General features: G+C 42.7%; 3 protein-coding genes across 7 annotated transcripts in view; all 3 read left to right on the forward strand.

The window, feature by feature from the left end:
* The window catches only part of hook3 (hook microtubule-tethering protein 3), a 21,436-nt gene extending 11,469 nt beyond the window's left edge, over positions 1-9,967 (forward strand). For 2 of the 4 annotated variants that reach the window (XM_053410948.1, XM_053410951.1), the window contains 9 exons: positions 662-802; positions 1,090-1,177; positions 3,296-3,330; positions 3,433-3,515; positions 3,726-3,826; positions 3,941-4,045; positions 4,221-4,292; positions 4,803-4,939; positions 6,649-9,967. In XM_053410948.1, the coding sequence (XP_053266923.1) occupies positions 662-802; positions 1,090-1,177; positions 3,296-3,330; positions 3,433-3,515; positions 3,726-3,826; positions 3,941-4,045; positions 4,221-4,292; positions 4,803-4,939; positions 6,649-6,664 (778 nt within the window). In that variant the 3' untranslated portion in view covers positions 6,665-9,967. Of the gene's footprint in view, positions 1-661; positions 803-1,089; positions 1,178-3,295; positions 3,331-3,432; positions 3,516-3,725; positions 3,827-3,940; positions 4,046-4,220; positions 4,293-4,802 lie in introns of all 4 variants that reach the window. The other 2 variants (XM_053410949.1, XM_053410952.1) reach the window with 2 other exon arrangements.
* A 13,201-nt stretch (positions 9,968-23,168) lies between these two features.
* Positions 23,169-75,780, forward strand: trabd2a (TraB domain containing 2A). Of its 2 annotated transcripts, XM_053411939.1 has the most exons (8): positions 23,169-23,490; positions 23,580-23,885; positions 24,828-25,388; positions 46,420-46,566; positions 46,996-47,170; positions 66,628-66,718; positions 69,526-69,789; positions 74,365-75,780. In XM_053411939.1, exons 2-8 carry the CDS (start codon positions 23,778-23,780, stop codon positions 74,597-74,599), a joined length of 1,581 nt encoding a protein of 526 aa, XP_053267914.1. In that variant the 5' UTR covers positions 23,169-23,490; positions 23,580-23,777; the 3' UTR covers positions 74,600-75,780. The 2 variants fall into 2 exon arrangements, with proteins under 2 accessions (XP_053267914.1, XP_053267913.1); XM_053411938.1 differs by having other exon boundaries at positions 23,169-23,885.
* Positions 75,781-110,157: 34,377 nt separating this feature from the next.
* On the forward strand, positions 110,158-111,221 carry LOC128425089 (eukaryotic translation initiation factor 4 gamma 1-like). The gene is made up of 2 exons (XM_053411584.1): positions 110,158-110,469; positions 110,635-111,221. The coding sequence occupies exons 1-2, from the start codon at positions 110,254-110,256 to the stop codon at positions 111,139-111,141; spliced, it is 723 nt and encodes a 240-aa protein (XP_053267559.1). The 5' UTR covers positions 110,158-110,253; the 3' UTR covers positions 111,142-111,221.
* The last annotated feature ends 32,958 nt before the right edge of the window (positions 111,222-144,179 follow it).

The following is a 144,179-nucleotide window of genomic DNA, read 5'->3' on the forward strand; positions in this document are numbered from 1 at the left end:
CCCAGCCAGATGAACAGCTGGAAACACACAGTTATTCTCTGTCTGCTGCAGTGCAGGAATCAGAACTCCACCGGAGAAATCCAGTCAGCTTTATTTAATATAGTTTTCATCGAATAAGCTTCGCTGGAACCTTTACTCAACTCTGCCTCCCTTCGCCCTCAGCCTAACACTGACTAGCCACCGCCTGCCAGTGCATACACATTAAGCCGGTTCTTCAGTTGGGAAAGGAGTCAGCAGCCACACCCTAAGGAAAGACTCGAGTAACAGACTGTTCTGACTCAGTGCTATCAGAATTCTTATTCTTATTTTTAAAGAGCAGATGAATCAATGGGCAACTAAAGTGGCTGCTCATTCAAATAATGAAGTTAGACAAGTACAGACATGATTTGCCTTCTTACCAAATATTAACCGATGCCCACTCAAATATGTTTATATCATAATATGTCTAGGTTTCCCAAGATTTAGCTTTTAGAGTATGAAAAAAACTTTTTTTTAAATCATTTGTCTTGATTCATTTTGATATGATACCAGAATAATTTTTCTAAGAGATATTTCTGATTAAAGGGGTTTGGTAACCATTATTATTTGAGTCAATTGTGATCAGGATTCCACTTCTTTGTAACATGGAATTAATTATTCTGTGTTTTTTTTTTTCTTACAGAGAACATTTGATTCGTCTTCAGCATGAGAACAAGATGCTGAAGTTGGCCCAGGAGGGATCAGACAACGAGAAGATCACTCTGCTGCAGAGTCTACTGGAGGACGCCAACAGAAGAAAGAACGAGCTGGAGACGGAGAACAGGTCGGCAAAGACGAGCAGAGGAACATGCAGATTAACAGCCAAAGAAAAGACACTTAATTATTCACAGTCAAGGAAAAAACATCTATTGCTTTTACATGTAGTTTTGACTGTGGTGAGATTATTTCCTTGTTTTTGAAAGTGGATCGTTCTCCTTTCTTTATACTGGAAGACCAATTTGACCTTTGAGTCCGAAGCCTGCCTCTATGGTTTTTATCTACCACTGCATAGCTTCACTGCTTCCTTTCTTTAAGCTATGTAGTCTGACTGGTCTTTTGTGCTTCATCCAGATTAATCAATCAGCGCTTGATGGAGGAACAGGGTCAGGTGGAGGAGCTGCAAAAGTCTCTTGAGGAACAGGGCTCACAAGCAGATGATGTAAGTTATAAAAAATGTGTTATTTATTGTGTGTGTGTGCACATTACTGATACTGTAAAGAAAAATTAAATTCCTTTCATACCACAACTGTTAAATATAGATAGTCAGCAAGACTGCAGTACACTGCTCCTCCTGAAGGGTCAAGGTTCTTTAGGTACTTTATCTTAGGTCACAGGTTCTTTATTTATCTGGCCAGTGCATAGAAAAAACACCTTTTGATTTCCCTTTGTTATTACTAACTTATTAACATTAACCATTTATAACACCTATTGTATACATGTTTTTTTTGTGTGTGTCTGCTTTTACCGAAATTCTATGTTGTAGCGTTACATAATCATTATTTCTCTTGGGATAAACGGAAGCCTTAGGTCATCTGACTGGCTTGGAGTTTACAAACTAAAATCCTCACATATAAATTAGCCAGCTGCTGTTCATATTAACCTTATGTCTAATCTGTGATCCTAAACACAAAAGAGAAAACGGCCTTCTTCTCTGCTCCTTGTCTCCCCTGAACCAGTTTCTAGTGGGAAACAACTGGTATTTAGGACGAGGAGGTTTGGACCCAACAAGGCTTTTGTGTGAGAGAGAGCTTGCATGTGTGTCAATTACGATCACTACGCGCCTTTACTACATAATCAACCTTAATCAAAAACATTTTGTGGTCTTTGTCGGGGTTTCCGGTTCCTTTTCTGTCAGTTTGTGTAGATTAGGCCTCCGATCAGTTTTTCTTAACTTCCTTCCTCTTCGCTGAAGATGAGAAGAGCAGTAATACTTTCAGTATTTAACAGATGGAGTAAAGTAAGAGCACAGTAAGCATAGTGTTGATGTGTTACTGCAATCCAAAAGGAAGACCTGGTGCTGTGGCCTGTTTTAAACGATCAAAAATATTTTTGGGACATTGCGTAACTGCTCTCGCTTTAGATCAATACAATCAAGCGTTTCTTTAGAATGGTCTAAAGTGCATTGAGCTGGAAAACAGGAGAAACAAAACTAGGCAAAAGAACCTAAAGAAAATATACTATGGAATAAAGCCGTCCACAATCGGCCGGGCTGGGTCTCTTGCCATTCAGTTAAATACTTATGTTTCTTTTTTCCGAATAATGCTCCCTCTGTCAGACAATAGTAAGTATATGTGTTTGATATCAGACAAGTCCCTTCTGTTGAACTTTGCTCTTTCATGACCTTAGTTTGTATTGAACCAAATGTGTCACAACTCAGAATGTAATAAATCTGCACTATTTCTCAGAGGATATTCTCTACAGATAATATTTCAAATTTGATGGCTGAAAGTCCACCAAGAATTATTCGAGTTTTAATCTTATATTGAGCCTGTCACTGACTTTCTGTGCGTTTATTACACTGAGTTGCTGTGCACAGGGAAAGGTCATTTTCTCATAGCTAGCTATCAGTAGTCTGCAGGTACAGTATCTTCTCCTGATAGAAATAGAAACGTCTTTGATTAGTCCTGAGTAACATGACACTTGTAGATTCTTCCTCCTCCTCTCTGACCCTTGATGCTGTTGTCTTCTAGTTTAGAGACTGAGTGTGGAAACTTCTCTCCAGTACTCCTTACATTTCAACTTTCACTTGATTCTATTGTACATTTTACAACATGAACACAGGATCAAAAAGCAAAAAAAATAATTATAAAACTAATCCTGAATATTCTTTGTGATTATGTGGAAAATCATGTGATCACCCACAAATTACAGATTTTCTCTCTGCTTTGCTGCTCTATTGATTCCCCTTGAAAAATGTCAGTTATTTGTACATATAAGATATCCGGAATCCATTATGATGATGATTCCAAATATATTTGACTCTACATTGCCCTCTGTTGGACATCATGGGAAATTACAGACACTGTGCTTAACTTAACAGAACTATATTTTCGCTGTCTAATATATATATATACACATGTCTCTATGATGCCGTGCACATTGTCCCAAGGGCCCAGTTCCATTAATTGTGGGACTTGTGTTCCGTCATGAAGTGGAACTGAACAATCTCAAGGACTAGTATCACCCTCATTGATCCAACAGAGCAGCTCTTGAAAGGATTCTGGTTTGTTGAAGGTCTAATATATAATTAATGTTATATTCATTTTGTCTCTTTCAGTCTTCCATTCTGAAAAAGAAATATGAGCAGCACATGTAAGTGATTTAACCCACCAGGAGCTGTCTTGTACTTCAAATATAAATGAGATATTGCACGAAAGAATCATTTAAACATATGTGCTTTATTCTTTCCCTCAGGGAGAAAGTACGAGACCTGAACAATGAGTTACTGAAGAAAAACACCTTCATCGATGAAATGGAGCCTAAATACAACGCCAGCAGTGAGTTATATTCAGACTGTTTGAAGTCTGTTTGCTTTCATCCTCTCCTGCTGTCTATTCCTGTTTTTAAATCAGAAATTACATAATACCTGATGCAACACAGATATGACTCAGTCTGAAGCCATTAAATGTATTTTTCAATTCAAACGGAAATGCATATAAAAGAGCACAGGATGGGTTGAGTCTCACACGTGTGTTGTTCCCTCTCAGGCCAGCGGGTGGATGATCTGGAAGAGGCCTTGAAAAAGAAAGATGAAGACATGAAGCAGATGGAGGAGAGATATAAGAAATACCTGGAAAAAGCCAAGAGTGTGAGTATATTTGTATTGCCATAGGATCAACAGTAATATCTTTTGTACTATGCACTGTAACTAGTGATATTTGCTGTGGGTGATTGTGATTGTGATTGAATGTTTCCCCTCCAGGTGATCCGGACCCTGGACCCCAAACAAAACCAGGGTTCGGGTCCTGAGGTCCAGGCCCTGAAGAACCAGCTGCAGGAGAAGGAGAGGATGTTACACTCACTGGAGGTAATTCATTAGCTAAGGCTGAGATGATCGCGTCCTGAGGGCTCAGCAGCTTGTAGATCAATGTTAACAGGTCAACTCATAGATGATCACTCACAGGAGAAAAGTAAACATGTAACAAAACAGAATATCTGGCTTTTCTTAAGTGTTTTTGTGTCTTTTATTTTTCCTCAAACAGAAGGAGATGGACAAGACAAAGACCCAGAGAGATTACGAGGAGAAACTGATTGTGTCAGCCTGGTACAATATGGTAAGAAGGACGTTATGCAGCCAGAAGCCGTGACACCAGTCCTGTGTCCTTTTATATGTGACACATGTTCATGTAGAGCTGGGATTTAAGGACAAGGAGAGTATGAATACAGTCATAAAAATCATTTAAATGTCAATTTAAAGCAGGGAAGACATTATCATAGACATTATTTTATGGTAACTTTCTGGAAAATGATTGCAATGTCAGCTCTAACATTGAAATAAAGAACATTTTACATTACTCTTATGTTACATGATGAATTGCATGTTCTTTAGTTAACATTTTTAGACTCTAAATGTCTTTGATACACAGTAAAACCTCTAGCATATACTCAAAATATGAACTAATTTGGCATGTTCACCACTAGAGGGCGGCATAGACTGTTGTATAAATTCAGTCCCTATTTGCTGCATCTCGTACTGTGCTATTGAGTCTATATTATATATACTTCAAACTGATGGTGACCCATTAGTGAAACTTCCTCTGACCTTCCCCTGCATCTTTCCACAGGGCATGACTATTCAGAAGAAGGCGGCTGAGGACCGACTTGCTAACACCGGCTCCGGTCAGTCCTTCCTGGCCCGGCAGAGACAAGCCACCAGCTCCCGCCGCTCCTATCCCGGCCACGTCCAGCCAGCTACCTCAAGGTAGAAAGGCAACGGGGGCAGAAACAGTACCGCGACAAACTACCTTTCAGATCCGCTGAACTTCGCTGAGGCTCACTATCTCCGTTCAGTTCTTGTTTTTCCTCCTTTCTGTCAATTGATTGTTTTCTTTCCCTTCTTGATCAGATCCACGAGGTAGAGATCCCGGGAGCTCCCCAAAACTTGCACCTCTTTTCCCTCCTGACTAAGCATATTTTACTCCACTGATCCCAGGCTTCTACCATTTTTGAACCCCCATCATATTCAATAGGGTCTGACCACACCTCAACCCCCCCTCTTTCTCCCTTTCAACCACTGACCTTCTTCAACCTGTACTCTGTGGCAAACCTTTGGGTTGAGAGGAGTTGCACCTCCTCCGTCATTTCTGTTGGGAGGAACCGCTCTACCTGTTCATGCAGTATTTATGCACATCTCTACCTGTGACAACATTTGAGGCTCATCTTGTCTTTTGAAACCGAGTTGGCAGATTTTCTGTTCCATGTTATCTGTTTTTTAACTCTTGTGATGTAGCTTTAAGAAGCTAACAGCAAATATCAGTCCCACGTGTCCATGTTTCGTTTGCTTTGTTTCAGAAGGTTGCTCCTTTGTTTTATCATTGTGTTATAGAGCAACACATGCACAGATGCATAGGAAGATGTGTGGTTATCTCATGCAAATGTTTAATTTGATTTTAACATTTTCTGATTGATTTCTAATGAGACTACGTGGTTTGAAAAACAAAACGCAGGTTGTCTTGTTACAGACGTAATTGTGAAAGGATTATTTTTCTCCCGAGGGGAAAAGAAGGAAAGTTGTTTGAGAAGGTTCAATCCAGGGCTCAGTAGAGATCAGTGTGTTAACTGTGTTTACGGCTTCTCGTTGTGTGAGGAGCCGACGTCCAGCAAAGTGAGAAATGCTTCTGTTCACATGTATTTATCATTACCAGCATTTACCAGGTTGTCTCAGACAACACCTTGTGTGCCATAGTGTATTGTCCTCGACACACGGCCGGCTTCCCCTCATACATAGGAAGACGTGTGTTCAAAGGAAAATCTCGTCGTGAGGTTAAACAGATTGTGAATTTCAGATCCTCGTACTGTCCGGTTGAAACAGGATTTATATTATAAATCTCCCTTGATGCCAATAAGTCACCAAAGAGAAGGTGTTTAAACCATATTGCACAGGAGAGCTACTTTCCATATCATCTTAGAATCATTGTTATAGTAGAAAAGGTTTTTTCATGGTGGGGTGCTGTGGAAGTCATAAGTTTTTGACCTTATGGTCTAAAGCTCTTTTCTACGTGTATTGCACAGATTCGTCATCCCAAATTATTTGTATGCGTTTTTTTTGGTTTCCATATCGTGTTCAAAAAGACGTCAACACACTCATTCGCTAGCTGTGAATGTTCAGGACATTCTCCTGCTGCGTTGTCACCTGGGTTCACTCAGACACTCTCCTGACATTTTATCAGGGGGCTGGTAAGTTCCTCTGAAAGTCCGGAGCAACCGACTCTGACGTTCTCACGAACAGCCCCTCTGGAGAATTCCAGGAAAGTGTCCAGTGCCTGTCTGAAAACATGTAAAGTGTGTTGTAGCCCTCCCCGCCCTGTAACCTGTTGTCGTCTGTTGTTATTAACTTTACGGACCTGCTGAGGTGTTGACTCTAGCTGCTGTCTTCTGACTGTCATGTCTCTCTCTCTCCTCCTTTAACAGCAATGTCACTGCATGACCGCTGCACCACTGACCTGGCCGAGCGAGCGCCGTGTGGCCGAGCTGTAGGCAGAGGCTCTCGATGCATGAACCCCCCGCCCGCCTGCCGTTTGCATGACTTTGCATTGACTCCAGCCTGCAAATAACCAGCACCGCAGCATGAGCACTAACAAACCCCCCCCACTCTGCAGTGTCATGCGTTGTAACCTTCAACACGAGCCGGAGGAGGGATGTGGTCGGAACAACGAAAAAACCATCACCCTCCTTCCCCAGTTCAACGTTTTCCACCCTTCCGGCAAATGCTCCCTCGCTCCTCTTGTTTCCCTGCTCTCTGTTATCCTCTCCATCACCCCCCCCCCCCCCCCCCTCTCTCTACTTACTCCTCATGAAACATGTCTGCTTGTGCTTCAACACCACATCAAGTCTGTTACTATCCAACCAACAGTATGTTACAACCGCGGAGGAAAGTCTGAGAATGACCCATTTGCTTCGATAGACCTTCTCTGTGGTGCTTGTGTGAGACTCGAGCTGCTTCAGGAAACCTCAGTGACATTTCTCCACACATGTCTGTTTTTGATTTACGTGGTCGGGGGACTGTTGGCTCCTGTGAGAAGCAGTCGGGAGGTGTAGCCTGCAGATGAGTCTGCAAAAACAAAAACAAAACAAAAAAGAGAAACCAGCTTTCCCCCCTTTTCGAGTGTGGATCTCCTGCAGTGGTTCTGCCTGGTTCTCCTCATCACGCTGCCAGATCTTAGAAAGTGCTTTTACCACAAGTATTACGGGAGTAGAACAAGTTGTGGACTAAAGGAGAGCTCACGGGGCATTAGTGGTTTGCCCTCGAGGCCTTTGGACAGTTTGCAGTAGGAGCATAGGATGGAAAAATGAGTTTTTAAATGAATAACATTGTTACAGATCTGCTTGTGTACATGGAAAAGCCCCCATTAAGCCCACTTTGAATCTTTTTTAGCTGTTATTTAATGTCAGTGTAACATCTGTCACTCCATCAAACGCAGGTTTTTAATACACATCGATGCATCACTTCTACCTGCTTGGTTGTTACTCATCTTGTAGGACGGTGGTGCATTCTGTCTCACTTTTAATGCACTTTTCATTGAAAACTAAATTCTAATATGGTAGAAAAAATAAAGGACACACAACTGTACGTTAGCTCATGCAGGCTAATGTGGAGGACGTTCATTGAGTTGGATTGAAAGGGCTTAGCAGGTAAAAGGCGTCACAGAGGGAAAACAAGTTTTGGCATTAATTCTCAACGGAGGATAATCACAGTTTGAACATGCAGCGGTGACCACAAAGCAAAAATACTCACATTTTCCCTCAATATTAACATCACTAACACTGACACTTAATTTGGTGTAGCTGTAAATCATACTGTACATTTTGTGTAGCTTTTAACAAAAAAAAAAAACAGTCTTATTTAAATTTTATATTCCGAGCGTGTGTTGATAAAAGGGTTGAAAAGACTCAAACCCCTGGACCTGAGGATATGTGCATATTACAGGTATAAGTGCAGATATATATCGAACGCTCCGATTTAGTGCCTTTTTTGTAAAATAAGAAATGAAAAAAGACTTTGTGGTCTTCTTAGGACAACGGGCGTGTTGCCTTTTTTAAAGACCAGTGTTATTGTGTTGTTTTGAAAAGAGTAAAAAAAAAAAAATCTTGATCGGCTTAAATCTCACCTGCATGATAAACATCTTGTATTGTTTAGATTAAGTGGGTTTAATGAGGGCTTTCTCTGTTTTTAACCTATTTTACTGCTAATTGTCTTATTCTGTAACCGGATTAATTCATTCTGTGCATTTTTATCTCAATTGCCTATTTATTCTTTTTGCTGCGTGTACAGCAAAGGTGGTTTAGTTTTTTTCTGTTAGTATTATTAATATCTCACCGCTCACACTGTTACAATGGATTTCCATACGACATCAAAACACTATTAAATACTTGTCTTATGCAACACAGGGAGGAGAAGACTTGTACTAGTTCAGTGTTTTGTCTCCTTCTAATATTTAAAATGACACAAACTGCTTATTTTCACCTCCGGTCGTTTCTGGGAGAGAAGTTTCCTAGAAAATACGGTGCTCTCGAAGAAACTTGTTTGAAAACGAATGTTTCCTCATCAACAAAACAAGCACATTCAACATGTTTCATCCACTGAAGTGTTAGTGAACTTACTGTGACCCTGTAAACAATTACCAGTGTTTTCAGTGGCTGCAACAACAACAACAACAAAGACCCGGGTCTTGTTTGTGAGGAGAAGTGTTTCTTAAAATGTTACGGATGCATGTGTTACTGCGTGAAATCAAAGAATCGTGATTTAAACAGATCAGATTTCATATCAAATAAATGACTATCCCAGAAGTGTTTTCAGTATAAGTTGATATGCAAAAAATGAAAGTGTTTTTCTTGCGATGTTCCCTCGTCTCTGATTGTGTCTTGTGTTTTGTAAACCATGCTGCAGTTTGAGCTGTAATATTATGTCCTATTACATCCTGACCGTCCATCCCCATTGGTTTGTTATGAAATCTGTATATAATGGAACACATGTACTGTTTGGTCGTATCAGGGATGGTGGGGAAACATTTTGTTTTGTTATTTAATATCTCACACAATGTGTTATCCCGTTATTTCCCTTTAAATCAGCCACTGTCTGTGTTGCTTTTGTGTCTTGTGTGTATTTTTATTAAGATTACCCCGATGCAAATAATGAGTTAGTGGTTAGACAAGAAAGTTACTGTCCTATAACCAGAGAAATGTTTTAAAAAAACATTTTGGAGACCTTATTAATGCCACATTTCTCCTCACAGAATGTGATTTTAAGCTATAACTTAAAAATCCATCTTCATTAGTCACATGTCGGAACAGAACGAGGATTGCAGTTTTCCAAAACCTGTAATGTTTAAACTCATAAAAAAAATAAGTAACCAGTATTTTCCAGTGTTATTTGACTGCTAACTGAATTGTGGGCCAGTCAAAAAGTCTGAAACGGAGACAACACAAGACTGTTCCCAGGTCAGTCTCATCCAGACGTTTGCAGTGTTTGCTTCTTTTTTATTTTTTTCTCATGTTTTCTTTACCGACGTAGCAGATAACCTTCCATTTGCCAAGTTTTTATATTGCTCTTATACAAACACACGTGTACATACTTTATGTGACGGTGGTAGAGGAAGTGTCGGGCTGAAAATAACTGGTGTCTTGGTTGATGGATTTCATTCAGCATCTGTCCCACGAGGACCAATCGATGTGCTTCCCTACGCTGCCAAAACTTGGAAATGACATTGTAAATAAAGCTTGTATAAAACAGGCCGCGCGTCTGCTTCTCATTCAACACGATGACTGATATATATATATATATATATATATAAAAGACTTTTTCTCATGATATCAGTTTCCAGCCTGGAGTTGGTCCTTGTGTCTGGTTTTCAAAGATACACACACAAACTGGGATTGAATCAACCCATGACCTCAACCCACTGCCTCGGGGGGGTAAATCCATTACTGGTTCACCAAAACAAATTGAGTTACAGCAGCTCCGACTGAGATTGTGATGACAATAATAGCAAATAACCGAGCGGGACACTCATTGAGCTGCTTTACGGAACTTTAGAGAAAAGATTCAGCCCATGTTGTATTTCTACAATAGTGCCCGTGTTTTCAAATGTTTGCATTGATCCACGTTGCTTCAATTTCTCTAAAAGATAATAAGCTGGTAATGTCAGGACAAATTTTAACTATTTGGACACAATAAAACATGTCAATCAGATTTAGGTGTTCAGTGGGAATATTTGACATTAAACATATGCTGTTTCCAAAGAGGTAATGGTGGCAAAACGCGAAGCAAACACGTCAGGAGAATTTATTTTAAAATCTAAGTACTCAACTGAAAAGCTAACATGTAAAGAAAAAGCCATCTTTTAAATCTATGATGGCGGTTCAAGCTGGTGACGCAATAGGACGACCAGACCGTGTCATTTTTGTTCGACCAACGCGGTGTAGAGCTAGGTCTAGGCTCCAATAGGGGGGGTGGGGGGGATCCTTCTAGGCGAACCTATCCCAGAATTCCCTGTGCTTTGGTGGTGAACTACTTCTCAACCAGATCATGGCGATGGCAGGTGATCAGGTTTAAACTCAACCAGACAGCTGACACATCTTTAAAAACAACCAAGGGGCGTTGAAACTTTCTCGTCTTGTCCAACTGCAGCTCAGTTAGTCGGCAGCAGCGTTAGAGGGCGGGGCAAGCCGGTCATGCAGTTCACGGAAATCCATTCGCTGGTTAGTGAAAATATTTTCAAAATGTATTTGTTCATAGAGACTGTGGAGAAATACCTCACTGTACTGCCAGGGTTTGGAACTGGGTTTGGCCGGAGATAGAGATAGAGAGCAAACAAAGTTATTCCTCTGAGCTAATCATCCTTAATGGGTCTCAACCACTCTCACAAAAACATTTCAGTGATGATGATACATTCTGTCACCATTGTGCATCACCAGTGCGTCACGGTGAGTTCTGATTTTCCATATCTGTTTCTCTGCTGAGTCCGTGAGCACACAAACACAGAGACGAGCCCGGCCTGGGAAACGAAGCCCGCTCGGCCCTCGAGGCTGCGGACGCAGGAACTTCCCTGTATCAGTGTCCCGTCCTCCATTCCTGAGAGCGTCTCCTCTCTCTCTCCCGAGCCCCAGCCTCTGGGTGCTTCCTCCTGACGTGTCACGGCAGAGAGCCACAGTCAATAAAAGCACACGTCTCTGGTTACTCACTCACATCCAGCGGGATGGGGTCTGAGGGAAAGGAGATGAGGAAGAGGAGAGGAAGAGGAGGGTTACAGTCCAGCTTGCTGGTGTCATCTTACTCCACGTTAGCTGCTGAAAGTTTAAACAATGAAAGTAAGTCCCCATTATTTTTGATCTGCTTTGATTATCTGTGATGTTGCTGACAACTTTGGACACAATGAATATAAAGGATGTAAGATTTACCAGATTCTACTTTGATAGGGATGGGGTCTGAGGGAAAGGAGATCTATCTTAGGGACAGATGTATAGAAGATGGAAAGTATTGTATAAGTTCAAAAAGTAGCCACAACCATTAAAACACACACTGTATAGTCTATACCTCCACCAAGGAAACCACGTTTGAATTCACTAGATCTGCTTTTTAATTGGATCTGCACCAAATTGCACACGCCCAAAAATATCAGTCCCTTAAAGTTGCCAGATTCTTTTCCATCAAGATCCATGAATAATTATTTGAGAAATCAATAAAAACGTTTCATGGGTTTTTCTCTGACCCCTACTTCTTACAAACAGACCAATAAACCGACAATCTGATGTTGTATCTGATCGTTATATGTTTTATGTTGGACAAACTTTAAAACATAATCACAATTAAAGTAAAGTAAAGTAAAGAAAGTAAGTAAGTAAAAAAAAAAGAACAAGGCAAACATCACTTATATGTGTCGAGTCAGTTCACAAAATTCTTTCTTTTAAAACCAACATCTACAGAAAACCGTGTCTCTGTTTGACCCCAGAACTACAAATTACTCCTTTGCTCCTGTTCCAGCTCCACTTTGTTCCACTTTGTCATCCAGCTTCCAAGAATGAAAGAATCTGACGAGAAGGAGGGGAGAAAAAAAATCATGTTTGAGGAAAAGTCAGTGAGATAATGAAATAACACCACAGGGCCAGACGGTGAGTCATGACCTCTGCGAACACGGTGGACAAGCGGCAGCAGCACGGACACGATTCAACTCCTGTGGTCCAGAAACAAGCTCCTGCTTCTTGTGCTGTTGTTTCTAACTCCACCACATGGTGTCTGATTCACTGTTACTCAGACGTTCGGTCGAATATCACGGACACGGATTAATAACGTGGATTCAAACAACCAACCCGCCGGTGGGTGAAGTTATAAAAATCCATACTAGGTGCATTGTGAGACTTCAGAGTATTTCATGTTGTGTGGTTTGGATGAAGAGTGAATGGTCCTTCTGTTCACAATCCACCTTTTAAGAAAATAAGAGAAGTTCGACACGTGAAGTGCAACATCAGCCACTCGGTAAAAAATGGGGGAAATCGCACAGAGCAGCAGTTTTTACAGGATATTATATCTCTGACCAGTGAATGTCAGCGTAAGAACATTGTTTTCAATATCCAAAGAAAACGTTGTCATTGATCCCAGATGTTTGACGTTTGTCTGTTTCTCAGTATTGAAGTAATTACAGAGACATTCCACCGGGGGGGGGGAAATCAGAGCAAACGCACGCTGTCATTTCCCTAATGAAAGAGCCGGTTATTATTTCTTCATAACTTAGCGTTTGGCTGACAAATTGGGCTTTATGACACTTTCAATTTACATTTCAATCACACTGCTGGGCAGGTGGTGGGGGGGTGGGGGGCGGCGGAGGCCTGATAACACAAGGCCCTCATTGATGCACACACTCCGGCACACGCACACACACAATCAGACAACACGGATCAGGTGGTGTTTCGGTGCCTTTGGATTGAGGCCTGGCGGATACCTGACCCGCGAGTTTAACACGCACCCGTGGACACACAACCTCCATCACACACACACACAGACACACACACACACAAACACACACAGGACACTTTGAGGAAACCTCTCCACTTTGGCATTTTCCTTCAGAGTAGGAGGAAGCAGAGTGGATCTGTAGATTGTGTCGACCCACGTGAACAGTAGAGCAGAGATCGAGGGATTGAACAGTGTGACTGACGGTCCAGGGTAGAAGAGGACGTGGGTTTTATGAAATGCTAAAGGCTGCTGCAACACTAGAGGATTTTCAACTCTTTACCGATTTCAAAACAACGTGAGAGACCTCAGAAATAACGACAGATTTTATAACCGATTTCTAATTGTTGAATCGTCCGACCACACACTTGCCGAATTTACAAAACGATTTCAGCTTTCGGGTCACACTCATTGTCTGTTCCAGGTTTCTGTCATGTTTGATATTTAGGATTTTAGGATCGCGGATGCTCCGACTCAATCTGTAGCATTCAAATAATCATACTTCTCCATTATTTGGGCAGATAATCAACACCGACTGACCTCCAATCAGGAAAGTCCCCCTCTATTGTCAAAGGGACAAATCAGGTCTAAAATCGGCCCGATTATCCTGTAGTGTGCATCAGCCTCCATACGCAGGTCAAACAAGGATATTACAAGAATCAAAAACCCAACTTTCTGGCCAAAGTGAAAACAGGGAGATATTTGATATTTCTTTGTCCAATTTTGGCCACTGTGAAACTTTATACGTGTCTTGAAACAGTGGTGCAAGATTATTCCAAATATTCACATTGTGCTGATTAAAGTTGTGTTGGAACATTCAGATCTTTGAAACAATAGAAACATGTTCTGTTTTAGATAAAGTGATGAAAATATGCACTTCTGATATTTATCAAACAACAATGGAGCCTTCAGGAAACTATCCTTTGTCAAACTGCCCCAAGTAGAACAATGTGCAGCTCTGAGACCACGATGGAAAACAGCAACACAACAATCATCGGTAAAACTCAATGATGATACAGTACATAGCAATAAGATATATGTATACATGATGTAGAAGTATTTGCTGTAGTGGCCGAAGTGGAGAAACAAAGTGGATTTGAGACGCTTATGCTATTGTTGCTAAAAACGTAGTTAGCACACGTTAGCAAGAGGGAGAACTTCTTTTCTTTAACATATCAAGGGAATGTAACTGGGAGCCAGAACATCCCATTAAACCCTGTTCAAAAACCTACCAGTTCAATAAAGGAATTAATCATCATATATTCGTATTGAGCATTAAAATCATTTGAATTCCAAAATGCTTTGTCGGGTACAAATTCCAAAACCACTAAAGGAAACTGAGTAAAGACGAATGTTAACAAAAAACTTTGATTATATTTCTGGTGGTGAATCGTGCTCGAGCTTTGAGGTTTAGATTGCACATGTTTCATCATTGCCCCGGAAAAACAATCTGTCTAATATGACTTGGTGTTCACCACTGAAGCCGATCACATTTTTTACATCGGACAACACATTCCAGTTGGTTTGTCTTTGGTCCCAATGTTGTGGATTAATCCTGCATGTGAAGGACGTCAACAACTGAGGGACACAGTGAAAACAGAGAAATAAGAAAACAGAGAAAGTTTTCATCCCTCCATCTCCTTGGGCTTTCAGGTCTATCAGCATTGGCCCGATATGAAATGAACACTTAGAGAGAAACCGAATCGTGCATGTGGGCCTTTATCTTTTAACCGCACTACATGTACAAGTCATCGGATTCAGGTGCAGCCGATACTGTACAGAGTCCCAGAGTCTTTTTCGGAAAAACACACACACACACACACACACACACACACACAAACACACACATGCCAGCACACAAAGGCCCGAAGCAGGAAAGCAGCCGACCAGAGGGATGAACGACTGAGTGATCTCCACGGTATTTGAGCCGGAGTGAGTCACACTGGGTGACCACTAAATCAAAGAGCTGTTTGAACAGCTGCATTCCTTCACACTCCTTCATCCTCTCTCTCCCTCGTGCTGTGCACTAACACCGGCTTGGGTTGTGCCGAGGCCTCCCCCCCCCCCCCCCCCCCCCCCCCCCCCCGCCCCCCCTCCACACCCTTCCCCATCCTTAGCCCCGGCCTCGCAGCTCCCCTCCTGGTGCGATGGCGATCGGGCTCAATGGAAAAATAGTGTCTAAGTGAGTTAAGTCGTCCATTTGACCCGAGGAGGAAAGGTGTCTGTTAGAAGTCGAGTGCAAAGGTGAGACTGAGAAACTCAGTGACGGCCCGAGTGAGTCGGTGTGTAGCTTCAATCTCTTTTCACACGTACGGCCCCGGAGTTATTTATTGACTGGTAATTCGATTTAAGTGACAGGCACGATAATCTCAATTGAATGGATGAAGCTTTTCAGAAGGTTCCTTGGTTCTCTGGATTTGAATTTGAATACTGGGAATGAGGAGGTGTGCACGGTGGTGGAAGGTTGGGCAACTTTTAAAGATGGGTTAGTTGTTTGGGGAAATATCTTACAAGTGGATTTACATCAGAGAATATGAAGTTCATCTCTCTGCCTACAGCACAGAGTTCTCTCCAGGTAGTGGCCTGACAGTGGAAACAGTGGAAACAGGAGAAAAGCTTTAGTTTAGCTGCGTGTTTCCTGCCTCTCTCACAGCGATGCACATGGAATATTATCATTTATCCATTTCTTTGGGAAAAACTGACGTCCCGCACCTATTTGTCTTTCCTTGACAGTCGTCATGAGACGACCCATGACAGCTACATGTCCTGACCGGGACCTGACCGGGACCTGGCAGCCAAGCAGCCCGGGGGGAACCACCCTGAAGGAAATCACAGTCTACTGTGCCGTGTTATTTTCTTATTATCACAGACAAACATGAATTGCTGTCTTGAGATTTGAGCGTCTCTCTGTGGAGGTTTTTGTCTGAGCTTCTGAATCGTCTCACAGGCCGGATCAAATTGTCTTGCGGGCTGCATGTGCCCTGGAGATCCCCCCCCCCACCCTGCTCTGAGTTAATTATGACAATACAGCCAGAACTTCAGACTGCGCAGTAAATCCCCCCCCAAAAAAACTGTTTCTGTTTCTCTTGGCCCACTCGTACGGTTAGATCCCGGAATGAAATGAAGCATGAGAGTGTCTCCATTAAAAAGTCATCTTTTGACTCATATTTTATTGTGACACCAATTACTCCCGTGACTGTGACCTTCACCAGACTGACAGAGGGAAACCGACGAGCACTGTTTCCCTTCCAGAGAAGCTTTTTAATGAATGAAGATGTTTCCTTGGGTTTTAATGACGGCTGGAATCGCAACAAAGGGGAAAAGGAGCCAAGAATACATCTTAGTATTCTGAGTGGATCCTCAGGGAACATGCTCTACATATGAATCCATAATCCTCGGATAAATTGTTGGAAAATTTGCTCTGGATCTGATCATTTGAAAGAATCTACTGTTGTATCGCTGCAGCAATAACACACAACAGATGTCCCTCAAACTACCAACTTTGATCAGGTTGAAATAAAATAGAATACAGGGACATTTGTGAATTGGAGATATTTTTGCTTTGAGGTTTTATGAATAAGAAATAAACAAGATAAGCCTGGAAAAATTCTGCGGTGCAGGTCAGCGTCAAGATCAACATCAGGAACGCTCAGCTCCGACTCTGAAGCCTCTGGCAGTGACAGCCGACTGAGACCTGAGCTGAAGCATGTCATCATGAAAACTAATGGTCTGAATGCACGTCAGAGGCAGAGAGAGAGAGAGAGGGAGAGAGAGAGAGAGAGAGAGAGAGAGAGAGAGAGAGAGAGGGAGACGGGCTGGAAGTCCAGGGCGGAGCTGGAATGATAATAGTAGGAAGGATAACTGTTATTTTCTTTACCTCCTTCTGACTCGGAGCAATAAACAACTCGTAATCAACTTTTGACCTCGGCCGGGGACGAGCGAAAAAACGGGAATGTGTCATGTTTGTTTCAATAAACCGAGAAATCGAACCCAGAGTGGAACAAATTGTCAGTGTCGACGGAATCAAAATGTATTCCTGGTTGTAAAAAGAGTAATTGAGAACTTCAGACATTTGGATGGCGTGTGTCTGCCCACAGCCGTCAGGACACCCCGGATTCCAGTAAGAGCTTCATACCATGAGCCCCACTGCTGCTTTGATGCTGTGACTAACGGCCCAGTCACACGACCACTTCCATCGCCGCTCACCGTGCAGTCACGCCTTCTCCTGGACGGCGTGTCGTTTGCCATTAGCCTCCCGAGACGTGAGGCCGCAGATGTTCACGAGAAGCAGAAGACCGAACGTGTCGTGAATATCAAAAACCCCAATCATGTGGTTTGCATCCCTGCAGGAAACGCACCGGAGCCAAGTCATCTGCCAGGTTTGTTTTGCTTTGTCGGGAAGTCGCAGATTAGAATAGATGGGATTACTGTAAGAAGCACAAAAACACCAGTTCATCATTTCACACAGAGAAGATATGTGGTTACATCTCTGTTAAAGGATGAGGTCATCACAGACGTCAAGGCTCCTGCGATTGTTTTACTGCGTCTGATTTAAAAAAACACTCCAGATACAATTTCTCTCAAGTGAATGCTTCTAATAAACACTGTTGGAATAACTTTGAAAATCCAGATCAGGGTTTTTATAGCCATTGTTTTGTTTTTTTGAATCCACTCAGAGACAGGAGATTTAAGGAAGTCTCTGTTTACTCAGATTACAAAGATCAACGTTTGTCTTGTAGAACACATTCCACACAGGGGAACCCGGTGCGGTTTACACCAGCAATAAAACATCTGAGTGTTTTGGTTGTGGGAGATTAACCAAAACTTCCTCAAGCAGGAAGCTGATCCCCGAATTAAGGATTTCACGATGAGGAATCACGCACTGGGGTTTGGATCCTTTGTGGGATGAAGGCGATCGCTCCTCATGTTATCATTCACCTGGTGGTTTACAGGAAGTCTCTCCTCCTCTGGGTCTCCTGTGCAGCCTGGTCTCTCTGAAGCTGCAAATGTAAGATGCAAATGTCCAAGTCACTTGCTGTGGATGTTCTCTGGAGTGCCTCCTGCCAGCCCTCTTGACAAAACTCTGAATAATGTCCTGAAGAGCCCATGTGAGACTACAGCAGGAGATCATCCACAGGATTTAGTGAGCTGATGTTTCTAACACGTGATGGACGCAAAAACTGAAAATACCTGGAGAATCTCCTTCTGCTTTCTTCAGGTCTAAAAGACAAAGTCCAGAGAGAGTCCGTCAATCTCCGCTTTCATGTATTAACAGAACCATTTCGTCGTCTGCCTCTGAAAATCAAAGAACGCTGACAAGTTACACATTAGTTTTGACCGAGACCCTCGCTGGACCAGTGATGTTAAACTGGTCTGAGTCTCTGGATAATTCTCCAGGTGACTATACGATACTTTTCTTTTCTTTTCTTTTTGAGAGTTTGTGTTCTCTCTGTTAACCATGCGATTTCTAAAAGGATCTTTGAACATGAACAGTGTTGGGGACCTGACACATTCTTTTCCTCTCGTCTAGTGGATTGGAGTGAAAGCTGTTTCATTTTACAGCACTGACGTCTGATGGATCCACAGAGAGAAGTGTATTCCAGGTGGATGTGTATTCTGCTGTGTAACCGGCTTCATAGCAATTTTCTACAAAGACGAAATAGGCAGAAAAATAACACTAACAATCAAAATCATGGGGATAATTATATGTTTGCTAAATCTCAACCACTTTTCTTGGCGTAGCTTCGTGTAGAGGAACTGTTTAAACACTTATTATCTTCAAAAAATGAATAGAAGAAGTGACACAGAATAATCTGCTCATCTTTCTGAACACTATATTTAGATGTGAGGAAAATGCTCATATTTCCGGAGCAGAACTCTGTTTCCACGATGTAAGATGCTCTGAGAAGTGAAACTGCACTGAAAGCACAGACGTGTTTAACACAACCATGATGTACAAACTACATACAAATGTACAATATTGACCTCTCAGCCGAACATGTGTGTGATATGGTGCAGAGCGTCTACATGGTTCACCGGTGCAGGACACAGGCAGGGCCCGGCCAGAGGCTCAGACTCACTCTGAGGAGACGTTAACCTGCCAGACGCAGACTGTGAACATGCTCCATCACATTAACCAGGCCTCACTTCACACCTGAGAGTCCAACACTGACTGTGGAACCATGGAGATGCTGAAGCTGATATCATTAAAGCACCTGCAGGTTCCCCAGGTACAGCCGGATGTCCTGGTTTGCTCACGAGAACTGTGTTTCCTCTCCTCCTCTCTGTCATCCCCTCTTCTCCTCTCCCTCCGTGCCGACTCTTTGATGAATGGACAGAGGACATGCGTGGGTCTGCTCTGCAGTCGCTCACTCTGTGGCGGTTTGTCAGCGAGCATCCCACAGGGGAGCAACTCCGGTCACAGGCCCACCATCCACCTCCGCGTGTCAGACATGATTACTGTGGTCGGGCTTTCAGTTTCCCCAGCTCTCTCTTCTCAGGGTCAGCTGGAGTCAGAGCAGCTGCTGGAGTTCTCCCTCTCTCACCGCTCCACGTGGATGGAGGGTGACGCTGTCTGAGGTATGGAAGATGGAGTTCACGTTCTGCTCGAGAAGCTTCAAGCACATCTGTATTTCTGCAGCACATGTGGGAGCTGGTGTGCTGTAACATGTCAGTAACATGTGAGTTCCGTGTTTCATGCAAACTGCGACGACGGCATTTGTCAAATTGTGAGAAATCAATAAGATTTATGATATTTGTATAGCTGACAATTGTAGAATCGCATCTAATGATGATGATGATGATGATGATGAAGATGATGAAGATGATGATGATGGGTAGTGTATATCATTACTGAGAGCATCAGAGAGGGTTGTAGGGGTCAGGATCAAATACATCCACCTCCCGGTCTTCATATAATGAAACGTATGTGGTCAGTTCACAGTGTGAAATCCTTTTGAAGGTTTTACTAAAGAGACCGAATGAGGCACCTGAGAGGAGCCTGGTTCTGTTTGATCCTCACAAACAGACACTTTAAAGTGGAAATGTACAGATGTGCGCCCGTCACACCGCGAGGTCACTTGAACGGGCTTCAAACACAATATTCTGAAGGAGAACAGGCACTGACACACTGTGATGGTCAGTTTGTATAAGACAGACTTACAGATTGAAAAGGAAAGAGACAATAAAACATGGAAATCAAGGCGTGAACTGTTTCTATACTGTAATTGGATTATTTGTACAATGATGGACGACATGACAGATCCCCAAAAAAACTGAAGCCACATCAACCCGCCCCCCTGGTGGCTGCCTGCAGTACAGGTCATAAACCCCGCCTCCTCCATGTTAGTGGATGGGTCATCAGCCAAACTAAAAAGTAAATAGATCCTTTTTTCAAAGATGGTTTATGTCATTTTAGATTACCACACTGATGAAATGATTAGTTTAGTTTATATTTCATTATTTCAAGATGCAAAACCTGGGTGGAAACTCATGATTGACGCACTGATATAGTCATCCATCATTATATACAATCTATGGTTTCAGGAAATTCAAACCTTAAGTTAACCTTTATTTAAAAAAGGGGTATAATACATTTCTTTTTCTCATCAGCACCATATGTGTGTGAGTCTTATGGGTTTAAACTGTTGAGACATATCTGATCTGATATGTGACAGGGTGACGTTGCCGGTTAGTGAATTCCTGACCCTGAAACTTGACCCCAAGACTTCATCCTGACCCCGGAGTCTATAGTACGAGTGAAATATGTGGTTTCAATTTGCTGTAGAGAGCCAATGAAGACTTTTTAAAGTTAACAGGTTTTTTACCTCAGACATATGTGACATGTACACACAGAGCCGGAGAGGATGATGTATGTTGGATAAGTATTTATGTGAAACAGCCTCTGTGGGCTGAATGGTGGGATAATGGAAATAAAAAACAGGTGTCTGGCTCGTTCCCTGTGTGTGTGTGTGTGTGTGTGTGTGTGTGTGTGTGTGTGTGTGTGTGTGTGTGTGCGTGTGTGTGTGTGTGTTGTAATGCTCATCTGTGTTTGTGCCCTTGTATGAAGGTAAAACGAACACCTGCAGCTGCTTCCTCTTTAATCTTTGAATAGGTTGAGAAACGGAAATTGGACTCACACACTCACGGACACCAACACACACACGCTCGCTCACTCTCACACAACCAGTTCACAACCATCACAATGTTTTTATCCTTTTATTGCACGTGTCAGATACATGGACCTGTCGGCTGCTTCTCATCATCTTTGCCTTTTCTCCTTCATCCTCACCCTCTGCCTCCTCTTCCTCATTATTAGTCTTACAGAAATCACAATGAATGGCTGAGCCTGTTATAAACTCAGAGCAGCTTCAGCTTATCAATGGGACCAAATTGAAGAAGCGTAAACAGAGCTGGAGAATATACATTTTTCCACCAGGGGGAGCTGTATGGGATCTTGGTAAAGTAGGATTGCCTGATAATGAAGTGTCCACATTTCACACTTATAATAAGATTTTTAAAACTGCTCTTTAGAAGATGCCCATGTATTTGAACACGCCTGTTTAACCTTGTCAGTGTACACGTTTATAATTTAGTGTCAATTCTAAAATCTAAATGTATTTGTTCTTCCCGGTGAGCAGATGAATGAATCTCAGTCTCTGCTCCTCCCGTCACCAGCTCCTGTTGTCGTGTGTCTGCAAACAGCAAACAGCGGACATTAAGCCCCCGAGTCCTTCTTTCTCTGCGTAAACAAACAGGTTTGTATTTACTCAGACGTTTGACGACACGGACATGTGCTCGCTGCCGCCCCCCCCCCCACGTCCCTCATCGCGCCGGGACGTGGGACGGTGCTCCGCGTAGAACCAGAGCGCATAGACCGGCCTCCTGGAGCAGAAACACCACATGTGTGTGATCTTTGAAATAAGTAGTTTAACTCTTTTGTGATGGCACATATTTATTTCGTATATGTCCTAATAAATAGTGATGCACCTTTAACACATCCATAATCAAATGATATCACAAATATAGGCTCACAAAGATCCTGGATCATCTACATTTTCCATCCATGCAAAAACACAACCCAGTGGGAAATAATTTAATTTGGAGTAATATAAATAATTAAGATGAAAATAATACTAGATACATTGAGACATCAGCATTTATAAACAACAAACAAAAGCAGACAATGCAGTCCTCGTTTAATTGTGTGCCACATGTGATTAATAACAATAATAACTATTTGTATGGCACTTATCTAAACAAGGTTACAAGGGGCTTCACAGAATCAATGGCAAAACATGAATGTACTAAAATAAAAGGTAATAAATTAAGGGGATATATAAATATATAAGGAAGGAATTTAAAAAGCCATCCCAGCATCATCTGCTGAAGGAATAAAGTACATTTGGTCAACACATGGTGAACGACCTGCCCGGTCCCAGCTGCTGCTGCTCCTCGTTAAACAAGGTGGAGCTGTTCTGTGGTTCCCATGTCTGTGCTCGGGTGTGTGGCGGAGGAGAAGGCACTGTTATTGCTGGTTTTCTCATGTTAATGCCTCCAGTTTGTAAGGCATTAACTACCAGGGGTATGATAATCTATCCACGGGATCTCCACTGGCACCCGGGGTTGTCTGAGGGCCGCCCATAGGGTGACAACAAGGGGACACCTCACCCGTCCGAAACCAGAAATTCATAAAAAGGGGTGAGATAGTTCGAGTTGGAATCAGGACTTCGAACCTATCAGTTAGGGGGATGTTGGTAAAATGTTGGCATTAATCGGAGGTGTGATTCTCCCTTAATCCTGATGGTGTAACACCTTCAGTTATAATGATGCAAATGGAGACTTTACGCATCGGTTTGGGGTGTTGTTTAATCACGTTACTAATGCGTGTGTATGTGTGTGGGAGCGTGTGTGAGAGAGAGAGGGAGAGGTAGAGAGGTAGAGAGAGGTAGAGAGAGAGAGAGAGCGAGAGAGAGAGAGAGAGAGAGAGAGTGGCAGAGCCGCAGATACACACAGTGGGGACTTGGCCGGCGGACTGAGCAGAGTGAACAGAAGTTTGGTTTGTAGGTTTTTCCTTTGAGAAGCGCAGCTCGTCCGTGAAGTTTGTGCAAACCCATCCTCAGTGACAGAACAACAACCGGTGCCACAAACAAACAAACAAACACAAACAAGAAGGAGGAGACAAACTTTCTCTAAACTTCGCTTCAGGTGCGTTGACGCGTCGCGGACCTGTTGATCCATTTCGGCTCGAAAACCTCAAACTTCTTGGATAAACTCCCGAGGAGGGCAATGCACACTCACAGGGGGAGGTGAGTGTGTGTGTGTGTTTGTGTGGAGAGAGAGAGAAGCAGTGTGACCGTGCGTAAACCCCCCAGATGACCAGCTCTCCCTCTCCCAGACACACGTGAAGCTGCAGCGCCGGTGCGTCCGTGGCTGAAGGCAGCAGCATGACTCTGTCCGGCGGTTTGTCGGATACTTGTCAGCTCGTTTTACGCGACCGCATGGAGCCGTGGCTGTGGGAGAAGAAGTAGCAGCAGCAGCAGAACGTTGAGAAGCGAAAGTTTGGAGAAGGAGGAGAAGGAGAAGGAGAGCTACGATGCGGGGAACTCTAGGTGCATTCATCCAGTCCTGTCTGCTGCTGCTGCTGGTCCGAGCAGACCAGTGGAGGCTGAAGGACTCCGCCAACTGCGAGCTGAACAAGAAGGTAAGTCATCGTGAAATCATGTTCTGCTTAAAAAAACTGTAGGTCACTGTGAGTTTCACCCCAGAGAAGCCACATCACCTTTTATTTTGCTGTAGTTCAATGAGGTTTTGTCAGTACAGGAGCCCTGAGCTGCCATTCACCCTCTTCCCCCCATGCATCTCCTTCTGTGTTATTAGTTTGATCATTTAACCCACAATGTGATCAGTAGGTATCCAGTGCAAGTTAATGGTGAAACAGGTTTAATCTGTCAGGCCTGTACCTGTTTGGTTATTTGTTTGTTTGTTTACTCATTGATTCATCTGTTTGCATGTGGGACAGATAGTTCAAAAATGTCAATCCAAAGATACCACAGCCACAGGTGTCCTCTTCACATTCAGTCCCATAAACCCAACAAAGTTCATAAAATAAATCAAATGCTGTTTTTAAACGTAATACTGAACTCTCAAGATGTGAATGAGTGTCAGTTTGTTGTGAATGAGTGTCAGTTTGTTTGATAACTGACACTCAATGAATCAGCCACTTTTTGGTCTGCACTAGTTTTGTGTATTGGTTTTTGTGCAACATACTGTCCATTCAGCTGTGTTTACCACGGGGACATCAAATCAACTCTATAGATTCATTTGTTTTATTGCACAGCTCGGTCTTTCTCTGAGTTAAATAATTGGAAAACCCTTCTGGGTAACAGCCCAGAGTCTGATAGGCTCTGACATGTGTATTGTTTGTTTGGCACTCAGGTCCTAAGTGGCCTGTTAATAAGTAATTATGTGTCTGTTAGTAATGTGTCCACTAAACTCTCACTCAGACACTGAGTGTTTTACTGGCTGGTGTCAGACGGGCCCAGTGACACCTCAAGTTAAAAGCAAATGACGCGAAGAAACTAATAAATGATTGAAGCTTTTAAACCGATAATCCTTAATGGTTGTGTTTCCTCTTCTCCTCCAGCAAACGGACCTGAACTCCTTCCTGTGGACGATCAAACGGGATCCCCCCTCATATTTCTATGGTACGATCCACGTTCCCTACACGCGTGTCTGGGACTACATCCCCGAGAACTCCAAGCAGGCCTTCCAGGAGAGCAGCATCGTCTACTTCGAGCTGGACCTGACGGACCCGTACACCATCTCAGCCCTGACCAGCTGCCAGCTGCTTCCCCAGGGCGAGAACCTGCAGGACGTCCTGCCCAGGGACATCTACCGGAGACTCAAGAGACACCTGGAGTACGTGAAGCTCATGATGCCGTCCTGGATGACGCCGGATCAGAGGGGGAAGGGACTGTACGCAGACTACCTGTTCAACGCCATCGCTGGGAACTGGGAGAGGAAGCGGCCGGTTTGGGTGATGCTGATGGTGAACTCATTAACCGAGGCCGACATTAAGACGCGGGGGGTGCCGGTGCTGGACCTTTACCTGGCCCAGGAGGCGGAGAGGATGAGGAAGAGGACAGGCGCTGTGGAGAAGGTGGAGGAACAGTGTCATCCACTCAACGGGCTCAACTTCTCCCAGGTGAGTTTGAAACTGTCGATCAGACCTGTGGTTGACCTGGTTCTCGGCTGCTTACTTTAAGCAAAGTTTGCACCCACATGCATATTTCTGTGTGACCTCACGTTGACACATCGCTGTTGGAATGTAAAAAGCAGAAACGCTTCGTCGGGAATTCCTGATTCTGTCGAATGCTCCGAAGTTTATGGCAGTTTTTCTTGAAATCAGCGGTGGATGTTCACGGGGGCCCCATTACTGTTATAGGATTGCTACTCTGCTATTGGCTGAGTTTGCCAAACAGAGTCGTAACAGTTGGACTGGTGAATCCCTAATTGATTCCACAGATCAACACGTCCTGCTTCTGTCCCGTGTCGACATTCTGTGTGAGTGATGCATCCCAGTGTGCGCCAATGGGTTTGAGATGATGTGTTACCACGTGGCACAACTGGCAGGTTCGGTCTGTTTCAGTAGAACCAGTGTCTCTGCTCGGCTGAAGAGGCCTCACCACGTCTCCTGAACTACTCCGGCCCAGGAGACTCAGATTTGTAATTCTGATTTGTGATTTTTCTCTGGACGACGGCGGCGTGTCGTTTTCTCTCTCTCTCTCTCTCTCTCTCTCTCTCTCTCTCTCTCTCTCTCTCTCTCTCTCTCTCTCTCTCTCTCTCTCCCAGAGCTCAGAGGTTCGGTGTTAATCAGCTGTACAAACACTCGGCCGTGCTCCACCACGTCCTTTGTTATTAAGGAAAAATGGATCCTAATGACTCGAGTCTGAAATCCCCAGAAAAATGAAAAAAAAAAAAGGGGGAACCTTGTTCCTCAAACCGAAACACTTAAGTCCCCTCGTCTGCCGCCGTGTCTGTCCGCCCGTGGCCTGCGTGACCTCCTCAGCATTACAAACATCTCTCACAGCCAGCCGTCACTGGCAAATCATGTCGCGTATTATTGAGGAATTTCTGCTAATGTTGGTTGGGGGGGGGGGAGCTTAGGGGATTACATACGACCATTTACTCTAACACCCAGAAGCTTAAAATATTGTTATTTTAAAGAAGGCCTTGTTGGCCGGCCAGACTGAGAGTCTGTGCCTAAACCACCCAGCAGCACGTGTATTAGCTTTATCTTGACTTGTAGGGGAATAATGGGGGATATATGCGATTATTCAGGATCCTATATCCAATGTCCAATTCAAAATGACATACTTTTTCATATTTTTTGAAGAGGGAATTAAATGGAAATCAATTTTCCAGCGGCAATGTTTGTTCCTTGATAAACTCGGCAGTGTGATGGCTTCTTTATCTCACTCTAAGAATTAACCTGAATATCTCATCTCATTTTTCAGATTCCTTCTGTTATTTTAAATCAGTTTCGACTTTGGTTGTGACCGTCATCATCACAAGAAAAATATCACTGGCCTTTTTTTTAAGACAAGCGTCCTCTAACAGTACAAAAATGCACAATGTGTTTTCCATTGGAGACCAGGGTTTGCATCACTTTTCTTCTGCTGATTTCACAAATGCTCACCACCTAGTTACCTATAATTGCAGCCTAATTGCAAACACTCGTAAATTATCGGTTTCAAAAATATGTGTAATTTTTATTCATCTAGATCCATGAAATATTTCTTGGGGAAATTGATGAAAATATCGAATCATGCCCTTTTTTTTTTGCTCTGCTAATGAAAGTGGAAACCACAAATCCTGGATCTGTCCCCTGATTCAGATTCTGTCTTGGCCCATGTTCCGTCCCTCATCCAAGTTAAGTGGAAATCCGCTTTGTAGTTTTTTGCGTCATCCTAATTAATATACAACTTGTTGTGATGGATGTCAAAGAAAGAGCGTGAGCGGCTGATTTTCAACAGGGAAAAAAACTCTGGTCATCTCAGCTTTCATTGAACTGGGTCCTCGAAGGCTCAACAATGAATCCTAGTGTCCCAGGACCCACCTCTACCCTGACACTGCCCCAACAAGCAGGCGGCTTGGCACTTCATAACTTCCACACTCCGTTTCAATCTAATCCACAGCAGCTTGATGGACGCCCTGACCCTGCTGCCTGGAAGCCGCCAGTTTAATACCTCCGTAAACACTCTTTTTCTATTTCACAGTTTTGCCCTGTAGTTGAAAAAGGCAGCTCCATTTATAACCTTTTTAGCTGAACTCATGTGTGAGATGTGCAGATAGAGTGTGATGAGTGAGATACCCGCTCTGTGAAACGACGCTGCCGCCTCCGCCGCCATTCTTGACTGAAAGTGCTGTTAAATCAGGCGGCAGCCAGAGAACAGTATCTGTGGTCTGTAATAGTCTCTGTAATGTTTTCACTGGCAATTTGTATTTGGCATCAAACAGAGCGTAAAGGAGAGCGGGAGGAAAAAGGAAAATAAAAAATTCAGCGATTGAAGCAGTGAAAAACTCTCCTCATTGCTTTGTCCAGGGGAAACACATATTTCGGACTGAAACCAGTGATAACTTTTTATCAATTAATTTAGTTTAGATTAGTTGATTAACCCTAAATTAGTTTTATTTGATTCATTCTTTGATTAATGAACCAATAAATGACAACCATAACTGCTGCCGTTAATCTTTCATCTCTTTTATTCAAGAGTCGGGTCATAAAATAACTCATTTTACAAATAATATTTTCCCGACATAAAATTAAAAGGGCCAAGAGTTAAAAGGCAACTATCCATAGAATGATTGACCATGAGTCCACCATAAATTAAACCCAACACAAATAGTGGAAAAAGAAATATAACAACATATACAGATGCAGACATCCGGCGACCAACCAACGAACAGACAAAACTCAGTTAGAATCCAAATGCTTGCTGTGCTGCTTCGTTGTTTTGAGGTCAGAGGGTTATTTTCTCTTTCCTTCTTCCTTTGCTGCGCTGGAAAAACATATTTGCTGTTTAGTTTTTTTCTGTTCAGGTCCTAATATCTTACTTCATAGAGCTCACCGTTGTTTTCGGTGAAGTTTGGGGGATTCCCTCCCTCTAACCTCTGCTCTCCTGGACAGGATATTAGTTATTATTGTCTAAACCACTCCACATATTCAATTGAAGGGTTAGAGCATCTTCCAGCTGCCAGGCTCAATTGATTTATATTGGATTGTTTCTCGACTCAGATGTTATTATAGTGAAAACTGGGCTCCTGACTGGGATCTGAAGGCCAATTGTGGAAAAGTGGAAACAAAGTGTTTGTACACTATAAGGATTGAGCTAACGTGCTAACAGATAAAGGGCTGAAACCGTCTGAAAGAGTCCGTCTTTGTCATAGTGTCATGACAAGTGTGTAAAAAAACGGAAAATGCTCAAAACTTGTTTTACTTTGTTTTGTAAAATTGCATTTTAAAGATGCTTTTTTTAATAAAAGCGATGTGTTAATTTTTCAGTTTGCCTCCCTCGATAACCTGAGCCCTTTGAGCTCGTCATTTTCAAACCACGATGAATTATACTTTCTTTCCTGCGATCTCTAATCTGGCTAAGCATGACTGCTCTTATTCTAGCGCGGTGCCCCTCGTCTTTTGAAGAGCAGGCTCAGCCTTGCCCATTACACTAAGTGAGCTTGTTGAGGACAACAATGGCCGCATGAAGGCCGTCTTTCTCCGTCACTGTTGTTGGAAACCCATGGGACATTCCACACCTCAGTGGAGCAGACCTGCTAATGAAAGTGTTGTTTCTTTCCTCTCATCACTGGGGCTAATGGTGCATGGAGAGGTGATGAATGCTGGTCTCAGTGCATGTCTATGAGAACAGGGGAGGAATTTTTGAAGCCCATTCTGGTTCATTCATGACCAGGACGCACTGGAACGAGGAGAGTTGAGATGCAGACCGAGATCAGTGGAAGAGCCATTAAGCAAAGAAGGCCTCTGTTAAATGGAGCCATGACGTTACCTGTGTTTGACAACCTTGTAACTTCAGTTGTGGTGTTTTCTTTTCACTTGAGCCGACAGGGCGCTGGATTCTGGATCTGCGAGGGTTTCACAAGGCAAGGTCCAGTGAAATCCAAACCAAAAAACACATCTTTTATAACCTTAAAGGAATGCAAAGTGTTCCAGCTGAAAACATAGTTTGATGTGGGCACTTCAGTTCTTCTTACATTTTCAATTCTCGTCTCTCTTCTCTCTTTTCATCTCCACAGGAGAAGCATAAAATATATGAGGAAGTTCTTTTTCGTTAATCAAAACCAAACAAAACTTCTGCCCGACGTGAAACTGAGCATGAATCAGGCTCAGGAGCGCTGGTGATTTTAACCTCATTATCATATCTTCCTGTCTGTCTGCAATTTGGACATTTCCATAACTAATTTCAGAAAAATGCTCTTCCGTAGCTACAACAAACACATCAGGCTCACGTCCAAACTCCTGTGTCCTGCTGACGTGTCCTTACGTAACATCTGTAGGATTTGGAATCGGAGGGTTTGGTTACAGATCATCTTGACCCCTGGGTCAAGAAATATTCTTTGCACACACGGAGTGAGATCTGTTCTCAATTACAGGGGAAAAAAGTTTGTTTTTGATTCAGCAGATCTGTGGGAAACTGTCTGCTTCCACGAGTCAGATCCGAGAGGTCACATGCGAAGTAACGGCTCGCCCCGCGCTACATCTCATTGGACGGGACAGTCGCTGTCACAACGTGTGAGGATCTCCAAACTCCCACACCCAGTGTTGTCATGATGGTAATGACTGCTAAGTGTGTTGGTTGTGTAAACGCTATAAAAAAAACAAAAAAAGTGAAGCTTCACGTTTCAGACAGTACAATGGTTGTCCTTATTTTCCAGCCCGGCATGGGCAGCGCTTTGGGTGAAGTGATTTCAGAGCTTACCCACAGAGGAAAATCTGTCTCAACCCCGTCAGTAATGAGATTAGATGGCAAAATGAGAATGATGATGACGACATGTGTGTCTGATGAGAAAAAATCAGCCTTTGTTGTAGGTCAGCTCTTCAAGGAGCAGTTGAGCCTTTTGGAAACGAGAGTGGAACCAGACATCTTCACAAAGTCCATTTATGTCTGATTAGACAACGTGGTGATGTCACCCAGTGGTTTGGGAGCTGACGTGTTGAAGCCTTGAGTTTCACATTTTGACCGGCGCCATCTTGTGCTTTTTTCCACGCTCAGTGCCGCCTGCACTCATTGGAAGGTACAAGCTGTCTGTCACCCAGTAACACACCATGTTTGATTATGTATTTCTGTTTAAATGTGTAAAAAAAAAGGCTTTATTCAATTGAAATCTGTATGACGAGAAGTTGGGTCATTTTCCCCAAGTATCGCTACTTCGAGTCGCCCTCTGCTGGTCATTTGAGAGACTTCAGGTGTTGGTTTTACCCTTCGGACCCGAAGTCTACGTCCATTTTGATCCACAGTCTATGGAACTAACTGATGTGCAATAAAAGATAATGAAACCAAAACCACTTAAAGAAACCAGCTGAAAACGACTTGATGCTATGCTAGCAGCTATTTGGCCTAGCACAAACACTAGAAAAAGGTAGAAAGTGCTAGCTGGACAGCATCCTGGAAGCCCACAAAGTTTCTATTACGTATTTGTTTACTCATCTAAAATAAATGCATTTGACAATCTGTTAAGTGAAAAAGTAATAAAACTTTCAAACTGGCTAAATGTAGAGTTACAGGAGTTTATTGGGGTTGATGTTAAAAAAACGTTCAGGACATAACCCGACTGAAAACCACATATTGACATTCTTGTGTCCCTCGTTTCGTTTTACCTCGTTTACTTTTAATATGTTGCTTCCCCGATCCTGTGGACTTCATGGGAACATACTACTTTTATATGGATGAAGAGTGGTATCGAACTATTCCTCTATGACACGAGTAAGTGTGTGTGTGTGTGTGTGTGTGTGTGTGTGTGTGTGTGTGTGTGTGTGTGTGTGTGTGTGTGTGTGTGTGTGTGTGTGTGTGTGTGTGTGTGTGTGTGTGTGTGTGTGTGTGTGTGTGTGTGTGTGGGAACATATGCTGGCATGATGGCCGTAATACACAGAAAAACACAGTCAGCCAATCTGATTAAATCTCATTTGTCCCAGTGGAGAGAAACTATCCGCTCCATTGATTCAGTGGTCATCAGAGCAGAATGGCCTGCAGTGATGAAACGTGTACATGTGCTCACATGGGCAGACGCAGGCCAAGAGAAGGGGGGGGGGGGGGGGGGGGGCGAGGGAGATTCACAGCAATAAATCATAACCTGTACCGAGATTTATTAAACTCATTATGGCTTTAATGCTCTGCCAGATGATTGTCTCTGTTACAGGACTATTCATTAGTTATGGAGACAAATGACGAATGATGGTGCTATTTTAAATAATTGATGAAGCACTTAGTCCAAGTAAATGTCGACATGTGAGATATTAACAGGAAACAGGAAAATGTGCAGAAAGATGGATGGAAGTGAAATATCTTGACACAAGCTTCCTTCAGTTTAATAAGATATAAATGCACCTGTTCAGCAGCTGAAGTTTCATAGTGCGGCTCCATATTTATCTTCAGTGACATTGCAGGAAGTTATTTACATCGTTTAATTCACAAGTGGTTGATTTAAGTAGTTTTTGAAGTTGTAATTTCACTTCATTCTTTGATTAAAGGGACTCGACGTGTTTGTCCAGAGAGTATTTCTCGCATCTGTTTATTTTTGTCTGTGTGTTGCACGGAAGTCTCAGCTTACACGTGTCATCCCTGTGATTGTTTGCAAGAGTTCACATCTGTATGAATGTGTGTGTATACACTTCTGTGAGTTGAATTTCCAACCCGTCCTCGTAGCCTTGCAGTGTCCCCCCCCCCCCCCCTCCCCCCGGTGTCATGTCCCTCCGAGGTGCTTGATTTCCTCCCCGCTGTTGACCAAACAGTCCCATATTAGATGTCTGGCATTTCCTCAGACACTATCTGTCCATCTGTCTGGTTCCCGTGACACCAGAGACGAGGATGCGGAGCTCCTCTCGTTTTCAAATCCCCCCCCCCCCCCCACCCCCCCGAGAGCTTCACAGACAGAAAATGAAGCGTGAACTCTGTCAACAGGTTAATGCAAAGAAGAAGCTACCGAACAAAGGAAGCTCTGGATGTCATTCACCTGATATCTAATGAGGTGAATGGGCCTTGCTTTGGTTTTTAGTGACAAAAATGTGGTGTGAATCTGATGGTTTGACGTTGGCTCAGGGGGTTGAGAGGGTCGTCCACTGACCAGAAGGTTGGCGGTTCGATCCCGGGCAAATCCAGTCGGCTTTGTGAAATGTCCTTGGCCAAGAGACCAAATTTCCCCTGACGCAGAGTGTATCAATTTGTGTGATAAGACACCTAATAAAAATAAAGTCTGGTCCATTAATCCTACAAGTGACGTTCTTCACATTACTCCTCAGCTCAAAGATTCACTCCCATGACCTTCAGGGTTTGATATATGACACTTTTCACCTCTTCATTACTTCAGAATTCACACATCAATAATCAGTTTTTTGTTTTTGTTGATTCAAAGGTTTTTGCCTCATTGCACATTTGCATTTTTCACATTTTTAAAACACTGCTTCGTTTCTGTGGACATCTTTAATCACTTCTCCTCTGATCATGAGCAAACCCTCGGCCTCTTTGCAGAACCTTTTTTTCCATTTGTGTCTTCATTCCCCCCCCCGTTTGAATCCTTTTGTTTGTCGGGCATGTTTGATTGAAAGCGGATGAGATGTATCTGGTGCCAGCTGCATGCCAAGAAAAAGAGCTCAGATCCTTGAGAGCATATACAGTAACACACTCCAGCGCAGGAGGGTCGGACCTGCAGAGACGGCCGCAGGCTTTTCCTGATTGTGTAACTCGGGCTTCTGCAGCTCAAACAGGGATTTAATAGCGTGTCTCCCCGACTTAACACCAGGTCATGAAAACTTGTGCAGGCCACGGAGCTTTGCACCGAGATCCTCGCTCTGCACCCAGACGCATGTTTGATACTTAAAAATAATCTGCACGGCTTGTTACTAAATAAAATACGTTGCTGGCTTTGGCATCTTCACAGTTCAGTGAGATGCCCTCAAGGGGTCTCTATGATTTATACATAATCCTGTTTAACTGCATAGTTTATTGTTATTTTTGATTAGACCAGAGAAAATACTCTGAATCCCTCAGGGCAAAGGGCTCTTTGTACAACTTTGTTATAAAGTCTGTAGTCAATAGCCAATAGCAATGACATTGTTATCAATATTTTGTACTTTTTTTTATCTATATCTATCCAGTATTATATACTTTAGTGTTTTTACATATCACAACGATAGGGGGTGATGCAATAGGCCTACCAAAATGATTTGTGTATATATAATATATATTTGCTGAGATACACAGTTGATTATAAAAAGACAATATCTCTATTCTTTAATCTACAGAATGTATGAGAAATATTATAGAAAATAAAATAAAAATTATTATATCATAAAATATTACATGTTTTATATAGAAATAATACTTATTGTCAATTCTCTAAATTTTAATTTTCAAATATAAACACTGATACCAGTATTCCACAGAACACAATTCACAGTAATGCTTCATTTGGCCAAATGGGTCCAAGGTAAAACAGGTTAAACGCAGTTCATTTCAATGACTTAATCCAAGTCCCCATTTTCTTATGATTAATGTAAAACAACTCAAGTGAAAAGAGCCGTATTTACAGATTAAATGACACGTATCGTCAACACTGCTTATTCTAGTGAGTACTTTTCCACTCACTGCTCCAACATGTGATTGTGTAACCTGGCTCTGGGCAGACGGCTCGGAGAGGAACACGTTTGTGTTGCTGCCGTCCTGCCGTTGGCCTCCACCTTCATTTAGGTAAGAAAAGCTCAGCTTCTTAACACTCACTTCGACACTTAGACATAAAAGCAGTTAGAGTAATTATAATAACCATTTCAATTTGTTTAGCACCCATCATTCTCACTGTTGTTGTGTAAGTTAGCGAGGTCGTTGCTGTTACTAAGCTACGACCAATCAGCACGGAATTAGCATGTGAGTGTTAAAGGTGAAGCAGTGCCACACACACGGCTCTGGAGGGAGATAGTAATTACATTTATTCTTGTGTATTGACGGAAATTAAGCTTGAGTTTGGATGATTAATATCTTATTCTAAATGTACAGTAGATGTTAAAAACAACAGTTAGTTTAGCAGGTTGTCTTCTGCTTAATACCCATAAACCACCTTGTGTGGGGGTTTCAGTAAATCAAGTATCAAGTAAACACAGGGGGGCAAATAATGTGAAATTCAAACTGCAAAAATGATTCCTTTCATTCCAGTATTCATTTCCTATAAATGTATGATTCAAATGAGGCTTTAACATCATCAAACTACCTCCTTGGGGTTCTCGTCGTCACTTGTTAATTAAAGTGAATTGTCCCTTAGAACCTGATGCAGTAAATGGGGAAAACTTGGAATTAACTGTAAACTGAATCCATGGACTCCCAGCACTTATATTTTCCTTAAACAGTGATTTTAGCTGTTGTTTTTGTGACTCTTATATTTGTGTTACACTGAATTAACAATGTTACAGCGTCCTCTACATGTGAAAAGAAACTCGCTCTCAGAGAATAGTCGGTTAATGGACGTGACAGCTATCAGATAGGAAGGGGAATAATGGTCGTCTTTACATGTGGAAACCTGTCGGTGCCGAAAAGCCTAATGTCTGAGTTCACAGTCGACTGTCACTGCAGCTGAAACCAGTAGATCATTTGTTCTCAGGCAGTCGAGGGTGAAACCTATGAATCTATTTGACCTATGAGTTACTTTAAAATCCCCAAAATAGAAAATAACAACCTTGAAGTTGACACAGTTGTCGTATCAAACTTCAAAATAATGTATTTTCATTTTTAAATAGCAGGTTCTTCATCAAAATGAGCACCAACCGCTCACATTTTTGACACTAAGTCTTGTAACTGGCTCCTGGTAGCTCAGGCTCTGTCTGTACTGGCCAGGCTTGTGGATGGTCTGGATTGAATCCAGGATCATCACCGCCCGGAGGCCCGAGCCAAACCTGACTGGACCTCAGCCGAGCAGCCCGAGGCCAGAAGCTGTCCGCAAACTCAAACACACAGGACGATTAGTGTCACCTGGAACTCGTGCAGCGGTTTGGAGCAGAAGCCACTCTGCAATTATTTGAGGCTGCACAAAAAACGAGAGAGAAATGAATTTGTCTCTTTGCTTTGAGGAAACGCTGCTATGCACAGAGAATTCACTTTGACTTTCTGAAAAGGACGATGAGGAGACTCCTTTAAAAACCCACAAAGACACTTGAGTGATGTGGATGATTTGACATGATTCAGTTCAGTGGATGAGATAAAACCTCTTCCTGGCTCCGGTCCACATTTTGGGTGTCAGCAGTAGAATTTCACAGGTGAGCGCCACACAGGAAAGGTTTTGTGAGACGTGGCTGTTTTCCTCAGATGTTTGACCCGACGAGGACTCAGACGTCTGTGTGTCTTTACAGAGACGAGCACCAGGAGTGAAACCAAACGTCCCCTCAGACGTCAGCAGGAATTTCTTCCATCTGGGTGACGATTTTCAGCCGACACTGCAAAGTTGCTCTCTGACATTCCAGTCGCTGCTCGTCTGTAACTTGTCAAGTTTGTGATCACTGTCTTGATAACTGCTGGTTGGTTGAGTCCCAGATTTAAAGTGGGATTTAAGAAATTTGAAAAATGTATTAATTTAATTGGAATCAAGGCAAATTGAGGCACAATAAATCTGCAGTTATGTTCTGCATAGAGTTCACATTTTAAATTCATGTTATCGTCAGTGTGGATTATTAAGGAGATGGGGTAACAACTGAATAAAGTAGAGTGAACATATAGCCCATAGCTTATGGGAAAGCCGATGGTACCAATAGGCCTTTGAGCAAACTGAAGAGCCATAGACTTTATGTAAAGATGAGAACCAGGAGTTATTGTAACTGATTATCCATCGAGCAAGTCAAAGGTTAGCTTCAGCTTCAGCAGTCCACAAACTAATCCTGAGAGTTTCACCTCATCACTCTATGCTTCGACGTCCAGGATTTGAGTGACTAGCTTTTTTAGTTTTTTAACCAAATTGATTTAATCGCTTTCAAATAATCGAACATCTGTTCTGAGTGCACGAGCTGTTTCCTTATTTAGTTTCTCAAGTGTTGTGTAAAGTTGTCTGAAGTTGTTTCCTCCTCAGAGCTCATTGGTATTTGCCACTTCACCAAACAGCAGTTGTTTCGGCCTGACGTTGGACTTTGTGTCTCGTGGTCCACACGTTTTCCTGCAGCTCAGAGAAAACACAGGAAACTCACTGGGTGAGGACATTGAGCCCGGCTCCAACAGCCTGCCTGTGTTCTAGATACGATCTTTTCAGGGGAACACGTTTTTCATTTTGATTAATAGTTGTTGCTTCTTGGATGACTGACAGATATTGGTCTGAACACAACTGGAAATGTGATGGTCCGCTGCTCCGACTTGTTTTGAATCCATAAAGGAGGGAGAGATGTTGTATAAACCTGTGGTGAGTGGCTGTGTTCCTGTGTGTGTGGCTGTGTTCCCGTGTGTGTGTGTGTGTGTGTGTGTGTGGCCCACACTGTGTCTATTGAGGGAAATAATCAGGACTTTTTACATTTTCCTTTCCCCCCATCCTCTCCCATAGTCAGCGTGGTGGTCAAAAACAAACCAGGACCACTTTTGGTGTCAAGTAACGTTTAACACCTGATGGTTCCCTGTCAATATGAGAACGTGCACAATATAAGAAGCCATAACCTGGGATGATAGGTTTTTATAGCTAAGTATTTATAGAAAATATGTTGCATTAGCATCATCCACTTGCGTGAAAGTGGTAATAGTGCCTCTTGGCTGCAGCACATCCTCCATGTTGGTGGATGGGACATGGACCAAGCTACCAAGTTCTCAAAGATGGTATACAAGAAGTACTCATGTTTGGTTTGGTATTTTTATACAACGGGAGAAAGGGGAGATGGATCTTTATGCCTTCTATGTGCAGGACACAGTGAAGAGCGTATGTGTATGTAAGCTGCTATATACACACATGATGGACCAACACATGCGTCTCAGGTTCCTCTCGCACCACCCGGTCCCACACACTTCAAGGCCCCTGCCCTATAGACTGTTTGTGTTTTGGGGGGGGGTTTGTCCACCGGGCAGGAGCTGCACATCATAAAACCTGTGAGCGCTTAACAGCATCACCAGTGTTTGGAGTCATTCAGCTCCTCTCACCGCCCTGCTTCACTCCATCGCTGTGTTTGCCCTGAGCTTTGTTCTCAAGGTTTTCACACCCTTGTGTTACTTTCATATGTTTGGACACCGTTATGGGTCTGATAATAAGTTACCAGGGCAAATTGTTAAAATTGGACAGAGTTACGTTTTTTTAATCTTGTTTAAGTTGTGCAGCTTGGACAGTTGTTATTTCGGCCGTGACCTCACACAACAGGAGTTTGTGTGTGTGTGTGTGTGTGTCCCATCCTCTGAACGCATGGAGACACTTCTCTGAAAACTGGACTCCCAGCACATTTAGGATGTTTGAATGCTTTACATAGTTTACTGGCTGTTTAGATGTCTGTGGTTGTGAGGCTGTGGGTCGAGGCAGACGTCCACACAACAACAACCATCGCTCCCTTCCCTCTGTCTCGCTCTCTTTATTTCTCTCTCTGTCTTTCCACATGTCTGTTTATCGCTTTATCTGTTTTCCTCTTTTCCTGCAGGGATGATTCTCTCCTTCCTCCCACTGTCCGTCTCTATATCCTCCCTATTTGTTGATGCCGGCCTCCTTTTATTGATCAATCTTTCACAGATACATCTCACAGATGTTGTGGGAGGCTGTGTGTCTTTGAGTTTCTGTGTTGGTCTGTGTGTGTGTGGCCTCTTCAGTTTGCCAGAGGTGCTCTGGTTGTGAGTCTGTGCTGTTGGTTTGAGGGAATGGATGATACTCATAAATAGTGCTGTGAGGGTTCTGGACTCCTGCTGTCTCTTTCTATCCGACTTCTGCACAGTCAAAGTTTTGAGACGTATTTCTGACTCTGCTCTCGGCTGTTTTTCTTTTTTTATGTTGTCCAGCGGCGAGAACATATTGTCTTTGTACAAAATTGTACCCATCATCCCTTGCAGGAAAGTAACTCAATGTTTTTAAATAAAAATCTAAATTGTCTTTGCTCTGTTAAAACAACTTGTTTTTCTCAGTCCATGTTGAAGCACTGTTTTTTATCCTTCAGGTTCAAAACCACTAATGTTGAAGATCAATGATTTAACTTTTTATACAAGTTTCATCTGTTCCAAAATGTTAACAATCATTTTATTTGGTCATTCGTTATGCAAAAAAAAATCTGTATCTGTTTCATGGGCCAGTTATTAAGTTACAAAGAAGGAATGCTGATGGTATCAGTTTAACATTGACAGAACATTAACTGTATCCAGGGCTCTTAGTTTGAAGGAGAAACCTTTTTAAAGCTGTATTGTTTTCACTCTGGACTGTGTTAGCAAATGTTTTTTTCTACTAAAAATAATGAAAAAGCAATATAATCATAACAAAACTGGATTTGAAAAATAGGCAAAATAGGAATTATATTAATAGGAGTGTGAGAAGTAAAATCCAATAAATTATTATGAGAATAAAGTTGAAAATGTTGTTTAGAAAAAGCAAAAAAAAAAACTTAATCAGATTGCAAGAGTATTTAAACACTTATTTCAATTTATTGATTATTTTAGAAACTAGAAAGGTTTTGATATTGCCCATGTTTTTAAATAAAGTAGGATCCAGTCCACCTTTACTGGCTCATTCACCTTAATTGATGGAACAGTTACAACCTCTCCAAAAAGAACCACCTCTTTTTCCTCAATAAAACAACTTAATCCTTGAAACACTACATTTTCCCTTTTATATCGTCACTTTATTCTTGATATTTTTTTTTCTCAAGCTCTCGAGCTTTTTGTAACTTTATAGTGCAAACTGGTTTTAACAATGGCATTTATGTGATCTCAGTTTCTTACAGGAAGTCCATTAGTGACCTTAGGTCTCAGAGAGGTGGAAAGGTCAAACTGTCCGACCTCAGAGCAGAACATGTGTACATGTGTGTGTCTGGCCTGAAATATGAAACGTACTTTAAGAGTAAGTGATGTAAGTGAACAGATGAGGGATTTGAAATTAGAGAAATAAACATCCCTGTGCGACTTTGGACATGCGTGTGATGTACAGAGTTGACGTTGAACTGTCCGGTCCATCACTAGTTTCAAAGTGGACACTAATTTGCTCTTCTTTCCTTGGACACACACCGAGAACGTGACTACACCGTGATGGTCAGTGTGTGTCCACGCTAAGTGCTCACAGCTGCATCCCTCGGACCCTCGGCACGAAACCGAGCCGCAGTGTTGTTCTTGACTCACGCTGTCCTGGAGATTAACAGCGTTCCCTCGGTCCACAGACAGTTGTGGAGATTGATGGCTGTTTTCATTGTGGCTCGCTGTGTTTTCAAGACCCACGTGTCGCGTCGTAGTGGGACCGACGCACCGAGTGGCTGGACGGGGGGGGGGGGGGGGGGGAGAGTGTATGTGCATGTGTGTGTAAAAGGGAGAGAGAGAGAGTTACAGATGGATCTGTGAACAGTGGATGTCTGTGTTTGCCAACTTTCACAAACTGTGATAGACACCATATCATTGTTTAGGGCTGCAACCAATGCTTACTTGTATTACTAATTAATCTCTTCATTACTTTTCTGTAATTAATGATTTAGTCTACAAATGTTAGAAAATATCTCCGCAGAGCCATTTAGTCCAAGATAATTTAATTTAAGATATAATACAATATAAAATAGTACAATCATTACAGTAGGCAGGTACTAGGCCCCACAGTGACTGACCATGATTAAATAGCATTTATTATTTTATTTAATGATTTTACAGTGAGAGGGGAATGAGAAGGTTTCTCTGAAGCAGGACGGTGGTTTTGAGGAGTTGATATTTCAATCACCGCAATCCCTGATACACACACCCACACACACACACACACACACTTGCACACACCTTCAGACATTTGGTTTGAGGCTGATTCTTTGTGACAGCCTAAATATTTGGCTGTGTCCTGGCACCAAGGTAAATGCACCCCGCAAGAATGTTTTTAAAGGGCAAGAGAGAGTTTGAGGGAGAGAGAGACAGTGAGAAAGTGAGAAAGTGAGAGAGAGAGGTTTGAACAGAGATAGAGAGAGACACAGTGATCACACAGAGAGAAATAAAAGGAGCAGTGTATTCTCATATTCATATATATATGTAGCTTATGTATCAACCTTAAGGGCTCACAGATCTCTGTTGTCAGAGAGAGAGAGAGAGCGAGAGAGAGAGAGAGGTTCAGGTTCAGAACAACATTCATTGATTGAAATGTTGAAAGATAAGAAAGGAACAGAATCTTTTTCACTCATCATTATTTTCAAAGATACAAACCCGAGGATATTTCACTGTGTGGCTGGGCGAGGAAATCATCTTCTCTTTTTCCTCTCCTCCTCTCCTTCCTCTCCTCTCCTTCCTCTCTCCTGTGCAGGAAATCTCGGCCTTACGTTTCCTTTCTTTTGACCCGTATTGGAAAATTAATAAAACTGTCTTCAAAGATCAGCTTTGCACTCCGCAGCGGCTGCAGTAATCTATGATGATGAGGCATTTAAACACACACACACACACACACACACATATGTACAAGGACAGATACATACATTGTACATACAAACACACAGAGAAACCACCCTAATCTCGTACAGGTGTATACACACTTACACGCACGAAATCACACACACACGCTGCGAGGAGGTAATTAGTGACCTGTGGAATGCAGGGGTCAAATCTTAAAAGACCTGGCTGATAGAGGGGATATGTAAGATCAAAGCAGGGACGGAGAAAAGGGAGAGATGGATGGAAGGAGGGATAGGAGGAGAGGGAGGGAGGGAGGGAGGGAATGTACAGGATCAAAGGGGAGAGGGAGGGAGGGAGGAATGAAATGATGGGAGGATGAATAGAGGAGTGCAGGTTGGAGGAAAGAGAAAATGTGCTCGGGGGAGCTGGAAGGAGGGAACAGAGGTCCGGGGGGGGGGAGAGGCAGACGAGAAAAAGGTAGAAACAATACAGATAACTCAAAGTGACAGGTGTGTGTGTGTGTGTGTGTTTCTGTGTTTAAATGGTGGTGTTTCAGTCAGAAAGTGAAAGCTCACTTGTGCGGTGGTGAAAGATTTATGTACGTGCAGAGGTGTGTGGTGTGGTGAGGGTGGGGGGGGGGGGGGGGTTGCGTGTCAATGAATACCCACTGAATCAAACTTTAACCATTTTCTTCAGCCGCAATATCCATTAGCTACTGGTCACACAGCCACCTTTCTTTACCAGTGTGAAAAGATTTCTTGTATTTTATTGTTTTTATTCCCAGTTTTGGTCGTCGGCTTCACATCAAACTGACATTTCCACAGATTATTTTCTTTGGGAAAAAGCTTCTAAAAGCGCTTGTGTTTTATACTTGACCACTTTTTATTAAAACACCACCTCTGTGTTGCACTGTCACCACCTCATGGCTCCAGAACCTCTTTGCTGATAACACATTTAGGGATTTTATTGGCAATGCGACCAACCAGGAAACAGCAAACCAGGAATTAGCCTTAACCTTGGGTTGCAGATTTGTCATTTATGGTTCTTTCTCAATGGAAATGCTGTTTTTTACCTACTGTTCCAATGAGTCAGTCGAAGCTGTCAATCATGATGTTTCACCGTGATGACGTCTTTATGGAATCAGAAACTAATTAAAAACAAACTTACTGGAGGTCTTTCTTTGAAGATAAAAAAGTTTGACGCGTATATGGACTTTTTAATTTGGCTCATGTCCGTTCTGCTAACATGGAGGACGTGGGGGTTATGGCCTATACTGCAGCCAGTCACCAGGGGGCGATCAAGGCACTGTAAGATGGATTTCCGTGTGTGCTTCTGCTAACAGAACATAACTGAAGCTTAAACTTGTGCTGCCTCCGGACTTCACAGTTTCCGAGTCACTGTTCCGCTGTGTGATCCTGATGGCTCTGGTTTTCAGCCTGACTGCCCGACTAACATTTCCCCGATAACATCACTCATAAGTTACTGGGAGCTCGTATCTCTGACTATTTCTGTCGGCCTTCATCTCCCCTCCTCTGATAGCATCAGCACAGAGAGTCACTGTCTCTCACACTCTTCCTCTCCATCCCTCTCTCTCACTCTCTTTGACTCTCCAGTTTCGTGTGTGTGTGTGTGTGTGTATGTGTGTCGGAGAGAGAGAAAGCGAGTGAGGAGGAGAAAGAGAGGGAGTTCTATTACTCTGATAACATCAGGAAACAGAGGAGCTGCGTTGGAAGTCTTCATTTGTACTTGGGAGATGGCCAGGTCTCATTGAATTGGCTGCAAGTCCAGTTTGTGCGTGTGTGTGTGGTTGTGTGCGCAGGTGTGTGTGTGCCTGTAAGTGCGCGTGTGTCTGAACACATGGTTTGTCAACAGTGTGGACACGCTACTTCTCAAACACCTGTTTAAACCCGGAGACATAATTTTCTGCTCACACGTGCACACAATGAGTCAGAAAAACAAGAATAAACACACACGCACAAACACACACACACACACACACACACAGGAAAACACACATTGCATGCCGGCACACACATGCTCCTCTTTAGCGTTTTACTAAAACTGAATTGGAAATTAGGTTACTGTAACATTCTCCGGATCCAGAACCAGCTGCTGCCGTCAGAACCACTTCAATTAGCCACAGACTTTAACCGTACAAGGAGTTTATCCCCGTGTTTACAAGCTGTTCACTTTACACCACATTCGCACTGTGACAGGACCTCACCTACAGTTTACACACACGGCACAGACAACATGTGTCGCTGACGCTTTGTTGCTCGGATGAAATGCCTCACGTCCTGTTATCGTGACTTTGTTATGTTCTTGACGTGTGATAAAAGTTGAAACACGCTGCGGGTGAGTGAGTCCAACTTCTCTTTGGATTCTTCTCGGTGTTGCTGCTGTTTAAAAGACGTCAAACAGCAAATTAGTCCTGAACGAATTGTGGTGACTCCACAAGAAGAAGAAGGAGACGACATAATCAACATTATAAAGCTCTGGTAAAACAGTGGGAAAGAACCTGTCTAACGTGAAGGAAATGGAATATTTCTGTTTATATCCAAGTTCTAGAAAACATGTCAATTGGACCTGGATCAGTTTCAACTCCCCCACTCACTCATGGTGAATCCTGCAGAAGATCTCCCGCTATTTTCTCACATCGGCTTCTCCGGACTTTGTACTTGGAGGGAAGTTTGAGAAAGTCGCAGAATCTCTGGAGCCTCTCACTGTAACCTATGTTGTTGCACATTTTCTAATGATGCCACTTCTACTCAGCAAACTTCAGAGTTTATTTCCTTGCAGAACCCAAAACATGATTTGCTGCCATCTGTCTTTTGCGATGACATTTCCCAACGCACTCCAGATTTCTTATGACTATTGGAAAGTGATCCACAATTGGATGAAGGTGAAACCTCTCCTCGCAGATCCTCGCCTGGTCGGGACTCACTGAGCTGTGAGCCAACACACACTCCACATTTCTTCTTTTTCTTCTTCTAGCCGAGCCGCCGGACACTCCAGATCTCCACATGTGGGAATCTGTCTGTGATGATGTTTGCTCTGGATGCACACAGCCACCCCACTCCATCTCAACAAGAAGGGGCATTTCCATGACAAAGGCCAATTATTGACTTTCATTGGCTGCGCTGGCTTTGATATCAGCGAGGGGTGTGTCCGTGCGGCTGTGTGTGCGTGCTCGAGGGGCGGGACAGGGGGCAGCAGTGGAGGAGAAGAAGAAGAAACAGGGGGGGGGGGGGGGGGGGACCTGATGAAAGGGGCCGAGTTGGGAAAGTGCACCCACTGACCCACAGCGCACAAACACAAGTGGAGGGATCAGAGCCCGAGAGAAAGAAATCCTGCGTTTAGGTTTTCCTCTCCGCTCCGAGTTGCCGTGTCCTTCCTCCCTTTCTTGTTTGTTTTTTTCTTGTCTGTCTCTTTCCTCCCCCCCCCAAAAAAACCTTTAACTCTCTTTCTTATTATCAGGGCCAAGACTGATTCCCCCCCCCCCCTCTCTCTCTCTTTCTCTCTCTCCCCTCCTCCCTTCACAGCCGTAATTTAAGGGGCTGAAAGGCACAGGGCGAGCGGAGAAAGAGAAGAGGGTGCTGAGAGAAAAAAGGGGAGACCCGGCAGATGAGGGCCTTCCTTCACGGCCGTGGCACAGATGTGAGGGTGCTTTCTGTGAAACGAGTCGGGGAGGGGCGGCGATAGGCTAATTTGCGTGGCATAAAGACGGGGGCCCTTTTCATATGCAGAGCGCCACTTTGATGCGCGGCCGATGAAAGCTGGAGGGAGCGGCGAGGAGAGGAGAAGAGAGGGTGATGGAGGGGTCCTTTGTCCCCTGACAAGAAGGCATCTGCTCCACGCTGCCCTCCTCTCCTCCTCCTCCTCTCCTCCGCGGCACCGAGGGCTCCCACAAAAGTGTCATCAGGGCACCTTAGAAAACAGAACATGAAGAAGAAGAAGAAAAAAAAGCAGCCGCTTGGGTTGGCTTGGCTGGCGTACGGGTATGCATATCAATACAGAATTCATTTGACACAACACACACACACGCACACACACTACTGAATACACACACACACGGATGCCTGTTGGATTGTACAAAACGTGCAGACACATTCACATGTTACCACAGCTGACAAAACACATCTTCACTTTGACAAATTGTTCCCATTGAGAAACAAACCCAACCATAAAATCTCTCCTCTCCTGTGGTAATCAAACTCTGGGTGAAAGGTGTGAGTGTGTGTGTGTGTGTGGAGGGGAGATCACAGGAGGAAACCATCGGCTGAGGAGCACCAGCAGTTTCCTTGCGTCCAGCCCGGCCTCGCTGTGTGGAGCGTGTTTACGTGCACACACACATTCATGCACGTGTGTCCGTGCGGCGCTGATCAGAGGCGGCAGGCCTCACCGGGGCCCTCTCACCAGACACAGGCCGATTTCACGCTCACACTCACTGAAGCTGAGACTCTGCAGCCGAGCAGAGAGCGACTTCCACAGCTTGGACTCCAAACTGAGTCCTTTGCTCTAATAATTAGTTTAGATGGAAATGATTTACTCTGATCTGTTGTGACACCGAGGAAGTTTGAAGTGTTTTCTTTTCTTATCCTGTTTCCATGGTACATGTCATCCATGTGAGATTTTAAACTTGCTAGCAGCTATGGCTTCAGGGAATTGTGCTGTCACTCCATTGGATTGGTGGCCTCTTGAAAAAAGTGGTACAGATGACATCTCAACAACTTTTCAACAAAATGTCAGTAAATGTTTTACAGACATTCATGGTCCCGAGAGGACTCTACCTGTTTGGCCAATAGCATACATCATCGTTTGTGTTTTAGTAAAAAAGTCTCAAAGATCTGGTCAAAATGTTCAACAGCAGGAAACCAAAATACAAATCAACACGTCCTCATTGAAATGGTGATTAGATAGCATGTTAGCATTTAGCTCAAAGCACTGCTGTAAGTAAGTTCGACCTCACAGAGATGCTAGCGTGACCACTTTCCTCTTCCGCTGAGAGTTGTGCACTTGTTCCATTCTTAACAAAATGAGAGTCAGCATGGGTCTGGTGTTCATCGCAATCGTACCTGATCCCACATTCCATCCCAGAAGGGGGATGTATTTACCTTGACCATAAGCAGTCGACTCATAAAGTCACAATGTTTGTGCTGCACGTCCAAAACTTTCCACGTTTACGGGTCCATGTGTACCCCTGCGAACATGAGTGGATGAAGAAACGCCTCAACTCTTGTTTGACCTCCTCGACCTCTTGAATCACCTACATGCAACTGCCCGACTTCCTGTTTGTTGTCACTTAATGCCACAGATGTTAAGATTTAGTGGGTACACATGAGCAGTAGATCCGAATGTGTGATGCATAATACGATTGTTTTAGTGATTCCGATGTTTCGGCGTCTTCTATCGGGTTAAATGTGAACTGATCAATAACTGATCTTCACTCTGTCCTTCCAGGTGATCTTCGCCCTGAACCAGACGCTGTTGCAGCAGGAGTCCCTGAGGGCAGGAAGCCTCGAGGTTCCCTACACCACCGAGGATCTCATCAGGCACTACAACTGTGGAGATCTCAACTCCATCATCTTTAACCACGACACCTCACAGGTCAGTCCTCCTATCTCATCTTATCTTATCTTATCCTATCTTATCTTATCTTATCTTATTTCATCTTATCTTATCTTTTTCTTCCTACTTTCGCTCTAGTTAATAAGCTACGTATCATTTTGACCCCTTGACCTGTTGGAGTGTCTCGGCGACACCACCCTTGACCTTTTACCTTCACCCCTCACCCTGTGACTGACCCTCCATCCCCCACACCACCTCCTCCACCCCTGCAGCTTCTCCACACAGTTCCATATTTACTCTTCCTGCTTTTCCTTCTGCTCCTCTTCCTCTCTCCATCTTCCTCGCTCCATCTTTATTGTCCCTCCTCCTGTGTTGTCCTTTGTCCCGTAACTTTCCTTCCACATTCCTTCTTTTGACTTCTTTTAAATGTAGACAAAACAATTTTTCATTTTTCTTCCCACCCTGTAGGTCCCTAACTTCAATAACGTGACGCTGCCACCCAGCGAGCAGGTGACCGCCCAGGAAATAGACAGCTACTTCCGACAGGAGCTCATCTACAAGAGGAATGAGAGGATGGGCAAGAGGGTCAAGGCCCTGCTGGAGGACCAGCCCGATAAGAGCTTCTTCTTCGCCTTCGGCGCAGGTTGGTGTTCAACAATTAACTTTGAAGGAATAAAACGAGGCAAATAAAGATATCTCTGTGACTAAAGTGTCAACATTTACATCTTTATTAGTCTTTACTCATGCGTCCGGTCATCACAGCACCTAATAAGCTTACTTCTATCCCCACTACCGAAAGCGTCTTTGTCCGAGCAGCTTAACAAACTCATGTAGAGAAAGAGAAAAGAAAAAGACGACCAAAGGAACCGGGGCCTGAAATCAAAGCTGATTGGAGAAGTGGTGCTCACAGATAAGACGTCTTTTTCTGATCTGGAAGAATGTACAGCCCCTTTCAGATAGAGAAGAGATGAGACTAGAAAATATATATCCATGTAATACTGAAAATATACTGCATATCGTCCGCAATCCCTCTTTTTTCTTCTCGGATAAAAATCCAACTAAATCCTGGGGGACTGGTTGTTGATCACCAGCCCTTCAGTGGCTCAGCAGATAAATCTATTGATCCACACAGCTGATGGTTTTAATCAGCTTTGGGTCCAAATAAACCAGAGTTGTGTCGGAGGCTCAATAAAACCTCCACGTTATCAGTTCAGGACAGAGCAGAAACAGACGTGCGGCCTGTTGGAGCTTTAAAAAGGTCATTTTTAAACCTTCGAATTCCTCTGTAACCGACCTCATAAGTAGCAGCGATCAGATAAGAGACTTGAAACAGGAAGGATAAAGCTGATAAGAGCAGAGGAAGCTTAAAGTTGTCTCATTCGAGTGCAGAAGAGTCTGTGTGAGTCTGTGTAAGTGTGCATGTGTGTTCCTGCTGCTTGGTCGGGGGTTGTGTGGTGAAGGCTGACACACACACGTCTTTGTCCTGCAGGAGACTTGTTGGTTGGTTTGGCCTCTGGTTGTTCAGTTTAAACACTTTACACTTAATAAAGATGACAGAAGTAGTTTTAAAATGTGTGTAATATTGAGAGAAAAAAACACAGGTTTATATTCATAATCATTCTTTATTCAACAAGCTATCCTAGACCGAAAGATTATTTATTTTACAAACCAACAAAACCTCACATTTAAGAAACCCGAAACAACATATTTTTGTTTTAACTTAAAAAATAACTGAAATTATAAAAATGGACACTGTTTAATTTACTGTTAATTCAAACAAATGTTTATAAATCAGTTTGAATCGCAGTCTAAATGTTTTTAGAGCAAATCTCATCATTTTGTTCAAAAAATGTCTTATCTGACCAAAACTACGAATTGTGTCAATATTATCAGTTATTGGAAATATTTCACAGCTTAAATCAAAATGTATTTTTCATACATAACAAATCTATAGTTCTTATTTTGGGACATTTTTGACTCTTAAGTCGTCTAAGCCAATTTACTATCAGTGAAACCACAAAAGTTCCACGACATGTTCATAGTGAAGAGCAGACAACACTTTGGAAAGAATCTGTATCCACCAACATTTGATTTTCTTCATCACGGGATGTGCAGGCGGGAGAGAGAATCAAATCATAGCGACATCAGTTTCACAGTCAGAGTTTCCTCATGACGCCGTCGTCAGAAACCTTCTCGATTTCTTTGGTCAGTTTCGAAGCTGTAAAGCAACGAAACTCTGAGCGGAGCGAGAGGCCGTCACAGTCTGCTGCTCCCCGAGCTGGCAGGAAACAGCTGAGGAAAAGCAGACACACACACACACACACACACACACACACACACACACACACACACACACACACACACACACACACACACACACACACACACACACACACACACACACACACTGACACACGCACACGCACACTCACACACATGCCCTAACAAGGAGTTCATTTCACTGTGTGTCCCTGAGGAGGTACCTTTACAAGGGCTAGGTCTAAAAAGGTGTGTTCCTCAGTGTGTGTGTGAGTGTGTGTGAGCTGGTGAGTGAAAGTGATACGGCCAATCAGCCCAGGAGCACTAGTCTTAGACACACGGAGGGCAGGCTGGGTCGGCGTGTACAAGGAACGGGACGGGGCACATCGGGGGGGAAAGGGTGCAGACACACACATACACACACCTACACACACACACCTACACACACACACACACACACACACACACACACACACACACACACACACACACATTGCAGCCCCCAGGCCATACCGTAGACAGACCTGGGTAAAATGTGTCCTTAATTATCCCTGGAGGGGTCAAAGGACACAAACACACACACACATACACGCACACACACGCACACACAGATACTACAATGCTGTCCATTATGTCGGGTACACAACTTCCCTTTTACAATTAGCCATCAGACCAGTCCCATCATATTTCTTTTATAAAGTCGTCTCGATAGATGAAACACACAGTTATCGTCTATTCTGCATTTTGTGTTGTGTTTTTTCTAGTTGATTATTTATTGTACTGTCAATAACGCCAGGGACGTTTATTTTCACCGCACATTTTAACACTGCAGGAAACATTTTGGTTTCTTGAAATCCATCCAGACAGGACTACAAATATAAATCAGATTTAGAGGAATGATTGTTGTGTGTGTTTAAAAAAAAAAAATGCAACCACATATTTAACATATTTCCCTTCCTGAGTAATGATCCCATTAGCCTGCAGGGGTTGGCCTGCAGATTCCACACGGACCCAAGTGGAAAATTGTTGAGGTTACTCATTTTGCCTTCTCTAAGCTTTATTGCCACAACATGTTAACACAACAGTTTGTACATCATAATTCATTCCCTGTCAAAGTGCCTGGTTGGATGCTGATCGCACTTTGCCAAAGGAAACTCGACATGGTCCAGAGTTTTAATCATGGTTTGTGTTTGGATGTGTTGGTGGTTTATTGTTATTGGAAGCCATGTTTTAGTTTTTTTGGGGCGGAGTTTTGAAAGTACTAGCATAAGTAGTAGTAGAATATGGCAACAACTTTTAATTTGATTAAATTAATGCGGTAAACATATTTGTCAAATAAATCAGTGATATTAATGAGCATTATTTATCTTTAAATTTGAATTGCTTAAACTGTTCTTGAAAGGGGATCATTATATTAATGCTGTTCTTCATTGGTAATTTCTTGAGGTTTTGGAGAAGGTTGTTTATTCCTCCTCAGAGACTCTTAGTGATCCTCTAAGAACGCTGATGTCATGTTTCAAAGGAATTGATTGGTCAGTGGGCGGAGCTTTCATAGAGCTTGACCTTGTATCTCCAGCTGAACCTGCTCCTTAGCACATTAGCTGCTTAGCACGTAAAGGTTAGCATGATGATTTACCTCTGTACAAAGTGAACCAGCAACTCCTGCTTCGTAGTTCAGGCCCCTGAACAATCTCCTGCTGCGTTCTTCATATGTGAAAGAGAAACATCCAGTCAGAGACACACAGCCGTGCACTAGTTCCCTATGTGTCTCGTCTTGTTTATGAATCGGGGGCCGTCATAACGTCAAGAGATGTATTTCTAAAATATATATTAGCTTGATATCCTGTTATCGGACTGACTTAGAATCTCAAGACATCTACCCGGGTCAGGTTCCCAAGATATTTGTGACCGAGAGAGTTTGAGCCGATGCCAGAGCAGTAAACACATTATTCTGAAAAAAACTTATTATGACTTTAATGTCATAATAACCTCCTACAGAAAAGTACTTTCTTACCAAGTCCTGATGTATTGATTCTTTGGTTGTGTCTAAACTCATTAGAACCTGGGGCCCGTGACCAGTTCTGCATTCCAGCTCCTTTTCGCTGCTGTTTTTAAATGTTTTTTTTTTTTCAAATGCAGTCTGGTGAGAGCGGTGGCCAGGAAGGCAACAGTCAAACAAAGTGTAGTGGTCACTGGCTCGCAACTTCAAACTCCACATTCAGCCCAGATGAACCCACAGAGAACAGAGTCAGACATGAAGAGGAGATGGGGAGCGTGAGATAAGAGCTGCTTACGCACACACTCGTGATGACCACCCAGTCCATTGTTGATATTATGGATTTATTGTGAGATGATTTACAAATTCCCACAAAAAAAAACATTTCTTATTATAACCGAATGCTGGATGACCTCCAGCCTCCCTGCGCTAAGTTAAACAGAAAAGAAAAGAGGTCAGTAGGGTAACAGAGTCGTTAATCTCACATCTAAAGGGTTTTAGACTAAAAAGCCTCTGAGAGCAGTTGAGTTTCATTGATCTTTTATTTACCTGCTTATTTTGGTTAAGCAATATCACTCCAAGCTTCACATGTCGGGCCGGAGAAATGATGAGGGTCTGGACCGAGTCCAAGCAACAACACATCTGAGTGCAAGTGTAGAGTTTGAGCACAAGCAGAGCAAAACTGAGCACAATCGGGCAATTTGAGTGCAAACGCAGGGTTTAAGCGAAAGCACAACAGAATCTGAATGTAGAATCAATAAGTGCTCTTGAACTGAAAGAAGAGCCTCTTGAGCAAAGATAGGAAAAAACCCACATAGACATGGAGCATACATTCTTTCAGTGTTTGTTTACAGCACATCAACGCCGGCCCAGATTGTCCAAAGCTCTCGATTATCATTGTTTCTTCAAGTCTATTGCAACACAAATACCTCATCGATACATGTATTCTTTCACTCGGGCCTGGCAAGAAAAGTTCAGTCATTTGCGTTCTCACATACAGCCCCTAGAGAAAAATGTCCAAAGTTCGGTTCATGTTCGATTTCAGCCTCGGGCCCTCCCCTGCCTCCCCCTGCTCCGCGTATTACCGTATTGTCATGCCTCGCTATACTTTACTGCACTGTAAGTAAATACCTCCTCGAAATTTGTCTCCCCCCCCGCCACCCCATCTGTTTGTCTGAAATACCACGGCCATCACTCAGACTAAATGATGATGTTGAAAAGGAGCCCTGCGCTCAGACGGGCATATGGAAGCCGTTACTGCTCTGCTCCATAGGTACAGTAACCGAACCCAAGTACACCGTCCCAGCCCGTGTTCCCTTTGTAATCTCTGTCATACCCCTGGCCCTTTTGACTTTAATAAAATGATGTGTTTACATATCGCTGAAGGCTGAGGGCTCCGTTTCTGCCGGCTCTTACAAATTCTTCTCTTTTACCCCACACTCTCCCAGGCTCAGCTTGAACGTGTCCATGTTTCAGTCCCAGCGCCCCCCCCTCCGAGCTGCTTAGCACATCACGACTCCCCTCAACCTCTGCTCCAAAGCCACACATTTAAATATCTGTGGCGGTGTAATTGCCAGTGTGGCTGACGGGCTCTGACGGTTACTGTACGTCGACATGTTCGACTCTTTTCACAGACAATTAAGGTTTTGCCGTTGGATCCGTTGCTGTTTGGCTCGGTCGGGCCCCTGCGCCGAGGAGAATACCCCCGGGTTAGTGATCTGTGATGTGCGGCGGGTCGGCTGTAGTAAATGGACGGCTCGGCCTCGTGAGCTACGGCTCATCACTGGGGGGGGGGGGCGGGGGGGGATAGTCACTTAATATGCAGTACTTACCGAGTCCACTGCAGTTTAGTAGTCAGCGCCTTGTGGTGACTGAGCCGGTAAATACTGATTTAGACTTAATGTGTGTCAGAGGTGGTTTAATGTGAAACCACAGAAATGATCTCTGTCCACACGAGCTGAAAACGCAGTTCACGTAAACAGGAAGGAGGTGATCTACTCGGCAGTTGGTTTCCTAGTCAAAGAAAATACAAATGAGAGGAAAAGTAAAACGAAGGATTTCATGGAGGAAGAGAATATTGGCGACTGTGTTTTGGCCGATCCATAATACAACACAACCCTGGAGTTTTCTAACTAAATTGGGGCCAGCAATGTTTACTCACTTCTTAGTTTTAGGCTCTCAAAAACTCTGAGGTAGTGTAGACAGTAGTAAACATAGTAACTCAAACCAAAACGTAGTAGTACGGATGTAACCTCAGTGTTTGATTATATGTTATATGCAAATGCAAAGATCATTCTGTGTGTTGCTGGCTATTTACAATGAAAGTAGCATTCAATTAAAAACAAACTATACAAAGATTCCATGAATCTATTCCCTGGGGCATCGGAAAATATAAAAAAAGTGTTTTAAAGTGTTTAAGAAAGTGATTCAAATTCCTGGATTGGCTCCGTTGATCAGAATCCAAAATGAATGTGTTCTTTCTTGGCCCATGTCCCATCCTTCCACCAAGCTCCAAGAAAATTGGTTCAGTAGTTCTTTTGCGTAATCCTGCTAACAGACAAACGGCAGTGAAAACTTGGCGCCGGTAAGAACTGCAGAGCTGATTACGTTTATCGTCACAAAATATTGTATATGAAGGAACTCGAGCCGTGCAGCCAAACCCACAGAACTTTATTTTGAATTCCACTGCCGATCTGAGAGTCTCAACAGATTCCAAAGGAGCCGGTGCAGGAAAAAAAAAAACGCTGCACACGTCATGTGCAATATTTCTACTGAATTAAATCGTGCAGCCACAGAAAACGCTGGAGTCTCTGCCCCAGTGTAAACATCACCGCTCCAATAAAGAGTTGGAAGGAGCTCACCCAGAATATACACCCTCTGTGATGCTGTCAGACACTGTGGAATTAGAGGATTGAACCTTATTTCTCAGGAAACACAACATAGACGTCTTTTCTAAACCCTCGTGAAAGCAGTATAAATTAGGTTTTAACTACCCCTATGTGCCTAATATTTCAGTCTCAGAGCTATAGTGGGTTTACTGGTTATTCCCACTCAAACTCTGTCCAGAATCCAGAGGCCAGTCTTTACACATACCTGGCCCACGTCCCTCCGCGGTGGGTTTTCACACCGAGCAGCACTACATCCCCGCGGCCGCAGCTCGGCTTCCTCAAATCTTTTTTTTTTCCTTCTTCCCCCAGATGGTGTGAAAGTCCGAAACGTGGGCCTTTTTTTTTAACAGCACCTCACCTTCATAAACAGCCAGTTTACAACTGTTTGGGGAAGTCGCTGACATGAGTACACACATGTCACGCAGCACCATTAAAGTCCAGACCAGACCTACCACACACTTGGTCAGGATTAGAGAGGGAGGGCGGGCGGGCGAACCGTCGGCCAAACCCGGATTAAGTCCTGGTATTTGAGTTTAAATTACACTTTTAAGATATAACCTTTTTATTAAGTTGTTCTATATTTGTTAAATTACATCATGGAGGTTTAATTTGTACCACAAATCAGACTTCAACATGTCAAAAATGTTGTAGTTCAGGATTTATTAAGTCAACAGACATCAGAGACGACTCTACCGAAAGAAGATGTTAGTTTTAACACAAAGGCGGAGATAGCAGGGAGTTGTAGCACTTCAGTGAGATGGATGGGAGTTTGACTTGGTTGAGGATTTAGCAACAGCCAGCATTTATTTGTTTTAACCACGATAAAGTTATTTTGGGCCTAAAACTTCCAAATTCAATGCAGAAGTGGCCGATCAAGACATAATGGAAATAATCATGTGTGACAGTAAAGGAGCATACTGGCAAACACTGTTCTGTGATTGAAAAAATACTTTTGATTGGCCATTGCAAAAGGCGGACAATAAGTAATTAATAAGTTTGAACCTTCAAACTACATGAAATCTGAAAAATCCTTATTGCTGTTTTTCGGGCAATAAAGGAAAAGGATCAATCACATACCTGCTCAGTAAATTATCTGTATTTGTGTCTTATCAGTGACCTAAAAACTGGTTTATGCTGCTTAAACATCCATCTTTCAGCAGACGTCCGGTGCTGGTGACTGGAAGAGTGTATCTGTCAGTGTCTCCTCATTGCTTCCTCTTCATCTTCCTCCTCCTCAGAACTGCCTGTGATCTTTGTTCCATATTTATATTCCTAAAAGCCCCAAAGAAAGAAAAACTGGCCAAACATGAAAACACATTAAACCCAGTTGCATGTTAAGCTGTCGGGAGCATCTGCAACGTGTCATCGCCACAGCTCTGTCTCTTCTTAAATGAGAGGATAAACCTGTCAGCCACTCGGAGGGACTAACTGGCTGCTGAGTGAAACGCACCTAAACGTATACATTTAGGAGCACTCATCAGGTCAGAGGCCTCGGCCCCGGCCCCCCCCCCAGACGCAGCCCACGCGGCCCCGCACTTCTCTCGCGGTCACGGCAGCGAACGCCTGTCACAACAGCTTGTTGTGATTTATTGAAAGCGTTGAACTCCTCACCCCTGATCCCATTCGAACCCCGACGTATTTCCTCGTGCACCTGGAACGGGCTCTTTCTTTTTTTTTTTCGTGCCTGCCCAGGGGCTCAACTTTCATTTTGGACCAGAAATACCTCACCCCTGTATGAAAGGGAAGAGGGAAATTATATCTTTACCGAGCGGAGCAGCCCGTGCAACTATTGATGGTTCCTCAGTGGGAATTGTTATGAGGGAGCCGTCCCTTTTCATTTTCGGGGGGTTGAAACATGAAGGCGAAGCAAACCGCGCTGCCTGCAGGCGATGAAGATGTGAAGGGACAGAGGAAAACATGACTGGTGTGATTTGTGGCTTTCACTCACTCCTCCTCCTCCTCCTCCTCCTCCTCCTCCTCCTCTCTCACTGTAGGGTTGTTTAATTCGGTTTTGTTTAACCGGAGCAGACGTTCTTCTGCTGCGCTGCATGAAAGAGCCTGTGTTGTTGAGCAGGGCGTGATTCTGTGATGCCACATAGTTTAGAGTTTTATACTCAAATGAGCTTTATTTTATTTATCCGTGCATCAAACCGTGTGATGTTTATGGCCTCAGAGTTATACAGCGTAAGATTTATTTCTTTAGACTCGGGGGTTGTCTGGGTCGATGTCTGAACATATGTGGACTTACACTGCAACTTCCTTTTGTCAGTTCAAATAAATCTGTTGGCACCCAGAAATATTTTCTTGAAGTATTTTGAACGTTAAAGCATTTCCCCCCCCCCCCAAAAAAAGTCTTTGCCGTAATGAAAAGATTCAACCCAGCAGAAAATCTAAATTCAATTATTTTTAATGGTCTTTTTGATGATATCCGTATGCTTATGGCGTGTTCTTTTTAAAAAGAATTTTGAAATAAATAACTTTATTCGCCACCAAAATAAAAAGAAAGTGTGAATTCCTTTCTCTTATGCTGTAAACTCAATTTAACTCGCACTGCAATCACTGTACTGGGTTTTTGTAATCTCTGTTTTGCGTCACCGAAGCTCTGGAGCGAATTTGAGATTCCGATCGGAAAAACAAGATTTTCTCCGTTTAGGATTCGGTCGGTGCAGATTTAAAAAGTGCTCCACGTTCTGTTGTGATGCTGAAGGATTTACAGAGAAGCCGGAGACTCTCTGGAAAACTAGGCTCCCTGGTTTTATCCATAACACACCACGGTTAACTTGGGAGGAAAGAATGATTCAGGCTGAAAAGGGATTAACACATGTGTGATTGACAGAGAGAGAGAGAAAATATTGTGAATCGAGCAACAAAAAGTGGTAACAAGGTGTTTGAGGGCGACGTAGGGAGAGAGAGCACCAGCCGAGCCTGTGATTACTAACAGGCTTCTATCCTATGGATCTGCTCTTCGTTACGATCTCGACCTGAGATGATACGCAGGCCTTGGCTGGACATCGACAAGATCTCCTGCAGATTACTCAAAGTAAATGGGCACAAAATTGCACTCGGAGCCACATGTTGTTGATGGAGGAGGAAAACATCAGAGGTAAAAATGTGGAATGCTTTTTTAAAAGGGGATCAGACATCCCTTCAGCCGGTTGGAGGGCGGGTGGTGCAGGGTGCATGTGCTTTCAGAGGAAGTGGAATATGCACAGTCCAGCAGGTTGGTTGACTCCTGATAGCTGAACAAGCTGAATGATTGTAATCAGATCTTAAGTGTAAAATGGCCGCTGATGCTGTCTGCTGGAAGCCAATCTCAATTTCCTGCCTCGGTTCAGGTTTTATCTTGAAATAATTCAAGATAATGTTTCTTTAGAACTTTTTCTTTAGAGCAGCGAGTTAACTGCAACAGATCTAGTCCCACTGAACCAACTATACAACCAACATTCATTAATTTCTTGTTTTTGCTTGTGGCCCCTTTTTATGAAAGCTTTTTTCTACTGTCAATCTATGAGTTGGGAACATTTCTACCAAATATGTTTCATTTTGGCCTAGAGGTTCAAATTCATCGAGTACTTCTAAGGCATATAAACAATATAGCATAAATAATAAATTATTCAGCTTCATCTATAAAATAAAAATACATCTAATATCAAACACAAAGATTAAGATGGTGGATCAGTGATAGAAGAAACACTGGTTTTCCACAGTCGACACATTTGAACTGGGCGTGTTGATGTTACTGGTCATGTCAGCACTTGTGTGGTTTATATGGATAAACCAGCAGCCAAGCTAAGGTCAGCAGGTATCTCTCCAGTGGAACTACTTTATAAAGTCTCATTTCACTTAGTTTTATATTAAGAATTTCCTCTGAGGCCGGGGGTTCTTAAGTAAAAGGAGACGTCGCTCCGAGCTGGCAGCGCCGCCGGCTTTAGAACCGCTCGCTTTTACAGAATTCTCCAACTTTGATCACTTTTTCATACGACCACAGCGAATGAGCCGGTGTGTGTGTTCAAGCACCATAACTCCTTGGCAGAGCGAGGGAGCACCGGGAGTGTGGAGAGAGACTGTTGAAGCCTGACAGATGTAATCCTGAACACGGCTCCAAAGTGCTCGGTGCCACCGCAAAGTTTCAGTGAGGGTTTGTTTAAAAAACAAGCTCACACCACAGGCCTCTTACGAGCACGGCTTCTCCTTCATTCTCAGCATAAATTCAGAGCTCAAGTCTCCAGGAACCTCAGGCAGACACTTTCAGCAGCTTTCACACTAATGATAAACACGTGATACATGATTTATACTTTTTTTTTAAAGAGCCGGAGCGAGAATCAGTTATTTAAAATGTAGGTATATCCGTCTTTTTAATTTTCACAACGGCGAATTAAACAGAATCTTACTCCTCATATCTTCTTTGTCAAATACAACCTGTGATCAATTTGAATTAGGTGCTTTTTAAGAGGTCATTAGTTCCAAACATTTATCTGGGGCCGTGACTCTGGTCCCTAGAAACCTCGAGATGCTCCGACTCAGTAAATGAACCAAGATAAACAACCAGGTGTTGCCGTACGTGAGAAGGTAACTGATGAGGTGAGAGTGAAGACTGGCAGCTCCTCTGAGACACAGAGAACCACTGATCTTCAGATACAGCGTTTAAACAAGTTCACATCTTGTTCTCACTGAACCCTGACTATGGATTTTTTGGGAGCTGATATTCAGGAGTCAAAATGTATGTATACTAAAAGAAAAAAATTGGCAGTGATTCCTCTATTCTTTTTATCAAAACCTTGTGCAAATAAATGTAATATATGTATACAAATGCAATTTAGGCTTGGGTTTTTACAGATTAACCAGAATAACTAAATAAAAAGGAAGAATCCACATCATTTTCGTTTGGACGTGGATCATGGGGCAGATCCAGGGATTTTTTTCCCCACTTTCTTTAACTTTGCTTAAATAGGGCGTGTTTTGACATTTTTGTAATTTCTCTTAGAATGATTCATGGATCATGGTTTGATTTTCAGATCCAAATAAAAATCAGGATCAAGTGAGTTTAAGATCGAGGGACTGTTGGGCCTCGGCGGAGGAATGTGCTCTCCTCAGTGCCCTCCTAGTCCAATCTGTAAAATAAAAGCTACACTGAAACCTCTATGAATGGTTCATATCGACCGATACCATCCGCAAGCAGATAACTCAGTTGGCCTCTAGCTCAGACGTTTGCGTTCTGGTTCCTTTGCTTCTTTGGTTTAACTCTGTAGACCAGACATTCAGAAAATAAAATGGTTGGAAAACCTCCATGCCAAACTGAGATACCACCTCAGGCAGCCTCGGCTCGGCTCCCGCTCCCGTGGAACAGACTTTACATGGGCACTGTGTCAAGATGGAGTCTCAATACAGAAGTGTTTTACACCGAAGGACCTGACAGGAGGCTCTTATCCTCGGCTATCATCGTCTGGCATCTGATGACTTAACATTCCTGTGTTGTTTTGATGCCCTATCCCTCCGTCTCTATTCCTGTTTTTCTTTCCACGTGAAATTTGCATCTGCTTGTCTCTGCTTCTCGCTCGTCCCCCCCCCCATGTCTCGTCCTCAGCCGCCTGTGTCTCTTTTTACCGTAAAGCAAGGACCCTTGTGTTTGAACGTTGCCTCTCCCTGTGCCTGAGAGATGTTTTGGTGCCGGTTTGGGGTGTTAGCATTCTTTGGCCTGTTTGGTGGATAGGACGTGTATCCCTGCCCTGAGGCCTGTTGTGTTTCTGAGTCTTTTCAGATCCACGCAGCCTCATCACAGATGTCTCGTATCACAGCTTTCCATCACTCGTATCGTTCAATCAAAAAAAAATCACATCCTGAGGGGAGTTTTGATTTTAAAATCGTGCAGGGACATTTGTTTGGAGCAAGAAAACAGAATCGGATGATAAAAGAAAGACATTTTTTAACTTCTGAACTTGCTGAATTCTCAAATGGGCTCAACCTGATATTTTGCAGACATGTAACTGGGGGGCCCAGGGGGGGAAGCTCTGGAAAATGTCAGGAGTGGCTGACCCTCCAGAGAATGTTGAGACTTCAGTGCAGAAAGCAGCTTTCAGATCTTAGCTTCCGTCTTTTCAAGAGGTTGCCACTAACAGTGATTTGTCATGTGAAGTGTATCCTATCTTACTGTTCATCACATGGATTCAAAAACTACTTTTCATATCTCTTTGTTTACTTTGGCGATTGCCTGTATCTCAAAAAAAGAAGTAGGAATAAAGCTACTTCTGAACAAACTAAAAAAGAACCTGTAATTTACAACACACTTAATATTTGGGCAACCATGTGCTCCCTGTCATCCGGGCTTTACTGTGAAAGATGTGCATAAAAACGCAGCTTTGAAAACTTCCACGGCGTTTTGAAGGAAACTGTGAGCTCACCTCCAGAGAGCGGGCGCCGCGTCCAGTCGGCCATTAACGGCCGAGCGGTGGAAGCACTAAAACAACCTGTGGAGGTTTGGTTTGGCTCGGCCCGATGGTTTAATCCTCAAACTGGACCTGTCTGCTTCTGCGTCATTCTCTCTGTGTGTGTGTGCGTGTGTGTTTTTACATCCTCCCAGTATCCACCCTAAGTGGGATAAATCACATGTAATTTTTAACGTCTTCCATTTCTCTCTATGGCAAATAGTACAGAAGACGGGGGGGGATTTAGAAAGTGGCGGATTGGAGGTAAAATTCAATCTGCTGTTGGTTTTAGACGAGTTTCAGCCAATGACGGGGCTGGATTTGTTTGTGTATATATGTGCAGACTAATTCAACAAAAGTACTCCTCAGTTCTGGCTGCTCGAGTCCCACTTGTCCTCTGACTGTGTATGAAGAGTTTCCTCATCCTGCCGGGACCGGGGATCCAACATGACAACACGCAGTTGAAAGTAACTTCATACTAAATTGATTCCAGGCAAAAACATTTCATTTTTTGAAAGTGTTTTCTTTTTCCCCTTCCAGTGGTAAAGAACCTCGGTGCCTTCCTGGATGGATATTATATTAACATTAAGAGACTCTTAGCTCTCAACACCACAACTTGGCCACATTACACCAAGTAGGAGAGTTTTTGCTTGAGAAAACACTGCTGCTTTCTAGTAATTGAATTGTGGTGGAGATTTCTTTATATAAACACAGAGTGCTTCTGTGACTCGTTCCCATCTTGTCGCCTTCGTACATTTTTCCGGCGCATTAGAAGGATTGGGATGTCGGCCTCTTTTGGTTCATCTGCCACAGGGTTCGGTTCACGTGTCCGCGGCGCCCCGAGTTTGAATCCTAACGAAATTTGCGTGATCCCCTGACTTTTCCACCGGGGCTATTGGGTTCATGGTTTTGAGTGAAGTTTCTTGAAAGCTTATTGGATGGATTTTAATAAAATGTGGTGCAGACAAGAGTGTGGGTACACGACTCAAGCCCGGCCCAGCCTGTTTGGTCCTGACGGGTCCCGACGGGCCGGGTTCGGACACAAGTATTGTAATTATATTTCTGTCCCATTGGCTGGACTGTCTACTTGTTATTGACACTGCATGTGTCTGTGATCAGGGAAAACAAGGAATAATGTGTGTCAGAGACAAGGAAACACAAAGTCAGGGCAGCTAACGTTAACCCCGTCGGGCTCGGTTAGTTTTATCTCTGGTTCAGACAGAAAAATGCAGCCTTAGCAGCACTCGAGTTCAGAAACTCATGGTCCCTGTTGGATGAACCTTTATAACTTTGCTGCTCCTGTTATCTAGCATCATTATTCAACTGGGCAGATTTATTTATCAAGACACATTTCATACAGAGAGGCAGATTGAAGGTACGTTTAAAGAGATTGATTTAATGTCAAAAAGCACACGTCCAAATTGGTTAAAAAAGTGAAATGGAATAGATTGAAAAGAGCAGAATAAAAGAGGTGAACTGATGTAAAAGAAGTAAAAACGATAGATCTGAAAAACTTTAATCATACTAATTAACTTGACAGAAATATGTAGAGTGGAATGAAATAGAGTAAAATAAGCTAATATGTTATGAAACCTAGATATGACCTCATGTCTCCATACAAGCAAAACCACTGGGACAATCCTGTGTTTCCTAAAACGAATCTAACAACCCACAAATAACTGTGTGTCAATTTAAATGTATCCTTCCTAAAATGACGAGAGAATAATGACTTGAAAATACAGTCTACTCATTGTCATCTATCTTGACAGCATCTAATCATATTGTCTCTGCTGAGACCGTTTCCAACAGCGTCCGCTTCTCGTCAGACAAATTGTGTCCGACTGAGGTTTCTGGTCCAATACGCTGAGGAGCTGACGATCTGTCATGAAAACACTGTGATCCAACCGGGGATCAGAAGAAGTGCCGTGTCAGCAGAGTGTGTCTCCAGACGCGTTGTGTGTGTGTGTGTGTGCTGGCATTGTTTGAGAAACACCAGGAGGATCTCTTCTGTCAGTGGAGAACCAATAATTTTCCTGTTAGTTGTCTCATGACTGTCACTTTCATGGACAGCCGCGTCTCCGTCCCAGTTAGAGACGATGAGGTTTTTCCGAGTTTAGAGTTTGACTGGTTAGCGCGTCTGACGGGCTGGGAAACGTCAAGAAGATGGAAATCTAGGTCATTATTTAGTTTTGACAATAGTTCAAATGGCTTGACTCTGTCCTTGTATTGAATCTCCCCCGCCCGGCCGTGTGTGGCTGCAAAGATTGATGCCTCGAAAACCACGGCAGTGTCAAGTGGCCGCACGCGAATAAAGAGCAATACAACTTGGCCAGAAAGGTTTCGTGTTTTTTTTCTCGTCATCGGTGACGTCACCAAACCAAAACCCAGCGTAGTAAAAGATCCCAGAATGCACCGGACACCTGATCTCCATCTCCTTCAGTACCGGGCTTACGAGCTGCCGGGCCCACGCTCCCTACAGCGGGGGAGCGTGTGTACATAAACAGCTAGAAAGGTCTATATCGGGGCAGAATGGCCTCAGCGCTGCCCGTAGCGTTTGTTTATCCAACGTGCTGTAATGTTATGAGAACTGCTGCTCGGGCCCTGGTTACAAGTTGTAATGTAAATATTGATGTGCATGGAAAAGGAATGCTATTTAAGGCTTACCATATGGTCTAATAACTCGAGCCGCTGATTGACGAGAGCGGACGTCGTTTTCGGTTTCTTGTTTTGTTTTCTTCCGTCCGAGCGAAGGTGTGTGTCGAAGGTTTCGTGAAAAATCAAGACGGGTCGAGCTCCAGGGTCGGGTCGAGGAAACGTTCATGTTTCATTCATTTTGGTTAGAATTTGTAACTTCAAAGAAAATAATATGTTCCTTATATGCTGACTGCAGGCGAGGCAGCCACAGGAGTCGATTTACAACACAACGTTTTATATGTTCTATTATCAGCGTAAGGAAACATTTGAATAGAATATACATTTTCTTCTACCTCCGCCATTTAGAGGATGTTTTCCCCACTTTTTGTTTTTTTGTTTCATTGTTAACAATATTATGCAAAAACAACTGGTGTTATTAAGGATTCGATACTGGTGATGGAGGAACTTACAATTTTTTATACAGATTTGAATTTTCACTTTCTTGAAAATGCAAAGATAGGGCGTTTTTCAAAATTTTCACTGAACTTTAACAAAGGAATCATTCAAGGACTCCCATGTTTAGGCGACTAATATATTTCTGATTGTGTGTCTGTAGATCCAGATGAAAGATATATGAATTTAACTGTGGTTCATAAGGGGAGTGTACAAGCTTTTTGTAGGAAACACTATTTTTCTGTAGACTAGAAAAGGCTTAAATCAGTGTTTTGTTGTATTTCTATATTTTATTCATCATTAGTGATTGTTATAGACTCAAACTGTCACATCACAGAAGTACAGAAACTTTGTACACTTTTATAACCATGACATGATTCAATCTGTGACCTGCGTCTCTGAGCGCTGCTGCATGGAGCAGTGGGCTGTGAATGAGAGCTTTCACTTCTGTCCCCCGGCTCTTTATCTGCACCATCTCTCCTCTCCCAGTGCTGCTGGGAGCACGCACACTGCACATATTGTGCATCGGTTTACAGGTTGTGGCCCATTTAATAGATTTAAAATGTATGAAATTGGCCTGAATAAATAATCTGAGGAAATATATGTCAGATGTCACAGGTGCCTCTGCAGACGTGTGGTTCTGAAACTGGGCTGCGTGAATGAATACTGCTGCTTTTTATATGCCACGATGAAAGTGTCACATGTTGGACCCGACTGGTGGAAAACCATGAAACCTAGCGATCCAAACAATTACTTACTGAAGCGAAGAAGCAGAGACGCGTGAAAGTCTTCCCAGGATTTTTAAATAATGAGGTAGAAATGTTTTTTTTAGAATAAATATCTGCAGCTGTTAACAGGGAAACCTTTTTATCTTTATTTTCCCTGAGACAACCAATAACCACAAAAAACTGATTGGGATTGTGTGAGTCAACAGTGGAAACATCTGTGCAGGAGAACGGTATAACGTATCAGCACTTTTTTTTTATAGTTCTCACATGTGCTTTGTTTTGAAGGGGGAAACGTGGAAGTGTTTAAGTTGTACAGTAATTCTGGAAGTAGTTTGTGAGTCACTGTGATTCCCCCAGCTCTGGAAATGACCTCAGAGTCGCGACTGTGATGCAACCAGAGGAGCTTCGAGACACAATTAGAACACCGATTATTTTAAATTAGCAAACACTTCCGTCATCCATCCATTGATATTTAAGACTCGATGCATCGCACACGAGACCCAATCATCAATCATTTTCTATCAGAGATGTCTGATTTCAGTTTTTTGGCTTTGGCAGGTTTGAGGTTTCTGAAAACACGCTCCTGATAAAGTAGAATTCTGCCCATGAAATGTTTTTTATTGTGGAGGTATTTTTCTTGAAGTATTCCCTCTGATTTTTTAAACATAAAAACGACATTTAAAAAACGTTGCAGGAAGTTAAAAGGCTGTATTTGGAAAACAGTGGAGCATGATTCGTCTTTTTAAGGAAGAATATGTGACATAAAGCTCCCGAAAAGTCACCTTGATTGCCCCCTGGTGGCTGCCCCCGCCTATTCCATGTCACTGACTGGTGATTGGGTCAGCGCGATTGGGTCCCCCCCCCCCCCCCCCCCCATCCCTCCATTTGCTTCTTCTCAGACTCTGGCTCCAAACGTCCAAGATGGCAGCGTTCCAATGAGCAATATTTTTGTTTCATTTCTCCACAGTGAGAGGAAATGGAGATGTGCTGTCCATTTTTATAAACAGATATGTCACTTTTAAGTGTTTATATTCATATATCTCATAAGTTAATGTTTGCATCTTAAGTTTTTTTGTGCTTTGCCATAAGATTTGAATATCTTTATCGATCACAAACATATCTACACAACTTTTGTCTAACTTTTTAGACACAAACTCAAAAGAAGCGTTTGGAGACAGAATTGATGGTTTACCTCCTATTTGAATTTAGCATATATATACTTATGTGTGTGTGTGTGTGTGTCCGTCCATGTGCGCACATCCCTTTGAAGTCCCGGTGCCCCCCCCCCCCCCCCCTCTGTGGCCCTGCATTGTGCCGAACAGCTCCATTTGTCCCACCTTAATCCCCCTGACGTAAACTCACATAAATCACGCTGAGTTGTTTCTAAACGCGAGCCGGCTGGAGAACTCCGTCTCGCTCTCGTTTACGACCCCCACAGAGAGTTCGAGGGCTGCCGGCTATTCATGCAGCTGACGGCCCGTATTGATCATGATCACCGCTTCCAATGAAAATAAATGCACGGAGCCTTTCAGTGCACAGTCGGGTCCTTCTCTCACGGGAACTCGTAGATGATTTAGGGAAGTAGAATTTGGTAAAGGCCCCCTCAATTGGGAATAACCAAAAACAAGGTTTAAAGCACATATACAGGTGGTCAGATTTTTTGTATATGTGTGACGCTGACTGTTGAAATTCACTTTCACACTTACAAAGAAGTTTCATCTAACAGTGTCTGTACTTGTCTGTGGTCGTCCCGTGGTTTTAGTTTCGGGAGACGGGCGAAGCGTCGCACTCATCTCGGCCAGCCCGTCTCTATCGGTGGCTCTGGGCCAGATTAAAGTGCCGGGGCTCATTGTTTACACTCCTCTTGCGGTGCCACGGCTGAGCAGGTCCCAACAATGGGGCCCTGCTCCCCTTTGTCGGGCCGAGGGGAAGAATGGAGACCTCTTGACATGGCAACCTGAAGCCTCAATGCCCCCACTTCACCTAGATGACAGGGTCAGAGCAGGGGAGAGAGGAAGAGGGAGCCGAGGGGAAGTCGCAGATAAGGAGCACGGGGAGAAAAGGGAAGGGGAAGAAAGGAGGGATGATATGAAGGGGGGGGGGTGAATGGAGACTTATCGGGAGGAGAGATGAAGAGAGATGACGACGGGATTTTGGAAAAACACAAATGATGAAACTGATGTCTGTGTGGATTAGCTGGACCATTACAGACATTCTCTTATTCTCTTTGTTGCCAAAACCTGGATAAAGAGATGGAAAATACCCTGATGCCTCTTTATTAATGAGTTAACGCCATAAAGTGAGGAGCTTAGCTTAGCAACACAAATACATGCTGGAACTTCTGGACAGTTAGCGTGGCTTATGCTAAGCTACCATGAGAAAGTTAAAACCAGAAAAAAACAGGGTTTCAAACTAGAGCCGGACCAACACACCGATATTAGAGAGTCCAACATTTCTTGTTTATATTTATTTGATAATAATAATAATAATAGAAACTTTATTTTTATAGCACCTGTGGACTTTTATTTCAAAATCCAGTTTCGATTTAAGAACTTCTTCGTCTTAAAGAACTCCACCATATACATATATATATATTTCTTTCTTTATAGTTTCTTATGACCCGCTGAGGTTAATGTCTTGTTTCCATCGTCTCGCTGTAAAACTAATCATTAGCATTCAAAAGTGGAGGTCACCACTTCTCTCTTTTTTTTTGCTTGCAGGTCACTTTCTCGGCAACAATACAGTCATTGATGTGCTGCGTCGCCAGGGATACGAGGTGGAGCACACCCCCGCTGGGCAGCCCATAAACAGGTAGGTTTACTGCTCACACACACACACACACACACACACACACACACACACACACACACACACACACACACACACACACACACACACACGTCCTCTTGACGCAGTGGATTCTCTGATTGATTTTGGACGTACATGGTGCAAATTGAACTAATCCCTTAATATATTTGATCGTCCAATTTGACAAAATTGCCCCAATTTATTCTTCTGAAATCAAAAGTATGTTTTGTAATAATTTCACTGAACTCCTGCCAAACAGAGTTAAACTGCCAAATATCCCCTAAATGCTTCGTATTATATGTTCGCTCCAATCTGCCAAGGTAAAGGACGCACTAATGACAGGAAATGATAAATAGCGATTTAATTACAAACCCAGATGTGACAGCGACTGACCAGTCAAAGTCTGAGAGTCGCAGCTCGGTAAAATTCAAAGATTCAAAGAGGCGCAGGGAAAAGTGAGCGTTTTGTTCAGGATGTTTTCTCTTCCAGAAAGTTTACCAAGAAGCGGTTTGAGATTATTTGATTTTGATGGAAACATTAGAGACATGAGCAGAGGAGAAACTGAGAAATAAAAGAGATGACTGATAGAGAACATGGCAAAACAAATATTATGTTGCACGGAAAGAGCCGGTGCACGTTCCGATTTCCTCTGAAATTCTCGAAAGCCCATATTTTATCACTTAAACGGGTGTAAGGTTCCACGTCCTGGCCACATTTCTGCAGAGCGACCGCCTGCCTCTCGGCCCTGACAGCAATATGTATTTCTCTGTACTTTTTTTCACGGACTGGATTTCAAATGGGAAATCGTTCTCCCAGTAAGAGCGACTCCTTTTCGCCGGCCCGTGTTTGTTCTCAGACCCGAAACAGATGTTAACGTCCCGCGTCAGCCCCTTGTGAGAAATGTGCTGCCTCCAATAAATCAAAAGATCTGCACCGGGTCGTTATCCGCTGAGTGATTCTCCCTTTTTTTTCGTGGGCGCTCACTCTCCCTAAACGCCCCCCCCCCCTAAACATTTGTCTCTTTTTGAAGTTTGACAGAGTTTTAGTAATTTACCCGCTTGGTTGACACTAAGGGGACTGGGTTTATTATCGTGTGTCTTTACTGGGTGAGCCACTGATCTGCTGGGGAGGCTGGTGATCACGCAAGGAAGAAAATAACGGGCAAGACACAAGCAACAAATCAAAAAGAACAAGGGCCAATAAGTTGTTTTTTCTTATTTCATTTTATTCATGACATTATTTTTTTTTTTGATTTGGCGTAGACTTTGATTTATTGTTGTGTTGTTCCCATTTGTCGTTGTGATTTGCACTTCAGGGCCACCGTAGTGAACAACCAGGCCACTGTTTTTATTCTTGTGTACACAGAGTATTTCAGCTGAGATCAGGCCTCTCACACATACCTGACATATATATATATATAAGTATTATTTTGTACTATTTTCAACACTACAGTACCAGGTTCAGCTTTTCTCGCGAATCTCTTGTTTTGGATCTTTTTCTGCTCCAACAAACAAAACGCCTCCATCGACCTCTCACATTCACGTCTTCAGCTGTTTCCACTGAATAGATGGCACCAGAGATAAGTCACTGATGAGGAGCTGTTGAAAAGACCAAGCCGAGCAGGACTCATACCTCCTGCTGTGAAGCATGTAGTGCAGCCTAGCATGGCACACAGCGTGGGTGGCTATCTCGCTGCAGATCTGTGTTCTCGTTGTGTGTGTGAGTCAATGAACGACTGAGTGAATCTGCTCTCACACACAAACCCAGTGATTGATGCGGGATGATGAGTCCAACACAAAAGTCTATACAAGCATATCTGAGTTCAGTGTTTTCTGTGGAGGTGAAGAATCAAGTAAACCTCCTCTGACAATGGGGGAAGCCAATTTGGAAAATAAATTAATACATTTTAATTCTAGGAACTGAAAGACCTTAATTGGCCTTGAAACTAAACTATAAAAATTATTTTTTGCTTATATAAGCAGACAAAACATCACTTTAAGTATTTTTAATGAAGAGATTTTTACAAAAAGTTCAGAATAAGACAATTTATTCATTTGGTTCGGCTGACGTCAAGGATTTATAAAAAAAGGTTTTGAGACATTCCATTGGCATGACAAATTTAGGTGTGTCAGGGTTAGAGGTAAGGAGGAGCCTTAGTTTTTATTTGAAATTATTTTTTTGTATTGTTAAAGGGTGTGTGTGTGTTCATGGTGTTTGTTAAAAATCATCTGAGAGATTGGTTTTTCTCTTATTCTGGACCTTTCATTTATCTTCCAGAAAATCACAATCATCAATTAAACTGAATATTGGTTCTCGTATCATCCACAGAATCCGGTTCTCACAGCAAGAATTCTTCCTCTTCCTCTCCTCTCCTCTCCTCTGGCCTCCTTCCTTTTCCTTTCCTTTCCTTTTCCTCTCCTCTCATTTAGAATTACTTGCATCTGTGCCTCCTTTGTCAGCAGCACCTCCACCCTCCACAGGTCAAATTTCCGAAACACCCAAAAGGAAATGAATAGTTTCAGAATGAAATACTGTCCGACTGTAGACTTTCACAGATTGTAGATTGCTCCTTTGTGTTGGACCGTTCAAGGCTCCGAGAGTCACCGACATAAAACCCTGTCGCTCTCTAGTCAACAGGAGACAGGGCGTCATTTTGCTTGTGCAGCTAAGGTTAAGGCACTATATGGAAAAAATGCTATTAAATTTTAAATCCATGGTCTGTGCCTAACTTACTTCTTGCGACAAAAATCATCTCCCACATCTTTATTTAAAAAAATGTGTCTCAACTTCCTGTGGTTTGTGTTTTCCAGGCGATCCTCCTCTGGACCAGAGTCTGAGGACCAGTACGACGAGTCCCCTCTCCTGGAGCCTTTCCTCCACGAGCTCCCCAACAAAGAGGAGGACCAGGGGCGCACCCTGGAGGACGACCTGTTACCCCACATGCTCCTGCCGGCCGACAGCCTGGAGCTGCTGGAGAAAGCCGAGAGGAAAATGCTGAAGAAGAAGAGGAGGAACAAGCAGAAGAAGCAGCGGCACCGGCACTTCAACGACCTCTGGGTTCGCATCGAGGAGAGGTAAGAGAGCACCCATCGAGGGCCGGGGGTCACGTTTCCCCCCCCGTCCATCTGTCACCACTTCTCTGTGGCTTTAGCCCCGATAAAGGCATCAGGAGGAATGTAGAAAAGGTGAGACAAAAGAGCAGAGGTGGAGAGGTGGAGACAAAAGGGAAAGAAAAGAGTTTAAAGGTAAACGCTCAGACGAGAAGGACGGAGAGGATGTGAGAGGAGGGGGAGGAAATTGGAATATGTTACGCAGGCCTGTCCTTAGAATATGGTGCCGCAGGCTTTAACAGCCAACGTATCACATCACCACACTCTTCATGGAGTCTGCACACACTCCAGCGCACACACACACACACACACACACACACACACACACACACACACACACACACACACACACACACACACACACCCTGTCGTGTGGAGTCCAAACTAGTTTCTAGCTGGTATAAGTGTCCTGATGTGAAAGTAGCAGCCTGGGAATTCCTACTAAGTATCCGGTTTGGGTCTCCCAGTAGCTCCAGGCAGGGACTAACCAGACAACAAAACAAGCTCACCTTTCAGACAAAGAGGAGACCCCCGAGCAAGGTGTGGTCGGCCATGTTGAAACTTCTCCCGGCCTCGTTTTAGGGATGACATTTTGTGTTTCCATTGATATGATTTTGCACTAAGACAGGAAGCAAAAAGGTTAGATTTATCAATTTCCTACCCCCACTGAGGAGAGGGTTAATTTACCGAAGGGCCTTTAACACATCCTGAGTTTGCAATTCACCCAACTCGCGTCTTTTAGCCGTGGGACAGAATCAGAGAGCCTAAAGGAAACCCATGCAAAAACAGAGGCACTTGCCAAAAGGTCCAAACAAGGAGACAAAACAATGACCCGTCCTCCTTCACTGACTAATCACAGTGAATGTATAAGCTAAAGAAACTTCAGTTCACTTAAAGTCAAACCGTCTGGGTCGAGCCCGGAGGAGACGCACCAGGACATTTCACCTGCAGTGGACATCACTTGTCTTTAGCTCTTATCGCCGAATGCTCTCAAATATTGTCCAAGTTGACGTCTCTCAGCATCCTCCTGAGATATTTTTATTCTTTTTGTTTTCCATCCGTCTTTTCTCATGGCCTCCCTTGGACACTACCCTCGGCGGCTGGCAGGGAATGTTTTGGAAAATGTCCAGAGCGACTGACTGTGACTTTTTTGCATTTCCACATGCAGCCCCTCTGGAAAACCTGAGGTCTGGACTCCAGTGCATGTCTGAAAGCAGCTTTATTGACTTTCGAGGGAAACTGGATTAAGAGCACATTCATCAGCCTGAAAGTCAAAGTGGCTGCCTTAACTCAAAAGATCTATCTGGACAGAATCAGAAACTTGTACGACATATTTCCCAATATGTATTTTCCCCAAACTGCAAAGTAATCCCCGACGGAAAATTAGATTCTGCTTCGTAATTAAGGATGAATTAAAGTTAAATCTGCAAGTCTGACTTTTTTTATTTTCCTTCTGAAAGAGCTTGAGTCAGCTGATCCTCTCCTTGTATTTAATTAGTGTTGAGCACAGCTTGCTTACTATGGTTGATAATAACACTACACAGATGGAGTGGTTTAATTCAAGCTCAGTGTTTGAAATTCGAGGTTTGTCTGAAAATGCTGTAACATCCCACGAAGCTTTGTTTTATTTCCTTTTCTTCTGTCGTTTCTCTCTCTGTCTTTCTTTCCACACATATTTAAAACAGCCTGAGATGTCTTTTTACACCTGATTGACTTTGGCATTATGAACGCTCAGCGGTCAGCTCTGTCATCTTGTACTACCTAGCTCCAGGGTTTGATGCTCTGCACTTCATTCTTGGAGGAGTCGTCATGTGTTTGAGGGATTCCTCTGGTTCCTCTGGTTCCTCTGGTTCCTGTGGTTCCTCTGGTTCCTCTGGTTCCTCTGGTTCCTCTGGTTCCTCTGGTTCCAAAGACCTGCAGGTCAGGTGATATGGAGACAGAATAACAGAGTATGTCCGGGGACTTACATTTCCTTTTCCTTTTTTAGACGATTTATTGAGTAGTGTTGAACGTATGAGCTAGAGTTTGTGTAGTAGTGATCGTGGCGTGGAGCCATGGTATCAAGAGCCCGCAAATATATGTGCTCGGCCTATCGTGTGTCAGTCTCGCCTGTCAATCAGGATGTTTCCTCCCATTTTTATTCTATCAGCTATCTTATTAAAACCAAACTCATAAGAACGTATTTGATAATCAGCCTAACAAGAAGGAGCAAGAATGACAGAACCCATCTTTGACATATACTTGTTGTCCCATCTGTTAACATGGAGGAGGCGGGGCTTACGGCCTGTACTGCAGCGAGCCACCAGGGAGTGATTCCTAGATTTGGCTTCACTTGTGGCGCTGTCATGTCATCCATCTTTATATGCAGTCTACGACACAGGTGTCTGGTGTTGCAGACCATTTTTAAATCATCGTTCAGTCGACATTTAATGTGGTAATTAATATTTCCAGTGTGATAGAGTAACAGGTTGGGTTCTGATCATTATAAATATTATTAATTGTAGCTAATCAGCAGGTACGGTTGTGTATAATTGCCCCAGTGAAGGACTTTGCCCTGGAGCACAGAGTGATTTCTTACCGCTGTGTGAACGTGAATATTCCTACGTACAGTACGGACGGCTCCACACTGGAAGGAAAACCCAGCCGTGTCGCGTCTGTTCTCCGTGGGAACAGAGGAGGTTTGTGAGCACTTGTGTACATTATGTCTGCAGAAATGATTCCCCCCCCCCGCCCCCCCCTGCGCGGAGAGAGGCTGCGTCTGAGCGGCGGAGGAAACAGACTGTTTGTGTACACTCGGCAAAGTGTACGCGCTGCACGTCTTTGTATATTTGAATGTCTGAAAAGGTGGCCGAGTGAGAAACGCGGGCGAGGGAGTCCGGAGAACAGAAGCGGCCACAGTGCCACGGCTCTCTGTTGTGTTTGATGCCCGTCCACGGAGTGATGGGCCGCACCTGGTTCCCCTCAGCCTCTCCAGACCCGGGAAGCTAAATAAACTTCAAAAAATCAACCTCAGGCTTGCTCTGAATATTTAAACTTTTTTCTCCCCTGCTTCATTTTTTCTTTGCACATGATTTCACATACCTCTGTAAACTTTTCCAACTTCTCGGGTGTTGGAAATATTCAAATTCGAGCTCATTTGTCCACAGTGATCCCTCTAAAGCCAGAGTTTGCATAGTAGGAGATTCTCTGCAATTCACCAACAACACCGACATCTCCGGAATGTTCAACATTTTCATTTTTCACCAAAATCTCTCTTGATATTTGCGATGATGTAGATATTTCTAATCTTTTAGCGTTTTATTTTTCATTTTTGCGTCTGTCGCTTGCTAGAAACGTCGTGAACACGCCCACTTTCTCACAGTGAGTGTGTTCTCAGATCTGCTCCTTTGGACATTCTGCGGACTTTGTACAAGGCTCTTAATCAGACTTTTGCTTTCTCACATTCAGGCCCTCCGGAGAATGTCCATTGTTCAGTGCATGCCTGAAAGCAGCTTAAGCCTGCTCTCATTTGTCTTCAGTCAGGATGTTAAGACTGAGACATGATTTAGGGTTTGGGGGAGAATCTCATTTTTCTAAATAATGCCTCTTGTCAAAATATGTTCACTGATAAAAGTTAACTCAGCAGAAGAAGGAAACCCTGTGTAAAGTTACTTTATATATCGAATGTGGTGATGCTGCAGCCCTCTGGTATCTGGAGATCCTGACTTCAGGAGCTGTTTGTTTGTTCTGGCCTCGTCCACGTCTCAGCAACACAAACACTGCCGGCTCGGCATCAAACAGGAGAGCAGAAAAGATTTAATTGCCGGACTTGAAAGGAAAGATAAAGAAAGAAACTGAGACGGAATTTGAAAAAAAATCAAATCAGAACAGGAAGACAGAATGTGTAATATGAAGAGAAAAGGAAAAATAAAGAAAGTGGAAACAGGCTGTTGGTTTGTAGCCACGAGCTGATCAATGAGTTGAACGCCCGGGGGTTTTTGCTCAAATCTCCCCTGGTTGGTCGGGGCTGCATCGGTGGATTCCTCTGTCGGGAAATTTTCCTTTTTTAGCTTTCATCATCATCATCATCATCATCATCATCATCATCAATATTTCCATTGTTTACCTCCTGCAGTCGGCATGTTTTCTCAGGCGGTTGTGGAAAAGCAGAGAGGCGTTTTCTTTCCCTTTCAAACTCCAGGAGGAGAACGGCAGTGCAGAGATGCTGCTGCAGGTTTAGAAAAGGGATGGAAATTAGTTTGGATGTTTAAATATCTTACTTAAACAAATTTTGGTGGACTGTTGGCTTTTAAATTACAAATTAGAAGTACTAATAGTATAGTGGATACCTCTACCAAGGCCCAACAGGCCCCTTAAATCAAATCAAACACCAATTGATCTGCTCTCATTAGCTGCTTTCAGACGTTCACTGAACTTCGCAGATCCTCAGATTTTCTCCAGATTCGTGGATATATCCTGGCAAAGTCTGAAAGCGGTTTATAAGACGATAAATGTGAATCGACAACATTTTTAATCGGATCTCTCTTCTTCTCTTCACAGCTCGATGGTCCAGTCGTCGCCTCCACCGCTGGTTCGCATCATCAATGGCTACATCACCGTGCAGCCGCCGGACCGAGTCCACAGCCCCCCCCACCACCACCACCACCACCACACACCTTCAGCCTCCCCCACCTCCTCGTCCTCGTCGTATCCGCTCGTTTTCCTCTGCACGCTGCTCCCGCTCCTCACACGGATCGGGAGTGCGTTCCTCCAGCAGACATTTCATCTGGAATAAACTCTCAGTTATTGGGTTTCGTGTATCGGCTAATGGAAAGTGAGGCCTGATCATGTAAGATGGCGAGGAGGGGACCTGGCCAGAGAAAAACCATGGAACAAGCATGTGAAATCGACTCTAGCTGTCAGGTAACAGAACACTTCATGGACGTTAGGCTGGATAATGTCCGCGTTGTCGGGTCCAAATGGTAAATCACACCAGTTCAGCTTGTCTCTTACAAATTGAGGCTTCGATGAGCGTATCAATTCATACGGCCGAGCGGTTTCTCTTGGAACACGAAGCGTTCATAAGGTTTTGGTTATTTTCTCTGGGACAGACACAAGGGAGGACCTCACAAACAGGAAGTATTATGGGATGTCTGGCGGACGTGACACAACCTGTCGTCTCCCTCGTGGTCTTCAGTGTTACAGCGGACGCTCATCAGTCAACATCCAGTGTCTCGGAGATCTCACACGAGTGACGGCTCAGCCAATGGACACAGGGTCACGTGTGGCTGAATATCAAATATCCTCAATAAGTGTGCATGTGCATATATTTGTGTCTGTGTGTGTGTGTATGTGTGTGAGAGAGAGAGAGAAAGTCTATTAGCTCTTAAACCCCCGGACTCTTCAGTAATGTTACATAAAACGTGGGGTGAATTGTAAATATTGTTTCTAAATATCATAGATGTATTTTTTAGAGTTATACAAAAAAAGTGGAAAATTATCAAAAGTGTTTTTTGTTGTTGTTGTTTATATAAATGTATAAATAGATATGCAGTATATTTTTTTGAAAAAGAAATCAGGAACTAACCACCATAGCCGGCGTCCTGTGTCTCAGTGAAATGGATTTTTTTTTTTAAAGGGACAGGCGATTGTATTGTACTGTGTGTATCAGTGTTATCACTCGCTTTGCTGTGTGCGTCTGCTGAGAGGATTCATGTCAATGTGTTTTACACAGAGACCATTTGTTTAATTTATTTAATAGTTACTACTATAGTTATCATGTAGGTCAATGAAATATTCCCTATGTTTTTTTTTGTTTTTTATGTTTTTGTCCGAATGTGTTATTTCAGAGGCAATAATACTTCAGTTTTAAACACAGAACACAACAGCTTGGTGCTTTAGGACTTCCACATTTCACGTATGACATAACTGTAATAGTATTATCATGTTAACAATAAAATATTTATCTAGATTAAAGTTGGAGTTTAACGCTCGTGATTGGCTGTAAAGTAAATCAGATCAACTACTTCCTGTGAATATTCTACTGAATTGTTCAGTATCAATGCATTTCTGACTTTTGCATGATTACATCAATAGAAAATAAAATAATTTCCTGCATATCCTTCATCCTAACATATTTCCTTTTAAATTTAGTTAAGTTTATCACCACATTGAACAATTTGTATTTACCAGATCTTTAATGACGCTGCAGAGGTCTGGTTCAGCCATTCATGATGTTATACCACAGCATATTTCATATTATAAGTCCATATAGCAGATTGCAACAAGGCCTCACTACGTCTTTTAATTTTAAAGTAACGATGGTATAATGTTTTACAATGTAATTTTTAATTGTGCCCACTAGAAGTCGCTAAAGTGAGACTTTCAAATCCTATAAATAAACATATTTACTTAAACTAGAAGTGTTTGCACATTAATACAACAATACATTTGAAAGCAAAACGTATAAAAACCCATTAAAGCATTCAATATACAACATCACATGTAGAGTGTTAGAAGTTTGTGAAGGTCCCTGGAGCTCATGTGTTCTCAGGCAAATCTCGAGTCGCCCCAGTGTTTGTTTATATCATAGAAGATTAATGCTCACATCACACGACACTTGAAGATTAGTAGTTGTTGACACAAGTCAGTAGTTTGGTATCACCAAAGCATTTCACTGATTGTGTGTTCTGGCTGTAGATGAAGTGTGGGTGGCTACACACACACACACACACACACACACACACACACACACACACACACAGACAGGTACGTTGCCCTCCTGCCCTGACCTAGGGCTCATGGCGTGTTTACGTGAGGTTAATGTGCTGTGATAAGGCCGCTATTAGTCTCTGTTTGATGTGTGCATGTGGTCCCGCTACAAAACAAGGCAGCCGCCCCCCCCCCCCCCGCCGGTGCACGTCGTCCCTGCAGGAAACAAACAGGAAACCAGCGCCAACGGATTCTTTAGATGCACAGGAAATGAGGGTTAATTGATTTGCTATGTCAACAGGAAAAGAGAGCTAATTGACTTGTTAGTTTGTGCTTTGATTCGGGAGCGAGTGGCCGTGGGGTCACGGCGGGCTGCCCACGTCTGACGGGCACGCAACAGGAAACGTAAGATGTAGAGGTATAAGTGAGGTGTGAGGCCCGGGAGGTGAGAGATTCAACACACAGAGAAACATGAAGTCCTGGTTACATTTACTGATGCTTTAATTTTCTCCATTTACAGAAGGTTACAAAGTGAAGACGATGGTTAAAGTCCAGGTAATGTCCTCAGTGAAAGGACGTCATGGAACTGTAGTAAAATCAAAGTGAGTTTTAATCAATTTCGGAATGGAACGACCATCACAGACTGATCCTGTTCAATTCTGGCATCTAGATTCCCCCTGTGATTTATTTAGACTCTTATAACACTTAGATTCATCAGGAACTGTTGTAATCTGAAGTTATGGGTTCTTTCAAGGTCAATGTTCCATCCTTCCACCAAGTTCCACGGAATTCTGTGCAATAAAAATTAACACAAGATCCAGCAAATGGACAGGAGTGAAAACAAAACCTCCCAGCTGGTGGTTCACGAGTAAAATCATTTAACAAATATGAGTCTTAAGAAGGGATTTAAATGAGATTAGAAACTAACCAGTCGAAGCTCAGTCGCCCTCTCTCGTGAGCTGTTAATAACCAGTTCCATCATTTTTATTATGTGATTTTATACTATAAAGAAAAACAAAAATAGACTTCATCACCTAATTCCTGACTGTAGCCGTGCCGAATACACAAAAACATCAAACTCGTGCCACGTAGAAAACAATAACGCGACTCAAACCCCCCCGATCTGTCTCCAGCTCCGTGTAACTCGGCACTTTGCAAACAATGGACCATGTAAGTCACTCAGTCATTCCATCAGAGAATAAACAAACAGAGGCACAGGTCACACCTCCAGCCAACCCCCCCCCCCCCCCCCCCCCGCTGAGTGCTGCTGCTGACAGACGTCACAGGTCATTTACCATCAGACCCACTGGACGCAGAGGACTGGGAAATTCCTCCAGTCAAACCGAGGGGCAAAGGAGGTAAATGTGAAACTGTTTCAAGACATGAGATCAGGACATAAATCACTTTTTACAATGCGCTTGAAGCTTTTTTGCCCCAAATCATGTTTTGCAAGTTGTAAATCCTGAAGTTTAATAACAGGGGAGTCTGATTCCAGGCTCTGACCCCAAAATACCTGCAAACGAAACGTGTATGAGTCACCAGCCAACACAGATATTAGTGTAATCTATATCTATATCTCAAATCTCACGTTGATCATCTGTCCCATCACATCATATCCACCCACAACTTCTAAACCAGCCCTTTGTTCTGTTTTTGGCCCTTAATACAAACACTATTTTTTTTTTTGGGCAATCTGGAAAAATGCCTTCGACAATCATCCATCCCTTAATACACACTTAAATAAGAAAAGGGCTCTTGTAAAAACATGAAGACATGCCACACCAGACAGGAGGTGGGGTTGCCAGATTGGACAGAGTAAACCTGGAGGAATTGAAAGCAGATGTGCACGCAGACGTCTGTTTCCTGTGGAGCACGAAACCAGTTAAACAAAAGAAAAGACGAGGCATTGTTAGGTACATGTCAGAGTGGGTTCTCTTCGAAAGGACTGAAATGCTTCGTTGTTTATTGGTGCTTTCCTGTGTAGCTGTAGCTCTCATTAAAAAGAAATCAGATGCTTTATTGGGGAAAGTTTGGAAAATCACACCTTTCAATGACTCAATGCTTTTGAAAGAAAAGATAGAATTGGCCATTTCTCCACTTTAAAAAGCAAAAAATCCCATAAAAAACACTTGTTTGCCTCAAAGCTTATATCTGAGTATTTATACGATTAGGAAACTAAATCTGTGAAGTTCTGGCTACACAAGCTCTTGTGCTTTTCCCTGGAAACTCGAATATGCCTTTAGCACGCATTGCTGGGAGGCGGGGCTAAGATATACCTATTAATACTCTAGGTGGCCTTATTACAGATTTGGTCATCAAAACAAGCAAAACACATTTACGTGAGCAACATCTCTTCTCAGTCATCTTCTCATTCTGAGGATCTAACGTTTTCATGTTCTTTTCCTCCCGTCCCTGTTTTTGGTCACAGGGTCAAATCACTTTCCCATTGTTAAAACAAGCCCAGCGTGTCCCAGTTCATCTCACGTGGCTCCGCTCTGGTCCCTGCACAAATAAGCACACGAAGGCCGAGCGCTGGTTATTATCCCTGCATCAGTCTGAGGCTTGACACTGTGTTAACTGAGAGCTACGCTAACACACCGGGGCCTCAGTATATTTATACAGCAAATCTCCTAAGGGTTAAATGTAATGTGTTATTTGTGCCTGTCGGGGCTTTGACCAGTGTTCATAGTATCAACAACAGGATTTGTCTTTATTAATATAGACAACGCTCTTTTCCTCTATTGTCTGTGGAGCTGACATGATGGAGGGTAAAAGATTCTGTCTGTTTTGCTCTTTCCTGTCTTCACCCAATTTAGATTCTCGCCTAATTTCTTGATCTTTTTTCAGAGCAAACATTTTGAAATATTGTCGTAAAAGCACAGGCGTAAATAATAAAACGAAAGATGCCCAAATTATCAGTTCATCTTATTGTCCTTGCTTGAATACAAAAGAGTCATTGTTGATATTATTAGTAACATCTGTGCTTTTGAACTGTGCAAAGTTCTCGTAGCCACAGAGACGAGTGGTTTCAATGTTGTTTTCATGAATCATTTATTAAAGGAGTTTTTTTGGGGGGGGATATGTTTGCAATATTTAATGATTATTATTATTATCGTGTTTTATTCTAGCTGGTTGGAAGAAATTTAGCAAAAGGGTCTGAGCCCTGCAAAATTCAAGCTTACATTCTAAAGAAAATATGCATATACATAATGTCCCAAGTATGAAAACTGTGGTTGTATTATGCTGTGGTTGCGTTCGGGGGGGAACAGTGGAACGGTGGTGCACGGTTCCCGGTTTGAACCCTGGTTCTCTCTTCTCTCTGTGTGGGTTCTTTTCCTGAGGACTCCAACTTTCTCCCACAGGCCAAAGACATGCAGGCTGGGGTTCGGTTAATTGGAGACTTTAAATTGAGCGTGTAGGTGTGAATACATCACAGTGAGTGGTGTTGACCCTGTCAGTCCAGCTAAAGGATCAGCATTGATAACGGATGCATGGATAGTCTATTTTTAGTCTCTATCTGTAAATGTAGAGCTAGTGTTGGTAGAACGAGCTACAGCGAGGACAAGAGGTCATATTTCTGTTTCTATTCTTTTCTTAGACTGAAAAAAGTAGCAAAGAAGTAAAAGTCTGAAAAGCAGCTGTGTAATGATTCGTACACTACATCAATATTGTGTTTCAGTGGGAGTTGTTTATGTGTGTCTGTGGCCGTCGGGGTCCGCCTGTCTGTGATTGTCAGCTTATAAACAAATGAGCTCCTCTGGTGCTGGTGCTGCACCGCAGGGTGTCACTCAGCTACAGCACAGGTCAATGGATCCCATTCATGGGAACAGAGTTTTAAAGAGTGTTATTGAGAGGAGGACGGTCACACAGGGAGTTCCAGCTGAGAGTCCAACACACACACACACACACACACACACACTCACAAGGGACAAGCACACACACACACTTACACATTACTGTGCATAAGCATGGGGATGTGCAAACACGTAGGTGCACGTAAGTGTTAACGCAGTCCAACTGGACCACATACAGGTTCTGAGTGGGTTTGGTTCATATCCCCTTTCCCCGTCAAAACACTCTTTTACCGAAAGTCCCCCCCCCCCCCCAGTGCTTCTCAGATTGAACGTTAGGAGCGTGAGCACAGGGTCGACCCAGTCACTGGGAGGGAGCTGAGGACAATGTACAGTAGATCAGATACATCAGTGGCTTTTGCTCCGTTTGTTCTCTTTATCTGTTGTTAAATCAACATAATGTAACTTACTAAAGAAACAATAACACTTTTGATCTCATAGCTGCTGGCTGCATCGTGTCAGGTTATGATAAATGAATCATTACATTCGTTAACAACAGGGGAAGTAAACACACAGAAACTATTTGCATTCACAGAGCACGATGGGATGTTCTGGCACAAAAACAAATACACTGTCTGTGATTGTCTTTCTGATGACTTGCAAAATACACAAATTAACATTTCCTCATAACATCACAAGAGGGTAGAGCTGTCACAATTGATTTGTATATAAATATAGTTTTTAGGCGACCGAGTTTGAAATCCAACATATATCAGCTAGCCGGCTATAACCAGAACCTTATGGTGGCTAATGGGAGCAACGTCAACCTTCACATTGTTCTGCGTCGCGCTGACATGACTGATTGAGTTTACTGACTTAATGGCCCCTTGTATTTTCTTAAACTGCAGAGCAACTTGTTTTATCATTACCATTATAATTATCATTATCCTGTAACTTCCACTTATGGCCACATTCGTCTCCGTTGAGCAAAAAGCTGTACAAATCAATTTCAGGCCAGCATGACATAACTTAGAAATATACCTTCTCCATTAAAAGTATTTTACTCTGTTGTTGACTATTACATTGTTTATCATGTTTATTGATTCAGCACTGAAGTTAATGTGCAGTGTCATTTCCTGCACATTACACATCCACAGTGGAGCAGAGTGGCTGCAGCGTGCAGAACTCGTAAAATATCAAACACCCAATTATCCTCATGAACGATAATTCCCACTGTCATCAAATATTTACTGTCAGGTCATGAAGAGTTTAGCCGACCTGCTCCACTCATATTCCATTAGACTGTGTTTGCACTGATTTAAAAATGGATGTTAAACTACAGGTACAGCAGAAATTAACTTCATGTCCGATAATGACTATTAAACAAAAGATCCTGTATGTAAACAACCTCAGCTCTGATGAGAAATAGAAGAAAAGAAGAAAACCATTAATAATGATCAAATCTGATAGGTCAAAGTGATTAATGTGTTTATTTAAATCAACTTCAATGAAGAAAACTACAAATTAAACCAATCAGAGCATCAAAATACACTATAGGCTGCATTTAAGTGTTCCATGCTGCCCTCTGCCTGTGAGCTGAGGTACTGTGTCTCAGTGGATAGACAGTTTTTTGGTGTCTCTCCACTCCCAGCGGCAGGTTTCATGGTTCAGCTCCTCTGGTTTGTGTCAGTATCTGAGTTTGTTGCATTTTGTCGTACAGAGTTTGACGCCGGTGCAGCTGCTGTGTGTTCCTGGGCAACAGCCTTGATCCGGGTCTGAACCTGGACCAGTTAGAGCTCAGATGGAGAGAACTTGACCAGTGGAGAGATAAGAGATGAGGAAAACAAAGAGAAAGAGAGTCAACACTGATTCAAATCCATTATAAAATGGCTTCAAATTTGGCAACTGACAAGATATCACAAAGCTTTATTATATTATTATTACTATAAACAAGGTATGAGTATATATATTGACATCCATTCACACTTACAGCCAATTAAGAATCTCAAATTAACTTCACCCCAATCTGCATGTGTTCAGAGTGAGAGAGGAAGCTGATGGTCACAAAAATAAACGGTAACCCCCCCCCCCCCCCCCGAGCTCCGGCACCGAGAAAAGAAGACTTTTCACAGCTTGATAAAATCAAACAAAGAGAGAAACGTCTGAAATTCACAGTTGACGGGACGATCAGTCGCTGTCAGCTCCACTGGAGTCGACTCTTTTCTTCCCATCATGCATCCTGTTCAAAGAGACAGACTTCTATTCTTATGCCTGTGTGCTTCTTCTCCACTTGACTGACCCGTGTGTGTGAGTTCCACCAGTTTCCACTCCAACCAGACTTTGTATTTATATGAAAACTCTGCAGCAAGATACAAAAACCTTTTGCTTATAAAACCAGCATTTTGCAGTCACCCTGTGTTTTTCCCTCGCTCACTCTTGTACTGTATGTGTGTCAGCGCTCAGGGTGGTGACGTTTGAAGTCCCTGCTCATATCTGTGGGGGTTTTTAAGGTTGAAAAGACTCCATCTTTCCTCATGCTCCATATTCCAGTCTCATAATCCACATTGGAACATGTTTACCTATCGGAACGACACCAGGGTTAAATACAAACTGCTAATGCATGTATCTGTAAACATTGTAAACATTATCTATTGTGTTCTGTGGCCTGATACTGACGTTTAAATGCAGAGAAAGCTTCTTATAGGAGCGACTCTATACTCTGAATGAAAGATGAGCCCAGAAACTGCTGCACGTATACATGCAATGAATAGAAAATGAAAATGTGTCATATGAGAAGAGCTTTGTGGTGAGATGATCTTATCACTTGTTCATTGTGTATATAACACAGTGTTTTATTAAAGGTTAGAGGAGGCTGAATCGATTTTCTATATAGATTAAAAAATCTTAGACTGTAGACGAGACTTTTACAACCTTAAACTATTCTATATTTTCTTTTATATGTGTGTGGTGGGGTTGTAAATGAGCAATCATCCTCTTTCTGATTAGTCCTTCACTCTCATATGAACAGAGCTTGCAGATAAAAAAACTGAACAATCCGTTTATGAATATATCTTATATACTGTATATAGTCATTTTTTGGTAATGATTTCTCAATGAGAATACTTAAAATCTCACCTTGTCTTTAAAGAGGGCATTGACATTTTTTTTTTATTAGATGACATAAATCCTGTGTCCATTATGATCCTCGGTTGAGTCCTTTACAGCATGATAATTAGCTGGAGACTTTAAGGAAATGTCTTTCACCTTGTGGGAGTGAAATCGGCTTCAACCTTCATCAGAGTCGCCTGCGTTTGTTCATCCTTCAAACCAAAGAGCGTTCTGTGTTCATCAGGACCAAACCGGAGAGTCGCCATTTGTTTCTTTGTCTGTCGGCAGAAATGATCAAAACCTACAAAACTGATTTCCATGAAATTTGGTGGAGGGGTGGGACATGACAGAAGAAAGACCCCATTTTATTTTGGAGAGGATCCCAGGTTTTTATTTTACTTTCTTTAACATGGCAAGAGGTGTGCCACCCCCCCCCCCCCCCCCCCCTTAATTTGCTATTTGTATTCTTCTTCCTCATCTGGATTTATGTATTGTTTCACAATATTGGAAAACAAACAACAAAAGTGTTGATGTAAGAACATAACATTTTAAATAACTTTAAATGTTTTTGTAAAACTTACAAAAGGGCATAATTAGCCTATTAGCACATCCCCGAGGATCGGGATCTTTATTAATGCCTCTCACTGTCAATCTCAGGAATTGAACTATAGAATAAGATATTGTTAATATTAGAAATTACTCGGGGAATAAGACACTGGACTTATTTTCTGATGTTAAAATGTCAGTATATCTGCGGAGGGCTGAAAATGCCCAAATATGTAAATAATTGAATGTAATTTTTTGTTAAGATGAATGTAAAGAAATGCATAAATAGTCGATTTTGTAACCAAATAAATGAATCAATGTTACATACATGCATACATAATTGCAGAAATAGATAAATAATTCAATGTACAAAATTTATAGATTAATTTAGGAATACATAAATGGACTACTTCATAATCCAAGTGTTTAATTTTTTAACGTATATATTCAAGCATTTATTTATTTATATGTAATCAAGTTATTTATTTATTCAAATGTTGTCAGTTTGTATCTCTGCCTCCCATCATTCTTTCTGTCACTTTCCCTTTTTCTCCACCAAACCATTAGCACCAATTCCCTTGTCTGTCCCATAAACACACACACACACAGAGAAACACAAACACACACACACACAGAAACACAGACACACACACACACACACACACACACACACACACACAGAAACACAGACACACACACACACACACACACACACACACACCCACACACACACACACACACACACACACAGAAACACACACATGCTCGTCTGCCTTCACTCTCGACACCCGCACCTGCCACCTACCGCCCCTCCTCTTTGCATCGATGCTGCAGTGGCATTTGTAAATGAGTATCTATTAAAATGCCATTATAAGGAATAGGGAGTGATGTTGTCCCTGGCAGGAGTTTATTGGAAAGTGAATGTAAGCTCCCAGTCGCAGAACACCTCATTAACCCAGTGGGTATTAAACGCAGCATGGAGGCACAGGTACAGATTGAGGTCCTGCTCAACTTGATAGTGTCTCAGCTGATGAGACAAACTCTGCAAAGGACTCAAACCTGAGCTTTCTAATGGGGACTAATACCCCCCCCTAATCAGTGCACGGCCACTGCACCGTCAGTGCACAAACAACCACACGGCGGGTGTTGGTATCTGTCTTGCTCAAGGGCACTTGTCGCTGATTGACTCAAAAGCTTATCGTTGAAAGAAGAAAGAAGCTGCAGTCAAAAGCAGTCCCATTAACTTCAATCAAGCTATGCATACACTCCCCAATATGCCAGTTTTTTTAATCTCTGTGTAAATGGAGAAAATGTTTCAGTGTCGTGAAAATGTCAATGTTAAAGAAAGTGATACAAATTCTGTCATCCGCCCCCTGATGTAGATCCACGCCTTTCAAGGGCTACTTCTGTTTTCTGAAGTTAATAATCTCAGTTGAATAAAGTGCATTTAATCAAATTCCAATAATCGTTAGACTTGCCTAATTCCACAAATTGCACATTATGATTCGATGGGACACGTTAAACAAAGCTCTTTGTCTGAATTGGCTCCAGCTCACGGTTTGCAGTCTTTCACCTGAACACAGCGCTGTGTGTTAACTCATCCGTCTCTCGACTTGTGATTGTGGTGAAGGAAGCAGACAATAGCTCCAGGGATCAAGTATTAAAACCTTGGAGGTAGAAAGCTTTGTGGAGGCGTTTTCACTTTCCCACCAGGTTGAATCCATCACCTTTTCTTTTTTTGAATGATGGATGGCAGCGCCGGCAGCTCCTCTGCAATTCCAAACCATTCTTCTCACCTCTCAAACAGGAGCGTGAAGTGTCTCCAAGTTCCCGCTGTCTCCTCACCTCAGGTTCTCTCTCCCCAGCAGCTGAAGATAACATTATTGAATATAAAGCGCCCGGTGCCGGCTCCTCGACCCTGCCGAGATCAATTTCAATTCAGAGGCGGCAGAAAGGAGCCAAAGCCTCTGTGAAATGAAAACCATGAAATATCACCTGCTCCCACGAACAAGGACAAATATAAGAGATCCTCCTGAAAAGTTGCAAAGAATAGGATTCATTTAAAACTATTGTGGGATTGTGAGGCACCGATTTGTGTGTAAGTGAGTTTTCGCTGGGTTGAAGGTGAAGACATCTCTCACTTAATACCACGGTGAATGCTCCAACGTCCAAATGAGTTCAATTGTGTGTTTGTGGTGAACGTTCCCTTGAGATTCTGCACAAACACAAACCCTGAGCCTCCAAAAATGAATAGATTCAGTGTTTACCTGCCTGTCAGACTCTGGCCTATTGAGACGGCAATTAAAATGAAGTCCTCTCCTGACTCTGAGCTTTCTATCTAATGTCTCCGTCTCTCTGCCTGGCCTTTCAGTGAGTGAGAGAGAGAGAGAGAGAAGGACGTTCATGAAGCCCACAAGTTAAAGTCACTGCTTCATTAGGATGAATCTGTGGATGTGGTGAGTGCATAACGCTGCCTGTCATTCTGAAACGAGGTTAAGCTCATCGCCAACAGACCTCCTCTCATCAACATGTTGATATTTAACATTATTTTATATAACAAGAAAAAGGGGGACTCATTACATCCCATGTAATTTATTCTTTACTCAAAATATTTGCAAAAATATGAGCCAGAAACTAAATAAACTCACTTCTCAGTTTGCTAGGAACACAGAGCCAAACCTAATGTAGTCTGATCCTTTACTGTATAAATATATAATGTTAATTTAGTGTTGAAACTGTATTAGAGATGTTGATTGTCATTTTGAACCTGGTGTTGAACTGCACTGTGTTATACGAATCTATGGATGTGTCTGTATACCTATTGATTTAAATGGGGTGGACAAAATAATAGGAACACCCGACAATGCACGTCAACAGCATAACAGACTTAATTCTCCTTTACAGTCCTGTTATATCATCACAGGACTGTTTTTTATGTAAGAGTTCCTAATAAACTGAGGACTGAGTGTTCTCCCTAATAACTACAGGGCAATGATCATTTCCCAGCTTTTAGTGGATAGAGATAAGAATAACGGGACAATGGGCTAATTATCGATAAAGGAGTCTAATTTTATAAGCACTTCACGATTGGGGTCATAAAAAAGGTGCACAGAGTCGATTTGATATAGTTTTTATGTGACACCCTTCATTTACTTCCACTTGACAATCGGAGTGAAAAGGCCTCACCTTGAGAAAGTGACTGTCTGGAGACTCCACTGTGATCCGAGATAATTGCAAAAGGACGAGAAATAAAACAACTCTCACGTTCTTCTGACCTGCAAATCTCTTTAAAAAGAGCACATTCAGCTCCTGCTAAGATATTATAGCCCTGAATAAGAAAAAGAGGAGATAAAGATAATGCAATCACGCTTAATGGCTCCATCATCTGCTGCATATCTCCACAGCCAGATGCATCCTTTATTAGAGCGGATCTGACTTCCTGAAGTGGAGAGAAACGATGGAGGCCTTGTGATGCTGCTGCAGCTCAGGGCTCCTCCAATCCTCCTCCTCCTCCTCCTCCTCCTCCTCCTCCTCCTCCTCCTCCTCCTCCTCCTCCTCCTCCTCCTCCTTCTCCTCCTCCTCCTCATCATCGAGGCTCAGGTAACTGACGCTGACAAGACAGAGCTGGAGCAGATGAACCCCATCGACTCCTGGAAGCATCACTGATCTCAGCCGGCGGAGCGACAGCAGTGAGGCTGACACAGGGAAGGGAGATATGGAGGAGATGTCAGGAGGTGTCAGAGCTGATGCATGTAGTGCCCCCCCCCCCCTCCCCCCCCGAGATACAAAACACAGGTACGTCCAGAACAGACGATTACTTTGAAGACTGAAGAAGCCGTCGGTGATCCATGACACGAAGAGGACAGGCTGAGACTGGACCAGTTGTTCTATTTGAACACTAGATGGCAGTTTGACACAGTGTTGTTTTTCCTCTGAGCTCCACGATTTGTGCAGGGGCTGCAATTTATTTAGCAACAATCACTGTGATTGCTGTTGTTTGGTGGAACTGATTGAGGCGAAGCGTTTTACCTCCCTCTGGATTCTTATCGGGTTTAAATTGTCCTGAGCCTCTTTTGATTTTCCATGTCCCTGCCTGGAATATTAAACGTAGTTCAGTGTGTGTGTGCAGCAACAAAACAGATGTACATTTTTTATTTTAAAAGCCTGTGATAAGGTTTCATATCAAAATAAATCAGAAATGCCTCCTACCAGTCTCTTCTCATCTGGGCTTCCTAAAAACAGGGAGGTTTAACTTTATTTGATAGCAACAGGACAGATATTCCAATGCAGAAGTGCTTTTAAGAGATGTTTTTGCACGTTTACAGCTCTAACATTTCTCTGCTCACTGACTTGGTTCTGCAGATATCTGCTCCACAGCCCCTGCAACACGCTGCTGTCGGCAGCATGTCAGCCACCGTTAAGTTTACCTGAGGAGTGTCTAACGTGGGCATGTGTTAAAGTAGATGCAGTACTCCTCCACTGATATTTAAAGCTCACATAGGAATAGCTGCTCCGGAAAGAAGGAAGGAGATTTGGTTGCAGCCTTTTGTTTTTTATTTTACAATTATCATCTGAAGTTTTTGGGGCAGAAAACTGCTTCGTTGTGGTTTGTGGTTAAATTAAAATTTCAATAAAAGTAATTGTACTCAAGTCAAAGAAAAAGCACCACATTAACTTTTCTACCTGAGTAAATGTAATTGGGTCCTTAACATATATTTAAAGTATTAAAAGGAGAAGTACTTGCAGAGTGTAGCCTATTTCAGGTGTTTCTTCAGTCGCACTTTGCTCACATTGAAGGAGGTGGGGTCAAATGTTAGCTCTCCGCTCTTATTGGATCAGTGGACCAGTTCTCCTCTTGATATTTAAAGTATATAATAAAAACAATGAGAACATGGAATGCATTGGTTTGTAAAAATGTAATTGAAAGTACAGATATTTGCTGATATATGTACTGGAGTAAGACGACAAGTTCCCCAAAACAATTCTACTTACGTAAAGTAGATACATCTGGAGCCTGTTTCTATTTCAGTCAACTAGTTTAATAAAGTAGGCTATTCAATTTATTAAGTCCGAAACCAAATAGGAAATATTCACAAACTGTGGCTGACAGTGAACCAGGGGCCTCTGAGGGGCCCAGCTGACGCCTGCACTCAGGGACCCAACCAGAGCCTCAAGGGTCCACGAGGCTGCTCTGGTTTCATTTATCCAGTCCCCTGTGATTCGCTTTCAACCTGTTGACATAATGAGACTATGTCAAAGTAATCACAAGCTTTTCGGCTCCAGCCGGCAATTGAATGGAATCCATATTCAGCAGTGTCTCGCTTTCCTCTGCGCCACCAGCACAATTATCCGGCAGAATAATGGGCACCGAGCTACAGCACGAGCTCGTCGTTGAAACCTGCAAAATTAAAAAACACTTTGAGCGCAGCGCAACCTTTTTTAATACACCCTCATTGTAAACTCAGAGACATCAGATAATGGGAAAACGTAATGGCACATCAGGACGGAAACCCTGGAGGAACGGCTGGTGCCTGAAGAACGAGAACAAAGAATTGATTTTTCGCCCCCCCCCCCATCTGCACTCATGTGGATACATTTCATTAGATGGGAAATTGCTTACAATTCAAAATAGTTTTTTTATGCTTTCGCTGGGAAATGACACATGTTCACAGTGAGTTTGTCCTTGTTCCAGTCAACAAGTCCCGATATGAGTTTTTCATTGGGTCTATTCAAAATTAAAACAGGGAGTAAATGGAAAGTAAAGAGGTCTGTTTGACGAAGTACATATCTGTAGAGAACCTCCATCGTGATGCATTGTTGTGTGTTCTCTTCAAACGGAACCCAAACTCCCTGCTTTCGAACTGGCTCGTCATCTCGTACACATCGAACCAATGTCCTTTTCGGACTCTTGGGGTTTGCAGATGTTTGGAGGCAATTTCCTGATTCCTATAAATTCACATCCTCGCCTCCCATCCTTAACTTTACTCCAGCAGCTTAACTTCTTTATGTCCGTTATCGTCCTGCAGCTCACAGGATGCCCACGGAGAGAAGTCCAGACGAGGATCTCATAGTGATACCTCAAGGCTGCAGAGATAATGTTTGTTGCAGCAGGAGAAACACATTAAAAAAAAAAAAGAAAGGTGCATTATACTTTTGCCCCTTGACTTGCTTATATGTCTCTATACCCCCCTCAGGTGTCAGGGTGATAATATTCCTTTTATGCAGCCATATCTATTTTCTGCAAATATAATCATCCCGCTCCCTGATTGCTTTTTATTTTCATCCCTGCTCTCTCCATCTCATCCTGTGCTCATTTTGCTCGTGGCGGTTTCCCACACCAGGACAAACGCGTTCTCATTTGCTATTTATTCTACCAGGAGAGAGAGAGAGAGAGAGAGAGAGAGAGAGAGAGAGAGAGAGAGAGAGAGAGAGAGAGAGAGAGAGAGAAAGAGAGAAGCAAAACAAATGCGTGTGCATATGAGTCAGCTTCCAACAGATCTCTTGCAGGTGGAGGATTGTAAATAAAGAGAACAGAGAACACGTGTGACCTGCTGGGGGCAGTGTTGAAGCTCAGGAGCGTGCGAGGAGCCGAGAACCCTTCACCACCCTCGTGTCTCCTCTGATAAACGATCGAGACAACAGGGCTGGACGGGGGCTTAAAGCAGCATTTGATTCAGGGCACTGGGGACCTTTTTTTATTTCATGGTGGTGAATTCACACAATCAATCTCTCAGTGTCATATAGAATAACACGTACAGTAAGTAACGTTATGTTCCGGAGGAGCAGTAAATATCTAAAGCAAATAAAGATTTTATGATACGTGAGTTCATCTGGAGAACATTCCACCTGTTGTAGTAGAGTGGGTGGGACCTTTTATTCTTCCTGCACAGGTCACCAGCCAATATAAGCCAAGACACCAGTCGAGCCAGGTTTACAAATAATTTCACTTGTGCTCACACATAACACAATTCTGCAAAATCGACTGTGCCGATATTTGTTTGTATTTGTGAGGTGGACTGACCATCTGAGCTGACAGAGGCTTTCCTGCTGCACCAAGCAGTCGCCCTGTGGGCCTGCAGCGAGCCCAGCACCACTGATAAGAACAGGTTCAATAATAATTTGAAAAATAAATCTTCCTGTAGACTGCCTGGTCGACTCCATCGAGGCTTGTGTGTTTGTGTGTGTTGTGTTAACTCTTTCTGACCTTCTCCAGCATGAACGCTTGACCTTGGTGAGACCAGTAAACCTCATGGTGACCAAAGCCTGGTCCTGATGAGGCAACACGTCATTTCTGAGGTTTTCTGGTTAGGTTTAGTGACACCATGTGAACTGTGGTTAGGTAAAGGTGAAGGAATAAGGTTTTGGTTAGACTATCTGCAATGAATGGACTTTAATGCAAAGTCCTGATAAGGAGAGATGCACAAGTCTGTGTGTATGTGCAAAACTATTTACCAGAACATTGCTGCTCATCAGTTTCTCTCTGCCAGCTTCTCTTCTTGTGTTTCATGCACAATTCTGATGACGACGGACTGATGGTGCTATACTGCTTTTTTGTTTGCAATAGTTAGCAATTTCAAGCATTTACATGGGCATCAATTGTGCAGAAAAACACAAACACACACTAATGGTGCTCATACTTCTGGCTCACAGCTATTAAGGGATCACAACTCATCCTGAGAGTCTGGACCAGATTTCATCACCTGTTCCTTCACTCACACACTGAGGTGACCAGTGAAGCAGCAGGAGCCAAAGTCACGTGAGATCCACCAGGAGACGAGCTGGTGATCATCTCTCCCACTGATCCTTGGATGTGTTGAAAACACCCGGTCACACCCATCATCTCCTTCCCCTGCCTTCCTCTTAATATCAATTATCTCACCTGACTTTTAATTATCTTACAAAAAGGAAACTTGACAAAGTCTGAAGGAGCCATTCTTTGATAAAAAAAGACAGCAGAGTCTTCTCCTCAGATGATGGACAGAAGGTTTATTAAAAATCATTAGAAGAAGCAAAATAACACAAACTGCCATCAGCGTCTTGTTTAATAGCCCGGAGCTGTTTACCGACAGAAGACCAAAAATAGAATTAATAAAGTGTCTCGTACGTCTTGGAATGCAAATTCCCTGACTGGCGGCCACCTGCTAATCAAGCATAATTCCACCGTGTTACCTTCAGTGTACAGCGGGACAGGGGCTCTACTTTGCTGCTCTGATTTATTATGTAATGTTATTTGCTGGGTTTGTGCACATTGTGTAGTGAGCAGGTGCCTGAAGGTGAAGCTTGAATATCAGACACCCAGGAAGGCTCAGGTTTCTTAAATAGTATATCTGGATCCCACATATATATTTAAATAAGCTGGTAGGAAAGCACACTGTTGTGGTCGTGTATTACACAGGATCAGTTTGCATACACACACATAGCAAGCAGCCACACACACACAGCAAGCAGCCACACACATCCTCCTTGCTGTATTTTATTGTGTTTTCTTTAGTGAGTGACCAAAGTAAGAGCTGATCCTCAATAGCAAACTGCCGCTAATACAGTCGTCAAGCCAATCAGCCGACTGCTTTGATTACATTCCTCTAATGAACACTCTCAATGTTGTTGTCTGGCCTGAGCTGTTTTTATGTAACTATTGTATTGGCTTTAATGAGCTATGAATAGATGCCGCTCTTTGGTGTTCATGTCACCAGAGAGTCTCGCCGGCTGGATGGTGTGAAACACGTTTATTATGAAGCCACAGTCAGCGGAGGATTGTCTGCTAGAGCCGAGCCGGGAGGAAAACATAAACACTGTGAATACAGCAGAGGGATCGAGCTGCAGAGTCAGTGCAGGGACTTGTGACGTGTTGCTAATGGGAAAGTTCTGCAGTTGTAAAGATTTAACAAGTTTAAATGAACACGTTTCCCCCTGTTTTATCCAGGGAAGCTCCAAGACTCAATGACAGGAAGTATTGTTATTATTACAGAAAGGATAAAGGCTGTTTATAAAGATGGACAACATGACCCCCACCAAAAGTGAAGCCAAACCATCTTGATAACCCCCTGGTGGCCGGATACAGTAGAAGTCACAAACCCCTTCCTCCTCCATGTTAGTGGATGGGACATGGGATAAACTTAAAAAGTCAAAGTACACGTCAAATATTTCATTTGTGAAGTCTTCCTCCAATTGACTTGATGAGTGCAAGATGGCCGCGTTCATAACTGGGTTATTTTCTGGATAATGGGAGGAAGTGGAAACACGTCTTCCATCTTTATATACTGTCCACGGACCACAAAAAGCAGATATGACTCTTATATGGCCCCTGACAATTGAAAATAAAACTGCAGTTTTGGTGTTTGATTGACCAAGCTGAAATATAAAAATTGAAAAGATTATAATAAAACTCCTGAGTACATTCCTCATTAAGCTGAAAATCCACTGAGTTAGTTAAGGTTAGTAGTGTAGGAGGAGTGAATCATCCCCACTTGTCTTCTTAAGTGCCTTGTATCTCTTTAAAACTTGTATTATCCGACTCAACTGCACAGTTTACTGGTTCTACTGGGGCTTCTATTGAAGCACACCAACACCATTTCCAGACGACTCTTGGCAGGAAGTGATTTCTCCGCCCTGAAAAAGTTAAAAACATCTTTCAGTCGGGAGGTAAAATACGTGTAAAATGTTATTGCAGAGAGACGTGTGATTTAGATTTAATGTACTGATTTTCAGTATATGTACTGTACTTCAATGCTTCATATTACTGTGGAGGTTGGAGAGTACGTCAGAGCAAGTAGAAGGGAACAGGTTCAAAGCTTCTGCAGATCTGTTTCCACTCAAGACTTCCTCTCTGGCTATTCATAATCAATGATTGTGTATAATATCCTATAGTTTCCTCATCACACTGCAGGCAAAGTCACAACAAGGTGGCATCAGATTAAACAATACTTGTGTAGTTTGCTTCATGGCTGAGAAACTGGACTTGTGTGATAAGAAGAAATGAGAGGAAGAGGACATAAACAAATTTCCAGTTGAGTTTGCCCATCCGTGCGCTGAATACTCACTGAGTGTGTCTTCTTTCATTTACTATCTGCCTGGAGTATAATGAAGCTGTGTGTGAGTCAGGGAGCATTTAGAGTTCACCAGTGCAGATGGTGCTAAGATGTAGCCTCCAGTGCACTTTGGCTGTGCTCAACATTACAAATTAATTTCAGTGTTGCTTGAAAAAGCCACTAAGCACTTTCTGAGATGTGAAATATATCAGTATATGCTCAAAGTAAGATGACTTTAAAATGCTGTCGGTTATGTATCACACACATCCCCTGTCCATGGCTTATAAGATCAAGTATGGAACATAAAATGAACACATAATAATACAAGATAATAATTCTCACTTGTTTTTTATTTGGACAGAACAATAACATATTCTAAGAAGAAGAAATGAAGATGAACTTCTACTTGTCAGGTAACAACAAAGTTTTCTCATTTTTGTGACAGACCATGAATCATTTCTTCATTGTTGTGTCTTTAACTGCACTTTCACTTTCTTTTGGGAAAAGGTTAAATCAATACACAAAAAAAAACACCACACAAACAACGCCAGAAAACAATGTTGGCACATGTAACACACACACACACACACACAAGCACTGGATGAATTGCTTTGACAATTGTTAAAGGTAATCCCAGGACCCAGAAGATGAACTCAGTGGACTTCTTGCAATGACCTGGCATTAACTATAGCGCCCCCAGCAGGTCAAAGTTCATACCCTTTTTTTATATTTTTATCGCATCATCTTCTGAACAACCCTTTGCACAGACATTCATGCTTCCCAGAGGATGAATCATATGGTCCCGACTGAATACAACAAAACTCTTGGATGAATGGCTATTATAACCCCTTGATCTTTCCCTGACACTTTCTCTAGCGCCACCAGCAGGTCACTCATCGTCTGAAAGCTTACACAAACTTTAGTGCAGACATTCGTGGTTCCCAGGGGATGAACCATATAGACATTGGTGACTTTGTGTTTTGTCCTAGCTAGCACTAATTAGTGTTAGCATGTTACTATTAGCCTTTACATTGGCTGTTCATGGCTCTATAGACTCTGTGGGCTAAGTTTATCTTAGCATAGTAATGATTTAAAACAGCTAAGCCACTAAATATTCACTTTGCTTCTCACTGACATCATGACTATAACTAGCAGCCATCACCCGGTGCTAAGAATCATAAGATTTATAGTGTTTATAAAAACAGGAGCAAATCAGATTAGTGTGTTTTTCAGAAATCATGATGACGGATATTCCCACAAGCTCGTTCCCGCAAAAGAGCAGATTTTCGATGACTGTGCACTTTTTCCCTCCCCGACTTATAGAAGAGAGTCAGCAGAAGAGTTACTCGCGGAGGGGGGGGGGGGGAGCAGAGAGCGGGGGGGACTGCATCACTCCTCCCAGATGGCCGTCGGATTGTGCCACAGTGATGGAGGACGGGCTGTCATTTTGTGTTTTGTGTTTATCATCGTTAGGTGAACTGACGAAAAGCCCGAGCGTCGTCTTTGTGTCCCCCCCCCCCCCCCCCCCCCCCCCCCCCCCCCCGCTCTCTCACAAACACAAACACAAACAGAACTCAGTGACTTTTGGCAGAGACACGCTCCGCTGCCGGGCTCTCAACTTGCCTGTCACCGGAACAGACACAGCGTTGATTCATGAGCAGCTGAAAATGTCACGGGGTGGGGGGTTCAAGGGGACGTTTCGATGCCAAACTGTAAATTGAACTACGAGTAACTTCTCTCCTCCGCTCTTCCCTTCGCAGCGAGACAAAAACAAAAACGGACAGAAACTTTCAAGTTCAACTCTTCAACTGTAAAGTGGGAGAATCCTCAATCTGCACCTCTCCTGAGGATCCTTTATCTTTACCATGGAGGGGAACTCTCTAATGTCAGCGGCTGAGAGATAAGTAACTTTATTATCAGGGACTCTCATCGTTCCCTCTCACTTCTCTGCAGCCTCAGTGACTGCTCCCTCTGCCCCAGTCAAGATCTGCACTTTTGATGGATTTGATGTTTTATGAAAAGGGCCAAGCTCTATTTACTAATATCGTTAATTTTGCCTCATATAATTGAGTATAAATGAATCCTTGTGATGTTTTCACTTGTCTGTATTAATCATCTAAATTGTATAAATTGTTGTTTTCTTTATCCTTGAATGGGGCCTTTATATTCACATTGGGAGCGGGGTATTCAGCTGCAACTTGCACCTTCACCACTAGATGTCACTAAATTCTACACACTTAACCTTTAAATGGTGCCTGGGGATACAACGGGTCGTCCACTCACCAGATGAACCTGGTGGTTTGATCAAAGTCTCCCCACGTTTTGACCAGTGAAGTGTTCTTGGGTAACATACTCAACGACAAACTGCCTTCATAAACCAGTAACCACCAGCTACTATGTTGAATTCCCACCAGCCAATGGCCAGTCAGTGTCACACAGTTTGTTTCAGTGACGTTGCTGAGGAAAACCAATTCTGTCTGATTTAACTGAACTGTAATTGCTGACTAATTGCACTTAATATTTCCTTCTGCATCAGAACTATACGTGATTAATTACTGTGGAATGAAGAGACTGTACATTAAAAAGGTTACAGCTGTCGGCTGCTGTTATTAGCTGGTGAATAGCAGGAAAACTGTCAAACTCTCGGCAAAAGCAAAACTTCAAAAACTTTCAAAATGAGACACTGGAAAGTTGCAGGTGGTTACCAAGGAACAGTAAAGAATAAAATCCATTAATTCACAGCATCACATAACGCTCATAATGAAACACATAGTTAATGTCTGTACAGCAAGTTAATGGACTGTGTGCTACTCAAACCATTATATTTCTACTTTAAGAGAAGGGAGGAGAAAAAATATAACTCCGTTGTTCAGTAATCTCTCTCCTGTGAGAGTCCGCCGAGTTACTCTTTCTTTCTTTTCATCTTCTTCATCTCTCCCTCCGCTCGGCTTCTTCGCCTCCGGTTGTCTCGCGTCCTATTTGTTGCCCAACATATTTGGCTGCGTTTCACGTATTGTTCCTCTGCTCGACTTACACTTCTTTTTTCGATTTTTGGTTGGTGGTAAATCAATAATACAAAACACGAAAACTCCCACAGCACTAACATGCATAAAAACACGATACGTTCATGAAAGTGCAAATTAGAGTAACTTTAGCTTTCGAGGAGGAAGGAGGACATGTATAAAATGACCTACTGGAAGCTAGAGTGTTCTAAAGTTGTGTTTACTTGAGGCTGTGTGTGTGTTTCTGATGTCGGCCGCCTCGTTCTCTCCTGGGGTCACTGAAGCGACTGCTCTGTACTTCCCCATTTTCACAGAAGACAATTGTTTACCCAGTGTTTACAACCACTCCTCACCTCTATCTCTCCACTCTCCCCCCACCCCCCCTCACCCTCCTCCCTTCGTTTCGTCTGAGTTCCCCCTGTCACTCCCCCGGTGCCCCTCGCCAACGATGGAGTGCTTGTCATCCCCCTGGCCGGCCGTGTGCAACAGGTGTGTGCGAGCGTTTAGTGTCACCTATCATTGTCTCCCCCGTCTCCCCCTGCCCTCGCAGCACTCCCTATCCAGCCGGCGGATGTCCTATCAACACACTTGATCTGTTTGTGATTGGCTGCCTGTGCCGATACCGCTTAGCAGCACACGGGCACGCGGGGGCGGAGGATGATAAAGGATTTAGATACACAGAATCATCCTATGAGTTTCTGCTTTATAAAACCCATCAGGTGGAAGATTGAAATGGACTCCTGTCTCTGGGGGACTCATTTCCATCGTCTCCATCCTGTCTCTCACGCGCCCAGAGGTTCTCACTTTATCTTGCAAAATCCGCGGCAATCATCTAGATGCTTTGGACCAGTGGCCATTGACAACCAATGAAAGAACCAAGAATGGCAGGAGTCGACTCAAGGCCTCATCATGGCTTCAGAATTTACCCTCAGCCCTGTGTGACGGATAGAATCTTCTCCACTATCCCCTCTCCATCTCTTTCAAATTGTGATTTTCCCAAACACTGGTTTTAACACTGGCAGCCCCCACCTTCTGAGCATCTCTCTCCCATATTATTTAGAGTGCACACTATTGACAATAATCAGTATTATACAACTATACAATACAAAGCCCCTGATAAATATGGCTTCTAAGAAATCCAACGCTTTATAACTGTAGTTAATTGCTCTTGTTACCAGATTCGACTGCAATCCTTTCACTGAATGGGTGTTTTCGACACACAGCTGTCACTTGCATCTGGGTTATTATGGGCTGTTTTCTCCCTTTAATTGCATTGATTCAGTTCTTGGAGACTGGAGTTTTCCAAAGAGAGGATGGTTTTATATCAGGTTTCTCTGCTTCGCTGCAGCTCAGTCACGAGCGAGAGGACGGTGCTGAAAAGATGTGCCGAGAAACATAACACATGCAGATGCTTCCCCACAGGGCGCATGGATCACTGACTGGGAAAGTGATTGTAATTGTTTTCCGTGTGTGTCTTTCACACTCACCAGATCTCAACCCAGCTGAACTGTGACAGATCTTTAACGCACATTCCACCACAGATCCTGAATCTATTGTACAGAACGATGCGTCATTTACAAGTTTGATTCAAACTATATTTTTCATTATCCTCCCGAAAGGTTGAGCTGTAGATTATGAATCAAAAGTCGAACAAACAAACAGTAGCATAAATACTGTATTTAAATGAAAATGCAAAATAATAACATGCACTAATCTGTCTTTAACCATTAACCACACTGCAACAGTAATTCTCAGTAAAGCCCGCAGGCATCAGGAGAAACCTCCACAGAGGATAACAAGCGCTGTCTGCCTGTGGTGTATGAATGGATCTGGTGATCCACGGCGCTCCCTGGTGGTCTTCCTCCGCCCTCGGGCTGCGGTTTGGTGTGTGCAGCAAGTGGATGGGACAGCGAGTATTACAAGAGCTGGTATTAGGAGCAGCCGAGTGGAGAAGAGGGTACAGGGTTTGTAGAGAGCTCCCAGCTTCTACTCACTCAAGGTGGTTTGGAACATTACAAAGTATTCAAAGGTTGTGTGTGCTTCCATCTGTGGGGCTGGGAGTGTGATAGTTGGGGTGGGATGGGAGAGCTGGTGGAAAATCTCGAATTGGACACTGGTGTGAGGATACAGCTTTTTCCTGGAGCTACGTTTAGAGGTGTTTGAGTGACTGGACTCGAAATGAAGAACTCTGACTTTATTTGAAGTTTTACATGCCGAGGCACCGGGCTGGAGGCAGGGTCACAGCTGGCAGAGGCAGGGCACACGGCTGGTGGGAGGGAAGCGACTGGGAGAGCGAGCAGGAGCAGCCATTTGGAGCTGGAGCCGTTCCAAACCAGGCCGGTTGTTGAGCGGAGGGCAGGCAGATGGCGGAGCACACCGGGCCGGTTGATGGGACTAAGCAGGCCATGGCAGGTAGCTGGGTGAGGGAAGGACCTGAGGCACAGGAGACCGGGAATTCAACTAAAAAGATTTGGTGTTGGCTGGAGGGGAAATGAGTTGACGAGTCTCTGCTGTGCAGGAGAATTGGCAGGAGCTGGCATCCGGAAGCCAAACACACTTACTGACCAGACTGACACAGGAACAGGACAAAGAAAAAAGTGGAACGAAGGGGAAGAGAAGCGCAGCGGAAACATCGGAAAAGAGGATAGAGAGGCCTAATTCTGACAAGTATCAACCGGACGGCTGTAAGCCTTTTAGGTTATGTTTTCATAGCTGGTTATGTTTTACCAGTTCGCAGGATTACGCCAAAATCACAGAGCCATAACACATTTTGGAGAGGTGGGGCATGAGCCAAGGAAGATTTTGGGATGGATCTATCTTCCTCTGCAGCATTTCCAACATAATTGATTGAATCTGTGGTGCTGGAGAAGTGAAAGAGAAGTTCTTACGAGAGAGAGAGAGAGAGAGAGAGAGAGAGAGAGAGAGAGAGAGAGAGAGAGAGAGAGAGAGAGAGAGAGAGCTGCTTCACATTTGAGTAAGTTAGAGATTTATTTTTTGGGGTTCACAGTGAAACTGTGGCAATGACGGACTGCCACTGTCTAGATAATTATTGGGGAACGCTGCTTTGCCATCTTACTTACATTTGACTCTGAAAAGATTTGCAAACATTTTAAAACCATCCCATCGTTTTGTACAGGTGTAAGAAAAATGAGTTTCTCGTACAGTCTGCAAAACCACCAACTCCCAGACAAACACACATCCCTCTGCAGCGCCTGAGCGGTGCTGAGGTACTGAGGTGTAAAATTGGCAGGTATGTGGGAGTTTTGATCAAATGGGATCTCCTGTAAGATGAAGTATTGAGACTTGCCAGTCCACTTAATCTAAAATGTCAGCAGGGCCTATCCTCAATCAATCACACATGTGCACTCATCTGCACAGTGTACACACACACACACACACACACACACACACACACACACACACACACACACACACACACACACACACACACAGCCGTATAAAACCTGCAGTGGGTTTCTGCAGACTTAAAGCCACACTGTTTAATTATTAAAACTTTGTCTGTCGCCCTCAAACCTTGTTGAATGTTCTTTCTGTGCAGCCGGAACCTCCGCTGCATTAATCCACACATCCTCCAGTGTCCAATTTAGAAATTACCCAGAATCCATTGCGCCGCCCTATGCTGGTAAACAGTTAAGTGGAAGCACAGAGACAAAGTTCAGTGGCCTACTCAACTGTGAAATAGAGTTTGTATTGCATTTAATTACTGCATAATGATCTCAGTGTGGTCCATACGAGACCCGTACAATCATATTGAATGCATTAAAGTTTTAATTACAAAATCACCATAGGGTTTTTGTATGCTTAAAAATAATTTATTAAGTTTTGATTCACAACTTTTTATAATTTCATATTTCAGGCTGATGCAAATCGATACAATGTAGAACAAGACTCGGGGTTAAATCCACGTGAGCTAAAGAAAAGAAGATTCATTTAATTTAAGGTTGCTTGTTAATTTGTAGACACACACACAAACCACAGTCCACAGTAGTATTTGATGCATGTAATCAAGAGATAGACCACAGTGTAGCGGGGGGGGGGGGGGGGGCAGTAGAAGCCACTTGCAATCCACTTTTTCCAATCCACTTAGATGCTAATAAATTTGAATCTGCTTCCACACGCGACTGCAGAGAATGGTTTTATCCCCGTCATGTTGTGACCGGTCGGTTTGCGTTGTCTGCCCCCCCCCCCCCCCCCCCCCGGATGCTCAATCCGTCCACCTCCTCACCCGACGCCCCCTGAACACACAGAGATCTCAATAATTCAACACGTACAAACAATGACATGTCCCCAGTGCAGCGTGGGTAATGAAATCCATTACTTAAGGGCATCCAGCGTTTTTGACCTCTTCCCCTCTTGTTTCCCTTCTTATTGTTCCCGGGCATCTCCACTCTCTAATTGGAGACGTCTGCATACAGGCAACCTTGAATCAGGACACTGTGTCTGCAGTGGAAATTGCGTTTTCTTGGTTCAGGTCATTTGGTACCCCCCCACCCACGGTAGACTGTCGCTGACGCTTTTGCCATGGAGATGTACCATGCAGCAGGAAGCACAAAGCAATAAAAAGGAGGACAAGATATCTTGAAGCAATATCTACCTGTGAACGCTGCTATCTATTTAAATACATCAATGTTTTATTGTGGTTTTTGATTGTACACACACTTTTTTAAGTTTGTTAGGATCAAACTTTATTACTGACCTTAGAAAACAAAGGTTTTTCCTTTGCTGTTCGCTGGCAATGGGAAGAAAACTATCTGTCTGTGAACACCAGACCAAAACAGGTCACAGCATCCACTGGGAAGAGGCCAGAGGCGTCAACAGGTCACCGTGCTGCTGATGGTGGAAACAGAGATCATGGTGTTAGGTGTAGAGCACAGAACATGTGGCAAGAAGTACACTTTTCTTGTGCTATGCTGTACACTGCTATATGATTCATAATTTGTTAAAAAACTCAAAGTGTGCAGTTGTCCTCACAGAAAACACTGAAGCTCCTGAAACACCTTGTCAACGATCCGGCCTTTACTTCCGCATTAGTGTTCCACAACTGCATATTGCACTCCTAGGATCGAACGTGTGTCCCGCTCCCTAACAAAGGTAAATTCACAGCAGAGGTCAACATTTCCTGCACATGTTGGAAGCACTTGACCAATCTTAATGGAGAGAGCCAGCTGGCCAATCATGGCTTCATCAGGAGGGGAGGCCTTAAAGAGACAGGAGCTAAGGCCAAGTGTTTCAGACAGAGGCTGAAAAGAGGAGCTGCAGCAATGTACACTATGAGGAAAGTGATGTGTTTCCTGAACATGTAAACCTTAACAAGTAATAATCGAACTCTTTGTGGTTGCAGCCTTTACAAGAATACAACGTGAAGAGTGTGCCAGTGTCTTCTCTCATACTTAGTGTGTGATGCACTTTGCTGCAGGCTTGTGTTTACCCCCTTTAATTTGTGCCCGTTGACATTTTTGTGAAAGCATAATCTGTGTCATTAAAATGATGCAATGTCACCTGCATCTAACAATTGCTGAATCGACAAATGAATTCACTTCTTATGTCCGGTGGTTAATGAAATGATGACGGTAGAGGTGAAGTCTTCCGGCTCACTCACTGTGAAGACGGGATAAATTCACCCTCAGCTTTTTCCCCCTGTTTCTGCTGAGCGGAGACATTAGCAACACGCGAGGCACCGATGGGATGTTGGCTGCTCTGAGTATTTAAAAGGCCCCATTGTGCTCCCTGCAGATGAAGTAGGTTTTAGTCCGAGCATCTATAAGAGAGAGTTATACTTTCACTGCAAGAAATCAATTACTTGTGCTCCGGGCAAAATGTAATGTATCACTGGGAGCTGTTGTAAGTCTTTCAGCCTGGACTCTGAGGTCATTAATTAAAGCAGTTCAGCTGCTGGGGGCAGATTGGTGAGTGCTTTAACTGTCAACAAACCAACTTGTGCACATATATTTAAAATACGTGAGGACATTTCTGTGGGGACACAATCAGGAGCAACAAGCTGTGATGCACCCTCTGCAATTCAGGCACAACTGATCACACGGTCTCCAGGAAGGTTTGGTTTAGTGTTTGGTGGAGCAGGCGTTGTACCAGGCGGAAATTAATATCCTGTCAATCTTGGAGTGCCAGCGTCTGGGGAGGAATCAGCCTCTGGGGGCAGCAGCCAAGAGTTTGGGGCTCCCAGTGTCGAAACCATCAACCCAAGCCAAGACTATCACTTTCTTTTTAACACACAAGTTGAACGTTTCTCCGCACAAAACACAAGCAGGGATTCTCTGAAAGGTGTTGTAGGTCAGAATTATAATTGGCTAATCTTTACAATGCAGATAAATAAAAAAGTTGTTAACCTGCAGGCAACCAAAACCTGCTCCAACAACATGAGTCAAACCAGAGACAGAAACCAGCTGTTTTTTATGTTCAAACTCTTGTCCCTCGTGTACAGGTTCAGCATATTCACATTTCGAATCTGTTTATTCAGATTATTGTCCCGTAAAGCAGCGTTAAAATGTCCTGAGCTCTCTCGGCAGTTGAAGGCCGCTCTGGGCTCCAGCTGGCCCTTCAACCCTGACGGACTGGGAAAGGGAAAAAACCTTGTGTGTCTGATTTGTTTGTTCTCCCGCAGGACAGCTCCTCAGCGGTGATGTTGATCTCCGGGGAGCTTTATCCCCAGAACGTGTGCACCAGGCTGTTTACAGCCTGATGGTGCTCAGACACAGCAGCGGTGCCACTCAGCTGGGCCTCTGGGGCTGTGTCACTGGTATCCCTTAACAGTGTCACTCCATCACAGCTGCAGGACATGTTGTTGGTGTAAACAGAGAATCGAACGGTGGAAACACAACCTTGGGGTTTTTCCTTGAAGGTTGTGGCAGCAGTGAATCCTAATCATGAGGTTTAGCCTGCTATTCTTGCACTGTCACCCAACAACGGATGTGTCACATATTGTCAGGACATACAACGTATTTATTAAATATCTGGAATAAGTCACTTTCTGACACAGAGCAATGCTCAGAATGTTTGCTCCTGAAACATTCTGCCAATCACAAAGAAAACTATTGGTAAGCTGAGAAAACCTTGTACAGTGACTGTGTCCATCATCACTTTTAATGTGGAGATCAGAGGAGAGAGAAGAGATGAACTGTGCCTTTCTTCAACTCGCCCGAGAAAACAAACTTAACAATTGCAGTGCCTCTATTAAAGCACCACAGTCACACAATATGTTTGTGTCAGAAAGTCATTGGCCACTGAGAGTCAATTTATCCTGCATTTGGACGACCCTGAACAGAGGAACATAAAGACATTACAAGTTTGTTTACTTCAATAATTGCTGTCAGCCAGAGCCTTCCATCACAGAAAGACAGCAAGTTCAAAACAACTTAGAGCTTTACTCAAGTTGCTGCTTTCAGACTTGAACTTAACATTGTCCTGAAAAGTTCCAGAGGGGCTGTGAGAAAGCAAATGTCCGAATAAGTTGCTCCTGACACTTTCAAGAGTAAATTCCTAGTTAGAAGAAGCCATCAGAGATGTGTCATGTCCTGCCACCTGCATTCTCTGCCCCCCCCCCACACACACACACCTGAATGTTTCCTGTGGTTGTGAAGGTGTCCGATCTAAATTATCTCCTTCTGCAAATGTCTGTACCCAACTTTTTGGACATTTGCTGGAGTTTGTTAGAAGTTAAGAGAAAGGTTTTCCCTGCAGGTGGTGGGTGAAGTCCATTTCCCTTTTCTCTAAACTGACACTGTACCGCTGCAAAAACTGCTCACTTGCTAATTTGAGTTTACTGTCCCCTCTGGTGTGGTGGGTAACGGCAGCTCCAGTCGTTGGGAAGGATGTCTGGAAATGAGCAGATCTCCTTCAGTCATCTGTGTTTCATTCTGTGCTGTTGAACAAGGGGCAGAGTCAGAATTTAGCTTATTTTATGCTAATTCGCTGGATTGTGGAATAGTCGGTGCCCTCTGTGTTTTCACTGGGTTGCCGGCACCTCAGCAGGTAAGTTGGATATGTAAGAAGAACATTTCGAACCAGAACAGGTGTGTGTTCACGTTTTGGGGGATTTTGACCATCTGTTATTTGTCTGGAGGGGCTGGATCTATCACTGTTTATGTCCCAGGACAGATGCAAACTCACCTGCGCTGCCACAAATAACATCATGAGTCTCAGACACAAAGCCTTTTATTGTGTTGTTGCTGTGTGGATACTTCTGTTATATTCCCAGCAGAAGCACAGACAGAGAAGCACGCTGCCCAAAGAGAGAAATCAAAAGAAGCACTTTCATGTTTGATGTAATTAAATAGATGTCGAACAAAGCAGAACCAAAGCTAATCTCTCGTACACTGCCACGCCTGAAGCCGGGACTTTGCTCTTCCCTGTCTCTCTTCTTCCCGGCATCACGGAGCCGCAGCTGGCTGTGCAAAATCTGCAATCAACTTACTCATCGCTGGATTGCTCAGCTTCTTCTCAGTGGAGGCAAGCATGTCGGTTGTGTTACCTTGAGCCTGAACTGACTTTCCTCTTTCTTTGCGCCCAGTCGCCAGCCTGCTCTCTCCTCCGACTCAGCTTGCACACTCCTCTCACACCTCTCGATAACCAGCCCCACGCACGCCGACCTGCTGGCAAGCCACGCTGCCCACTGATCAAAACAAAGACCTTTTTGTGTATTCACCACACTGTGTCTGTGTCTGCCTTCTGGGCCCAGACCTGAAAGGAGCTGTAACACAAGAAGAAAGGCCTGTTTGGGAGAGATTTGAGGGAAACGTATTTGCAAAAATCTGATCATGAAATTGAGAAAACGATGCAGTGAGAAAAATAAAATGACAGTTTGTGAACATCTGTTTCAGACACAAAGAAGGCATCGTTTTAAAATGGGCTCGTGAGTCAGGACTTGTTGTTCTGCTGCATAGACACAAAGCTCATTTTTATTTTATTGTACTTCAAACACAAGACAATTGTATCAACACAAAACAGAAGTCTTTGCAAATATTTTAAAATGCAAGAAAAGCACACTTGGTATTTGTCGATTCTTGATACAATGAATTTGATAAAAGATGATGAGTAAAAGCCAAACCAGTCCTCATGTAGTTCTGAGGTTTGAGAACCAAGAGGCTCATGTTGGAGGGAGCATGTCCTCACGAAGTCAAACCTACTTTAACTTATCACGATCCAACTGGTTTAACATGACTCAACTTGAAAGTGTCTCTTTAGCTCTAATGGCTGAAGATCCAGCTGGTCCTCCGAGTCCCATGTACAGTAGAGGAGCCGAACCCCAGGATTACACCAGCTAAGTCCCAGCTTTTCTTAATGATGATCCAGACTGCTGTGTCAAGAGGGAGCTCATTCACGGGGGGGGGGGGGGGGGGGGGGGGGGGGGGAGCAGGGATGGCTCAGTGCTGGAAACTTTCCCCTCACGGCGAAATGTTCTTGGGCTGGAGCTGTCTGGGTTTTTAAATTTGCATGGTGTTTCCTGCGGCTGGTTTGGTTCCTCCACGGTCAAGTGCAGGTTTGATGAACTGGAATCTCTCACATGCCTGCAGGAGAGACTGGGAGAGGCTCCGACCCAGTGCACAGAACAGGGTATATGTGAAGGAATAGATTTTTAAATGCAAATGACTCCGGTCGCCAGTGGGATAGAGATTAACTCTGTGAAGTCAGATTCCTTGGTTTATAATCAGGAGATAATGTCATCAAAATCATTTTATTGATTTTATAATATTAATAATTTATAATTCTAAACTGGATTTAGAGCAAAGTCTTCCGATTTAGCAGTTCAAGTAATGATTATATTAAAGACAATGATAAATTTAATTTTAAAATCAAACAATAGGTTTACAGACGTCATCTTAATAGCACTGATGAGATCGGAGTCTCCCTGATTTCCAATTGCAAATATTTAATCATTCTGATTGAAAGTCCAGGAGAGCTGAGAGCAAGATGAGTGCCTGGAAAAGCTTCACCAGCCACATGCTGTGCACTCGTGCTTAGAACTAAAACATGGCTGCTGACAGCACTTATAAGACTTTTGTATTTTGGGCCAGAAGGACGACCTTGAGCGATTGTGGCAACAGTACGACAACTTGTTTTTATTTATTTTATAACGTTTTCAGTGTATAACAGAAGAAAAATCCCAACCAGCTGACGATGCCAGCAGTCCGCCTCCACGCTGGCTTTTGTTCTGGGGTCACGTTGTATCAGGCAACTTTCCGTGAGCTCCCTGGAATCACCCACTCACTCCTGTGATTAAGAATCAGTCACATCTCTCGTTACGTCTGTGGTTTTAAAGATTTGAAGATCCACTTGTGTGCAGCCGGTACTACTCGTATTTGGACAAACAAGAGAAACAATACATCGAGTCCCATCTTTAATAATTTGTAATTCCAACCACAGCGAGTTACAATTTACCGTCTCGGTCGATTAAATCTTAATTTCACAGTAAATAATTCAGACTTCTCCAAACATAAGTAAACAAATGTAAAAAAAGGAACGAGAAAAGAAAATGGAGCTCCAGCCTCTGAGACTTTTTCACACTATCCTGAATGTTGTCCCTCCTGAATATATAAGTAATGGTACAAAACAACACTGTATATAACTACATGTGTGTGTCCTACTTCCATATATCTTTAAGGTTTTGTATTTTTTACCAGCAAACATGTAATTGCTAATGTTGCATCATCAATAGGGCCATACTGTGAATTATGAAGCCCTTGTTTTTCCTCCTTAGTTAAGCTTCACCCGGCAGTAAACTGATAACTGCAGAACTGGAGCTGGAAAAGTTTAACAGTCGTAAAAGTAGAGTGGAAGATGATCAGTGCATTTAGTGTGAATTATCTTCAACAGTGCAATAAGGTGCAGAACTAAATACAACTTAATTGTGGTTTCATAAGGGGGCTGTTATGTACTGTGTACTTGTATGTGCTCTACTGAGTGCCATTCTAGCTTTGTATGAATTGTTCATATTCTGTGTACTCTCTGAATTTAACAGATGCCGACAAACTTCCAGCTTCCTCCACCCTGGTGGATTCTTCTTCCTCCAAGTTGAGACGCTCGCTAAAAGCAGATTGTTGCACAAGTGGAATGAGACTGACGTGTCCTCGTTAGGGCGCACAGGAAACTCGTGTTTAGTTTACCCAGAACGCAAAAATCCACTAGACCAGTGGTTCCCAAACTTTTTACAGTCTCGTACCCCTTCAGACATTCAATCTCCAGCTATGTACCCCCCCGACGCACGTATACAGTCTATAACACTTGAAACTTTGAAATTGTCAGGGATTTCAGGACTTAGATGACAAAATAATGTCATCTACGAAATTCTTAAGGATCAATTAATTGATTGTCGATTAATTATGCCCATCCCTAGTTTTGACTAACGGTCACTAACCTACCTGTAACTTTTTTTGGCAGTGTAATTATTTTGCTGAATATGGGTATTTTTGGCAATGCGAGTTGGCTATTCAGACTATTTAATATTGCGCGATTATTTATAGCTCAGTTTGAAAATGTAATGGGCTTTTTCACTTTGAAAACGCAAATAAAATGTTCTCCCCACGTACCCCCTGAACCACTTCGCGTACCCCTTGGGGTACATGTACCCCAGTTTGGGAACCGAGGATCTAGATTAACTAGATTTATCCCTGCCTTTCAATAGGGTTTTTAAAAGGACATTTTACTGATTTCCTAGGGAACAATCCTATTTAGGGGTAAGATTTCAAGCATAATCATTTGTTTGAAATGAGTCAAAAAGAAAATGTATTCAATGTTTACAAGAACTATGATCTGGTCCCATCTGTGCAATAAATGATTATATGTAAATTAAAGGCATTTACAGATGCAAGTGTCCATTTTCTAACAAATGTTGCTATTAACAGAAAGTGTTTTCTTCATTTGCAGTGCGTTCAGCTCTCTCGGCCACCGTAACCATGTAATCCCACCCCGGAGCGGCAGGAGGCGGTGTGGAGCATCAGACAACACCGTGGTAGTCTCGCACTAAAACGGAAGCAAGAAGTCCCTCAAACGTGTATCCAACATGTCCGACCTCAGTGTTGTTACTTGCTGAGACGCTACGAGCCGAGATATCTTTATTTCACTGCCCGCACATTAAAGTTGTCCAGCGACGGTTGAAGGAGCGTTAAAGCCTCAAAATGCCTGAGAGGAAGAAGAAGCTGACGAAGAAGAGGAGACACCCGTTCAATAAAGACACGGAGGCGGACTCTGACTGTACATCGTGCCCACTGACTTCAAACAGCACTGCAAACGTTTTGCCTGCCATATTAGTGCCAGTGATTTCCCCCGAAGGACACATTTCCACGTGGTGGTTTGACCAAATTAAAACTGTTGTTGTAAAAACTCTTGAAAGCGACACATTTACCAATATGAAACAGGCATTATCGTTCCTTATTAGCATGAACGCTACTAGCCCCCCTATACCCCCCCCCCCCCCCAGATAGATCTAAATTAATGTAGATAAATAGATGTACTTTATTTTTGTAACACACAGTTTCAGAAGCATCATCGGGGATTTTTCACTCAAACTGTTAAGTTTGAATTTAATGTTTATCTAAATTAAACTTGTACATTTAAAAAAAAACATAGGCATTTTCTGAATTTTTTTGAACGTTATCACTCAGGCTTTGTTCCTTTGATGAATGTCACTGAAGGTCACCAAAGCAGCAGCCATATACCTTTGAAGTCTGTCCCTACATAAGCGTCAGTTTTCAGTCAGTTTTCAGTCAGTTCTCTTCGGAATACTTGGCTCGTTGCTCCTGAACTCTGTTCTTGCTCCTGAACTCTGTTCTTGCTCCTGAACTCTGTTCTTGCTCCTGAACTCTGTTCTTGCTCCTGAACTCTGTTCTTGCTCCTGAACTCGTTTCTTGCTCCTGAACTCGTTTCTTGCTCCTGAACTCTGTTCTTGCTCCTGAACTCTGTTCTTGCACCTGAACTCTGTTCTTGCACCTGAACTCTGTTCTTGCTCCTGAACTCTGTTCTTGCTCCTGAACTCGTTTCTTGCTCCTGAACTCTGTTCTTGCACCTGAACTCTGTTCTTGCACCTGAACTCTGTTCTTGCTCCTGAACTCTGTTCTTGCTCCTGAACTCTGTTCTTGCTCCTGAACTCTGTTCTTGCTCCTGAACTCGTTTCTTGCTCCTGAACTCGTTTCTTGCTCCTGAACTCTGTTCTTGCTCCTGAACTCTGTTCTTGCTCCTGAACTCGTTTCTTTGGATTTGCCTTTAAGAGAACTACGATTGATTTGAATCAACATGATCCCAACACACGTGGGCTTTCTCGGCGCTGCCTCCTACGAGTCCGTCAGCTGCGTCACTGCAAACTTTCAAGCCTTCGTGACGGATCTGAGTCACGAGGACTTGGACGTTGAGGAGAACCTGCAGGAAATGGTTGAGCTCATTTTCAAGAGGGCCGTGAAGAAACCAGACTCTGCTGCAGTCTTCGCGGAGCTGTGTCAACACCTCTCAGAAGTAAGTGATGCATCTATGACTGGAAGCTACTTTATCCTGTTTCTTACTTAGTTGGACAGCTTGTATTTGTATGCAGGTTGTAACCTTAATTTAACACACTGATCACTATGTATGTATGTGAGTTACATTAGTGTTAATATTCCTTTATGGTTTTCTTCTCTTCAGGTGGAGTTCCAGTCCTTGTCCGACTGGTCAGTCAGCGTCTCCTTCAGGTCTCTGCTGGTTAAACACTGCCAGGCAGAGTTCATGAAGAACTTGGACAAGGAGGGCATTCATCAAGAGAGTTGGTCCTGCCTGAAGCCAGTCCAGGACGTGAGGGTCACCGACCGGCTGAGGGAAGAGCAACAGAACACCAAACCTTCCGGTCGCTTCCTCAATATGCTGAGGTTTATTGGGGAGCTGTTCCTCTCCAAGCTGCTGGCAGAGAAATCCATGCACTGCTGCATCAGGAGGCTGTTGCAGAAAGGAGACGGGCCGTCTCTTGAGGGCCTCTGTCAGCTCCTCCAGATGATCCAGCAGGACCTGGAGGTGGTGACGGAAAAGGAATTGATGGACACCTACTATAACCAGCTGGACCATATGGCAGAGAAAGGGAAGAGGGCACCAAGGCTCTCCCTTTTGTTGAGGGAAACAGTGGATGCCAGGAAGATGGCATACTCCACCCCCCACTAAGTTTTTAATGAAAACTCATGTGGGAAATACAACTTATACACTTATACAACTTATACAGTGATATTTGTAAATGGACACTAACCCCCCACTGCAACCCCTGCTCCTACTCTGTATAATGTGCACTGGGTGACATCATGTCTGTACTCTGTTTGTGGTTTGTACTATGTTGTAGACTAATGAATAAAATGTTTTTAATTTAATTTGGGTGTTTTTATGTCTTGCATGCAGCTGCCCTCACATTTCAATTAAAACACATGTGGGAAATACAACTTATACAACTTTCCCAATAATCAATGAAAAGCACAGATGCCTGGAGAGTTTCTGGGACAACATTTGACAAAAGTACTTATTCTGAACTGAACATCAAATCCAAATGAATATTCAGTAAAAAAAACATAATTGATCTCATATTTTATCTCCTAACAGCTGGTTGTGTACCACTAGTTTCACTTCAAGCTGTGAGGATATTCAATATAAGCCTCTGGAGAGTGATATTTATGAATGGACAAAAAGCTTGGCTTTATTATATCATCAGCAAGAGCATGATATTATTTGACAAGGACAGACAAACTGCAGCTTTGTGTTGAGTAACACTATTTTCAACCAATCCTTTAGACATTTCAGTGCATGTGTAATAAATACGGCATCCGAGGTCAGACTTCTAAAATTAGCTCAGTATCGTCTGCTGAAACTCAGAGACTCTGTCTGTGAGCTTATGTTTGTGCACTGGACTAAAAATGTGTTTCTTTTGGGAGACAAACTCGCAGCATATTTCAGGATTCCAGTAGCTTAAGTGGGACAGTTGTTGCATGGATGGGTGGGCCTGGCCTGCCAAAACGTCCTATGCACTCACTACATGAAAAGTTGTGCAACAGGCAGTACTGCACCGATTGTCTTCCTTGGCCCCATGAGCTTCTTTGAGTTATGTAAATATATAGTCATCACAAACAAGGCATTAAAATTAAGGCATATTACAACAGTGCTTTAAGGATTTATTTCTCTCATTTGTACACGTATAAAGAATATATTCATCGCTTCATGAGTTCCCAGATAATAGGATAGACAGACAAATAACTGAGATTATTCCTGAAAAATGAGCAACTGAGAATTTGAAATTGTAGGACAGTCTGATACTGGGTCCGCACAATACTGTCAGTGTCGGCTTTACTTAAGAGCATGCGATTCTGCTGTCTTCTTGCCATATCATGCACCAAAGAATGAGGCTGTGAATGAATAAATAAAAGAATAAATCATAAATATTAAGAAGTTGGGGAGACCAATTCAAATGAATGGAGGTTAATCTAGATGATGTGCTCTAACGGCGCTGAATGCTGCTTTGCAACTTGTTTTCTCTCACAGGAAGTGGCTGTGGCCCTGACAGTGCTTGAACGTGTGTGTGGGGGGGGATAGCACAAGCTTGTTGTTGCCCTTGTCATCTTGTCTAAGCTTTAATGATGGTAAGGTTGGAGCAAATTGAAACCAGCACGAACAATTTCCAAACCTTGGCAGAAAACTCTCTCTCCTGAACCTTCGCTCTGTTTTCTTTCCCCTTTGAAAAGGCTTGGGAATAAATTATCCGTTATTATTTTTACTTAATATTGATCTTTACATTTGAATAAAGCAATTTGAATAAATGCAATACATTTTCAGAACCAAGGGGTTAAAATATACATTGAGAAGGTACAATGCTTATTGCAGCCACGTTTGCAGATCTGGGGAATAAAAACGTCCATGCAAAGATTTTGTAGGAATCCATACAGTCATTTCCAAGATGGTTTACTCTGGATTAAAGCGGTGGATATGCCAACTGACACTTGACATCCAGAGAGCGGCGCCTCAGCCCTGACAGGCTCAAACAGAGCAGTCAGAATCTCATCTCATCTCCTCTGGCATCGATAAGATGCTTCAGATCTCCTTTTTGCTTGATATTAGATCATCCGCCCGCTATGACAAGCAGCATCGCCTCCCAAGCCTCGACACGTGGAGGAAGTGATGTCATACCAATTAAAGCCACTCTTATCACTAATATGAATCTTTCAGTGCTATCAGACAGGACGATGTATTATTCATACGGCCCGAGCGAGGCGCTGCGCAGGATTTCCTTCCCTCCGGCGGGAAACGTAGGAAGCGGTTACGAGTTTCACTTTCACCTGCACGTCGCACAAACTCTGGTCCAATTACTTTTCATTTTTCTGCCCCAATCAGATCCACACAGCTTTAAGCCCCGGCTGGACCAGAGCATTTCATTCCCCTTCATTACTGACCAGTCAAGCGTGGAAGAATACGTCTTTGTGTCCACCATCACTGACCTTGACTTAATCACTCTCCCTGCTGACTCTTGTCTGTCTCAATGCCGGGTTGTGACAAAAACTGCATCTGTCTCGCCTGTCAAAGAAATAATAACGGCTTTCACACTGCGAATAGTGTTTTTTTAAATGTATCATTAGACAATACTCTTATTCTCTCAGCAGGGCTCTGTGGATGGCAGTGTTGGTCTGTTAGCTTGTCCTGGCTGAAATATCCCTACCTGAGGATGGATGGTGCTAAAATGCATTTCAGACATTTATCTCCCGCCTCAGGATGAGCTGTAATCACTAATCGCCATCCCCTTACCCCACCTCTAGCGCCATCATCAGGACTAAATGTCAATTTGTCCAAGTCTCTGATGTATGATCAAATAATTTATGAAAAACTATAATGTCACACCCGGCCGCCTGCAGCTTTACTTTGTGTTTAGTGCTGACAAGCTTCTTGTTTAATATCTGAAAGGGATATCAATAATTTTCCTCATTTTGAAAAATGCAGCCACACTGCCTCATGAATGATTGTGGATGTGCTAGTGGTGAAAATGTCAGGGCTAAAAACGTACACCAGTAGGTTTTATAATAATGCATAAAAACGTGGGTGGTCATTTTATAGCTCGATGACATTCTATGGCTCGACTTCCCGGGAATGTTATCTGCTACCATCATCTCGATCCATTCCTTCTCCATGAATCAACTGTTAAACTTCAAATCTATTACATTTTTTTGCTGTGAGTAAGCAGAAAGCAGAGGATTTGGAAGTTTCCCCAGTTGAAGCAGCAGTGCAGCCTCTTATTGGCCACAGGGCACAACCGAGCAAAACAGGAGGAATTCAGATGGATGAGCTTCGAGTGTCTCTGGAAGGTGTTGGTCTGTAAGTTCAGTCTTCTGTGGAGAACGTTCTACTCAGGCCTCTGGGATGTGTTTTGATCCCGGTGGTGTTGGTGGCAACTGGAGCCAACGTCTCCTAATCCAGTATCGATCTGCGTCCATTTTTATTTTACTGAACAATGTGCTTGAGAATGAGAAGCATATTTCTGTCTCTGTCCACTGTGTCTCACAGCGAAAGATTCTGGAGTGTTTCTTTGCTTGGAAACATGACACACGAGGCTCATTGTTTGGTTTTGCATATTGTCGTCAGCCTACATGTGTTTTTGTCTCCATCTGTTGATGATGTTGCAGCCAAATGAGGCCGTCAGCTGTTTGCTTTCCAAACTTTTACTGCATGATTCTCTGGGCTGTGTTCAATATAGTATAAAATAACAAGGAGTTCGAAGTTGGAAACGGAAACAGAAACAGATGGAAGCTTCTGTCCATACTTTGCATTGCTGTATTTGTGTACGCCTTCTAGAGGCTTCAGGATATGGGCAAAACCAACAAGATGGAGCAGTACCAACAAATATAATGGGGGGGGGGGGGGGGGGGGGCAGTGTAGCCAATATTTCAAGCAAGCTGATCCTAGGACTTAAGGAAGATATTTCATCGGTGTTGGACATTTTTGAGGACAGACTTTGTGAGTTGTTTCATTTGCCTCTTTCTTAGTGGCTCCCCCACTGTCAACATGTTAACCGTTGTCAGAAACTCTTGACTCTGTGCTGCCCTCTAGTGGAGGCATTGTATAACAACCATGCTCATTGAGGTTCTGACAAGGTGCATAATGAGCCACCAACGTCAGGTCCAGGTGGTTCCTGTGCATACTATGACATATAGTCCCGGTGGCGCCCCCTGATGGTGGGCAGTGTTGTCCGTCACATCAGTCTAAAATCTCTGAGTCTGTTGATGGTGGCGTCTCAAAAGACCAAATGATATCACATCATACCTCGAGCCATCCAAGGAGAGCTTGTGCACTGGATGGAACCATCTGCCCTTGTTATGTCTCTTCATGCATTTATTCAGCTGCTTCTTCTCATGTAGGATGAATACCTAATGTATGTGTGTGTCTGAGTGTGGGTGTGTTTTATGTGCGTTACATTTCCCCCCAGTTTATTCAAGAAGAAAAAACGATGCAACAATTAGATCATCAGCTCAGCGTGTAGGGAGGTGGTGTACAGTGCCTGTTTGCACATCCAGCGTCCTGTGTCTCCTGAGGTGTGGCTTGTTCATCGAGGCCTCATCACTTTCAACCTGCAGTTCCCCCGCCGCACATGCTGAATTATACATGGCGATTTTTGGAGGTACTTTCATTGTCTTAACAGAGCAAAGTTACCCGGACTGACCTGCTCTGAGGTCAGTTAACAGGCTGCTCCTTGTACTGTGAATATCTCAGGATGGAAGTGTTGAGTTCACCCAAATGTGGGATTTCTTCTTCTTTATGAGCTCATGATTTTTTCTCCCATGTATATGCATGAACATAGCAATGTTTGCATGAAGAGGGAACCTGGAACTGATTTCCATATTCACTGCAGAGTTTTGGTTTATTGATTGTTTCAAATAGTATTTTGCTGTGTATCGGACAGTAAAGGAACCCAGAGAAAAAGCATTTGACGGAGTTAAAGTTCGTGTGTGTGGGGGGGGGCAAATAAAGACATATAGCCTAGAAATAGATGAGGGGAGAATATGAAAGTGAGGCGGAGGGGGAGAGTCCGGAGAGACACGGAGCCAGTTTGAAGAGGAAAAGTACCCACAGTTGATAGCAGGGAGGAGGAGGAGGAGGAAAAACAACAAAGGAAATCATTCCCTGGCATCTATGGTGGAGAGCAAAAGTGTGTTTGTGTGTGTGTGTGTGGGGTGGGGGGGGGGGGGGGGGGGGGGGATACAGAGAATTGAGTCCTGGATGCAGCTGAGTGCCTGAGCAGAGAGGGGAAGGAAGCGGAGCGAGAATAAATATGCTATTCCCCGTATCGCTCTGTCGTTCCTCTGTTGTGTGGGTGTGAAGAGGAGGAGGAGGAGGAGGAGGAGGAAGAAGAGAGCGAGAGAGAGGTAGCCTGTGGTGTGTGGTTGGGGGGGGGGTCGGTCAGGGAAAATTTGTGCCACTGTGTGATGAGCCCGAATCCCCGCTGATGAATTACAACATTATTGTATCCTCACATGTTCACAGGAATATTTGCATTAGTGTGTGCACACAAACCGGAGCGCTCTCAGCTGGGTGTTTGTAAAAAGCCTCTGAGGATTTCGACAGGACGCATCATTGGGCCTCTAATGAAAGACGCTTTCACAACATGAGCTCTTTCCTGCTTCCAATCAACTCGTAGTAACCATTTCAAATGTATTAAAATTTACAATTTCATTCAACTTATTAATTGGAAAATAGAACAAATGTAAAAGCCGGAGTCCACAGGCTTGTATGTTTAGGAAATCCAACAGAAATCCAATATCTCACAGTTGCAAATGAATGTAAAACCATGAATGATTGATTATGCCATATAAAAGCATCATTGCTTCTCTATCCAGTCCATCTAATATGGAATTATAATACTACTGTAGATCTGTGATTCTTTAGTTTCTTTCAATTAAAACAGTATCATTTAAAAGCTTTAATTTCCCTGCAAATGTGCTGATACCCACTGAACAACAATCCGGGATTAAAACTACACACATTTGTTGATTTGTGGACGATTGAAAGCCGTTTATTTTTATGCAAATTTTCACACACAAACTGGCTCTTTTTCTTGCAACACGCCCTCTAGTTATCAAAAGCAGACACATGCAAACTATTCATATATTCCGTCTTTCAAACCTCTCGCCCACGAGCAAAGACAGATGCACACACTCCCTTTTCTGCAATTGTGTTTGAGATCGAGGTCTTCCATTTTCGTAGCCGCATCACTGCACATTATGGTGACATGAGATTTAGGGACTGGGGATGTGAGACTGGTATTCATAAGAAAAAAAGAGTCTGTGACAGAAATGGAAAGTGATTTATTACAAAAAGCTGGTTCATGAAGTTTGTGACCTATAAGTTTAGCCCGTTGTCAATTTAAATCAAAATGAACAGAAAATCCACCCCTCTTAATAACCTGCCAGAAAATGTGTGTGCAGGTGAGCAGCTTATAGTTAGTGCTGTTACCTAAATCACAGTATCCACAGTTTTTTTCTTTTTTTTAAGTTCCAACTGGATGGCATTGAAAATACTCCCGTCGGTGGCCATTAAAACATCCGTAAAAGAGTTTACTGTCTTCGGCAGGTGGGCAGCATTCAGCATGAACTCGGAACATAGCCTTTCTCTTCTGTCGGGGTGTGGTACCTCACATCCTCGACCAATCGGCTACAAAAGTCTGCAGATATCCTCCCAAGCTCACACTCACACACCAGTAAATGTCAACTACTCACCTGCTGAGTGTTGTGATGTGTTGTAGCAACAAAAATTTGCTTGTAGACGTTTAAACGTGACAGACAATCAGCTGCCCTGCAACACAAAATACCATCAGCTTACGTTCTCGGGGAAAAAAGACATGTTAATTGCTAATTGGACGGTGGGCATGCTAACCCAGAGTAGAATGAACGCCTCCGAGCCTGAAGTAGAAAGAAAAATTGAAGTTGACTTTGTGAAAATGAAAAGTCATGAGGAGGAAATGGGGGATGAATGCAAATGTGGTCTTTAGTGTCTTTTGAGGGCTGGTGGCTTCTCATTATCACTTATTAGCCTTAGTCTACGTTAAACAGTCTCCCTCATTATTTTGGGACGCTGCCTTAATCATGAGTTGTAGCCGTAACACAGTGACTCTTGTATTTCTGATTTCTGACTGTTTGAATGTGTCTCTGTCATTTACCCTGTTAGAAATCAAGAAACAAGGGGGGTCAGGTCATGTTTTCTTTTGAGTGGATAGCCATGCTAATCCAAATTATGTGTGCGTGTGTGTGTGTGTGTGTGTGTGTGTATGTGTCTGTCTGTCTGTGTATGTGTGTGTTTGTGTGTGTGTGTGTGGATTCCTCACCGACTATGAAAAGTCAGTGTGCACAGCTTTTGTCCTGCCGTCTTTCAAGCAGGGATTTAATAGACAATCTCTGGATCTCGCTGTCTATCATTCTGTGTGTGTGTGTGTGTGTGTGTGTGTGGGTGAGTGTGTGGGTGGGTGGGTGGAAATATGTTCAAGTATGTGACAGATAAATTCCATAACTGTCCATCAGAAAATACAACCCTGTGTGTGTATGTGTTTACGGATGCATGCGCCCATTTGTGTGGGCACTGCCTCTCAGCATCTCTCCAGTTTTGTCTCGGGAGATTAACGAGGTGTGTTTATCCGTCCTCTGGTTTCCCTAATCAGGCTGCAGGTGTCTTCTCTCCTGTGCAGCTGCAGGACGGCGAGGAGACGCCACAACAACACGTCTGAAAATGCACACTAATCCCTTCACTCCTATTGATCTTATATCTTTTAGTTATTGGAGGCAGCGCTAAACGCTATTGGCAGGTGCAAATAACTGTTGACACAGGAACTGCCTTATCTGAAACCGGCGTTAACAGCCTGCGAACGTGGGGCTAATTAAAAATAATGAGCTGTGTTCAGTGTCCGTGCCCCGGCCTTATAAGTTACTGATATAACAAACCTCCATTACAACTTCAAATATTAATTTAGAGCAGACAATTTTCACATTTGCCTGAACATGGATGTACAGTAGCACCTGTGGAGCAGATCCGAGGGCAAACACAGGACCCGACAGACCTCAACGCTTTGACTCGTCACAGCAGGACGAGCTCAGTGTAACTAATAACGTTAAAGATGGCTACGCTTCGTGTAAAATGCTAGTTGAACAAGATATAGGTGAGAGGGATCTGCAATATTAAATAGTACTAGTGATGTTTTCAATTGTGTGTTTCATCTAAATGGTCGGTCTTTATATTTAAATACTTTATATTTACATCAGGGGTCCTCGCTACTGTTCAGCTGCAAGATGACACTTCACCACTAGATGTCACTAAATTCTACACACTGACACTTTAAACGTCTGTGAAATTAAATCGATTGCTTTGGAAAGAAGGAACTTGCAACTACATGCTGATTTAAAGCAGGCACATATACTGCCATCGAAGAAATTACATCCAAATGGAAGTACAACAGAAATTGTATATATATAATACTGTGGTTGAAACCTCGCCAATGGGCCAGAGTTAATACGCCAGTTGGACAAAAAGAGATGGATTATTTTTTGTAACTTTTTTTAAATAATGTTCTTGGGCCCGCAGACTTGAATCATAACACACAGATTAAAAACATTTATTAAATTAATAGCATGTTCCCGATGTCCGGAAAATGTCAGTGGCCTTGAGGAGCGGCTACATGAAATTACATACCACTTTTAAATGTCGTTTAGCACAAATGCTATAATTACAAAGCGTCCCGCCCAGCCTGGCTTGATTTGAAATACACGGAGATAGTGTGAATCTTCCCAGTGACGCTGGGAGGAGGATCCTGAATCACTTTTAATTACCACACAGTGAAGTAATGTAAATGAAAAATATTCATGGCCGAAAGGCTCAGTGAAGGATAAAATGAAAAGAGAAGAGCTGCTAAATTAGTAATTTGTTATGTAATTGGAAGACCACACGGAGGTTTGGAAAAGACATATAGGATTCCTACATGTTTGAGTCTCTTCCTCTCAGTGTCTGATCTGATCTAATGTTCTCTTCTAATTGCCTCCTTTCATGTTTAATATCTGATATTTCTGTACTTTTGTCGATTCTACCTGACGCACCGGTCATGCAGAGTGAAAGTGAATTATAGAAATGGATGCAGTGGTTGATGAGCTCACTGGGGCCTGTCTGAAGGGGGATCAGTGTTATTTTCTTTTACCACTTCCTCTCTAATTATTGTTGTAAATGAACTCTCATTGACTAATTAATGAAAGAGTAGACAGCGGTATCATTAAAGTAATGATTGGATAAAGACCTTTGAGTGTTTAACGTCAAAGGAATCCAGCTGACGACTGTAATGGGCATCAGTGTTAAGTCAATGACAATATTGAGTAAACAAGCATAAATTAATTAAAAATAATGGCTTCATTGAGACACAAAACCAGCACAAAAAGACACACAAGGACCACAGATATGCCAAATTTCACAAAACAGATGCACGACATCCAAAGACATTTAAAAAGACAATTTTCAATTACTAACGAGATAGAGAATGAGCACAAAGGTCCACAGAAAATAACAAGAAAACCACACAAACAACAGAAAACTTTGAAACAGCAGCTTCAAAGTATTGTATATAGTTTACAGACTTGGAAGGGGGAGAATCGTGTCACATTCCAGCTCCTCACCCAGAACGTCCATTCTTGCACTTTGTCTTGTCGGTCCTGCGAAACGTGCGTAACTATCTTAGCTTGAATCGCAAGAATCAGGTTCAGCGAGTTAAAGAATAAGGCCGGACTCTAGATCTGTTGAAAAGACTTCAAGAAGTAATTCAAAACTAGAATTAACCAGGAAACAAATTGATAAACACGTGAGGCTGTAGAGGGCGCTGTAGCTCAGTACAACTTATGTAGTGTTGCTTTAATTCTGGGGCTCTTGCTCTAAAAGTAAAAAGTCGAGTCAAGGCAATGATCCCTTTTGTGTGTTTTGCCACTTTTAAAACGTTTTTTAATATATATGATTTATTATAATCTTCTAATTTAGAAGTAATGCTTATTTCCTTTTGTTCCAAGGGCAGCCGGACTATCTTCCCACTGGCCTCCAGTTCCCCCACCAGGACACACAGCCGCGCTCGAACCCATCGTGACCCGAGCAAGAGGACAACGCCGCAGGTGGGGATGAAGGGGTTTGCTTAAGAGCTGAAACTTAAGGATCTACCACTGTGAGAACAAAAGCTCAAGGGAGTGTGAATGTTGTGAACACCAGGAAGAAATGAGAAGTGGTGGATGTGCCATAAAAAAGTGCTCTGAGAGGAGGAGGGGGGGGGGGGGGTAATTGTGGTGTTAAACAGCTCAGCGCTAACTCACTGCAAGTACTGCTAGATTAATCCAAATCTGTTTTCTACATCTAATGATGAACTGCAGCAAATAAATAAATAAATCAATTGGGACTTATTACGTTTTTTTTTTATAATAACTTTCCTCCGTGAAAAGCAATTAAGTGTCTGATGTTCAGGAAACGAGCGACACACAAATGGAAGAGGGAACAATCTTTGTGTTTAAGTTAATTTAGTATGAACTTAGAGTTGAGTCTACACAGGAAATTGAGAGACACTATAGATGCTGCTAAATCCTACACACTGAACCTTTAATATCAGAGATGAAGCTTCTACAAGTTTGCAAACTGTTCGCAACCCGCGTAATTTGGTTTGAGGCCACTCCACTGGCAGTGGGGTAATTAGGATGGAAATCTGAGTTAACTCTCTTTAAAGCAGATCCTTTTAACATTAATCTGACTCTGCAAAATAATGCTGCATTGTTAAACATATTCAAATCATCTTCCCCCCCCGAAGCGAGTGAAGCAGCACAAACGTGGATAAGATGATTCCTGAACTCCCAGTGCTACGTTCTGAGCTGATTGCACCGGTCCACAGAGAGAGAGAGAGAGAGAGAGAGAGGGAGGCGTGTAGAGCGGGCGAGGCGGCTTCTTCTTTATTTGCTGTCCCACGTCAACTGGCCTACTTGATGCAGATTCAAAGGAGGAGAAAGAGAAGGAAGAGGAGGGGATGGAAAACCACGGAGGGATTTCAAAACTAAATAGATGGAGGATTGTGGCAAACTCTGGAGGAATCTTTTCTGTGACTCGCCTGGTGTTGAAACAGCAGCTTCGCACACAATCAAGCTACAGATACGAAAGAAAATACAATAAACTGTTACAAAACTATGATGTTTAACGTTGACGCAATGTCCATTTTGCATTTTTCAAGTCGAGTTGAGGTTTAGACATACTATGTGCATATAAATCTATAAGAAATGTGTGAATGGAGAATGAGCGTCAACCTCTTTGAAATATGACTAGCCAAATCAATTATATTCATATAACGCGTTTAAAACAACTGGGTTGATCAAAGTGCTTCAAAAAGTAAAAGGTACAACAACAAAAACAGCAAACATCATAATACCGATTGTAAAAATGTTATAAAACAAAATCTGCTGGGCTAAAAACCTTTTTATAAGGCGCAACATTTGTCTTATGTAATATAAGTATCGCTCTTCCCTCAACTAACCTAGAATACAACTAAAAATACCTCCATCAATGTTCAACAGTCCTTTAAATTCAATCCAGGTTTTTCCCTGAAGCATTCAGGTGGTGCTGCAGCAGCTAAGGGCGTAAAGTATTGAGTAAAGTATGATATCGCCAAATTTAAGTTATAAAAAGACTTTAGAAGAACACTAAAGCGTTTCTTCTTTCACTTGACCGCGCCCAGAGTTTGTGATTTAAGGCAGACAGGTGCTACTCATCCAGATTATTGTGCTTCATTTGTATTTAAATAATTCACAAACACACCTCTATGATGTAACACAATACCTGCAACAACCTGCAATACATTAATGATTAGCTTATGTTGAGACTACAACTTTCTCATGAGGCAATACTTTGACATTTATCTGGAAGTTGTCCTTTGTACTTTAGTATCGAGTGAACTGACAGATGCTGTCATTTTGCCTCCAGGACACAAATTAATTCTTTATTATTAATAAAAACAATAATCGAAATATCATCCTTAGAAATTCATGGACATTGTCTAACACCTGTGACCTTTTGAAAAACCAAATGTTTTATTAACTCCATAAAGATTTCATGGTCTCAGCAGTGTCTGCAGTAAATCTGTCAACTCGTGCTCGAGTGCTCTACGCTCAGATGAACACACGAGTCAAAGAACGTGACATTAATCAATATTGTTTGTAACTTTTGTTTCAACGAACCTTTAGACAAATGGGCTCATTCCCTTTCATGTCGAGAGTTGAATGAGAAGATCGAAACCCGTCTCGGACTCAGAGCAGACGCTTCAATAATTGATAAACATCGATACAGCAGAACCAGAGGTATCGTCAGTTTTTATTTCACTTTCTTTTTTCTTTGTCCAAACCGGGAGCCGAACTCAACTCGACCGCAAAACTGACCTGGGTTGAAATGTCCAGTAGAATATGAGGAAGTAAACAAACAGTGAATATTGGACATTAATATACAACTTTTAACAGCAAAAACTCTTTATATGTATATTTATATTCATCAATAATTCAATTAATTCAAGGATATTTTGAATGCATCGTATAAAATGTAACTTTTTTAGCCTTTGTGATTTTCTGCTGTTCATGTTAAGTGTCTGATTGTTTTTGTTAAGCTGTTTTTTGGGGGGGAGATGCACTTTTGTGTTTTTCATAATATTGTCAATGTGTTTTTTTATTGAATTAAAAAAAATCACGAATTCATGAGGGAAATTAATCACATTACTCTTCGGGATTCCGTAGTTTTTTATGTTGAAGCCGACTGTAGATTCATTTTTCAGGTCAGTTCTTGACAGAATAGAGTTGTTGGGGTGAATCGGGGTCAGACTGTGTGGACAGAGAGGGGCCCCTCGTTAAATGGTTTAATTTCACATTATCAGCGTGAGCAGGATATCTGTCAGTCCATTCCACTCTCCCCTTCACTCCAGCTTTATGCTTTTAATTTCTGGAGGCAGCCGACAGCCAATTATCCGCGCCGTGGCTCAGACAATGCGTTGGACTCGTTCAGCCTTAGAACGGTAGAAAGAAGAAACCTGAAGAATTCTTTGAGTCACAAATCAACTCGTCCATCATTCCGCGGCGGTGTCGTTCGACTTCGTGATTCACGAGAGACAACTCTCCACAGGGTTGAAGAATAGCTTGTGGAGGTGTTGAGTGACGAACATGCTTTGTTTGGCTTTCGTGTTTCAGCAGATGGTGCTGCCTCATTTAAAGTTTCAGGAAATGTTGGACTCTACAGGAAACCCACAAAAAGTTTGGTTTAGATTTTTTTTCCATTTGTTTTCCTGGTCAGCTCCGAGCTGTTGGCAGCACAACATGAGTTTAGATGTTCCTCCTCTCTCGTGGGCTCGGAGAGTTTGTTATTGAAGGCCAACCGCCGTGGTATCCTGTGGTAGGAGGTTTGACAGTTATTGGCGCGCAGTGTCGAGTGGATGAGAACACACCAGTGCTTAAAGTACAGGCTGGGGGGGAGGGGAGGGGAGCCAAGGAGAGAAAACACACTCTGAGAAATTGTCTTCAATCCTTCTTCTTTCATAGGATCAGTGTTCTTCTGTGGAGCACTTCTGGGGTTCGCTGAGCCAGAGGCCCGTCGGACATTAGTGAGCGGCAGCTGAATCGTTTTAAGTCAGTGAAATCTGGCCATTTCCAGCTCCACTTGTTTGCTATCCATTTCTTTCTTTTCTCCCGCGGAGGGACAAGAGCAGAACAGTCGGGCGGCAAGTGGTCCAGCGACAAGAAGGGACAACGTGTGTTTGTGTTGAGCCGAGCACAGCGGGCGAGGGAGCCCAGCGGGCGAGGGAGCCAGAGAGGAGAACTCAGCGATACACAGAAAAGTGCTTTCTGTTACCAAAATACTTCTGTGGGAAGTATTTTGTCAGCCTGAAGTGACCAGATGGAAAGTGAACTTGGGTTTTAAGCAGCCCAGAGTGGTTTAGTGGTATTTATAAGAATTCACTAATTGTTTAGTGTGATAATATATTAATTATAATAACTTTATTTCTAAAGCTCCTCTACAAACAGGGTTTACAAAGTATATAAACAGAATGGAAACAATAAAAAAAACATTATACGCAAGCCAATACAAATAAAAATAATAAACGCAATAGCTCGTTCAGAAGTCGATGGGTCCTGATGGCAAACGCATGGTCACCTTCAGACTTGAGCTCCGACTCTGGACAGATCAGAGAAACCCGCTTACACACACACACACACACACACACACACACACACACACACACATGAGGATATAAGGCTTCTAAAGTCTTCATTGTCATTTGTGTGTCTGTCTTTCTCAGGATTGGTAAAACAATCCACTGAGCTGATTTCCTAAGAAATGGTGGACATGTGAGACACGACCCGAGAAAGAACACTTTAAATTTTGGATTATGATAAACGGGCAGATAAAAATGTTTGGAACATGGTGGAATATGGCGTTATGAAAGGTATGAAAACCGAAATCCAACATTTGGCCAAAAACGTACCGAATGTGTCTTACATTGCAAACCGGCGAGTTAAAGGGCCACAGATCCAAATCATCATGCGCTGTCGAAATGTAGCCAGAGATGCTAGGTAACTTATCTTCACCCTAATTCTCCTCTGCCACTCCACAGCCTCCCCCTCTCCTCATCATTCCTTATCTTTCATTTCTGTGGCTGCCACCGCCGGGTTCACAGCAGCTCACGTGCGCCACAGGAGTCTCAACACACGGACACGACAGAATGCTCCAAACACCAACCTGCACTGTGGTGTGGCACTGCGAATATCACATTATCAATAGATTAACGCAAACCCCCTGTCACATAAAACAACTTACTCCATATGTTATACTCTGGCTGCACTGGTTCTCTCCTCTGCGTCCCACCACGCTTCCTCAGCTCGGTCTCAGTTAATGGGCGCTAACTGCCCCGGCTCGAAGAATCCAGCATTTATCCGTGGCAGCTCCACGGGGCTAGCTTATGAATTAGTCAGGGAGCTCAGAGGGTAAACAACACCATAATTAAGGGAACTCCACCATCGCATTGTGCACACAGTAATAGGGAATTTGTTTCTGTCTGTATTCCTCCGAGAGGCACGTAATCTCTGCACACATGTTGGCCATGGAGCAGGAGGGAAAATGTACAAAAGCTCTTGCATGGTATCTGAAAGTGAATATTGAAAAGTGGTGTATTCAGCTTATTTTCCTCAAATTTGAAAACATATTAAGGAATTAACTGAAGGGGGCTGTTAAAGATTAAGAAGTCCACTCTGTCTATGACTTCAAAAACTTCAACACAAAAAAGTGGATTTCATCAGGTGTTGACATTGTGTTGTAGATGTTAGTCTGACTTTACTAATAAATGAATTAGTTGAGCTAAAATGTTTAAAATGATCCGCCAGCAATTTTGACCAATGGCTTTCACCCACAGTGCATCACTCACGTCCTCCTGTGATGCACTGGGAGTTTAACAACGATGATGGATGGTCATCATCTCAATTACTTCCTCGTTTTATTTTTCGTGTCACTCTTTCATTCTCTCACTCGATCTCATTTATTCTACATTGCTTCATTTGTTCCCTTGTTTCATGTTTTTCTCCCTCTTCACTCCCTCGCTCCGACTGTAATGACAACCGGCTTCCAAACTGTGGCACCTGGTGAAGTTTTCAATGCCTGAAAATGATGTTGTGTGTAGTTTCCTCCCCGGTGTGTAGCGCTGCTCTCCCTGTGGGACCAAATTACACATTTCATGGCTCAAAAGCAAAAACAAATTGTGTGTTTTCTTGCGTCTTCCGTTTCCTTCTGCTCCTCGACGCATGTTGACGCTTCAATATCAATAGTTTTTTTCAAAGCAGAGTCATGAAACTGAGCTTTAATCACTGTCTTTACACAGAAAGGACCATTTATTGCACTCATAGTGTCTTTCATGTGTTTTCCACCAGAGAGACAAACACTGGCTGCTCATACAAACCCTGTTCTCAGGACACAGTGAAGGAAATCCATATAATGGCCGATGCGGATGAGTGGCGTTGGATCGATCTCAGAATAAAAGGCTCCAAACGAAGGTCAAATCATAACGATGATTGTCCAGTTTAAACTCCCACATTCTAGTGATATAAACAGTGTAAGAATGGTTCATTTTCTACTTGTTAAACACAGTGACATGATTTCAAACTGAAGAAGTTCCAACCTTGGTTTAATGGCCTCTTCTAAAAAGCCCATCTACCATCTGAACTATTTTACTTATTTATCTATTATAACTTTCAGTATTCTTAAAGAGGGTTAGGGGGTTAGTCTCACTTTAAGCTCAATGCAGCTCTGTAATGGTGTTTCATTGTGTTACTGTTTTAGTGGAGGTGCAAATCTCTACCATTTTTTTTTGTCTCATTTTAATTCCCTTAAGAAAAATTACCTTTCAGAATTAATAAAGTTGTGTTGTGTTATGTAAACTCACAGTTGTCTGAGCCTTTGCAGGGATACTGGTGGCTGGTGAGTGGGTGGGTGCTGGGTGGCTAGTGCATCATCATGAGGCCTGATGACCTTTATTTTCCTAACTTCTACCAAGGGTATTAGTTTTCTAACCTGAACCATGTATAATTTGTCTTTTGTCATGAGTGAGTATCACAGAGGGAACGATATTGATCGGGGGGGCTAAGGGGGATCTCTAGGAGCAATCTAATAAAGACACTATTACCTTATGCCTCAATATTAGATTTAAGCATTCAGTGATTAAGGGTTTACCTTATGGTGCCTGATGGTTTTGAATATCCTGACATTTGGGAAATGTGATTATATGTTCTCCTGCCAATAGTTATACAAGAAGACTAATACCAGCATCACTCCCAGTTTTCTGCGTTCATATGAAGCTGGAGCTTACAGCGATTAGTTCTCGATAAATCCCGGAAACCCCCACCCCCCACCCCTAAAAGGTACAAGTGGGAAAATCCACCCACCACAACAGCTTAATTTCAAACTGAGCAAGAAGGCAAATAAGCATAGCATATCCTAGGCTCCGACAACAAATTGACTGGAGCTCTAAAATTTCCAAAAGCAGAGTTAAAACCTGCTGCTGCAGATGGAGGTTCAGGAGTAACAGGCGACCACAGAGGCCCCAGAACAACAAGTACCCTGTCTCCAGCTCGGTTCAATTTAGAGGATGTAAGAGCCGCTCGCCAGCAGGGATATTGATGTACTGACCTGGGATCTGTCGGTCCCACAAGTCACTATCCTGTTAGACAGAGCCGAGCAGCAGCAGAGTCAGGAGTCCAAAGCGTTTTAACAAACAACACCTCATATGAAAAAGCTCCCCCTCTCAGATGTTAGGAATCCATATCATAAGAACTACTAAGTTGGAATAGATATATATAAAAAACTCTGACTAAGTGAGACATATTGTGTTTTTTCCAGTTTTTCTTTCCTGTAGTTTGTCATGTAGTTTTTTTTTAAGAATGTTAAAGGTCAGCAGAGTTAAAAGGGAGAATGTCTGAGTTAAGGGAGCTCATCTCCTCCACAGAAAACACTGAAAGCACCTGAACCTCCAGAGACGCCTCGTCAGCAATCTGGCCAATTACATATCATTTTGCATAATGCATGCGTAGTGGCTAGGCCGGTACGCCCCCTGTTAAAGCCAGGTAAAGAGCGGAGGCTAACATATACAGGCGCTGGAAGCAGTTGACCAATCACAACTGGGTGGGCCGACTGGCCAATCAGAGCAGACCGGGGTCTTGAAGAGACAGGAGGTTAAATCAAGCGTTTTAGACAGAGGATGAAAAGAGGAGCTGCAGCAATGGAAACAATTAGACAAGTGATGTATTTTCCCAACACCGTGTGTAAACCTTTTTCAGTGACAATTACATTTAAGAACCTGAATGTGAGCAGAACATGTCTCCTTTAAGAAGTCCATTAGGTTAAAAATGAAACTCCTGATGGTTTAAAATAAAACTGCAAGCCTTATTTCTCTGTCAAACGATGTGTACTCGGAATTTGTACATGCACAAATTTAGTGTCACTAACATTTTCTCATAGTCTGTTTCTTCCGTCTCTGTGTGCGAGACAGAGAGCGGCCGAGGGGAACTGGGCCACAGACAGAGGGGACAACCACTGAGCATGAAGTGATGTTAGACACAGCAGAATGACTTTGACAGATCACAAATGCCCAGTAAGGATTTTTTTTAAAAGCTACAAGAGGGCTAGGAGCCCCTCATACATATTTGTATAACTCATACAAGATATAAAAAATAACTCAGGGCCGGAGGGCTGTGTTAAATAGATCTGTCTGCTGCCGCTTCCTCGCCATTTTGGGAAGCGCTGCTCCGTTTCCAGTGTGAGAACCAAAGAGCGGCTGCAACAGATTATTACATTTAGCATATTATGTCCCCTGCAAGCTGCACTGATCAGATTGGTCATGGATCAGGGGGCAGACGTGTCTCGGCAGGAATAGATATTGCATAGCTTCTGGCTCCCCGGCCCTATTACAAACCATTAAAAGGCATTTTGCACTCTTCCTTCTTAATGCCATTTCCTTTCCCCCCCGAGAGGAGTCTTGTCTTTCTAAATGGAGTTCTAATCACGGGGCCTGATGGTTTGTTAATGAAAAGTAAATAGAAGCTAAACAAATGGGAATTATTGCAGTGACAATACAGGCAGTGTTTCATTTGTATTAGTAGTTGGCATATTGTTGGAATGAATTTAATTAACAAAACTGGACAAGGATTTTTCTCTGAATGAGAGTGTAGATATTCCACAGTAGTCCGTGGGCAATTAAAAAGAAAATACACTGCACAGTTCAAATACAACAATCCACATCAGCATGTCTGCGGTGTTCCTACACACAAGCCTCACCCTGCGGAGTTTTGCAGCATACATGTTACACAAATGCACAACTTTCAGTTAGGTAGTAAACCACAAAAGTTGTGCATGCAAATTATGAATCATCCGTTAAATAGAAGAAACTGAGATGTTAAGAAAGGGTGACATAGACAATCATAACCACTTGCTGGTCTATTCAGTCACGATGACAAAATGTTGTAGTATGGCTGCAGCCAAAGACTAATGCAGGTGGATTATTTAACAATTGAGTAAATGGAATACTTGATCAGAAAACATAACTTTTATATTAAACATACCCTTTTCCATGACTCCAGCTTAATGAGGCCGTAACGATAAAATGTCGGCTCCACTGCGAGGAGAAAGAAATCTGAAAACGAGGTTAACGACATAATGAAGTTGCACCAGAGTGTGTGAGTCACACACACACAATCCTAAAACAAACCGTACTGATGCACTTTAAATGAAATGGGAACAGCAGCTTTTAATAACAAGTTGTAATTCCACGTTGACCCAACAATAGTAAACTGCCACCACAAATTTTCCTTTAATTCAACTACTGCTCGAATACACCTTTGAGATTGTGCATCCTCCATCAGAGACAACACGTTAATTAATGCAGTTACAACCTTGAGCACAAGATGGTGGAATAAACTACAACCTGAGCACCACTTCTTTCTGATTTATCAGTACTTCAACCGACTTTATGGTCAAAAACTTTGTGCGCCACACGTTCTCTCAGGCCTCATGCGAAGATGCCCTCCAACGCAGCCAGGGAAAAACAAAGTAAACTCGTCAAAATAAATCTTCAAAAGTCTTTGTGGTGAACGAGAGAGAACAAGTAGATCCATTTAGCTCACCTGAAGGACAGGCTCGTAAGTGGAAACATCTGCTCAATAATGTAACTACCAAAAATCATTGGAGGCCGGTGAAATACCTTGGTTAGGATATTGGCTTTTGAATCTCCAGGGCTGCGCCGGCCCTGTGAGGTTGAAGCCTGTGACTGATGAGAGTGCTGGCTTGCTCTGATTTACACAGGCGTATTGATATGGGACGCTTGATTAAGATGGTTTTCCAGCTCAGGGCCGGGTGGAGTGATCCATGGGAGACGTGCCACGAGCGAGCGGGGGAGTCCGGTGGATGCACTCAGAGAAATTAAAAAAGAGGAGTACGGGCTGCGGCAATCACAGGAATGATTCCCGGCAAGTGAGGAAAGGGGGCACGGCGAGATGTCAGTAGCATTTTAAGAGGCTTTGCACTGAGCCACATCTGTGAAGGAACAATGATTTAGGGAGCGCTTGCTTTTCTTCCATCCAGTCAATCAGCTAAAAGCAGCAAAGGCCACAGAAAGCCGTCCGTGTTGTCTACGCCACGTTCCCTCCCCTTCGTTCTCACGGGCGTTTAATCCCATTTCATCTTTGTGCAACAGAGAAAGCTTTTGCTGAGCTTGCGCTTTCACTTACAGTAACATCAAATACAGTAAGTGTCTGGAAATGCAATATACAAATTACACATGCAGACACTTTTGTGAGGGGAAAACGTCTCCACCACTTTGTGTTCTCGGGATTGTTTGAAAAGTAGAACTTTCAGTGTAGATGTCAGATTTATGGTGATAAACATGAGAAAAGAAATACAAGGATTTTCTCTACCTTTGGCAGTAGCTGTTTGTCACCTGACATGAACTGGTTAAATTCCATTTTGGATATTGGTGTTGTAAATCTTTCGATGGCTCGTGAACTATACTGTGATTACCTCCATATTTAAATACCTTGAATGTCAGAGGAAAGAGGAGTGAGATATTGGAAGTCAGTGAACTGTAAATTTGAAAGTTTATCTAGAGCCTGAAGGAATCGTGCGTTGACGTAGGAGAGGGATCTATCTTTACATGACCAGTGACTTTTCAACAGCTTCCTGTGGGCAATGCAGAGTTTCCATTGAGCTGTATGATCCCACAACTACAACTACAACTACACTGTACATATTCATCTTTCATCCAACCAGTTTTCCTGCGTGATGCTTTCAGTTGTTTTTGTGTAAAACAAATTAAAAGGGGAATGCTGCCTCTCTGAGAGACCTGGGATCAGAGGATGTTCAACGTGCTTTCAGTGCCAGAATTCGCCCCGGCACAGTCTGGTCCGGTCACACCACTCGGATGCTAACCTGGCAGCTTCCCTGTGTCAGGCCAATGCAAGATGAATGGTGGTGAAGATCTAAGAGCTTGGCCACCAGAAGGCAATCAAACGGCCCATTCGAGTGTCTCTTTCCATGAAAAAATGTAGCCGCCATAAGTGTGGCTTTTGCATCCCTGTTTTCTGTCAATGCACCTTTGTGAGATGTCTCAGCCATAGAGGTGAAGTTAAGAGTCTCCACGCAGATGTAAAACTAATTTATCAAAGTTCTTTCCAATCTGCTTTGCTGAATTTGTTTTTGATGATGCACCAGCTTCTCCCGAATCGGCCAGTCCTACGAAGTTGTTAAATTAATGTGATGGATTATGCCTGTGGTCCCTTTTCTTTTTCAATATGTTCCAATGACTTCTCAAAGGAAACATCAGGGGAACTTAGTTTGCGAGATATAAACATTAATTACGACAGTTTGAGGAGATACAACCATCACAAATAAGTTATCAGTCTGCTTTGAAATTTACATCCTTGATTTAATCGTGTGGTGTCATGGCATCTCTCTGAAAAATGATGTGTTAATTTACCTTGACAAATAATTAACCTCCTTTATATGACCTGGGAAAAAAATGGCCTCTGTGAAGATGAAATTAAAATTAATTTACAGACGTTCTAACTGGCAAAAAAACATGAATGGAATCCTGTAGGCAGCTCTGCCCTTTGAATCCTCCCTTATTTAGTGCGGTGATTGGGCTTCACACGTTAGAAATCAGCTACTCTACGTTTCTATGCTGCACAATGAAAGGACTTTGTGCAAATCGGGTAAATTATTACGACATCATTCCACTGAACTCGATACCGAACCATCGCTCATTATCCCAACTGCCTGATTGCTCCTCGTGCAAAAATACCGGGGAGAGAAGTCGTAGTGTGCGACTCTAAAATCTTTTGACAGGATTATACTGTGGCTGAGCCTCTAGAGACTGTAATGCTCTCTATACCTTATGCAACCCATGTATCTCAGCTGCTTTGTGTTTGTGTCTTTGTCCCAGTTCAGTGTCTGACTCAATAAGACGAGGTCATTGCATTGAGTCACTGCTGTCATGCAGATTTCAGTAGAATGCAAACTAATGAATCTTCCACCTTTCCTGCCTCTGCTTCCCTGCACCTGCTTTAACCTTCTCCTTAGAAGTTATAAACTGACCCTTATGTATTGTATTCACATGTATAGACTGTTACTACATCCAGATGACTATAGGCTTCAGTTTTGACAACTCTTAAAGGAGACATATTGTGATTTATCAGTATTTCTTTTGTTTATTGTGTTATGTAGTTTTTTTGTGTATGGAAAAAGTCTGCAAAGTGAAAAAGCCCAAAGTCTGTGGTAGAGGGAACTCTGCGTCATTAAACTTGCCAATATTTCCGCATCATCATCACCATCATCATCACCATCATCATCACCATAATCATCACAATCATCATCACAATTACCCCTCATTTGTATAATGACCCCCCTCACGGCTAGTCTGCCAATCAGAGCAGACTGGGGCCTGAAAGAGAGAGGAGCTCAAACCAAGTGTTTCAGACAGAGGCTGAACAGAGGAGCTGCAGCAATGGACAGTTGGAGGAAGGTGATATTTTTTCTGAACATAAGAACATCTAAACCTTCTCAAATAAGAATCCAAATTTATAATATGATCCTGAATATGAGCCATGAGTCATATTTCTCCCTTAAACATGTGAAGTACACTCCATCGATCAGCACCAACAGCCGAGTAACTGTGGTGCATCATGGGGAATATGTGAAATGATAAATTCATGTTGCCTTGAACACATGGTCCCTTCTTCTTTCTAAATAACTAGCAGCATTATAATTTACTGCCAATGATTCTTCTGAGAGGCTGACCGAAAAAAGAAGTGATGGAGTCCATAGGTGGAACCTCGTAAATCAGCCATACTGGAATCCTGTAGGGAAACAACAGCAGCTTCTCCTTCCCTCCTCCCTGGACACAGTGAAAGAGCTGCTCCTCTGAATCTCATCCAATCACTGTGCACGCAGAGTGTGGTGTCACAGATCCATTCTGATTAGAGCAGGAGTCGGGGGGGTCAATCTGCTGGTCGACTGTCAGTCCTGCATGCGCGGCCATTTACAGTCTTAAAAGCTTTGCAGCATAATGAACACCATCGATGTTTATAGTGTTCTTCATCTTGATATGGTGCCACCCTCTCAAGCACTCTGGGCCCGGCTTCTTAATTATAGTTGTCTATAATAATGTGGAGAGTATGAAATCTATACCATGGAAAGGACTGAAATAGTGTTTGTTAATAATACTTGTGTAGACATGCATGTCACTAAAATCTATTATTTTATGAATGCCATAGTTATATCATGATAAGCTTCGGTCCATTCATCTCAGAGACAGAGGCAGATGGAGTAACGTCCTTTTACTCAAACTGAACTTTTACTTTTTGGGCTGTTTAATCTTTAATCATTTACCGTCTTCTAGCCATTCTTTAAATTTCAGCCTGGTGCGAGTTGTCGGAGGACAGTGCATTCATTGTTTAAGAGTGAATTCTAACAAATTGCCTCTTTCTAGACTCATGTTTAATGTTAAATCTGTCCGATTCCCTGTACGCACACATTTCTCTCACCGTGTGATCCATCCTGCGGAGAGAAGAATTCCAACTGACGCGGAGACGACGGTTCACAAAAGTTGCAGGCAGACAAGTTTAAATCTTAATATCCTGAGCTCCCACAGCATCAGCATGCTCTTTCCAGAAGATCAATAATGCACCGCCAGGCGATACATCAACATGCTGCGGCTGTAGCAGGACTAGCTGGTGCGAGTCACTGGTGACACGCAGGCTGAATTTGCAGAACTTTCAGTCTTTCCTCATTGTTCACTGTGCTTCGATTGTGCCTCCATCAAAACTCCGGCAGCTCCACACGTCTCATAAAATCTATATAATCAGCTGGAGAAAACGCAGATCTGCAGCCCGGCCCGAATCCCTCAGCAGCACGTTTTACTTACTACTAACAAATTCAGCCGGTGGCATTTCATGAATTAGGTTTTTTTTGTTGCCTTTACTCAGCCAACACAAGACAAAATGCTCCCAGAAACAATAACCGCAGTATCCCACCTCTTTTACAATACTTAAATTTATGACTTGAGAAGTTGTAACCGTCCCCGTTCAATTTACAACATAAACTCTCACTCCGTCGCCATTTTGCACCTGTTTATAGTTAATCAGCCGCTGAGCTGTTTGAGGCCCACAGAGCATCCATTATACCTGCGTGCTGCTCCAGTCGATTTCAGTATTAGTGTGACCTTAATGGTCATTGGGCCCAGTCCCCGCTGGAGCTGTTTGCATTTGTTTCCAGTCTGGATCGAGACCCGTGCTGAGCTCAGCCTAAATAGAGCCTCGGGGGGGAGTTGGTTTTTTTTAGCTGCACCTGCGGATCTGAAGTTTCATTTTCTGGATTTTTGATCCGTTCACAGCGACCACATGATGTAATGACAGGAACATAAATCAGCCGGGTTTGGAGTATCGTATATTTTGGGCAGCCGAGAGGTTGATGATGGTGAAGTTGATGCTGAAGGAAGAATTCTCCGCAGACCCAGAACTTGCTTGTATAGTTAAAGTTTATTACACAGAAGTCTTTACAGGTCAGGACGGACTCTAGAAATCCGGAGACATTCACACGCCAATAGTGAAGCCTGCTTTGCAGGCGTCAAACATACAATATATATAGGGGTTGCCTACGCCCATGGCAACATCCCATGGTTGAGAGGTGCATGACTACATGTGTTTGAACGCATAACATGTAAATGTAAGGATGAATTCATAACAACATACCTCGTGTTTAATAGAAGAAAACCCATTTATCTACACTCATCCATTAAGGGGTCAGAGATCATACCTTAGGGGAGAGAACTAACGAGAAATGCATAGAAGAGTTACTGAGAATCTAAAAATGGCGGCGGCATGCTTAAACATGTGATTCTGGTTCATACTAAGGTTAAGAGTAGCAGAATATACTACATATTTCCCCCCTTCGAGACTATGCAAAGTCTCGAAATAATTAAGTGAATAAACATACAGGTGTATGATCATGACAAAATAACAGTTCATCCAATAGCATAATTTTAACAATAAAGCAACTGTATGGAGTGTAAAATGTGAGAGTGAAAAACCTGTCAGGCAGCTATCTTTCTTGAAATATCCATCAAACAATTTAGACAGGAAAATTCTCTCACGGTCCCTCTGCCTAGGCAACCATACATAGTACTCCATACCATTGAAACAAGGAATTTTTGCAAATTGTTTAAGGAAATGACTTTAAGCAAATACATATGGAACTCTCAGCAAATAAAAACAAAACAATGTCCAAAGTCAGGCTGGTCGACCCATCGTACCTTCCAATGGACCTTTTCCTGCCTAGCCCCACTGTCCCTAAGCATCGGGAAAAAGAAAACATCTGAGGTCCCAGTATATTTACCCAAATAACAGAAAACATAATTTCCAAGTCATTAATACACAGATAATATAATTCACTTTTAATATTACTATGTTTATACTACTATTACTCATGCAATATATAAGAGAAGACATAAGAATGTTTAGCACTGCAGTTTCTCAGCAGCATTGACTCTGTTGTAGTATCGATGATGTGTTGAATCTGGATGTTGTCCTTCAATCCATTAGTATTGTTCATGTTTGAAGTGTCTGAATCCATTTAACAAATCGGAGCCCTTGAACAATCAACCACTCTCCCAGTGGTCATTCCCCAATATGTTCTAGAACGAAAGAAAAGAAAACCAGTATCTTTGCATACAGAACAGATACAAATCAAAACATCAATACAGATTAACACTCTATAAGTAAATGTGAAATTATAAGTCACATTTTCCATTTCCCCCCTTGAAACACATCACTAATGTAGTAAGAAACTATGAAATAACTAAGCAACAACAGAGGTAAATGTTAGTTTTATAGTAGCATCAGATATTCAGAATGGATATGTTTCCATCAGTCATTTGTTCTGGTGTTAACTCTAATGATCTTAAGCTTTCTTTTAGTGCCTGGTCTTAAATCGCTCAGACATAGGCATGTAGAGGTATAAATGTCTCTGTTAAACTCAAACTCAAACTAATATTGTCTATTTTCATCAATTTGAATGCTGAAAAATGCATTTGCCAGATCAACAACAGAGAATATTTACTATCCTTCAGAACTTTCTAAAGAATTGTTCAAAGATTTGGAACACACAAAGCACCTTGTTGTACTACGACTTTGACAACTTCGAAATATTGGATGAACCGCAAATCATCAGATTGTGTTTTTCAAAATTAAATTTTTCCTCCTTGTCATCCTGCGTTCTGTCTCTGATGTTTCTTCAGTTTTCTCCTTCTCCATATTCTCTCCAGTTGTAGCAGTCACAGGCAAAGTAGCCCAATTGTCCACAATTATAACATTCTTCTGAATGCTGTTGAAAATTTGGATCAAACCTTCCTCTACAGGTCTGCGCTTGATCAAAAGATGGCTGTGGATAGGAGACAACTGGAGCCACTGATGGTGGCTGGAACGATTGGAGCTGAACCTGGTTCAGCTGTGATTGTAGTAGTGATTGATCTAGTGGAGCCTGATTCTGTATAACCAGAGCTTGCTTTTTCTCCATTTTCTTATTACCCACCAGTTGTATTTGATTGAGTTTTCTAAGGACGTCCTCGTCCTGTTCTTTCTGGTCATCTTCCTTCTTCCTATACAGCACCACTTGATGGGCTATATGATCTGTATAAACACCCTTTTCCATACTTGCAAGACCAACCACCTCTGCCAGTTTGCTCCTCACTGGTAGGGGCAACCCCTTCTGTATTTTGTCTCGCAAAATTGACTGCTCCATTTGATTCAAATCCGGGTCATTTCCTGTGACATTTCTCCAAACTTGATGAGCTCTCGACACATAGGCCCTCGGGTTTTCTTCCTGTCTCAGTGGTTCAATAAAAATGTTGTCTGGATGTACATTTATCGGAAAAGTCTCTTTCAGCGCTCTAAACACTCGACCTCTATTTGCACAAAACAGTTCTGAATCATTCACAGCAGTTCCCACACATCGATTAAGTCCAGCTTTCTCTAGAATATCTCCCATAGCATGAACTCCAAGGAGATTAGCCAAGAGTCTCTTAATATCTCCCATGGCAAGTTGTTCTCCCACCATAATCTCTTCTAACTTCGAGATCCAAGAATGGGCTCCATCTTGAAGAGTAGGTAATTTCTCAATTATGTTTGACATATCTGTAGTATACCAAGGTTTATACTCCAAATTTTGCCCTCGGATGACCACTGGAAATATCTTTGTGGGTACCAACTCTTTTCTTGAGCGCAATGGATTTTTCATGCCCAATAGTTTGGAGCCTTCTTTCTGCAGCTCTTCCCTCAGTGTCTGCAACTCCTCTACCTGGTTCTCCAGTATTATTTGTCTTTCTGGAATATAAGTTGCTTCCATGTTGAGGAAGCATTGGTCTATCCTTCTTCCAATCTCTCTTAAAGACCTCCGTACATCCTCCTTGTCTCTGATATGATAGTTAACTGGGAGCTGAGGAATGATATTTTTAGACCTCGTCCCTTCCTCATAAGGTGGCGGTCTCTTTACCGGGTTCATATGTGAGAAAAATGGATTGCTGTCTGCCAGCAGTTTTTCTGTTTGTTTTGAATTTCGTCCTATTTGTTCTACGTCTTTAGCTCTCTTATCGTTTGCAGCTTTAATCAGTTTCTGTCCCTCATTTTCAAACAACTGGAGAATGCCAAGCTCCACTTGACAGACACAATAGTGAATCTCCAACACAGCTCAGATCAGAATAAACAACACACAAACAATGAAACTTGACTTTGCAACGCTCAGCGGAGTTTAGACCAAACAATCATATTCCAGTAACTCATTAAATGTATTAACTGGTCAGTCCGTTGCCAAGCATTATATTTAGTTTCTTTCTTTATTTAAACTGACTGTAGCATGTAGTATTTCATGTGTATGCAAGCAGAGGAATGTGCTCTATTAAAATCCTTATAATAGCTTATAAATGTGGATCAGCAACAATAACTTATAGATGAGAACACATTTAAAAATGCAAGTTTTTTGCTAAAGAGTTTGTGGATAACTGTACTGGCCTTGATCAGACTGGAGACAAGGGCTGCACATGCAGACATCAGCAAGCCTTAGTCCATGTGAGTTTGCATCAGGAGCGTCTAAAAAGGAAATCATCCTCTGAATATCTGTGAACGAACTGAAAGGGCGACTCATCTTCTGGTTTGAGTAAAATTACAGAAACAGCACATCTATGTTAATACAGAACATGCAGCTTAGTGTTAAATTCTCTTTCACACAACTTTCTCTAAAAGATATTTGTCAAAACCTGCATTTCTCCCTTTGTGTTTGGGTGCAGTACAGTGTAAATCTTTTGGATGCATACACGTGGTGTCTGTTCTTAGTGTAACTGAATGTGCCTTATTCACTAGATTAGTGTTGATTGATGAGACAACAGATGAACAAAGCTTCCATTCATACTCATGTAGCAGTGAAGCAGCATTACACTTAATACACTCAAATATATTTACCTATGTAGAGAAATTCTTTATTTTAAGCATTAGTTACCATGAGTCTTCAATCAATCTCCAAAACGCTATCATAAGGAGAAAATAGGAAACTTACTTTTCAACTACAACATAGGATTCAATCATACAGATTTCCCCCCTTTTGTCATTAATTGACAATTTAAGAGAATGCACCACAGTAAAAATCAAATACATCAAGTCACATGTATTCAAAATGCATCATCAATATATAATTTAGTTTATTTCACTCTAATAATGTCTTTAAAGCTCTCAATGGTTTATTATTTATTCACGGCTGTATTAATAACACCACAGTCCTTTCGTAAAGCAGTATATCTTTAGGATTCTCCGTCCGTGCATCGCACATGTGATATCTGACACCTTATATGTGTCACTCATAATGAGGAAAAACAGATATGTTTTTGTTATTTATACCAGTCTTTAGTGTAGTTGTTTGGCCCAAACGATACAATTCAAAGTCCACAAATGTCAAATTAAACCCAATTTGTTCCCAAATAAAACCTCTAACTTAATCATTGTAGAATTAAATGAAACCAAGGAAGTTCAAGCAATATAATAATTGTTGGAACTACAAACATCAACAATCTCGCTCTCCCACAAACAAACAAACACATTTTCTTTTAAGCTTAAACTAAATCCCATTAAAAAAGTGTTTTATAAACTTTTGTTAGTCTGTCGCTGTGTCTCACACAAAAATGTTAATGCTCCATACAGGAGAGACGAGGAGAGCTATTTACACACGAGAGACAGAGAGTGACTCTCACACACACACCCTTGCTTCCACTTTTCTGAACATAGAAGCTCTTTCTTTCAGGGGAGCTGAGGAGAGGTCTGAAGAAAAAACTCTTTCAGTGATTATTGCTTAATCCAACCAAAATCATATACTTCTTAATCTAAACCCTGATTTGTTCAATAGTCAAAGTTCTTCTAATATGTAGACAAATGTTAAAGTTGCATAATTATTTTAAACAGCACTCTTTCCTTCGTTTTGAGATTCCATTTAGTTATCTCTTCTAAAATATTGAAATGCAATTCATGTTATCTGTTATAGGAGTTTATAAAACTCTCTCCACACTTTTTGAATTTATTACATGAGAGAGTCTTATCTCATACACTCATACACACATGGTACATGGGGAAAGTGGAGACGAGTGGAGGGAGGGAAAGGCAGACTCACATGATCTTCTACGTTCTCCTACAGGAGACTCATTGTTTCATTATGTCTCCTTTAAGAAGAGCTCATGTGTCAATCCTCTTAAAAGAGGCTTATTGTTTATTTAATACATAGAACAAAATATTTGTCCTTATAAGTTATCAAATTTTCTGTTCTCAACCACAACTTATATATTTTCATTCAATCATAAAAGCTTTTTTTATTAATATTTTCACACACACACACACACCACTGTTTAAGATATGGCTATTTCTGTCACACACTCACGCACACAGGACACTGTTTAGGAGAAGTGTCACACACACACAGTTCACCACTGGGAGACGGCTCCCTGTACGCTCCGAGCATGCTCTTTGCCGCTGTTACTCTTCTTATTCTTTTTAAAATTTATGCTATCTTATGAGATGTAAATATTCAATGAGAGGCTGCATCAGACACTTGTTCGTCAACAAATGTTCAGAGTGGGAACAGTCAATCGAATTTTTTATTTTACAACCTCCAGTTATTAAACTGACCTGGGGTAACGTTCCAGGATTCATGACCCATACTACCAGCCCTTCTCTGAGGGCTTTTTCTATCCAGATTCGCGGCTTATTCCTATGATCATTTCCTTTAACCTTATCGTCCTCTTATTATTCCGTTTCTTATCACTGTTTATATTTATTTAATCAAATAACCTGGATCCAGGTGTAAACCCCCAATTTTTCTCTGTAACTTAATTCCTGACTATGCCTTAGCATTAGATTGTAACACAATGGAACTCCCGTGAATTACCATTAAGAAATTGAGGATCCATTGTTCTTAATTCTGCACAGACCACCACCTCATCTTTACAATTTAAGCTGTTCTAAACTATGTCTTGTACCTTTTGTACATTTCTTTTCACTCTTAAACCTTTTAAACCTTTCCCCCCATTTATTTGCAAAGTGCACTATGCAAATAAAATCAAATTTAGCACGGAGCTCCACTTCTAACATCAAACATCATCACATGTCCACAAAAACAGGTTCTTATTAACGGTGTGACCAGGAGTAGACATAAAACAGCCCCAATGAACGAACCAGCGTCCAATCAGGTGTAGAAATGCTCACCCTGTGTGAAGTCGTCTGGAGACTCCACAGGACACAACACGCCCGAAGTTCGCGACGCCAAATCTATCGTATATTTTGGGCAGCCGAGAGGTTGATGATGGTGAAGTTGATGCTGAAGGAAGAATTCTCCGCAGACCCAGAACTTGCTTGTATAGTTAAAGTTTATTACACAGAAGTCTTTACAGGTCAGGACGGACTCTAGAAATCCGGAGACATTCACACGCCAATAGTGAAGCCTGCTTTGCAGGCGTCAAACATACAATATATATAGGGGTTGCCTACGCCCATGGCAACATCCCATGGTTGAGAGGTGCATGACTACATGTGTTTGAACGCATAACATGTAAATGTAAGGATGAATTCATAACAACATACCTCGTGTTTAATAGAAGAAAACCCATTTATCTACACTCATCCATTAAGGGGTCAGAGATCATACCTTAGGGGAGAGAACTAACGAGAAATGCATAGAAGAGTTACTGAGAATCTAAAAATGGCGGCGGCATGCTTAAACATGTGATTCTGGTTCATACTAAGGTTAAGAGTAGCAGAATATACTACAGGAGTGAGCGGGGGAAACGGTCCATAACAATCCCCAGATGTAACCTGGGAGGAGTCTAGAGTTCCTGAGTCCCACAGACCTGACATCTGTTCTCAGAGACGCACCACGTCACTTTATGTACAAGTGCCTACATGAAAGTGCTCTAATAATACATCTCACTTCCACGGCAGCGACTGGTTTGTTGTGTGTTTCCGTGCACCTGCTCTAAGTGCTTCTGTCATCGTGTGTGTGATCACGTTGTTTGGCAGAAATCACACAAAACGTTCACATTTCAAACTTGAAAGTGTTTCTCAGTGACAGTTTCTCACCTGTTCTTCTTATTTATCATTAAAGGTTCAGGGAGTCACTGTTTGAAGGCTCTTTTGAACCTTCTGCAGTTGAAAGCTTTTTAGATTTTAGTTGTTTTAGCTTCTAACGTCATCGTCTTCCACCTGAATCTCAGGTTGCACGATAAAAACCTAAACTCTCAGGAAAAATGTAACTTCAAAAGAACTTTAAAATAAAGAAGTAATATTATACCTTCCTCGTATAAATATTGCATTTTATAGCAAACACACTTGAAAATAATGTCAAAACCCACATCTGTGAATCCCTTAAATTGGAAGTAATTCAATATCGGTAAAAAACTGTTTCCTTAAAAACTGACAACTTTAGCAAATGAACCACAACTCTGAAATTATCCACAATAAAAATCTGACATGAATGGCAGCTTCAGTAATGGTAAATATATATCTGAACTATTGAACGCATGCTTTACTTTTATTCGTGAAGAACACATTTCTGGGTCAAGTATCCACTCGAACTTCCCCATTCAGCCTCCAGGGGGACTCGTATTGTATCACAATGGCCTTTGACCTTTGGCATTATCAGCTCCTCCCTGACATTTGTTTGTTTACTTTTTTCCTTTTTCTGGCTTTGGGGAAGCTGAGAGAATTTTAATTTGTTGAGCGGTTAATGGTGAATGCTCAGCAGACTATTGGACATCAATAACTGTCCCAGTGGACAAAACTGTATTTTGGTATTAGAATTGCTATAATGCATTGGCAGCACCACAGCTCCCTGCATGCTGCTATCAACTGAAAACTTTGTTGAATCCAAAGGGACGATAGTGGTGAAAAATATCAATTAAATACTCCTCTTCAATGTATAGGCTGGTTAAGAACCAAGAGTTTTGTTCCACTTGTGACCAAGAGCAACATTTATTCATTGAAAATATTAATACTTGCTATTTTGAATTTGAGTACAAGGGGATATTTGAGCTAACTGGCTCGACCATCTCCAGATTCATGACTATCCACCTAATTAACTTGATTAGTTTAAAGCGCCTGAAACCAAATAATAATTAATAGAATTTATACCATTTACTTGTGTCCTTTTTTTCTGCAACAGTCATTTTGGATGATACTCATTAATTGTTACCTCACATTACCTGTTTTTACTTAAGTATTTTACTTTTCACTCATTGTTTCAGAGTAAGAAATGAAAAGCTTGTGATTTACCCTTTGAGAAGACATCACATGATAAGAGCACCACTCCATCAATATGTAACATTACCACAGTTCATGCTGGGTTTGGCTAAACCATAAATACCGATGGTAGAATCCTTTAGCTCCTATTCCACCACCTTTCTGCCGTTTAACGAGCTCCCTCAGTTCAGTGTTTGAAACCTGTCACACCAGTGAGACCAGTGAGGCTGAAGGAACCTGGCTCTGATTGATCGTTGGGGACATTTTGTCGTACCAGACTCACAGAGTGACACACAAGCAGGTGTGTGC

This window comes from Pleuronectes platessa, chromosome 19 (assembly GCF_947347685.1).
Source record: "Pleuronectes platessa chromosome 19, fPlePla1.1, whole genome shotgun sequence".
Lineage (NCBI taxonomy): Eukaryota > Metazoa > Chordata > Actinopteri > Pleuronectiformes > Pleuronectidae > Pleuronectes > Pleuronectes platessa.

Coding starts and splice junctions, on each gene's coding strand:
- LOC128425089 (XM_053411584.1), top strand. CDS start 110,254: ATGATCCCAACACACGTGGGCTTTCTCGGCGCTGCCTCCTACGAGTCC. Junction 110,470..110,634: donor TGTGTCAACACCTCTCAGAA/GTAAGTGATGCA, acceptor TCTTCTCTTCAG/GTGGAGTTCCAGTCCTTGTC.
- trabd2a (XM_053411938.1), top strand. CDS start 23,778: ATGCGGGGAACTCTAGGTGCATTCATCCAGTCCTGTCTGCTGCTGCTG. Junction 66,719..69,525: donor GCTGGGCAGCCCATAAACAG/GTAGGTTTACTG, acceptor TGTGTTTTCCAG/GCGATCCTCCTCTGGACCAG. Junction 69,790..74,364: donor TGGGTTCGCATCGAGGAGAG/GTAAGAGAGCAC, acceptor TTCTCTTCACAG/CTCGATGGTCCAGTCGTCGC.